Source organism: Gopherus evgoodei, chromosome 1 (genome assembly GCF_007399415.2).
Source record: "Gopherus evgoodei ecotype Sinaloan lineage chromosome 1, rGopEvg1_v1.p, whole genome shotgun sequence".
In the NCBI taxonomy this organism is placed as follows: domain Eukaryota; kingdom Metazoa; phylum Chordata; order Testudines; family Testudinidae; genus Gopherus; species Gopherus evgoodei.
This window is the reverse complement of record NC_044322.1, coordinates 165875273-166001753: the sequence shown is the minus strand read 5'-3', so window position 1 is coordinate 166001753 and position 126481 is coordinate 165875273. Positions and strand designations below refer to the sequence as shown.

Sequence of the window (126481 nt, the reverse complement as noted above, 5' to 3'; positions counted from 1 at the left end):
ACATGTACAGTCCACTGCAGGTATGTGTGTGCCCAGTACACTCATGTTGGAGACTTTTCCAAGCAGGATCACTAGAAGACACATGTGCCCCTGCTCTCCTTGTGCATTGAGCCAAAGCCAGAAAAAGGGTGTGTCTGCTGTCTCCATCTCAGTTTCTTCTTGCCACTTGTGCAGTTATTGCCCCAAGCAGCAGGGAAGGTCAGAGGGTCACAGAAGGTATATGTGCACACCTCTCGAAGACCAACAGTAACTGTAGATAAGTTTTCTCCTTCATTTGATTGTGCACATATATGTTCCATTGCAAGTGACTCTGTTCCCTTGGTGGGGGACTTCAGGTTATTTGAATGAAGACTGCAATACTGGTTTGCTGAAGTTGGCATCGTCCTGAAAGACCTTAGAGAAGGCATAATGTCTGGAAAAGGTATGTATAGACAACCATGTTGCTGCTTTGCAGATGTCTGTTATGGGAACGTTGCTCAAAAAGGCTGAGGGAATTGGACTGAGCTGTTATTTTTGGTGGAGAAGAGACTTTGACAAAATTGTAACAAAGTTTGATGCAGTCAGAAATCCTGTGTTAGATATGCTGAGCTGCTACTGGTTGGCCTTTGACTCTCTCAGCATAGGCTACGAAGAGCCTGGGAGAAACTCTGGATGATTTAGTGTGGTCAAGGGAGAACACGAATGTTCTGCAGACATCCAGGTGCTGGTGGAGCTGCCAGTGTCAGTGGACCCATCCTGCGAGAATGGAATGATGCTGTCAAAGCTTCTGATGATGCTGATCACACTGATTGCATTAACGATGCCAGCAGTGCTGAGCGCACTGAGGGCACCAATTGCACTGATACTGCAGACCAGATTGATAGTGTTGACTGTGCACCAGCAGTGCCAGATGTGCTGATTGCCTGGAAAGTGCCAGCAGAGCCATTGGAGCTGGATGTGTTGATGGTGTCCAAGAAGCTGGAGTCTTCAATACCAGAGCCAGGTGTAATAGTGGGGAGTTTGGTACAGGTAAACAAACCAAACCTCTCAGAGATAGAAAAGTCTGCAGAGTTGAAGGCACTGAGACAGGTAGGTGCTTAAGTGACAGGACCTGCAGCAGCAGCAATGTGGACAGTGCCAAGACTGTCTGGACCAGCTGCAGTGATGATGGCAGTCCTCATATTGATGAAGACACTGGACTCGATGGTCCTGGAGAAGTAGGAGTCAGCAGTGCTGCCTCAGATGGAGCCAATGAGTGCTTATGTTTGTGATGTTTTGAACCAGTTCTGGAGAATTTACTGGCGCGAAGACCTAGCTTTAGAGCACTTGTTAGCATGAAAAGCTCAGAGCACTTGGAAGAGGACAGGGGAAAGGACAAAGAATGAAGTTTGTCATCTGACTTGCATTTAGAGTCCCAAAGAAATGGCAAGGCACTCCTTGAGGACTCAGCATCTGCCGATTCATAGTCTGAATATCTGAAGACTGGGGAGAGGCAGACAAAGTGAACTCAACCAGCTTGTTCTCCTACAAGGTTCAGCAGCAGCACGTGTGAGTCTCTGGTCTCTTGGTTTGGTTCCATCTCTGTCTCCAGATGGTGGGGCCACACAGGGCTGTCCCGGGAGCATTGGAGAGGGCAGCAGGAGAGGTCAGCCTGTCTCTCTTGCTCGTTCTGCTCTGGCACATACATGTCTACATATGCAACTGCATGCATAGGTACTGGTGAACAATGTAGAACTGTATGGGAAGATTTTTCAAAGGCATACCAACAGGTGTCTAATTGCTATTGGCTTAAATAAAGCCAGGCATCTAACTGCTTTTGGTGCCTTTAAAAATATCCCTCTTGATCCTTTCTTAATCCTAGAGCAACAAAAGAATAGCACTAGAATCAGCTCGCCTCAATGCCTCAACAAAAAATAAATCACCCTGTCAGCTTTGCAAAATTTCACAAGCTGTGGGGAAAAACAGATTTCTATGACTTGTACACTCTGTTCAAAGCTGAGTTTTTGCTTTTATTAAAAAAACCAGTTTTCTTAATGACAATAAGTAAATAAATGCATTTGAAAATACATTAAGTTCAGCTGTTTAAAATTTTCACGTGGTGTGGAAAACAACAACATTAAATGACACCACAAAGTGCCTTGAGAGCACCATAAAGTCTTAGGCTCTGATTCTGTAAAGACCTGTGAAGGCCAAGACTATAACAGGATTCTCAGTAGAACTAGATAAGTTCATGGCGGATAGGTCCATCAATGGCTATTAGCCAGGATGGGCAGGGTGGTGTCCCTAGCCTCTATTTGCCAGAAGCTGGGAATGGGCGACAGGGGATAGATCACTTGATGATTGCCTGTTCTGTTCATTCCCTCTGGGGCACCTGGCATTGGCCACTATCGGAAGACAGGATACTGGGCTAGATGGGCCTTTGGTCTGACTTAGTATGGCCATTCTTGTGTTCTTACGACTTACGCACACGCTTAGCTTTGCACACCCATCAACTTCAACAAGACTACTCATATTATGCAAGGTTAAGCATCTGTGTAAAATCTTTGTCAGATTGGGGCCTTGATTTTTCCCTGGTGGTATAAATTGTTTTCCACTGATTCACTCTACCACCAGCTTTGTCTTTCCTTCACACACCTTTGATTAATATCAGCCTTGTTGTTCTTCTTTCTGAGCCATTGATGCCTTCTCACTCACCTTTGTGTGTATGTGTGTGTGTGTGTGTGTGTGTGGTCTCCTCAAGGTAAGTATTTCTGTTGATACTACAACAAATTGTGTCATGGTCTGCACCACTTCCAACAGTAAACAACTGATCCAAATTGATGGACCTTGTGACGAGGACGGGGATAAACAAATACCATAAACAAACACATGCATCTGAGGAAGTGGGTATTCACCCACGAAAGCTCATGCTCCAAAACGTCTGTTAGTCTATAAGGTGCCACAGGATTCTTTGCTGCTTTTACAAATACCATAAATCACTCTTTTTAAAAAAGTGTTTATTTGTCTTGCTGTGGTTTTAAAAAAAAATAATAGTGGTGACTTGGAAATTTAGTCCTTAATTGCTCTGAGCCTAGGGTGTTTTTGTCTGATGAAAAGGCCTGTATCCCATCATCAAACATGCAAACCCTACCGTCTTTGTATGAAAATGCTTTTTTAATGTTAAAGATAGTTCAGAGCACTGTAAAGAATCTCACATTTCAATGTTTTCTCTTTAAAGATGAAGTCAGGTATAGTAGAACCTCAAAGTTACAAACGCCTCGGGAATGGAGGTTGTTTGTAACTCTGAACAAAATGCTATGGTTGCTCTTTCAAAAGTTTACAACTGAACATTGACTTAATACAGCTTTGAAACTTTACTATGAAGAAAAATGCTGCTTTCCTTTTTCTAGTAGTTTATGTTTAACACGGTATGGTACTGTGTTTGCTTTTTAATTTAGTGTCTCTGCTGCTGCCTGATTGTGCACTGCCAGTTCCAAACGAGGGGTGTGTTGACTGGCCAGGTCATAACGCTGGTGTTCATAACTCTGAGGTTCTACTGTAATTAGCGTTGCCAACCCTCCAGGATTCTCCTTGAGTTTCCAGGAATGAAAGATGAATCTTTAATTAAAGACTATGTCATGTGATGAAACCTCCAGGAATATATACAACCCACATTGGCAACCCTAACAGTAGAACACATTAGTTTCAGAAATGAGAAGATTCACACATAACAGTAATTCCATTCCAGCTCTAACATTTCCATATGACTTAGTTTTTAGGGTTAAGGACTTGCTTCCTGACACAGTTTAAACACAAAAACAGATTTTAAAACAAAAAGTCTAAACAATAGTTTTTAAAAGGAGTGTTGATTTTTTTTTTTTTGTTATTTGTTGCATCCAAAACAAGTCTAGTCATGGGAAATTCAAGGCTGTCCCAGGGTCCAAACACATAAGGCCAGTTTTCAATACCTGAAAATTTGTAGTCAGCAACTATGAAGGGTGGCTGTTAGTTATGAGAGTTTCATGTGCACTGTGCTAAAAGTGCTATTAAAATAACCTTGTGCTTCACCCACTTTGAGGAATACAACTTCCTGGACAGGTTTGTGGACCTCTCGACACGGGAAAGTGTTCTGTTTTCTAGTAGGGGTGTTACTTTAGATAAAAATCTGAGATCAAATGTTTGTGCTCTGAGGAGCCATCTGCTGTCATATGTACAGCTTCCCAGATGCACAACATGGGCATCTAATAAGCTAATGAAGGAAATGAACAGAATAGCTTGGATTTCAGTACACCTCCGAACTTGGACATCTACCAAATGAAAATTGGCTGAAGCAGGAGTCTTTTAATTGCATTGCCAGAAGCCAGTCATTGCTCAGATCAGTCCACAGAAGTCCTGCTTTGGTGTTTAATGCAGTCGAATTTGCAACATGTTTATGCAGCTCCTGTAAAACATTCAACATGTTACTATCAGGGCTAGAGTGAGGTGAAGATGACTGGACAGTCTAATCCAAGTCTGAAAATAGGGCTCTCCACAAAGGTGCAGACTTGAGTCTATTTCTGTTATGGAATATATTTTAATAGGTCTTCCCTTTGTAAGTGTCTCCTCCTGAGAAAAATCATGATTTTCCATAGCACAATGGATGATAGCTCAGAAAATCCACAGGGGGTGAGAGAATGCAGATAAGCAAAACATTTGGTCAGTGGTGTTTATGTGTACTTATATTTTAGTATATCGGTGGGAACAGGGTAGCACATAAGCAGATCCCAAGCCTAGCTGTAGTACAGGCTCCTCACAGATCTCCTGTTTGAAAACAATTTCTAGAATCTGTTTTTGTTTTGATTTTAAAGTTGGTACAGCCCATCTGGTGCAATATCATAAGATGTAGTCCAGGGAAATTGAGTTTGGAATCAAAATACTTAACATCTGCAGTTAGGGGGAAGGTTTGAGCATTAGCCTACTAAACCCAGGGTTGTGAGTTCAGTCTTTGAGGGGACCACTTAGGGAACTGGGGTAACAAACTGTGTGAGGATTTGTTCTGCTTTGAGCAGGGGTTGGACTAGATGACCTCCTGAGGTCCCTTCCAACCCTGATATTCTATGATATTGTAGTAAGAGGCATCCAGGTTGTGCAAGCAGCAGTAATCTACCAGTGCTTTAGGATGTATTTACAGGAGTTCCAACACCAGCCACACAGCCTTGCTGATTCTGCAATGTTAACTTGGGAAGTACTGCTTTGGGGGGGCTAGCACTGCCGTTTAGATTGGCCCTGGATAGCAAAATGACAACCCCAGCTCCAGTCATCCTAGCAAATGGATGATTTTTATGATGGTCACTGAAGTGAACCCTTGTGACTGAAGCGAGTCATACAGTAGTGCCCATGAGCTCCTTTCAGGTTCAGGGTTCATTGTGGTAGGTACTGTGCAAACACATACAAAGATAGTATCCCTGCCCCAAATAACTTACAATCTTAGACTCCAAGTCAGGAAAGCACTTGAGCACATCTTAAGTCCATCCCCATTCAGGACAGCACTTAATACATTCCAAAGTCTCTTTGATCTCAATGGGACATGAGCATTTAAATGTATACTTTCCTCAGCAGGGCATGAATCAGGTTCTAAGAATTTTCCCAAAGTTTGAGAGAGTTTGGATCCTGAGTTCTTGATTAAGTAGAGATGGACCCAAAGGCTGATTTATTCATTTAGCCTTCCTTTCTGGTTTCTCCAGTGCAGTTTGCTCACATGGCCGGATCTAATCCCCAATTGCCTGTATTGTAACTTAAGCTGCTTGAGGCTGAGACCTCAGTTTTGTAGAGCACATGTGCTATGACACAGTGATTGTATGTGAATAGCAAATAATAGCTTTTAACCTGATGAGAGTGAGTGTTTCTTCCCTTCATTCCCACAGGCAGTCCACACACTCATCAGATAACATTAGCACCTTTGAGAGTAACATATGCAAAACAAGTGAGGGAGGCACACCTTGCTTCCTCCTTAGCATTCTCTGAGATACAGCCTGGGGCCACATGCTGACATGTGCAATGAAACCCCAAAGGACTGGTGCAATCTGGCTGGAGCTCCAGGATAAGTACAGTAGTACCTTGATGGTGATGTTCATCAGAAAATGAGGTCAAAGGGCAGCTGGATTATGAGGATGGAAGTGACATAAGTTACTAAGCAATTATATTATATTGAATAAAAAGTTCAGTTATTACCATCCAGCCCAGCATGCATGAACCATGCCCCTGAAATTAGTGCTGCCCCCTCTCTGGGCTCCAGGCAGTGTTAAAGGAAGACAAACTTTTTGCTAAACTCCTTTCCTACATAATGCAATTTGGCTAAGGGATCAGTAGCATCAAGCCCTTATGGCCTTTTAAATCTGTTATGCACAAATTTAGACTGACTTAAAAATACTCTCCTTAATTAGCAACTGGACATGTAAGCCACTCTACTGTGAGCACTTATTATATACTGCACCACAAGATTACAGGGCTAGGATCGGGAAGCTCTCTTAGTGACCTACATACCATAGCTATATTATTACAGCACTAGTCTATCATTAAGGCTGTGTCAAAGTTTCCATTGTACAAACCAGCCATAGAATCATAGATTTTTTTGAAGTTAGAAGGGACCCACAGTGCTCTCGTGTTTGGGTTTTGGTTTAGTTCAGCTAAGCCCCCAAAATGTGAATGCTTATCAGAAAGCTTATCCAAATCTTGCTAGGAACCCAGCATCACATAGAGTAACTCTCCAGTCCTGAAAGCCCCATTAAAGTGAGGCACAGCCTACAATAGCCCCTAACTTCCCCACTATCACTTTACCTTGAGTTGTCTTCTGAGAGCAGGGAGGCTTTAACCTATCCATAAGAAATGGTCACCCTTCTGTAACGGTCCTTCTACAATATGTTTTGCACATGTCCATTCCACTGTAGGTGAGTGCACCCCAAGCACACGGTTGTCGGAGATTTCCCCCCAGTGGTACCTGTCAGGACATCTTGAGCGCCCTCTGCTGCTTGCACACCACTGTGTGCAGATATAATGAGTGGAGCCACCCCCCAAAACTCCCCTTGGTTCCTTGGCACTGGATAGTCTCCGACAGAAATAGGAAGGTGGGTGGGTCGAGGAACGGGCATTTGCAACATCTCTTGAAGAACAACAGGTATGGAAAGAGAGGTAAGTGTTTCTTCTCCTTCAGGCGATTGCACGTCCATTCCACTGTAGGTGAGACAAGTAGATCAGTCTGGAGGTGGGATCAGAATCTATTTGAACAGTGATTATAGAACACTATGTCTGAATCTGGCATTGTTCTTAGCTTGATGGGCTATAGACTCATGACAAGCAAGCGCGTGCACCGATGACCAAGTTGCTACATAGCAAATGTCAAGAATAGGTACTTGTGCCAGGAAAGCAGCTGAGGCTGCATGACCTCTAGTTGAGTGGGCCAATACTCTAGCTGGAGGAGTTACATTAGTCAACTAGTAGCAAAAACAAATACAGGATGAAGTCCAGGGAGAAATTCTGAGAGGATACTGTGTGGCCCTTTACTCTGTTGGTCACTGTGACAAACAGCTGTGATGAGACCTAAATGGCTTAGTCAGGTAAAAGGCTAAAGCTCTTCTAACATCTAATGAATGAAGTCTGACTTCTTCTCCATGAGTATGAGACTGTGGGGAAAAAGTTGACAAATGGTTTGCCTACTTAACATGAAATTTGGAGGCCACTTTTGTCAGGAACATATGGTGAAGGAGAAGGTAAACCTTGTCCTTACAGAAAACTGTACAAGGAGGCTCTGATATTAGTACTCTCAATTCACCCACTCTCCTTGCTGAGGTAACTGCAATTAAAAACACCACTTTAATAGAAATGACAAGTTGTGAGTAGTTCAAAGGGTGGCCCCATTAACTTTGCTTGTGCCAAATTCAGAACCCACTGGGAAACAGGCTCTTGCACTTGTCCCTTCAGAAACCTGACAGCTATGGGGTGGGGAAAAGATCTGCTATCCACTGATGGATGGAAAACGGAGATATCAGCCAAATGGACCTTGATAGAGCTAAATGCCAGGCCTTGATGTGTTAGGTACATAAGATAGATGGGAACTTGCTCTGGAGGAGCACTTTCTTGTGGGACCAGAGGGGAAACACACTTCCATTTAGGCAGGTAAGTCCCTCTGGTGGAAGATTTTCTGCTAATGTATGTCTTTAGAACAATCCCTTTCCCGTGGTGGTAACCATAAGCATCCATATTGTCAAGTGGAAGGTTTGCAGGCTGGGATGAAGCAGGCACTTTGGCCATAGGAAATCATTCCTGGATCCAACAGGAGAGACAGTGGAGGCCTGACTGACAAAATTAGGATGGTCTAGTCCCAGTGTGGCCAAGGCCACCCCGGTGCTATAAGTATGATGTAAGTGTGGTCTTGCTTTGCCTTGGACAAGGCTTCGGAAAGTAATGGAATTGGAGGCAATACACAGAGTAGAGAGCTCTTCCAGGGTGCCAGGAACCCATCTATCAATGACTCAGAATTGATGGCACTTTCTGAAGGTCCTTGTTTCAAATAGGTCCACTTGGGGAGTCCCCCACAGCTGGAAAATGGTCTGGCAATGTCCAGACAGAGTGACTGCTTGTGGTGACCAGAAAAGGACCTGCTCATCTGATATTCCCAAGTATTCAGCACCCATGGAAGGTAAGCAGCTCTGAGATTAAATGCATCGGACTCCTCCCTGCCTGTTTACCCAAAACGTAATTGTGCATGGTCTGTCAGCAACAGCAGATTCTCTTCCACAAAATGTGGCCAGAAGACTGAACAAGCTAGACAGACAGCTCGCAATTCCCTGATGTTTAAGTCTTCAGATCTTGAGAAGACCACAGATCCTGAGCCTGCAAGGTCTCCATTTACTCCCCCCAATCCAGGGATGACACATCTGTGATTAACTTGAACATTAGTTGCAGGAGAATGAAAGGAACCCCTATAGAAACTCTCAGAGGGTCTGTCTACCAGTCCAGAGAGGACAAAACTAACATTTACATGTGAACTGTCCTGTCCTGACAGATGACTCCAGGTATACACTAACGCTAGCCATCCTTTAAGTTTTCTGAGGCATAGTCTGGTGTGTTGCACCACATAGGTACATGCTGCCACATGCCCCAGGAATCTATAACAAAAGTGCACTGTGATGACAGGATGTGCTTTTAGTTTCACGATTAAGCCCTGCAGCTTTTGGAGCCTTGACTGCAATAGACACACTCTGGCTTTCACAAAGTCCAGGACCACTCTGATAAATTCTATTCTTTGCACTGCTTTCAGATAGATTGGTCCAGATTGAGCAAGAGTCCCAGGGCATAAAAGGTGGACTGGCTGATGATCATGCTGGAGAGCACATGCAATTCAGACCAGCTTTTTACTAGCCAGTCATCTAGGCAAGGTAACGCATGGACCCCTAACTTCCAAAGATACACAGCTACTGCAGCCATGCATTTTGTGAAAACATGAGGGGCAGCTGACAGGCTGAATGGAAGTTACAGTTTCCACCTTTCTAATGACTGATCACTTGACCCCCACGGCATAGGTGCCTACTCCGTAGCTTAGCAACCACCAGCAGCTTCAGTGCCTCCCATCTGTCGGTGGCCCCTATGATCAACTCCTCCCTCTCCCTCCCAGTGCCTTACGCCCACTGTAATCAGCTGTTTCACAGCGTGTAGGAGGTGCTGGGAGGAGGGGCAGGAGTGGGGATGGAGTGCACTTGGAGAGGGGGAGGAACCAGGTGGGAAGAGATGGGACAGGGGCTTGGGAGGTGTCAGGTGGGGGGCAGGACCTGGGGTGGAGCAGGGGTTGAACTCCCCAGGGGCCCGGTGAAGCTGGCACCTGTGCCCTGAGTCCCCACCCCCTGCTCCACCTGTTTCCCCAAGACTCCCCCATCCAGATAAAAAAAACAAAACAGACATTAGGCTTGTCAAATGGCACCCAGACACACAAGCCAAAATCTGGCCTGTCCAGGTGAAAACTGGACTGGTGGCAACCCTAATAGAAGTACTGTGAATTGGTCCTTTCACCATGAACCTGAGGGACTTTCAGTGATTGTGATGAATTGTCCTGTGAAAGTAAGCATCTTTCAAATAAAGGGCAGCATATCAGTCCCCTTGCTCTTGGGAAGGAATAATAGAAACCAGTGGAACCCTGCCAAATTTTATTTCCTTCTGGTATTTGTTTAACTCTCTTGAATCTAAAACAGGCTTGAGACTGTCTCTTGCTTTGGGCATAAGGAGTATAGGGAATAAAAACCCTCCCCCTGTGGAACAGAGGAACTTCCTCTATGGCCTCCACCTGAAGGACAGCAACAAACTGAAGGGACTATCCCACTTCCACAGTGCTTAAGACCCACTGATCTGATGTGATGAGAGTCCAAGCACATAGGAAGTAGGATAGATGATTGGCAAACATTGGGGTAGCAACAGATGGCACAATGGGGGAGAGTCACTCACTGCCCCTACACCGGATCTGATGATGAGGAAGAGGATGCAGCAGGATGCTGAGTCCGAGCTCTATCTATCTCCTGTGATGGCAGAACTGCTTCTGCTTGTTTGGTACTGGTCCAGTTCCGACTATCAGAGGATGTTTGTGGTGCTGATGCTCATGGTGTGATCTCAAGGAGACCAACTGAGGTGGTGAGGGAATGCCCTAGAGCAGGAAGAGGGAAACCCTACAGGGTCCAAGGCCATTGAAGTCTTGGAATCCATACTTATGTGGACCATTGACCCTTAACAGGCAACCATTGCTGAGTCTGCTGTGAGATCTATGGCCCAGGAAGGATATATGTCCTATCCAGTTTGAGACACATATGACCCAGTCTCTGACACTGAGAAAAATGATGATTCCAACTGCTCTGATAACAGGGCAAAAAATCCTGTCAGTACCAGAGAAATACAGCCACAGCCCAGAGATGGTGGAACCAGTCAGACCATTGGCAGTCTCTCTCTCAACCGTACCATCTTCTGAGGTAGATGTAGATGGCATTGGTACTGCATTGTCCAGAAGAACAGAAGTAGGAGCCTTAGGTATGAGTATTGGCTGGAAACCTTCCTGCACCGTAGGGGACATCAGTACCAAGAGGTTAAGTAGCTCCTTAGAGAATTCAAATATCTCCGGAGTTGTTGGTACCAGTAGTCACTCATGTTTTTGAGACTTTTCCACAGGCACTTCAGGTGTCAACCTTGATGGACCTGGCAGAGGTTCCTTCTTCTTAGATAAGGCGCCCATGCCTCCTCACAGAGCCCCACCCAGAGTATTTGCCTCAGGTGACTTTGGTACTGATTAACTTGCTGAGCAGGACACTGAGTCTTTTGAAGCCCTGTGCCGCCTTTTTGGCACTAGTGACAGGGAATATGTTGCCAACTCAGGCAGTGCACTCTGAACAGAAGCCAGGGTACCTGGAGCCCGCTCCTAATGTGGCCACCTCTATCAGAAAATATTTAAGTCTGGCTGCTCTGTCCTTCTTGGAGTGAGGTTTAAACCCATTGCAAATGTGACACTTGTCACTTACGTGGGATTTTCCCAAGAATTTCAAGCAGGTGTGAGCTGTTTACCAGCATTGGTCTACTACATGACCAACCGGTCTTAAATCCTGGAGAGTGAGCTTTGCTACTGGTCCTAATACTGAAATTCAAATTTGGTGAGAATAAGGACCTAATTTAAACTGAAACTTATCGTTAACTGTCTATAGTATAACTAGCTAACCGACTACTAAATCTAAGAAAAACAGGTTCTTTACAAAGATATGAGGGAAAAGCTTGCAGTAGTATGACTGAAATCACTCCAATTCCAACTGTTACTGATGGTAAGAAGGAATTGTTGGAGGGTCAGAGTTGGCTCCACATCTTATATGTAAACACAGTGGCACGCGGCAGCAGAGAGCTCTCAAGCCACCCCGACAGGTACTGCTGAAGGGAAAAAAATCTCAAACTGTGGATTAGGTGTTCATTCACCTTCAGTGGAATGGACATGTGCAATCACTCGAACATAATTACCTTCTTCTGTAGCATACAGAGGGGCAAGACAGCTGACTTGTTATATAGTAAATGTGTTGCACTTACATTCCACCTTCCAGTCATGTCTTTGAGGTTCTGTCTTTGTTCAATTTGATTGGGTCTTTTGGAGAGTTAATCACTAGAATATAGAATGTGACTGTATATGTATATCAGTCTTAACTGTGTATATTCTTTGTAACTAAATTAATTATTACAGTGGTGGCTCCTCTCCTCCATTCTACTCCCCATTCCTCCAACTAGCTGTGCTGCTGCAGGTTTGGAAGTCCTTGCTGTGGCCTGGATCTAGCCTGGCCCACCCAGACCCTGTACCAACTTTGGTACCTCTTGCTGGTTTCCTGCTGGACACAACTATGGCTGCTATACACTCAACATCTCCCTCTACACTTCCCCACAGTCTCCTGTTTCCCATTTGTCACCTCAATTCCTTTGCCTCCTGCCCAACCCTTGCTTCCCTATTTCCCTTATCTCTTATCTATCACAGTGTCTTTCTGACACACCACACCCTTCTGGCATACTCTACTCAGTTTGCCTACTGCTCCCCAAGCTCTGCCTGCACCATTTTCAAAAACTCAACATTGGTTTGGTAATTTTATGAGAAGTATTGTACACAGTGATGCTGCTCGGTTTGTATAAACTTGCCTGTGGCGTAATAAATCAAGTGCCATGAATGGCAAAGGAAGCAGGGTAAGTTTCAAACAATTCTTCTTTCTGTAATGCATCTGAAAGCAACATAACCGCTTGAGAACTGGACATTAAAATAACCAGGGCAATCACCATGTTTCAAAACCAGCCACTTTATGCTGAATGGATAAAACAATTACAGGCAAGAGATGCACTGTTTTCCCACAGCAAAATTTCTACTTACAAAAATTGCTTCCCCCCCCAATCATTCCTCCAGCACAAAAAAGCCTATATTCTTACAACCAGAATATTTTACGTTGTAACATTTTTAAAACAGCCCTCATCTTTTCAATATCAAAATGACAATTCAATATTACAAATCCATTTTGCAACAAAACATTTTATTCCTTTTATATATGGTCTTGTCCTGAACTATATATACAATAGGTGCAAATTGACTTGGGTTCTCAGCTGTTTTTTTTAAAAAGGTACTTGTCTGAAGAATATTTTCATAAAGCATTTAGTTTAAAGGCAACCATTCATTGGCTGTTTATTTCTGCACTATCATACAGGGATTAGGAATAACTTTTTTCAAATGCATCCTTGCATGAGAAATAAATTACATGTAGGTAATGGAGAAGATCTCATACCTTGAAGGATATGTAAATTCTTAGAGAACGTAAATAGATAGGCACACAGAGCCATTGTCCATAATGGACTTGTTATACACTATTTGTCACCTAACTGCCAAATAATTCCTGATACAATTTATTCATTTTGTTTTTCAGGAATATTATGACATCATATCTTTGTATGGGCTCAATCCTACAAGCCAGTGAACACTCTGGCCTGTACATCTAAACACTTAAACACACTGAAGTCAGTGGGGAAATGATAAAGTTAAGCAAGTGCTTAAGTGCTTTGCTGGATCAGGCCAAAGTGTTCCACACCCTGCGGGATCAAGTCCTACAAAAGAATAATATAGGTTGTTTTATCAAATGTGCCTCCTAACAAATCGAGAAAAAGTTCAGTCTCAGGGCTAGATTGCTGCACTCTTACTCATGTTGAGTAGTACTATTCTCTGTGAATAGCCCCATTGGTGTTATTACCTTAAATAAAATAAATAAATTGTTTAAATACCCCATCAGAGGCCCAAGCCAGCACCCACTGAAAAATTTCCATTGACTTCAACATTGGATACTGATGCAAAATTCACAATGGTATCTAGAGATTAAATGCTGCATTTTTTTGAAGTTGCTTTCATTGTTCACTCTCATTATGAAAAGCTTTTGGCTGAACCAGAGCCTAACTTTTTTAATATATTTACATTCCATATTGCTTCTAATCTTGCAACATCAAGTCATTATTTAAAAAGGCATGAATTAATATCAGACGTATCTAATAAACTAAAAATTGTTCATGTAGGACAGGATATCTTAATTTGCAAAATAAATATAAGTATTTTTTCTCATTATCAATTTTCTGTACATTCATTTACAAGTGAATTAACCATGCTAGAAAGATCATTTTAGACAGCTGAAATGTTCTAAAAGGCAGATTAAAAATCTAATACCCAGACTCATGTTTTTGTAAGCAGTTGTGATAATTCCAGAATTGGAATATCTAACCTATAATATTTTTGCACAAAAAGTCTTTATATGGCATATAGATTTTCATGACTTCTGTGCGTGTGTATACACACACACACACACACACACACACACATACACACACAATACTACTTGTCAGAGGCAACATAACTATTAGAAACCATACTGAATCATGCTAAGGGCTAGATTGCTAACGTTACTGCACCACAAACAACAAAAAACTAGCTTTACGTTTTTCTCTTTTAACATATAATTCCCCCCTTTTTTAATATGCAGCTTAGTGTTTGGGTTATATGTGCTCTGAAATAGCCCTCAAATCTGGGGTTTAGAATAACAGTAGCCTGAAATTTTGCAATACAAAGACTTTTTTAAAAGTAGAAGCATTAGTTACTACTATATATCAGCATAGAATGCATGCAAATCTTTGAATACCTTGCTTTTCACGTGTACCATGTAGCCTTCATGTACTGCTTATGTCACCCATTAACCCCCACAAGAAGAACTTCACACTACAGATGAATTTCACCCAAGTGTTGAGGACATACATAATATGGTCTGTCCTGCACCATTTGAGCACCGTATGTAAGAGACTCTGAAGAAATAGCAGTTGTGCAAAAACTCTAGTCCATGAGTATATGTAGCCAAGGGACTGTGTTGCAGCCCTCTGGCTCGTCCACAGATTGAAGATGTGAGTTCTGTTCACTGACCTAACTCCCACTGAGTTTCCTGCTCCTTGGTTCTACTTATGAGTGGAAGTCCATTACTTTAGGCTCTAATCCTGTTCAATAGGACTACTCAGGGAGAATGGGTTCACATGTGAAGTCACAGACTGCTTAAGTGTTCCCAGAGTTGGGGCCTAAAAAGACAATTACTCACCTTTGTAACTGTTGTTCTTCGAGATGTGTTGCTCATATTCATTCCAGTTAGATGTGCGCGCGCCGCACGCACGTTCGTCGGAAACTTTTTACCCTAGCAACACTCGGCGGTTCGGCTGGGCGCCCCCTGGAGTGGCGCCGCTATGGCACCAGATATATACCCCAGCCAACCCGGCCACCTTTCAGTTCCTTCTTGCCGGTTACTCTGACAGTGGTGAAGGAGGGTGGGTTTGGAATGGATATGAGCAACACATCTCGAAGAACAACAGTTACAAAGGTGAGTAACCGTCTTTTCTTCTTTGAGTGATTGCTCATATCCATTCCAGTTAGGTGATTCCCAAGCCTTACCTAGGCGGAGGGGTCGGAGTGAGATGTGGCAGCATGCAGAACCGCTGCGCCAAAGGCTGCATCATCTCTAGACTGTTGGACCAGCGCATAGTGCGAGGCAAAGGTGTGGACCGATGACCAGGTCGCTGCACGGCATATCTCCTGGATAGGCACATGGGCCAGGAAAGCAGCTGATGAAGCCTGAGCTCCGGTTGAATGTACAGTGAGATGGCCCGAAGGGACATGAGCCAGGTCATAGCATGTGCGTATGCACGCCATTACCCAAGAGGAGATCCTCTGGGAGACCGGTAGACCTTTCATCCTCTCGGCGACTGCCACGAACAGCTGGGGGGATTTCTGGAAGGGCTTTGTCTCCTTGATATAAAAGGCTAGCGCCCTATGGACATCTAAGGAGTGTAACTGCTGCTCCTGTCGCGAAGAGTGAGGCTTCAGAAAGAAGACCGAGAGGAAGATGGCCTGGTTGATACGGAAGGCTGATACTACCTTAGGGAGGAACGCAGGATGAGGTGGCAGCTGTACCTTGTCCTTGTGAAAGACAGTATACGGCGGGTCTACCGTAAGCGCCCGAAGTTCTGAAACCCTTCTGGCCGATGTAATGGCCATTAAGAAGACTGTCTTCCACGACAGGTACAGGAGCGAGCAAGTCGCCAATGGCTCAAATGGCAGAAGCATAAGTCTGTTTAGGACTAAGTTGAGGTCCCAAGTGGGGGCAGGGTGGCATATTGGGGGGTAGAGGTGCTCCAGGCCCTTAAGGAACCTGGTGACTAAGGGGTGGGAAAACACGGAGTGGCCACTTTCTCCAGGGTCGAATGTGGAGATAGCCGCCAAGTGCACCCTCAGAGAAGATATCACCAGGCCTTGTTGCTTAAGTGACCAGAGATAGTCCAGAACTACAGGAATCGAGGCCTGAGAAGGAGTAACGTTCTGCGTTGTACAGCAGGAGAAGAAACATTTCCACTTGGCCAGGTACGTGGACCGAGAGGAAGGCTTTCTGCTACTAAGGAGAATATGCTGTACCGGAGCAGAACAGCGCAACTCCGATGTGTTCAGCCATGTAGGAGCCACGCCATGAGGTGAAGGGCCTGCAGGTCCGGGTGGTGAAGACTGCCGTGATCCTGCATTATGAGGTCTGGAAGGAGAGGCAGGGTAACTGGGCTGGCCATGGACAGGTCGAGCAGGATGGTGTACCAGTGCTGTCTGGGCCACGCTGGCGCAATCAGAATTAGGTGTGCTCTGTCCCTGTGGAGTTTTATTAGGACCTTGTGAACCAGAGGGAATGGTGGGAAGGCATAGAGCAGGTGGTGCCTCCATGACATGAGGAATGCATCAGTGATCGATTCCGGTGAAAGACCCTGGAAGGAGCAGAACGCTTGGCACTTCCTGTTCGTGCGCAAGGCCAACAGGTCTATGCGGGGAAACCCCCACCTCTGGAAGATCGAATGAATAACATCTGGACTTATCGACCATTCGTGGCAGAGGAAGGATCTGCTCAGCTGATCTACCAGAGTGTTTCGAAACCCTGGAAGAAAGGACGCCACCAGGTCTATCAAGTGGGCTATGCAAAAGTCCCAGAGTCGAATGGTCTCTTGACACAGGGGAGAGGAGCGAGTCCCTTCCTGTTTGTTGATATAATACATGGCCGTTGTGTTGTCTGTAAACACTGAGACACAACGGCCGTGAAGATGTTGCTGGAACGCCTGACACGCGAGGCGGACTGCTCTCAGCTCCCGGACGTTTATGCGGAGCGTCAGCTCGTGTGGTGTCCAAAGGCCCTGTGTATGAAGGTGACCGAGGTGAGCACCCCAACCAAGAGAAGATGCATCTGTCATCAGGGACAGCGAGGGCTGTGGTGGATGGAATGGTAGCCCTGCACACACCAGGGAGGGAGTTAGCCACCAGTCGAGGGAGCGTAAGGCGCTCGGGGGAACCGTCACCAGAACGTCTATAGGTCCCTGCCCGGACGGTAGACCGAATTGAGCCACGTCTGGAGGGGCCGCAGGCGGAGCCTGGCATATTTGGTCACAAAAGTACATGCGGCCATGTGGCCTAGTAGACCGAGACACGTGTGAGCTGAGGTGGTTAGGGAGGTCTGCAGGTCTCGAATGATAGTCACGATCACCTGGAAATGTGGCTGGGGGAGGCAGGCCCTGTCTCGAGTGGAGTCCAGGGTTGCCCCTATGAAGTCCAGCCTTTGTGTGGGGACCAGGGTGGACTTATCCGCATTGAGGAGGAGCCCCAATTGGGAGAATAGGTCCGTGATTACGCCCACGTGTTGTCGGACCTGAGTCTGGGAGGTTCCCTTGATGAGCCTGTCGTCCAGATACGGAAATACATGTATCTGCTGCCGGTGGAGGTAGGCGGCGATGACGGCCATCCACTTTGTAAACACTCTTGGGGCCATGGAGAGGCCAAAGGGGAGGACAGTAAATTGGAAGTGCTGGTGATTGGCCACAAAGCGGAGATACCTCCTGTGCGGAGGGAAGATGGCGATGTGGAAGTATGCGTCCTTCATGTCGAGGGCGGCATACCAGTCTCCAGGATCCAAGGACGGGATAATAGTCCCCAGGGAGACCATGCGGAACTTCAACTTGACTAGAAACTTGTTGAGGCCTCGCAGATCTAGGATAGGCCTGAGGCCTCCCTTGGACTTGGGAATCAGAAAGTAGCGGGAGTAAAACCCCTTCCCCTTCTCATCTGATGATACCTCCTCTATCGCTCCTACAACGAGGAGACACTGCACCTCTTGTAAGAGGACCTGCTTGTGAGAGGGGTCCCTGAAGAGGGACTGGGATGGGGGGTGGGAAGGCGGGGATGAAACAAATTGGAGGTGGTATCCTTGTTTCACCGTCCGTAGGACCCAGATATCTGAGGTCAATTGGGACCATGCCAGGAGGAAGTAGGAGAGGCGGTTGTAGAAGGGAGAAGGATCCTGTCCTGAGACTGGTACGCCATCCTCGTGCGTACCTTCAAAAAGTAGACTTAGGCCCCAGAGGTGCCTTTGTGGGGCCGTTGTTTTGACCCCCTTCGGGCCCAGACTGGAGTCTATGGCCACCCCACCCGTGCCTTCTACTGAAGTCTTGCCTGTGCCGGGGCACAAAGTACGGGCGGTGGGGTTGAGGCCGGAATGGTCTACGTTGGGTCACGGGGGTATGCATGCCCAACGAGTGCATGATGACCCTGTTGTCTTTTAAACTTTGCAACCTGGGGTCAGTCTTCTCAGAGAACAAACCCTTGCCATCAAAGGGTAAGTCCTGAATGGTGTATTGGAGCTCGGGTAGCAGGTTGGAGACCTGGAGCCAGGAGATACGCCTCATGGTGATACCTGAGGCTAGAGTTCTGGCTGCCAAATCGGCCGCATCGAGAGAAGCTTGGAGGGAGGTTCTGGCCACCTTCTTCCCTTCTTCCAGGAATGCGGCAAATTCTAGTCGCGAGTCTGGGGTTAGGAGTTCTGTGAACCTACCCACCTCTGCCCAGGTGTTGTAGCTGTAACGGCTCAGGAGAGCCTGCTGATGCGCCACCCGGAGCTGCAGGGCACCTGCCGAATACACCTTGCGGCCCAGTAGGTCCATCCGCCTAGCCTCCTTAGATTTAGGGGCTGGTGCCTGTTGGCCATGGCGTTCCCTTTTGTTGACTGATTGGACAACTAATGAGGAGGGTGGACATATAGGTATTCATACCCTTGAGAGGGTACCATGTATTTCCTCTCGACTCCCTTTGCCGTAGGGGGAATGGAAGCTGGGGACTGCCATAAGGTGTCGGCAGTGGCCTGGATGGTCTTAATGAAGGGCAGAGCCACCCCAGTGGGGGTATCCGCCGACAGGATGCTCACGACGGGATCCTCAACCTCCGGGACTTCCTCTACAGGGAGATTAATGTTAAGCGCCACCCTTCTAAGGAAGTCCTGATGAGCTCTGAGGTCTATAGGCAGGTGCCCTGATGACGAGGTCCCTGCCACCGCCTCATCCGGAGAAGAAGAGGATGACACTCCGGCGATGAGAGGGTCCTGAATGGCCTCTTGCTCGTGGGTCAGTTCCAGCTCTAGCGGTACCGGTGAGCCTTGCGGATGGATCAGCTGCTCCTCTGTCCCAGCAGGAGGGGGACGGGTGATGGTGGCCTCAGGCGCCCGATGCTCTGAGGAAGCGGGGCGGGTCTGGGGCAAAGGAGCACCCTGGGCCTGGTGGTACGCCCAGAGTGTCCAAAAGGACCATTGTTGAGGTCCCGCATCCTGAGACTGGATGTCCTGGAAGACCCCGGTAGGCACCTCCATATCACGGTCCTGGTCGTAGAAACTGTCCGCGTGGGAGGACACTGACGTCTGCCTGGAAGGCCATGGAGGAGCAGAGAAACCTTGGGCTGAGGTTCCGATGGACCTTGCTCCCCTCCTTAGCGGGGACCGGTGCCGGTATTCGTTGCGGTACCATGATCGAGATCGGGACTTGCGACCAGACCGGTGCCTGGAGGTCGACCGGGATCTTGAGTCCCTGCGATGTGAGCAGCTCCAGGAGGTATGGTGCCTGGGTCGGTGCCGGGAGCTAGAGCGGTGCCTCGAATAGCGAGGTGGGGAGCGTGAGTCTGACCAGTGCCGTGTAGAGGAATGGTGCCGGGACTGTGAGCAGCATCGAGAGCGGGAACAAATGCGGGACCGCGATCTTGAGCGGTGTCGGTCCGCTGAGCCGACAGATGGTGGTCTGGTCAGGGTCGGCTTGCCCAGAGATTGGATTACCCGTACCGGCGGAGCCGGGGGTAGGGGCAGCGCCGCATCCGTGAGGGTGATCAGGTTTCTCACCGCCGAAAATGCCTCTGGCGTGGATGGCATGATGAGCTCTACCACGGTACACGCCGGGGAGCTATCAGGCGCCGGACTCAATGGCCCTTGCGGGACCGGAATTGACGGTGCCGATATTGTTGGTGCTGCGGTAGGTATCGGTGCCGGGTGGTCTGATCTAGGCGCACTCTCTGGCTGCGGCGTGGGAGTCGCCAAGGCAGCAGGGGTCTTAGCCTTTTTCGGCCTCGGGGAAAGAGAGTGACGTGGAGTCGACTTCAGTGCTGGTGGCGGCCGGTGCCAGGAGTCTTTAGGTGTACTGGTGCGATCAGGTGCCGTGGGAGTGCCTCTGCTCACTGACTGCCCGGCGCCGAAGGTGGTGGTGTCAAGGCCGCTTCCATAAGGAGCTGTTTTAGTCTGAGGTCCCGCTCCTTTTTAGTTCACGGCTTGAAAGCCTTGCAAATCGAGCACTTAGCAGTTAAGAGTGATTCCCCGAGGCACTTTAAACAGGAGTCGTGCGGGTCTGCTATTGGCATCAGCCTGTGACAGGCCGAGCACTGTTTGAAACCTGGTGAGCTGGGCATGAGCTCCGGTAGTGGGTGTGGGGAAGGGGCTACTCCCCAAACCTCTCTAACTAGTAACAACTAATTATACTATTAACCTAATAACTTACAACTAAAACTATCTATCTATATACAAGACCAACAACTATGTATACGACAACAATAAGAAAGACTACGAGTAGCTAGGGAAGGTGGAGGTCAGCTAAGCCGCACTCCACTGTTCCAACGACCAACACGGGCGATAAGAAGGAACTGAAGGGTGGCCGGGTCGGCTGGGGTATATATCTGGTGCCATAGCGGCGCCACTCCAGGGGGCGCCCAGCCGACCCGCTGAGTGTTGCTAGGGTAAAAAGTTTCCAATGAACGTGCACGTGGCGCGTGCAAACCTAACTGGAATGGATATGAGCAATCACTCAAAGAAGAATTGGCAATTACAATTTGTACATTATAAGTTTAGAATTTTCATCACTAAAAAGGGAATATCATGACATAATATTCGCTAAAAATCCCATTAAAGAGTTTATATTTCAATCAGTCATATTAAAAAGGGACAGAGGCTCTGTGATGGACACATCTCTCTCCTCTACAGTGGTCTTCCTATTGTGAGTTGAAAGGTGCTCAACAGCCTGCAGGATTGGGCCTTTATTTTGGCTAAACTGTAAGCAGTTTGATATTGCTGGATATTTAGCTCCACCTACTGGGCACCTACATATGCTATTACTTTCTAACTGTAGGCAGCAGGACTAAACTATTTTATTTATACTTAGGCCTGATCCTGCAAGTTTTCTACACAGGCAGATGTAGAGGTCTGCTCAGAGCAACATGCAAAATCAGGGTGCACTTTAAAAACATTTTTGGCCCAAAAAGCATGTTTTGAGACATTTTTCATTGTCAGTAAGCTAGGAAAAAGCTAGAAAGCATTCAATAATAAAAGCCATTAGATTCTGTAGATCCTTAAAATGAAGCATGAAAAAGAAAATATTTTCAGTCTCTCTTTAGATTGCTTTGGGTTGGTTGCAGAACCATTTAAATTTTGCTTTCAAAAATGGGTTGGGAGCTTTTGTTTGACATATCAGATAGAGAGCTTGAGCTGAACAGCCAGTAAGACCTGTTGGTAAAACCTCTACTTTTTCCTCATTTTATTTTGGCCCACATGAACTAGATTACTACAGTGATGGTATCTATCTTTTTACAGAAAAGTTGGCTTGAAATCTATGTTCCAAGTTTGGATACCTCTAACTTTTGTGAACTGTCTAAATCTTTGAAATCTAACCCAATATGGATTAAAGTGAAAATCTGAAATAATTCTTTAAATTGCAGTTTATACACGACTGCACAAAACAGAGGATAAAAAGCTCAAACTATATTTATTTTCATGGGAACAGATTTTTTTGTTTTTTTTTTTTAAATCTTTTTCAGTCAAAAAGCACGGATAAAAAGACATCTAGACACGGTGAGGATTTCTATCAAGCTTGGTACCTGATTTTCATTAGATTCTCCAACACCAAATCTTACTTCAGTGAAAGCTCAAGGTTTCATCTAGCTATTCTTGTGAATGTACAGGTCACAATCACCAGAAAAAACTGGAAAGGCAAGATCTCCAAAAATAGATATTCTGCTGTTTTTTAAAATTAAAAATCAATAACATTAAGGAGATCTCAGAGTCTTGTGAGGAAAACAATTAAATGCAACAGATGGATAGTTAAATAGATTTTAATTTTTGCCTGATACTTTTCAACTTCAGTCCGGGCTTGAAAGATGAACCCAAGAGTTTTAAAAGAACTAGCAGAGGAAATCTTGGAATTTCTCAAAATAATCTTAATATCAAAATATCACTGGAGACAGAAGAGGTGATTTGGTGATGGGAACAGCCCCCCCCCCCCAGGCTTTAGTGGTGGCCATTAAAAGGCAACCATTTGTCCATCAAAACAAGGGCATAGAGTGAAGAGGTTCAAAACTGCAGAGTACATAGCATACATAGAACTAAACGGAGGTTCCAGCACAAGTATATACCTGAGTGTAGTAGCTATATTTTCTACAGCCAATAAAAAAAACATTAAATTGAGTGACTCCAAATCAGGTACTCCTTGGGCTCTCCCTGAATCACTCATAGAGTAGAGATCCTTCCTTTGCAGCATTGTCAAGATCTTGAAACAACCATGGAAAAAACTCCAGGCACTAGGCTAAAAGGGTGGAAGTTTGATTTCCATCGGTCAGAGAGAAGTGAAAGAAGGTATCTCAGGTTTGGTCTACACTAGGGGGGGAAATTGATCTAAGATACGCAACTTCAGCTAAGTGAATAGCGTAGCTGAAGTTGAAGTATCTTAGATCGAGTTACCTACAGTCCTCATGGCACGGGATTGACGTCCGCGGCTCCCCCTGTCGACTGCGCTACCGCTGTTCACATTGGTGGAGTTCCGGAGTCAACAGGAGCTCATACGGGGATCGATATATCATGTCTAGATGAGACGCGATATATCGATCCCTGAGAAATCGATTGCTACTTGCTGATACGGCGGGTAGTGAAGACATAGCCTCAGATACTATGGTGAGGCAGATCTATATCTAGACTGGAAAATGTTCCAGAATATATATTCAGAAGTTCCATAATGTTTCTGTAAACCTCATTCACTGACTGCGCCTTAAAATGAAGCTTGTCTAATGTGCTATAAAACAGAGTCCCACAATAGGAGACCTGGAAATAATGAAGGTTCTGAATAGAGCTTTAATTACCAGTGGAGGGGGTCCTGAATACCACAGTAGGGTACCTCGTCTAAAGCACTCATATTTAGAGATTCCCTGCGTACTGTGGTATTTCTAAGAACCCGAACTTAAAAAAGAAAAGGGAACAGAGTAGGGGACTACCAAAGAATTACAAATAAAACTTAACGCCTGTGCTTTGGGCTCCCTGTACATTCATTTACCTTAGGAAAGACTTTTTCTTGGGCTGAAAGTTCAGCTTCCAGGCCTGTAGTCTAAAGGAAATGTATTGTTGTCAATTGTCTGATGGGAAGCAGGGATGACAGGGTGAACGTGTCCAGGGAGGTATCACAGGACCAAAATAAACAAACAAATAAATAAATAAAAATCAGCAACTAGGAAGATGTCCTGGTTTTCCTGAACTATTTAGCATCTTTGGGAACTCTTGGGAGACAAAAGGCTAAAGGGGGAGGGAGGGAGGAATGGAACAATGGGAGATAGCAAGGAAAGGTAGAGCCCTGTCTCAGGAAGAAAGTTCATGTGACATCATCCAGTAACTTTAGACCAAATGCTATGGTAACTCACAGCCCTCCCCCATGTGCTGCAGCAGCTTCTCTCTCCTTCTTAGTAGCAAGGTTCAATAAGAGGGAAGAGGTTGGGTTGCACAACTTAAGACACCTGCTGCTGAACAGGTGAATGAGGCAAACATGAGAGGAAGCACTAGGATGGGTAAGATATTATGGGTTTACTTCCCAAGCTGGCCTTAAAGACCCAACTGAGGAACTGCACATAGACTGTGATAAAATTGGAATGATGGCTTCTGCTGCAGCTACGTGGGTCGATATTGTGGCCCATACTAACCAACATACCTGCTGTCATCAGCCCCTGCTTGCAGAGAGGTGAAAAGCAACTGCCCTGGTGGCAGAAAGGATAAGTGAGACCTGTCACCATGGGAAACATCCCAGCCAGGGTAAGCCTCTATTTCACAACCATCAGGTTTTGAAAGCAGCAGACCCACTTGTAAGTCAGAAACGGGCAAATGTAGAAAACAAATTGATTAGAGTAGGACAGACTCCTCCTGAGAAGTCAGGATTGAAAAATGTTTGGTCTACCCAAGTTTCTTTGGTCTACCCAAGTTACATGAGAAGTTAGAGCAGCTCAGACTTAGGGAGACTTTGGTAGGAAATTTCTGCCAATGAACATAACATCTGTTCCAAGCAGAATATTCATGTGTATTATTACAGGGTAACTGGAAGAGATGTTTAAGACTATATATAAAAAAAGAGGTTTATTAGAAAGAGCATGTGACAAATCTAGTGGCCTTCTACAACCTGACTGCTAATTTGTAAGATACATGTCTTTCCCCATTTCCGTTGTATCTGAGGGCCTCATTCTTTCATGTATTTATCCTCAAAATACCCCTATGGAGGCAAGGAACTACACCAAGAGTCTATGACTTGACCAAGATCATGCAAGAGAGTCTGGCAGAGTAGGATATTGAACCCAGACATGAAGTCCAGTGCTAGTGCCCTAACCTCTGAACCATCCTTCCATCTAAAATATAAAGTTAAAGGAAGTCTGGATGGAGCATGTTAAATTTTCTACAAGACATTCAGTCTAGAACTACTGAATAAATTTTATACCACGATATCAGATGACAAATATAGCACATGTCTGAGAATTAACTGTTATAAAGAGTGCTCATTGACAGTTAAACCTCCAGGCATGTGACCCATACCATTTAATATGTTAATATATGGTATAGGAAGGTGTATGATTCTCAAGGTCCGAAGTTGTAGATTGTCCAAAATTCAAGGGATAGTAAACAAGAAGAGTGTGGATTGTCTTCAGCAAGATCATGTTTATTACGAACAAGTGTAAAGTTATGTAGCTAGTGAGAAGAAATGATCAAAAGGATCAAAAGGTTGTACATCTGGAAAAGTCACCTGTTTGACAGAAATCCAGAGGGGATAGGTAGCAAATGGACAGCTCGGGCATTCCTGGTGCAAAATGAGAAAAAGGTGGTGGCATTTGTGTGTGTTTGCAGAGAGAATTCAGTGTAATACCAAAAGTAGTAATAGCCCTGTTGCAACCAGACCTAGTAGACTGCATGCAAGGGGTGCACCATTTTAGGAGGAAAAAGAAAATACAAGGAACAGCCAACTATATGGCAGAAAGACTGAAGGATAAAACAAAAAAAATTAGGGAGCTATATTTTTATAGGTTACAAAGTAGACAGAAGGTCAACAGAAGAGCAAGCAATAAATAACTTCAAAGTAACAGGAAAAGTTAAAGAATATAATTATTCACAGGGTCAGAATTTGCTAGCACAAAAAAGCAATGGGATGAAGATAAGGCCTGAAGAGTTTTGACTACTGTGACAGGGCAAGGCTAGATGGCTATAGAAAAGTAGTGGGAGACAGAGATATTTAGCCCCAGGTTAAACAAATCCCTGATACCAGGATAAGTAAATGGCAGCTGCTCCAGGTCAATTAAGACATCTGGGGCCAATTAAGAGCTTTCCAGAAGGCAGGGAGGATGCTAGGTTGATTGGGACACCTGAAGCCAATCGGGGCTGGCTGAAACTCCCAGTTAGTCAGGTGGGCACATGTGTCAGGAGCTGTGAGAAGTGCTGTTGGAGAGACTGAGCAGTACACACCATATCAGGCGCAAGGAAGGAGGCCCTGAGGTAAGGGTGAAATGGATCTTGAGGAAGTGGGGGCTGCTGTGGGGAAGTAGCCCAAGGAATTGTACACGTCCTGTTTCTAAACAGTCAGCTACCATAGCTGATACTATTAGGGTCCCTGGGCTGGAGCCTGGAGTAGAGGATGGGCCTGGGCTCTCCCCCTTTGCCCACGATTAATTTCTGAGACTGGGAGACAAGAAGTTGTGCAAGGGAGGATTACTTCTTCTCACCTCCCTCACTGGTTTATGATGAAAATGGCTCAGTAGGCTGGGACCCTTGTCTCTAGAGAGAGAAGGGTTAAGTGGAGGGTCACAGTGAGCCTCTGAGGCTAGCGAAATCTGTCAGGAAATGGAGGACCCACAAAGACAAGGACAGAGCTTTGTCACACTAGATATAAAAAAGTGTTTTATGGCTCCTCCATGCTACCCTTCCTCTATACAAACTCCAAAAAGGAAGTGCTAGGACAGCAAAATATCATGGTTTTGAAGCCATGTCTTTTGTGGGAAAAGAGAGGAGCTTTAAGCCTTAAAAAGTGACCAGGGGAGTCTCCCGTAAGCTTAACGGAGCCTCAATCTGCTGGAAGTCCAAAGAGCTGTAGGGAAAGCATTCATAGAGAATAGCTGCTTCCTGGGTCCCCCCACTCCAAGAGCCTGCTGAGCCTGAAAGAGTAGGTGGGCAAAGTGTCCACTGCTTTGAGACAAGTGAGGGTGTGCTGCTTCAGCTCCACACCCTTCCTGGCCATTCATGGCACTTGATGCCCCTTTCATTGCTTTGCTTCTCTCTCAGCCAGTGGAGATGAGCACTGGGGACCATAACAGCCAGGCAGTTAGACTGACAGAGGTGGTAGGGCTCCAATATTTTAGACACTTAGATACCAATTAGAGGGGACAAGTTAATGAAGTAGGCCCCAGTGCTGTAGCCATTGTTCAAGCAATGGGAGTTCTATAGTAAAGAGATTGCAGGACTTGTTTTTTAAGTAAAATATCCTGCAATATAAAGGTGATTAGACTGGATGATGCGAAACCTCTTTCTGGCTCTGCTACCAATTAGCATGATATATAACATTCTGTAATTTATTTTCAGTGTTAATAGGGGGTCAGTGACTTGTATTTTTTATAAAAATGTATGAATTATACTAAGCAATTTGTTGTGATAATTTAAAAATGATTATCTCCAATTTTGGTGCATTGGAGCTAATCCAAGATTGTAGTAAAAATGGGAGATGGAACATAAACCTTAAGTCAAAAAACCTATTATTTTGAAATTCAGTTCTGCATGGATAAAGTAGTATTCTACCCATTACTTTATTATTCTAATTATCTGGGGCTCCTAGGTGCAACTTGAATACAAACAAATTATAGGTAGAGCGCTTCAACTTTAACAGAACTTGTTTTGCTAAGACATTGCTTCTAGCACAATGCAGAATATAGTTTAACTATGCAGGCAAGTACCATAGCTGGGATTTTTAAAGGACGTGAGCAATTCATTGGTAGTTAGGCACCTTACATCAGGCTTCTTTGACAATGCCTGCCTAAGGAATTAGAACCTGAAATAGTTAAGTACTTCTTGATGGTTAGAAATAACAGCCTGCTTAAAAATAACTTTTGCCCTATGAATTTTTGGACTCGTCTTGACTATGAGTAAGGGCTGTATTTTGTTAACACTTAAGGCACCGTACACAGCCCATCTGTACCAATTTCATTAGAATGAACACACATTGGTAACCATTCTTATATGCATGTGATTTCTTGAATGGCAGAATATAATTTTCATTCTTCTGGAGTTTCCTGACAGTGGGCGAGACTCTTATAAAAACAGACAATAAGCAAAAAACAGAGTGGAATTAGCCAAACACAGCAGCTTCCATGTATTTTTTTCTAAAAAGTGAACCAGTTCAAGGAGGTGTGCTAGATAAGGTGTCCAATTAATCCTGTAGTTTGAGTTGTACTTTCTGATCAAGAGCCAAATTATTCCCTGAGATGTGTATAAGTGGCTTCCATAGAATTCAACTAGAGATGCTTGTCTGTATTAGAGGCAGAACATTGCTACACACAAACAAACAATGCCAATTGTAAGATACTGATACATCAGAGTTTCTATGCTGAAGGCAATCTAAAAGACTGACTTACAGTGACATCAACTCCTTTCTCCACATCTTTATTTTACAATAAAAGAATTCTTGCCCTGGGTTAAGAGGTGGCCCTATAATGCATTTTGCAGGCCTTGTAATGTTTTGCAATGACTAGGCTTGCTGGCTAAGTATATGAAACTATTCAAATGCTGACACTATGAAAAATGTAATAAATCAGTTTTTAAAGAGATTAAACAATGTTGTAAAAGACTATCAAACTGGATTTCCCCACCCCGGTAATTAATAAAATTAAATTTGGCTGGCAAGGATGTGAGAATACCAAGTAAGCCGGGACAAAGTCCTTATCCTGACATAAGTATATTTTTGGATGCTTGAAGTTTAAGCATTTTTTACACCAAAATCTTTAACTATTGTTTCATGCATAAACACCACGACATTTATAAGTAGACAATCCGAATATTTTAATTTAAACGTCCCATACTATACAATCTTATAAGATTCCAGTTTGTCTTAACATAACAGCTGTTATTTTCATACAGAAACAGAGTGATCCATAACACCACATTGGTGGTGAGAGAACAGACATAGGCCAGGATACACAACCTGGGGCCAGACAGCAAGATGGGCAGTTACTGTCCAGAAATCCATGTTAACAAATACAGTTGTGAGTGGCAGACACTGCAGCCAGCCCAAATCATTCACAGTTCTGATTCTGAATGACTACCTTCAACCTCCATCATGCAGAAATGTCTCAGTGCGTACCAACATTCAAAATCATGTCACTGTTTGTTTTACATTCTCTTTTCTATTGAAGATAAGTGATGCTTCTTAGCAGTCCCATAGAGGCAACAGTAACAGCACCCAGTGTCTGGGGTCTATGCTGGTAGCAGAAGAGGAGGTGGAGGAGAATGCTACAGAAATTGGGCCAAAGATTTTGTGCTGAATGAAAGGCAGATATAAAATATCTGCATCAGATCTAGCAGCAGTGTTAGAAAGCTACACTAGTACCTTTGTGTACTTCGATGTTTCTCTAGTTTGGTCATTGTATCCTGCACTTAAAAAGAACAAAATGTCATGCATTGCAGTCTGATGTTTCCACTTCTATAACACAAAAGTAGCTCATGTCACCCTGTATTTATACACTATATGAAATCAGCAGTAAAACACAGCCTGACCTAAAGCTATGCTGGGTGACATTCTACACCTGCAAACTTTGTATCAAATAGCATAACATACATGGGGAGTGCATCTCTCTCTCTCGCACAGATAGGAACCAAAAGTCAGCATCAGTCTGTGTGCATGCATATGTACTGTAAGTCTAATCCATCAGAATAAACCCTACAAGTTCAGACTATTACTGAGGTTTAACAGGTTTCTGTTCTCTTTGGTCACAATAACATTGTGTGTCTTGGTCAGCACAATGGTAGGCTTTTAGTAGTGTGGAGTCTATACTGTATTATCAGTTGGAATGATTGTACAAATTCATCAGTACATACAGTATTGTATTCTTTATAATATTTGTTTTATTTCTACCCAAAAGTGTATTATGTTCGGCCTAAGTCAACATTAACCACAAATGGCACATAATAATGCATATCATTTTAATGCAATAACAGCTACAATGCTCATCCCGAGCCTAGTCCTACTACTAATGAAGCCAATGGCAAAGTTCTCACTGACTTCAAAAAGAGGATCAAGGTCTTTATTTCTAAAAAGATGTCTGAACCCCCAAAATACTTCTCCTTCTGGAAGAGAAACACGTCCTCCCACAACAGTATATTTTGTCAATATATTAGAGTATTTTTAAAAAAAGATCGAAATATTTCAAAGTTAGAATCTCCATTTTAAAAGCAGATTCTTGGAAACACTTGAACTGGTATAGCATGTATTTGTTTGTTATGTAAACATGACAGAAAGCCTGTACATCATTCACCACTGTCCTTAAAACAGTACCCAAACCAAACAGAATGAAAGCTTGTCTGTTCCCACAGCAAGCCATCACCTGAACTGGTAAAGCATGCATTATTACATGGTACTAAGCATTTCTAAATGCCAGCCTGTTTCGGAAACAAAGCCAAAAGAGAATACATACTTATTGGACAGACACGGCTATTAGAAAAAATACAAGAGTTCAGCTAGTATAACAATCCCATCACAAATTAATGGGGAAAAGGCACTCCATCCCTCTCAAATATACCATAGATCTGTCATCTATTTCACATCATGTGTTGAATCACTGTTAAAATGTGTAACTGCACCAGCTAAAATGTACAAGTTAATGTAAAGAGTAATACAGCTCAGGTTTTTGTTCCATTGCCATACTTCTCACTGAAAACTGTGCATTGCTGTGAATATACAGTACAACTTTATTTAATAATTTTGTTTTTCAAAAGGAGAAAAATCAAAACAATTGAACTGGTATTACTTAAAAACATATAACTTAGTTTAAATAATTTAAAATCCACTTACTTGAACAATTTTCCTATTGCACAATTTTTTCCATAACTTTGCTAGATAAAACCCCACATAAGCATTTAATAACAGATTAAAATTTTAAAAACACAAATTATATTGCATCAAAATAAGGTGCTACATGAATTGTATGTTCACTGGAAACTGGGTACCAATAAAACATACATACAGTAAGAGACCCAGGATGCTGAGAGAGAAGCATTGAAGACAACTTCCCAGATTTCAAAAAGTGTGAAGTGAGAAACTATATAGAAAATAATGCAAAGTTATTTTTGAACATCAGTAATACACACGCACAAAACAATCTAACATAAGAAAAATGTTTACAATTCCCAAATCTTTAAACCATCTCAGTATCACATGTACTTCACATATGTTTAGCCTATGAATTAGAGGTGTATCATGTGAGATAGAACAAAGAAAGCTTTCCCCATCTGTTTTATAATGAAGCAGCCTAGGATTCCTTAAAAAGAAGGTATCTTCAGTGATCATTTCTTTCTCAAAATGCCTTTTTCTGATCACCCTATCTCTGATCTGGAAGCCGATTTTAGGTTCCATATATATTAACCAATGTGCAGCATTAAAAACGATGAGGAAACTTCCAGTGTGTTTCTGAGTAACATTACACTGGAATTAATCCTACTACTGCTGCAGCCACTGCCACCAAAATTGTGACCTCACACTTCCATAGTAAGCATTTTTCTTGTATACGTTTACTTGAAACCCTTGAAAGTTAGAACCACTTCAGCTTAAATGAGTAGGAGTATACTCCGGCCTTCTTGTCTGAATAATTTTTGGTTTGGGTTTCTTCATGCCTTCCTCTTCTTCCTCCACTTCATTTTCCTGGTCACTCTCACATACGTGGACAACAACACTGGGAGTAGTGTCAGTTGCAGCATGGAGTTCATATTTTTCTCCTGAAAGTTAGAACATTAGCAAAACTGGTCAAAAAGGCTCCATTCTGCACAGTGAGCACAGAACAAATAGTCTAAATTTAAAGAAAAAAAACAAACAAACAAGAGCTTGCAAATAGTATACTACTGACAAGGCAGTCTGAAGCTACGGTCTAGCAGGTCAACTTTGGCAGCAAAACTTTCACAGACTGTAGCTAAACCAACACCAAACATTTTAGGCTTCATTTTCAAAGACTGATGCTCAGCTACTTTGCACATACAACTGCATGTGTTCATATAAATGTATGGGTATTAACCGTCAGTCATGTGTTGTAGTTAGCCACTTGTGTGCACAAATGATATCCATTTGCGCATGCATTTGTGGTTTCTCAGCATGCAAATTTTATACATCCATCTTTGATAACCAAGCCTTTTTTAGTGCATCATCAAATCAGAAAAGACGGTTACTCACCTTTGTAACTGTTGTTCTTCGAGATGTGTTGCTCACATCCATTCCAGTTAGGTGTGCGCGCCGCGCGTGCACGTTCGTCGGAAACTTTTTTACACTAGCAACTCCAGTGGGCCGGCAGGTCGCCCCCTAGAGTGGCGCCGCCATGGCGCTCTATATATACCCCTGCCGGCCCGCCCGCTCCTCAGTTCCTTCTTGCCGGCTACTCCGACAGTGGGGAAGGAGGGCGGGTGTGGAATGGATGTGAGCAACACATCTCGAAGAACAACAGTTACAAAGGTGAGTAACCGTCTTTTCTTCTTCGAGTGATTGCTCACATCCATTCCAGTTAGGTGACTCCCAAGCCATACCTAAGCGGTGGGGTCGGAGTGAGAAGTCGCGGCACGGAGCACTGCAGTTCCGAAGGCCGCATCCTCCCTCGACTGCTGGACCAGGGCGTAGTGGGAAGCAAAGGTGTGGACCGATGACCAGGTCGCTGCCCGACAGATTTCCTGGATGGGCACACGGGCGAGGAAAGCTAGCGACGACGCCTGCGCCCTGGTAGAATGCGCAGTCACACGGCCCGTAGGGACATGGGCCAAGTCATAACAGGTCCTGATACAGGACGTAACCCAAGAGGATACCCTCTGGGAGGAGATAGGAAGCCCTTTCATACGATCTGCTACCGCCACGAAAAGCTGGGGGGATTTTCGGAAGGGCTTAGTCCTCTCTATGTAGAACGCGAGAGCCCTACGGACATCCAGCGAGTGGAGCTGCTGCTCCCTGCCTGAGGAGTGAGGTTTTGGGAAAAAAACCGGAAGGAAAATCTCTTGGTTGACGTGGAAGGCTGAGACCACCTTGGGCAGAAAAGCAGGGTGTGGTCTCAGCTGCACCTTGTCCTTGTGGAAGACCGTATATGGGGGGTCTACCACAGGAGCTCGGAGCTCCGACACCCGTCTAGCTGAGGTGATAGCCACTAGAAAGGCAGTTTTCCAAGAGAGGTAGAGCAGGGAGCAAGTAGCTAACGGCTCAAAGGGGGGCCCCATGAGCCGGGACAACACCAGGTTAAGATCCCAGGTCGGAGCAGGGGGACGGACGTTAGGGAATAAACGTTCCAGCCCTTTAAGGAATCTCGACACCGTCGGGTGAGAAAAAATGGAGCGACCGTCCGCACCCGGGTGAAAGGTGGAGATAGCTGCTAGGTGGACTCGCAACGACGATAAGGCCAGACCTTGCCCTTTGAGGGACCAAACGTAGTCTAAGATTTCGGTTACCGAAACTTCCATAGGGCGGAGATTTCTCTCTACGCACCAACAGGAGAAGCGCTTCCATTTCGCCGAATATGTGGCTCTTGTGGACGGTTTCCTGCTGCTCAAGAGCACCTCTCTCACAGGCGTGGAGCAGCGCAGCTCGGAACCAGTCAGCCACGCAGGAGCCACGCCGCTAGGTGCAGCGACTGCAGGTCTGGGTGACAGAGGGTCCCGTGGTCCTGGGTAATCAGGTCCGGATGAAGGGGCAGGGGAACTGGGTCGGCTATGGCCAAGTCCAGCAGCATGGTGTACCAGTGCTGCCTGGGCCATGCCGGGGCCACCATGATCACGAGAGCCCTGTCCCTGCGCACCTTCAGGAGGACCTTGTGGACCAGAGGGAACGGGGGAAATGCATAGTACAGGTGGGTTGACCACTGGATGAGGAAGGCATCCGCTATCGACCCCGGCTCCCTGCCCTGAAAGGAGCAGAACGCTTGGCACTTCCTGTTCCCCTTGGACGCGAAGAGGTCCACCCGGGGATAACCCCACCTCCGGAAAATGGAGAGAGCGACGTCCGGGCGAAGGGACCACTCGTGTGACAGGAAGGATCTGCTCAATCGATCTGCCAGAGTGTTCCGTACTCCAGGGAGGAAGGAAGCCCTGAGGTGAATGGAGTGGGCTACGCAAAAGTCCCAGAGTCGTATCGCCTCGTGGCACAGGGAGGAGGACCTGGTGCCTCCCTGCTTGTTGATATAGTACATGGTCGTCGTGTTGTCCGTGAACACGGCGACACAACGACCCTGAAGCTGATGACAAAACGCTTGACAAGCAAGGCGGACCGCTCTCAACTCCCGCATGTTGATGTGGAGCCCCACCTCCTCCTGGGACCACAGGCCCTGTGTCCGCAGGGTCCCTAGGTGGGCCCCCCAGCCTAGATCTGAGGCATCCGTTGTCAGGGATACCGAGGGCTGAGAGGGGTGAAAGGGAAGACCCGCACATAATACGGACTGGTCTAACCACCAGCCGAGAGAATCTAAGACCTTCTGGGGGATTGTGACTAACATGTCTAAAGGTTGCCTTGCCGGCCTGTAATGACTGATAAGCCACAGCTGGAGAGGCCTCATGTGGAGCCGAGCGTAGTCGGTCACAAAAGTGCACGCCGCCATGTGGCCTAACAGGGTTAGACATGTCCTCACTGACGTCAATGGGGCTGACCGCAAACGTTGAACGATCGCCGCCATGGTCTGGAACCGTTGCAGAGGCAGCGAGGCCCTGCCCACAGTGGCATCCAGGACGGCCCCGATAAATTCCACCTTCTGCGTGGGCCTCAGAGTGGACTTGTCTGTGTTTATCAAGAGGCCCAGACTTGCAAACATGGCGGTGATCATGTGGACATGGCTGTTGACCTGCTGTTCCGACGTGCCCCGAATCAACCAGTCGTCCAGATAAGGGAACACGTGGACACGGTTGCGCCGAAGATGCGCCACGACAACTGCCATGCATTTTGTAAACACCCTCGGGGCCGTGGACAGGCCGAATGGGAGGACTGCAAATTGATAATGAAGAGCCCCCACAACGAAGCGGAGAAAGCGTCTGTGGCGCGGCCAAATGGCAATGTGGAAATACGCGTCCTGCATGTCGAGGGCGGCGTACCAGTCTCCCGGATCCAGGGATGGAATAATGGTCCCCAGGGATACCATGCGGAACTTCAACTTCACGAGGTATTTGTTGAGTTCTCGCAGGTCGAGGATAGGCCTGAGGCCCCCCTTGGCCTTGGGGATCAGAAAGTAGCGGGAATAAAACCCCTTGCCTTTCTCGTTTTCCGGAACCGCCTCTATAGCTCCTTTGCTGAGGAGCGTCTGCACCTCCTGCCGAAGGAATTGCTCGTGAGAGGGGTCCCTGAAGAGGGACGAGGAAGGAGGGCGGGAAGGAGGAAATGAAACAAACTGCAGGCGGTATCCCGTCTGCACCATGCTCAAGACCCAGCGGTCCGATGTTATTTGGGACCACGCCGGGAGGAAAAACGAAAGGCGGTTGGAAAATGGGGGGGAAGGATCCATAGGGGAAACTGTTACCGCGCCCTCGGGCGCACCTTCAAAATGAAGGCTTAGGACCAGGCGGGGGTTTTGAGGAGCCTTGGTTCTGCCCCCCTTGGTTCCCAGACTGCCTGCGCCTGCCGTTCCTGCCGCGGCGCCTGTAAAGGTCCTGCCGCTGGCGGAACTGGGAAAACGGCCTACGTTGTTGCTGTTGTTGCGACCTAAAGGGTCTACGCTGCGTCACGGGGGTGTGCATCCCGAGGGACCGCATAATGACCCGGTTGTCTTTTAGACTCTTGAGTCTGGGGTCTGTCTTATCAGAAAACAGGCCCTGGCCTTCGAAAGGAAGGTCCTGTATAGTGTGCTGGAGCTCCGGCGGAAGGCCGGAAACCTGCAGCCAGGAGATGCGACGCATCGTAACTCCTGACGCGAGGGTACGGGCAGCCGAGTCCGCAGCGTCCAAGGAGGCTTGTAAGGCCGTGCGTGCGACCTTCTTGCCTTCGTCCAAGATGGCCGTAAACTCTTGGCGAGCATCCTGTGGCAGCAGCTCCTTAAATTTGTCCACTGCCACCCAGGAGTTAAAGGCGTATCTGCTCAGCAGGGCCTGCTGGTTAGAGACCCTGAGCTGCAGCGCCCCAGCCGAATACACCTTACGGCCAAGGAGGTCCATCCGCCTGGCTTCTCTGGATTTGGGGGCTGGAGCCTCCTGGCCGTGACGCTCCCTATCGTTCACCGATTGCACCACCAGTGAACCGGGAGTCGGGTGAACATGTAGATATTCGTATCCCCTAGAAGGGGCCATGTACTTTCTCTCGACTCCTTTCGCTGTCGGAGGGATGGAGGCCGGGGACTGCCAGATAGTATTGGCGTTGGCCTGGATGGTCCGTATGAAGGGCAGGGCGACCCTGGTGGGAGCATCAGAAGAGAGGATGGTGACAATTGGATCCTCTATCTCCGAGACCTCCTCTGCCTGCAGACTCAGATTTTGAGCCAATCGCCTGAGGAGGTCTTGGTGCGCCCTGAGATCCAGCGGGGGGGGACTGTTGGAGGAGGTACCTGCCACCGCCTCATCCGGGGAGGAGGATGATGAGACCCCAGGCACGAGAGTGTCTAACTGAGGGTCTTCCTCAGCCCTCGCCTCTGCCTCCGGAGCCGCAGCGGAGTCCTGCTGTTTGGACCCTTCCTCCCCTTCCGGGGAGGGAGGGGGGCGAGACAAGGAGGCTTCAGGGGCCCTACGCTCCGCAGTCGCCGGTCTAGCAGGGAGCTGCTGGGGGCCCTGGGCCTGATGGTATGCCCAGGGTGTCCAGAATCCCCACTGTTGTGGGCCTTGGTCTTGCAGCGGCGGATCACCGAACAGCGCCGCCTGCCGGTCGGTGCCCAGCGCATACCCGCTGTCCGTCTGGGAGGATACGGACGGCTGTCTCGAGGGCCATGGTGGGGCCGACCCCGGATGGTAAGGGTCTGCGCGGGCCGGCACGGAGGATCGTCTCGGTGCCGGGGACCGGTGCCGGGAGTCATATCGGTGCCGGGACCGGGATCGGGACCAGGATCTGTCACGGTGCCGGGATCCTGATCGGTACCGGGCGCCGCTTCGGTGCCGGGACCTGCCACCAGCTCGGTGCCGGGAGGTCGACCGGGACCTACCACCAGCTTGGCGCCGGGAAGTCGACCGAGACCGGGACCTGCCACCAGCTCGGTGCCGGGAGGTCGACCGGTGCGGCGAGTAGCGTCGGGACCTGCTCCTGGAGTCGCGGTGCCGGTGTCGCCGACTGGAGCCTGACCGCGACCGCCTCGATGCCGACCGTTGCCGCGAGTGCGACCGGTACCGCTGAGGGGAGCGGTGCCGGGACTGCGAGCGGCGTCGGGATCTGGAGCGCCCAAGACGTCGGGACCTGGATGGCGAACGACTGTCTCTGGGCGGCGCCGACATCATGGGCTTGCCTCTGGACACGACCCGCACCGGAGGTACCGGGGGTGGCAGCCGAGTGGGCTCAGCCAAGGCAATAAGGTCCCGAGCCGAGGCGAAGGTCTCCGGTGTGGATGGGACCACTATCTCAACCCCAGATCTCATGGGGGAGCTCGGCGGCACCGGACTCAACGGACCCGCCGGGCCCGGAGTCAACGGTGTTGACGGTGCCGGCGGCGCCGCGGCCGATGTCGAGGCCGGGCGCTCAAGCCGGGTCTGCCTGGCCGGAGTATCAGACTTCGACGGCCTTGGCTCTGACTCCAGTGCCGGAGAGGGTCGGTGCCGAGGAGTCTTCTCGGTGCCGGAGCGATCCGGTGCCGATACCACGGCCTGCGAAGCCGACGGGTCAAGTGCCGCCTCCATTAGGAGAGTTCGGAGCCTCTGATCCCTCTCCTTCTTTGTCCTCGGCTTAAAAGCCTTACAGATGCGGCACTTGTCGGATCTGTGCGATTCCCCGAGGCACTTCAGGCACGCTTCGTGGGGATCGCTGGTAGGCATGGGCTTCTTGCAGGCCGCACACTGCTTGAAGCCCGGCGAAACAGGCATGAGCCTGACGCCGGGTGCCGGGAAGGGCTAAGCCCCCGGCGAAGAACTACTTAACAACTATTTAACTAAACTATCTACTTAAACTAATTAACAACTATAATGGAACTAGAGATGAACGATAGATAAACGATAGATAACTAGGAGAGCTAGGGACGTGGAGGACAGCTATGCCGCGCTCCACAGTTCCAACGACCGACACGGCGGTAAGAAGGAACTGAGGAGCGGGCGGGCCGGCAGGGGTATATATAGAGCGCCATGGCGGCGCCACTCTAGGGGGCGACCTGCCGGCCCACTGGAGTTGCTAGGGTAAAAAAGTTTCCGACGAACGTGCACGCACGGCGCGCACACCTAACTGGAATGGATGTGAGCAATCACTCGAAGAAGAACCAGAGGTTTAGAAGAGACAGCAAGGATCATCTACTCTAACCTGCTGCCAAGATGCAGGATTTGTTGTGTCTAAACCATCCAAGACAGACAGCTATCCAGCCTCCTTTCAAAACCCTCCAGTGAAGCAGCTTTCATTAAGTAGTTTCTTCTATTGTCCTACTGTTCTTACAGTCAGGAAGTATTTCCTGAGATTTAATCAAAATCTTCTATGCTGCAGTTTGAACCCACTGCCTCTTGTCCTGCCCTCTGTGGCAAGAGAGACATCTTTTCTCCATCTTTTTTATGGCAGCCTTTCAAGTATTTGAAGACTGCAGTCATGTCCTCACATCATCTACGCTGTTCCAAACTAAACATACCCAGTTCCTTCAGCCTTTGCTCATATGGCTTGCATTCTATCCCTTTGATTATCTTTGTTGCTTGCTTCTGGATCCTTTCCAGTTTCTCTATAACCTTTCTATACAGCAGTGACTAACACTGGACACACAACTCCAGATGAAGACTAACCAGCACCAAGCAGAGCAGTACTATCACCTCCTGTGACTTGCATGCTACGCCTCTGTTACTGCAACCTAAAATTGCATTTGCTTTTTTTGCAACATCGCATTGTTCACTCATGTTAAGTTTGTGATCCACAACTACCAGATCTTCTCAGCAGTGCTGCTTCCAAGCCAGTTATCCCCCATTCTGTACTTGTGCATATGGTTTTTCTTCCCAAAGTATAGCACCTTACATTTGTTGTCCATAGCCCAGTTCTCCAATTTATCAAGATCCCTTTGAATTTCAGCTCTAACCTCCAAAGTGTTTGCAAGCCTACCAGGTGTGTCTCATCCGCAAAATTTGAACAGTATGATCAAATCTGACCATTCAGGAGAACTGTCCATCTCCATACCATGAAGATTTAAAAAACCACAGAGGCAGATTTTTTCCAAGGCTTCCACTGGCAGAAGTTAATGAAGTTAGATATGGTTTTGATCAGCAAAACCTAAAGGGCTGAATTCTGCCCTGGGATTCCTATGTAATAACAGAACTGGCTAGAAGGGATTTTACAGCATTTAGATATGTTGTGTTATAATTTTGTTATGTCCATTGATTAGTTATTTGACAGTGTCCATCAGAAACAATTCTACAATTTATTATTTTCAAATACCTTTTCTGTAAGAGAGGGAGGTAGGGGAAAGAAACCAGCACTCATATTTCTAAATTTGTTCCTCTGGTCACTTTCTTCTGCTCCACTCAATTTGGTATGCTTTATCCTCATGCTTTTAAGACCTCAGTATCTTAGCTGTTGCATCACCATGCAAACTATGGTGCTTGAGACATCAACTATTTTAGGGAACCAATGAGCAAGCCAAGCTGGACAGTCAGTAAGGTGTCCCTTGCACAGGTCTTCCCAAATAGTTCTACCGAGAACTGATGAGAGCTCCCACAGAACAAAGAAGCCAGCTCTGCACTTAAATGGGAGCCAGGCTCTTAGAGCTTCCTCTATTCCCCTCTGCCACTGACTCACTGTATGATAAGTCACTTACCCTCTCTGATGTAAAAAAAAACCTCTATCAAATGGATACAGCACGTCACAGTGGTGTGACACTTAATGTGTGCAACATCTGCAAATCCTCTGATGAAAGTATCTAGAGATATGTACATTATTAATTTACTGTCACATGGTTGAACAACAGCAACACTGCTTAAGAAAACGAGGCAGTTATATAGTTAAAATATAAACATTTTACAAGTTTCATTTATTTCTGGGGAAACTTAGGTTACAGTTACAATTTTATTTTAAATCTTGGCATAAAAAAAGTAAGTAGCTTCGCTAAAACTACTGGCTGGTCAGACCTAATTAAAACGTTTAGAAAAATGAGTAGTATGCAGTATGTAAGGTCATGACCTTCATGAGATTAGTAAATTGTAATGCAATTCATGCTGTATGGCTCAGCAAGAACGTTTTGTTCTGGCAAGGATATTTCTATGGAAATTTTTATCTTTTTGATACAAAAAAGTGATTTCAGAAAACAATCCTTGACATGAAAAACTTCAGAGTGTTTTCTGTAGTTAGTAATTTAATTGATAATGAACAGATCTCTTTGGGGGGGAGATTTTTGAATTATTACTAATATTTCAAGGCATTTTTTACTCAAGCACAAGTATTAAAACTTCAAGCTCAGAATTCTTCTTACCTGGCCCTAGCTTGGAGATAGCATAGAGAAGGTCATAGTTAATGACTGGCGTAGCATCTTCTACTTGTTTCCAACCAACAGGAGGAGAGGCTGGAGGTGAAATCAAAAACTGTTTGTCTGGTTTTGGTGGAGCCAAACGTGAGCTTCCAATGTGCAAAGTCTGGAAGAATAAAACAAACTTAACTATAACTTTTAATTTTCTATTAATCAGTCATTTGCATGGAATTTTATATTTGAACAGATATCGCACTACAACAAGCACTTAAGGTGGCAGTATGTAACAATGTGTGATAACATATCGAACATACAAATTTAAAACTACCATGCTGACAAAACATGCAGGGAAATGTGCACATCTGTTTTTTTGTTTTGTTTTGTTTTTGTTTTAATATATAGTTATTTCATCAGAGAAAAATCTTGCTCCTAAAAGACCGAAATAGAGGGAAATTAAACAGAGGCTGTAAGGTCCCCAGGTTCCAAAGCTATAACTATCACTACTCAAGCTGCCAACTATGTTGTCAGTACAAATCCCTGTAGCATCTTTAAAGATATAAACGTATATATTAAACACCTCAAACAAAACTAATTAACACAAGGGACACAATATTAGTACAGTAAAAACTTTTAAAATCTGGCATGTTGGGATAATGGGGGGCGCCAGTAAGTGAAAAATGCTGGTTAAGAAAGAGGGAGTTTGGGTGCAGGTTCCCATTGGTTCCCAGCCAGTGGGAGATGTGGAGCCAGTGGGCAGGGTAGGGGCAGTGCAGAGAGCCGTCTGCTGGACCTCCGCCTAGGAGTAGCTGGGACAGGTCGTTGCTTGGAAGAGCATCCTGAGGTAAGCACCCCCTCCCTCCCCTGGATCCTGCACCCAAACTCCCTCCGAGAGCCCATGCCCACACTCCCTCTCACGTCCCATCCCCTATTCTCGCACCCCAAATGCCTTGTGGCCGATCTCTACCTAGGAATGGCTGGGACATGTCGCCGCTACTGGGGAACCGCGTGGAGCCAGGTAGGGAGCCTGCCGGCCCCGCACCAACCAGACAATAAACCAGACTTTCTATCGAGATCAAAAATGCCCGTTTATAGAGCTTTCCAGCTGGTACAGGGCCAGATAATACAGCTTTTACTGTACGAGTTATTGGGATTTAATTCAATAAAGCCTTCCATTCCATTAAATAAATATATTTGAAGCAGCCACAGAATCTTCTATAGCTGCACTATAGTGATGCAGAATATCTAGGGAGTGTTGCTAACAATTTGGCAATGAGAAGACATGCTTTCAGTGACATCTCCTCCTCCCCCTCCAGTGAAATCTTAGCTATTTTGTTTTTTAAAACCATCTTGGTTTTATGATGATTAATAATCTGAAATTAAAAATTTGCCTTTTTTGTCATTACTGACACCAATATAATCTTGCTTGGAAAAGAAGAAGCTATAAAAATGACCCTGGATATCTTTAAGTGTCTCATTAGGAGTTCTGGCGTTACTAGATTTTCAATTAAAACTGGCTGAAAAGTGTCAATTTCTTCAACAGAAAAAGTATTTCCAGTAAAATGCAAGTTTTTGCAACAGTATTTCATTTTGATTGAGATTGATGAAAAATTTCATAACATTATGAAAAAGAAGAAGCTAGGAAGAGATGAACACTCTCCTTTTTTAGTAGAAAAAAATTAAAGTAGTGAGAGAAAGTTTTTATATTCAATAAAATATTCCAAAAAGTAGTTGAAATTTTACAAAATATACTCCTCCCCTTGTTTATGCAACCAGCTCTTCATATGATACAGTGTTGAGTACTAGATGTTTGCCTGTCTTGGGATAAAGGGGAGACAATACACAAGCAGGCAGAAACCTAACATATCCATTAGCCTCCAAACACTCCCAAGTTTGGAGAGACCTACCTGATGTTTTCTCCCAGAGTTTCTCTGGGGTTTACCCAGGAAGGACAACTCTGCTTTACGGTGTGGGGGGAGGAAGGAGGTCAGAAACTGCTGTAAAAAAAGGGCTCGGTGGTCAGCTTTGCAGCAGACTCCTTCCCCTCCCCCCTAGAAATGAGAGATCTGAAATGCATAAAGGTATGAAACCTGGGTGGGGCATGTCTCTTTGTTCCATGCAGGGAGGAAGCCAGCATCCACCCTCCCTCCCCTATTGGAGGTGAATGGCAGGCTGGGTTAGGACCTGCTGTGGGCATTACGCTAGTTGCTCCTTTTAAAGGGGGGCTGGGAAGGAATTTTCCCCGCACCACCAGAACTGGCTTTGGTGGAATGTTTTTTTCGCCTTCCCCACAGCGGGTGTGAGGGAGGACCTCTTCTAGAGAGAAGAAAAGGTGGCAACCTATTTTGTAAGGTTGGGAGGATGGTCAGTGCAGGTACTCCATAGGGAAGGCAGCCTGTGACCAGATAAATGGCCTGGTAAAAGGACTTAAAAGGAGGTACTGGATAAAGGAACAGAACGGGGGAGGGGGTTGGGGGACTCCTCTGATTGGTATGGCAGGGAGCCCATCTCCCCCCCATTCTCATAGCCCACCTTAATCCTATTACAAGGGTGATGGATGGTAAAGGTCCAAGCCATGGGTTGGTTGGGGGTGCCTGGATGGAAACAAAGCAGGGCTGGTGGAAGCCCCGGAGAACTGATTTGAATAAGCAGGTATTTTCCTGCACGATACACTTTATGTGCTGGGTAGTCCCAGACATCTATATAATAAAGTTGCGGCCTAATTAAAATCCATAACAAGTGTCTCTTGTCCTTCTTGCAGTTTATCCAGACAATCAATTTAGTCACTAATGAATGTTACATAATTTTTTTAAAGACCTGTGAAAAGTTGTACTACAACAGCATAAGATTCAATGGCAAAATGATTACATTTACACAGAAATGCTTGGTGAAACATACCTGAGCAAAATACAGTTTTATTTCCTTTCCAAGAAATTCTGTCTTATGTAGCTGGATTCTAGCATCTGCTGCTGATAAAGGGTTGCTGAAGTTTATTCGTACTCTTTTGAAGCTCTTAAAATACTGAAAGGTGATATCTTTGTCATATGTTCTAAAGAGAGATTCAAATTTGGCCTGTAAATAAATAAATACATATTTATTTATTTATTACTACAAAACAAGCCATATACATGCCACATCCCTTTTTTCTTGTGATTTATTCTCACTCCCTCAAGGACAATTGGTGATTATGATGGTTAATAGCATCTGCTAAAATATTTTAGCGTGCTAATACAGCAAGCCATTCAAAATAAACCAATCGTTTATTTACAACACAGCAGCTGCTTTTTTTCTTGCTGAAATAATACTGCCTTCAAGGTAGAAGAAAAGATTACAAAAAAGTTAAATATGTTGCAGGTCTACTGACTTCTGACTCCATTTTGTGGCATGCAAAAAAAGATCTATTCACAAGTCATGAAGATCATGGAGTTTTAATTGCTTAGTTTAGTTTATATAGAAATATCTATAAAAAGTAAATTGAGGGTCACAAGTCCTTACTCAAATAAAACCCCTGTTCGGTAGACATGAAAACTGAATATTGTGCTGTACTAAAATATGCTTGCTTTTAAGGTAACCAGACACCTCAGTAATGTTATGACATATGAAACTATTTTTTGTACTTGCTTTTAATTTAGGGAAATGAAGTGTGCTTAAGAAAACTTCAGTTATAATGACACACAGTAATTCTATAACACCCTCCATCTATGGATCTCAAAGACCTTTACAAATGAAGACTTAACTCCTTTAAGTAAAGAAAGTATTGTTCTAATTATGCAGATGTGGAAACAGAGGTAAGGGCCTTGCCGAAGGTTAAAACAGTACATTTGTTGCAGAGTGGGAACAGAACCCAGCCCTTCTAACTCCGAAACCTTGTACTTTTATCACTGTGGCCCAATGACTTAGCCATCCTATCTGGATGACAGTACGAGAGTAAGTCCATCAAAAGTTGGCAGTCTTACTATTTGTGTAACTAATGTTTGAGCTTTTAGAGCACATGGGGCAGCTATCCAAACCAAACTCAGCTATTCTTACATTATTTATGAAGAATGTTTCCATTTTTACTTCAGGGTGCTGAGGGGAGGGGAAGCGAAAAATGAGTCTATGGCTGGCATGCTTGCTGTTTCAGACTTATTTTAAGCACAATGACTCGCTATGTACAGCCCTTAGTAGTAAGTTATGTTTTATGTATTGACATTTTATATGTTACTATTTCACAGAATCTTACTGATCAGAATGTTCTGACTTCATGTTCATCTTTCGACTGCATTCAGTTTAATCATTGAGTTTTGGATGAGGCTACATAGAAGGGTATAACAAAATAGCGTAATAAATTGTTTTCTAGAACACTTAATTTCATTATTCTCTTATATAAACCTTTGGTTATAGTTTTTATTTAAGCTAAGTCTGGTACTAACTCACAACAACTTGCTACTGATATCCCAAGACTAAGTAACAAATATTTATTAGAGAAAAGCCAAATATTTCATGAATGCATGTTAACTCAAAACTTTCCTGTCTCTTGTTGGGCTACACTTAGTGTTCTAATAAAAGCAAGTTGTATGTAAACTCCAAGTAGTTTTAATACAGTTCTCAAAAATAGAACCTTTAGCACAGGAATTACTTGTTATTGTTAGCTTTCTACACTGGAAAGAAAGCTGCTTTGTATTTCTGAAATCTAAGCCTGTATTTATCTTTTTTCTATATTTTACACTACTTGGTGCACCAATACCTCATTCATATCTATTCAGAAAAAGTTTGGTCTATAATTCAGAATTCATATGCACCACTAAACCTTTGGAGACCTTCTGCATGATTAATGAAATATATGGTACCTTCAATTTTATGTTAGCCAAAAAGAAAAGTCTGCAGCATTATAAAATACCTCACAGATCCAACTTCCAGATGAAATCAGATGTTAGCATCAGTGTCTACTAATAAAATCCAATTGTTTTGTGCCTGACAGGTATCTTAAGACAGCTAATCAAGAATTCACTGCTGTAAGTCCAACATTTGTGTGTTTGTTACTCCTTCATTCTCATCAGTTAGATAACTGGAGTGATTGTATTATGTAGCATTCCAACACTACAGCAGTATCACCAATCGTAACAATTACAGTGCTACACCATGTAATTTAAACATCTTAATATATTCTAATATAAATGATCCTATTAGCAACATTTTAAATCTGAACATTATTGAAAATGCCTTCAAATGACATTTTTTCAACTCATACTCTCACACATATAAACACAGTATTTTTATGGACGGACTACAAGTATTTGAAAAAGCAGAAGACAAAGATCTTAATGTATCACATGGAATTTAAGACTGAAACATAACTTATGAAATACATATTTGCAGACTACAACCTGTTAACCTCTGAAATAGTTCTTCCCTACTTCTTAAGCATTATCTGTTTAATGTTTTAAACAGCACAGTATTTTTCAATTATTTCAGAACAGCACCTATCCTCCAGTATTTAAGCAGTTAACAGAACTAAAACTCAACTTTAAAAAGCCTTACCCTCATTTCAATTTGATTGAAGACATCACTGTCTGCCACATAGGCAATTAGGGAACCAAAACTGTAGTTAAGGTTCCTAAAATGCATTTTGTGCTTCACTAAAGCAACGTTAGCAGTTCAACACAAATCCAAGGCAATTACTTTTAAAGAAGCTGTTGGTTCTGTAGACTGTGTTTATAAAGGAAAAAGTCCAACCCCCTCAAAAAAGCTTTCAGTCCATCCCGTAAGTGACAGCAAATTCCTGAACAAAGTCCTGCATGCTTTAAGGCAGGAAGGGACAAAATGTAAGCGTCTACTGGAAAGAGGTGAGATCAGCACATTAGTCAGCTTTCCTATGCTAATTAACTTTTCTTTGGAAGATGGAAAAAACAGCTGAGGTTTGCACAGCAGCTGCTTTATCAACTCCTCTTGCAGCATAGTTTCCACTGGTAGTAATTCCATTCAGCACTCAGACAACATGCTCTTCACTTGAATGGGCCAACCCATCTTAAGATGGAAAATGTTACTGCTACAGGACCAATGTCAGTGTTACAGTAATAAGCAGTAATTAGCCAGCAGGGAAATTTCAAGACTTTGCAAACCAGAAAACAAATCCCTCAGTAAATTTAGTCCTTGTACTTTCCAAAACATACAAGAAGTTTTAAATTGGGGATTAGAGGAAATTTATTTTGAAAAAATATTTTTTTCCAATGAAATATTTTATAGTGGAAATTCATTTTGAAATACTTTTTCCAATTAAACTTTATGGATTAATTTCCTGCTTCCACTTTATTTGATTCTCTTATGGTCTCAAGGTCCTGTAATATGAAATCATACAACAATTCAATTAGTAGTTTACTACTAGGATTTTAATACAAAACCCTAATTCTCATTGCTGTAAAACCGTAAAGCCTACACTTATATCTCCTGTTCAATGAATTCAGAGTGTTGTCTGGAGAAAGTTTCCAGGGAATAGAGAAGATGGAGAGATTTAAATCAAGGCTATTTAAGTCACTAACTTAAAATATTTATATCAGATCAGATGGAGCCTTTGTAAAGCTAATTTGAAAATCTGTGCTATTGCAACTATAAATTTTAATCTAACGAACAAAATTACAAATGCTTTTTTTAGTTTATTTTAGAATAAAATATACTACAATTAAGGTACAGTCAAACCTCGCAATAACGCACCACCCTATAACGCGAAATCACATAACGCGATCATAGGTTGGCTCCTCTTTAAGCATAATACAGTACTGTACTAGTGGTCCCCAACACCATCGCAGGGGAGAGAAGCTGCAGCCCTGCACCTGCTGGGGACAGAGAACTCCGAGGCTGCGGGTGCCAGTGCTCTCTGTCCCCAGAAGGCGCAGGGCTGCAGCTTCTCTCCAGCTTCTCTGGGGCTGCGGGCGCCGGTGCTCTCTGTCTCCGGCAGGCAGGGCTGGCTTTAGGAAGTGCGGGGCCCAATTTGAACAGTTTCGACGGGGCTCCGCAGGGATGACAAAGAAAATAAAAAAACCCACATGCAAAAACAAACAAACAAAAACATGTGGGGCTTGTACTCACCAGGCGGTGCTCCAAGTCTTCGGCGGCACTTCGAGGGCAGGTCCTTCACTCACTCCAGGTCTTTGGCGGCATTGAAGGAACCACTGCTGAAGTGCTGCCGAAGACCCGGAGCGCTGCCAGGTGAGTAAAAATTAAAAAGGCGCCTCTAGCCAGGAAAGGGATTCTCACTGGGCGTGGGATCCTCTTAGGCGCAGGGCCCGATTCGGGGGAATTGGTGGAACTGGTCTAAAGCCCTCTCTGCTGGCAGGCATGGGGCCGGGGCGTCTCTCCGGCTTCAAAAGAAGCTGCGGCCCCATGCCTGCCGGGGACAGAGAGCACTGGCGCCCGCAGCCCTGGGAGTTCTCTGTCCCCAGCAGGCGGGGGGCCGCAGCTCCTCTCCCGTGCCGGGCACTAGGTGGCGCATATCAATGCACGCGTTGGGGACCATTGACAAACTGGTTTGAAACCCCACTATACTGTGACCCTGCATTTAGCGCGATGGAAGTTTTTGGACCCCAAACATTGTGTTATAACTGGGTTTCACTGTCATCTATTTGAATTTTACAAAGCAGCTACAGGCAAAAAACAAAACAAGGACGATTAAGAGTTTGTAGGACAAGGACTAAAACCAGCACATAACTTTACTTAAATGAAGAGTCCCTTTGATTTCAGTGGGACTACTCATCAGCTTAGTTAAGTATGTGCACAAGTATTTGCAGCACCAGAGGCTAAAAGTTCTTAATGTGTACAAAATCTTTGTCACTTCAAAACAAAACTGCTTTACCTTTTTTACACTTGTTTACACTTTCAATACATTAAATTACTGTAAAATATTTTGTACACAGGCCAAAGTTTTCAAAACTATGAGCCTAAAATTAGGCTCTCAAGCCCATATATAGGCACTTAATGGTGAAATTTTCAAAAGCACAAATTGCTCTGAGTTCATCTGAAAAAAGCCTTGCTCCATCCCCTTTGAAACCTCTCTTCAGGTAGTTGAGGGCTGCTATCAAATCCTCCCTCACTCTTCTCTTCTGCAGACTAATAAGCCCAGTTCCCTCAGCCTCTCCTCGTAAGTCATGTGCCCCAGTCCCTTAATAGTTTTTGTTGCTGTCCGCTGGACTCTCCAATTCGTCCACATCCTTTCTATAGTGGGATGCCCAAAATTCGACGCAATACTCCAAATGTGGCCTCACCAGTGCCGAACAGAGGGGAATAATCACTTCCCCCAATCTGCTGGCAATGCTCCTACTAATGTAGCCCATTACACCGTTAGCCTTCTTGGCAACAAGGACATACTGCTGACTCATATCCATCTTCTCATCCTCTGTAATCCCCAGGTCCTTTTCTGCAGAACTGCTGCTTAGCGAGTCGGTCCCCCAGCCTGTAGCAGTGCATGGGATTCTTTCATCAGAAGTGCAGGACTCCGCACTTGTCCTTATTGAACCTCATCAGATTTCTTTTAGCCCAATCTCCTCTAGGTCACCCTCGCATGTAGAGCCAGGTAGGGAGCCTGCCACCAACCGGACTATAAACCGGACTTTCAAATGAAGATCAGAAATGCTGGTTTACAGTGCTTTCTGGCTGGTGAAGTGCCGGATAACACAGCTTTTACTGTAAAAACCTTCCAAGACAGGAAAACATTAAATGCTCTGATTTGTTGCCTAATTGCAAGTTATATAAAAATATTAACGCCAGCATTTTCTTTGCCAGTAATGCCTGCCATTTTCATCATATGGAGTGAACAAAAGTATTTTAAGAACTCTAAAGGCAAGAATACCTCTTTGAATATAAATATATATCCCAAACCCCACTTACTTCAAAAGTGGATGACTCATTTAAAAATTTTTCTATACTGATATACCCAGAAATCCAGCTTTCAGCAATGAACTGAACAAGTCAACTTAAAATCACAACTGTGATATCACAGCATTAACTGACCACATACTTAGTCAATTTATTCTAGTTCTTACTGCAGAGTTATATATTCAGTTTATTTCTACTCAGAAACTATTTTTTCCTGAATATCACCTTCATGGCATAGTAAGTGTATTAGTAGTAGTCTGCCCAAAGCATGATGTTGTATTTGAATGTGGTGGGTCAACTAAGAGACAAGACTTTTTGACCATGTAACAACTATTCTAGATACAGTAACTCCTCGCTCAACATTGTTATGTTCCCAAAAGACTATATTTTACATCGCACACACAGTATACGTTTTAAACAATTTAATACTGTGCACAGCAATGATGATTATGAAGCTTGGTTGAGGCGGTGAAGTCAGAGGGTGGGATATTTCCCAGGGAATGCCTTACCGCTAAGTGATGAACTAGCAGTCGGCTCAGTCCTCAAGGGTTAACATACTGTTGCTAATGTAGCCTCACACTCTACAAGGCAGCACGAATGGAGGGAGGGGAGACAACATGGCAGAGAGAGATAGAGACACACACAGCGTGTGAGAGAGACTTCCATTGCCCCTTTAAGGATGCTGACCCCACTTTAAGTACATTGCCTTTTTAAGTAGACTAGCAAATTGAGACAGCAGCTGCTGCCAGCAAGCTCCCTCAGTCCTGAGCCCTGTAGCATCCCCTCCCACCCCCCATGGAGATAAGGTATAGGAGATAGGGGGGCACCCTGACATTAGCACTCCTCATACCCTCCTGCACAGCAAGCAAGAGGCTCCCGGGAGCAGCTCCAAGGCAGAGGGCAGGAGCAGCACACAGCAGTGGGGGGAGGGACAGCTGAACTGCCGACAATTGATAGCCTGCTGGCCAACTGCTGCACAGGGAACTTAGGGGAGTGGGGAGCTAATAAGGGGCTGCTGGTCCACCCTGGTTCCAAGCCCCCATCAGCTAGCTCCAAAGGGCTGCTGTTTTTGCAAGGAGGGGACAAAGCAGGGAGCTTCCAAACAATGTTATAAGGGAGCATGGCACAACTTTAAACGAGCATGCTCCCTAATTGATGGGCAACATAACAATGAAACAACGTTAACTGGGATGACTAAGTGAGGAGTTACTGTACATTGTTTTAGGGCCTAATCCTGCTCCCACTCATGTCAATGGGTAGCATTCCTCTTGGGACTTCATGGAAACAGGACTGGACCTTAATTTGCTATGGAAAACACACACAGCATTTTCTCACAAAAGCAGTTTCCATAAGAGGTAATGGAACTAAGGAGAACTTAGTTCTATGGGAAATGAGGCATAAAAAAACCCTATCAGTCTTCCTGTGCTAATGCTCCTCTTCCTGTCACTATGGCCCAAACAGGATGACTTAATGTTTCTTCCTGATGGCACAGTCACCCACATTCTAGAGATTATTTCTGAGGCTCAACACCTGACTGAGGCTTCTCGGTGACTAATACAAGTCAATAAAATCATCAACTTTCCATAAAAGTGTTTAGCATTTCACAGGATTGATTCCTTGTACTGTACTCCTTGCACTTAAAACAAACAGAGCATCCTGCTTCCTGAATGCATGTATAGTACTTTTTTAAAAACAGCAAAGGCACATAGGTATGGGGATAAACCAGTTCATGCGGTAACCTTAACTAAGGTGCAAGGATAATATAGAGCACATCACCACTTAAGCCCCAAGGAGTTAACTCTGCCCCTCCCCCCTGCCCAAACCCCCCCCCCCCCTCCAAAAAAAAAAAAAACTAAACAGTCCTGCTCCAAAACTTCACAGAGAACAAACTGTTTTTGCTTCAATCTGAAAAGTGAAGTTGGTAAGAGATTAGTTTAAAACAGAGTCTAACCCATTGGTGCTGTATTTTGATTAAAAGAAACAGTCTACATACTACAGTCTACATGCTCTGAGATATTCAGACTTTTGTGGCTGAACAGGAAAATGGCAGCACTCATGTAAAGACAATCCAGTAGGGTTGCCAACCCTCCTAGTTTTGCTAGGAGTCTCCCAGAATTGGGCTCTCTCTCTTGGAGACTACTGAAGCCACACAGAGATTTTAGGTCGCTAAAAGTCTGGTGGCACAGCGGGGCTAAGGCAGGCTCCCTGCCTGCCCTGGCCTCGCACCAGTCCTGGAAGCAGCCCCAAGTGCTGACTCTGCAGCTCCCATTGGCCGGGAACTGTGGCCAATGGGAGATGTGAGGGCGGTGCCTGGAGGCAGGAGCAGCGCTTGGACCCCTCTATCCCCTCACGGGCCACACGGACATGCCAGCTGCTTCCGGGAGCGACACGAGGTAAGCGTTGCCTGGCCGGAGCCTGCACCCCTCACCTGCACCCAAACCCTGAGCCATCTCCTGCACCCAAACTCCTTCCCAGAGCCTACACGCCCCCCTTCATCCCAACCTTCTGCCCCAGCCCTGAGCCCCCTTCTGGAGCCCACACCCCACACCCCCTCCTGCATTCCAACCCCCTCCCCCAGCCCTGAGTCCCCTCTAGCACCCAAACTCTCTCTCCCAGAGCTTGCACCCCGACTACATCATCCTGCACCGCAATACCCTGTCCCAGGCACAGCCTGGAGCCCCCTCCCACACTGTGAACCCCTTGGCCCCAGCCCAGAGCCAGCACCCCCACCCACATCCAAACCCCTTGCCCCAGCCGTGTGAAAGTGAGTGAGGGAGAGTGAGCAATGGAGGAAGTGGGGGTGGGGTGAGCAGGACAGGGACTTGGAAAAGGGTGTGGCTGGGGCAGGGCCTCAGGGAAGTGGCATGGCAGGGGTGTTTGGGTTTCTGTGATTAGACAGCTGGCAACCAGATGGATGCAAGAGGAACCTGCTCAACATGCGACAGGGCTATCAAACATAGAAGTAGCATATGGGATAAGAGAATCATGGCAGCTCTGCTTTCTTAATGTTTTCATTTCCAGCCAAGCCTCAGGGATTGTGACTGATGACGCCCAAGTTTCTAGAAGCTGATTTCTGCCACTGAGTAGAGAAGTGGCTGGCTGGAAACTGCAGTCCCCTGTTCTTGTACCCTCTAGTGGCTTCTCCTCCATGATGCTTAGTTGGTAGCAGTTTCAGGACAGAAAAGCAGACCTGAGTGGAAGCCCAAGCAGCAGGGTTTTTTTGGAGGGTTGGGGAAAAAGAGAGTTGATGGGTCACAGATAGGTAACAAGCGGATAGTGGAAATATGAATAGACAAGTGGAACAGTGGGAACATGAAGGGGAATAAGGAGACACAAAGCCACAGATGGTGTATAAAAGGATATCAGGAATTCCAGGGGACATGTGAAAGACAAATATGGAGAAGGGAGCACCAAAAAAGAGGAAAGCCACAAACATCCCTTTTTTTTAAGTTGACACTTATGCTACCACTGACTGGGAAACCAAGGAGAAAAACCTATGTAATATCAGTAATTACAGAATTGACAATGCTGTTAAAGAAATGTTTGTCCTACAAGGAACAAAACCAGAATTTCATAATCCAGCTGATGCCTTTTTACATTTGGTGAATGTTTACCCCAAACCTCAAAAAGGTTCATAACCCAAACACTCCCACCTTACTATACAGTTGTTGATTTTCTATGTTTATGTACTGTTTCCATTCGTGTTTTTATGTACTACATAAAGTTTAAGATAATAAAGGTTAAACACTATCCTGGAGTATTCTGGAATGAAATTTCCTAATAGCATTGATAGGTTTTGTTTTTCAAAGTGGGGGAAACAAGATTATCTATACATGTCTGGTATCAGGAAAGTATATTTTTTGCGCATGTGTGATAACTGAAGTTAACCTCTTCCCCAGATCCCAATAAAGGAACAGGAATGCATAAGTGTGTGAAAGGCATTCTAAAGAAAAGAATGTGAAAGACAGCCTGCATTCCTGTTTTGCACTCTGGATAAGAGGTTATTTTTAAAGGCACACACTGAAAAAAACTGAAGAAAGTGCTCAAGAAAAAAAAAAAAAAAAAAGAGAGGCAAACTCAAGTTAGACGAACATACAAAGTGTCAGCCAAAACACACTGTAATCTGCACCTGTGTAAATGGATGCCCTGAATACTTGAACCAAATTATCAACATTTTAGTCATACAAGGGACATACAAGAAACCTCTTTGAGCATCTCTAATTTTCCAGTCAGTAGGAGCAAGAGACTTTCCTGTAAGGAGAGAAACTAATTTAACAAGAGGCTACTTTCTTTACATCTTCGTCTGCTGGCTGATCCACAAAAGAGTAGCAGGGACAAGGATCTAGAGAACTTTCTTTCCTCCCATATAGTGAAAGAGTCTATGTTGGAAGTTAGCAGTAAATGGGGCTTAAAAAAAGTAACATGACAGAGAAACAGGAGATATGCATATAAAGAGGATGATTCTGCAATAAATTTTAACAGTCAGATGTTTTGGCGTGGTTTTTTTAGTTTTTTAATCTAGATGTTTTTGGTTTTTTAATGCCCCTTTTGGCAAGTCTAGAGGGACTTCCTGTGACATAAAAACAATTGGCAGATCAACTATGCCTGACATTAGACTGTCTGTGGGCACCTGACAGCCTTGATCTCTCTCATCCAGCAAGGAAAACAGTGCAAATATACAGCACTCCTGCAGCTATTTTAAGTAAACCTGTTAGTCCCCTGCAGTGCCATGCAAAACCATACATGAAAGTAGTTAGGCAGTTGTTCTCAATTAACACCATAATAGAGGATAAAACAAAGTATATCCCAAATAAAAAGTAATAAGACACCAAAAAACACGATCATGGCTAAACAGCAGAGTAAAAGATGGTTAGAGGCAAAAAGGCATCCTTTAAATCCTAGTGAGAAAAATAGAAAGGAGCATAAACTCTGGCAAGTCAAGTATAAATGTACATTAGGTAGGCCAAAAAAAGAATTTGAAGAGCAATTAGCTAAGGACAGAAACATTAACAGCATTTTTTTTTTCCCAAGTGCCTCAGAAGCAGGAAATCTGCCAAACAGTCGGTATAGTCACTGGGCAATCAAGGTGCTAAAATAGCACTCAAGGAAGACAAGTTTCAGAGTGGTAGCCCTGTTAGAGTCTGTATCAGCAATTATAAAGAAGCTAAATGAATTCTTTGCATTGCCCTGAAGAGGATATGAGGGAGATTTCGAGACCTGAGGTGACGGATCTGAGGAACAGTCCCATATTGAGGTGTCACCAGAGGAGGCTTTGAAGCAAATCAATAAATTAAACAGTAATAAGACACTAGGACTACGTGGTATTGTTCAAATATGAAATTGGTATGTAGCCTATAGCTTAAATCAACCTCTGTACCAGATGACTGGAGAATAACTAATATAGTGCCTATTTTTAAAAAAGGCTCCAGTGGCAATACTGGCAATTACAGACTGGTAAGCCTAACCTCATTACCAGGCAAATTTGCTCAAACTATAGTAAACAAAATTATCAGAGACACATAGATAAACATGATATATTGTGGAAGAGTCAACACAGCTTTTGTAAAGGGAAATCATGCTTCACCGATTTACTAGAATTCTTTGAGTCATAAACATGTGGACAACAGTGATCCAGTTGACATAGATTACTTAGAGACTTCCAAAAAGCAGTTGACAAGGTCATTCACCAAATGTTTTTAAGCAAATTATGCAGTTATGGATATGAGGGAAGGTCCTCTCATGGATCAGTAACTGGTTAGAAGAAAGGAAACAAAGGGTAGGCCTAAATGATCAATTTTCCATGACGAAAAGACGTAAAGAGCAGGGTCCCCCAAGGATCTATACTAGGACCCATGCTGTACAAGGTATTCATAAATGATCTGGACACAGGAGTAAACAGTGAAGTGACAAAATTTGCTGAAAATACAAAATTACTCAAGATAGTTAAGTCAAAGATGACTGAAGAGCTACAAACGGTATCTCACACAATTAGGCAACAAAATGGCAGATAAAATTCAGTGTTGGTAAGTGCAAAGTAATGCACATTGGAAAACATAATCCCAACTATACATACAATATGACGAGTTCTAAATTAGCTGTTATCACTCAAGAAAGATCTTGGAGTCATCGTGGAGAATCCTCTGAAAACATCCATTCAATTTGCAGCAGCAGTCAAAAAAGCTAACAATGTAAGGAACTATTAGGAAAGGGATAGATAATAAAACAGAAAATATCACAATGCCACTATATAAACCCATGTTGTGCCCATGCCTTGAATACTGCATGCAGTTCTGGTTGCCCCAGCTCAAAAAAGATGATATTAGCGGAGAATGTGCACAAAAGGGCAACAAAAATGATTGGGCGGACAGAACACCTTCCAGACAAGGAGATATTAAAGAGACTGGGACTGTACAGCTTAGAAAAGAAACGACTAGGGGGGTGAAATGATAGCGATCTATAAAATCATGAACGATGCAGAGAAAAAATTAATAGGAAGGGGTCATTTGCACCTTAACATACCAAAAACCAGAGGTCGTCCAATGACATTAAGGGGCAGAATGTTTAAAAACAAACATAAGGAAATACTTCTTCACACAATGCACGGTCAACATCATTTCCAGGGGATATTGTGAAGGCCAAAAGGATAACTACTGGGTTCAAAAACGAATTAGATAATTCATGGAGGAGTTAGGGACAGAATAGGGATATACAGAAACTATTTTAACACAAGTATCAGAGGGGTAGCCATGTTGGTCTGGATCTGTAAAAGCAACAAAGAGTCCTGTGGCACCTTATAGACTAACAGACGTATTGGAGCATGAGCTCTTCACTATTTTAACACAGGCGAGCCAATCAAACATGCTTTCTCCTTAGAGGATTTATTACATTTTATACGTTTACTTCAGCCTGGAAACGGATCTTTAAAAAAGTATTTAAATAGCAATTAATATTTACCACAGTATTAATGACGGCAAAAGCAGCGTGTGTGTTTAAATGGAGGAAATTGTCAAGTCACAAGTCCTTTGTAGTAAATTATACACTGGGTTTTGTTCTTCTGGGGTTGTAAGTGAGTCATAAGGGAATTATAGAAGCATTTTCCTAGAGATACAACACCTTTTTAAATATAAGAAACAGCCTACAGGGAAGCATGTAGCCAGAACAAAATGGATAGAAATACTTGGGAAGGAAAATCCAGTGACACTAATGGATGATTGTGTTTTTTTCTTTAAAAAATGAGAGTGTAACACTTTTGTCTTGAAACAATGAGTGCCACCACTATGAGGAAATTTAAGAGGCTGGTAATGGGAAAAGTGATTTTTTTTTTTTTTTTTACATTAATTGCTGGATTTGTAGGCCTCTTTAGAATCAACTCTCCTCTGTGGTAGAGGGAAAAATATCCCAAAAGAAATTTTAAAAGGGCAACAAACCCATCTATTTAGTTTTAATAGCACATTTAAAGAGTGTAAGAATTTTTAACATAAAATAGCATTAATAAAGAAATTCTTGTTAAATTAGAAATAAAGATCTGAAAAAGTTTCAGTGGAGATAAAAGTATCTGCAAGACTATATATAAGAAGAACAGAAATAAGTAATAAGTAATGTTTTTTTTCTAGAGATATACACCATACATAAAAATACATTTAAAGTCTCAGGGGTGAATTTATTACTGTGCTGTGGAATACAGGAAGCATCAGATATTCTTCCCACTATTATACCTAGGAAAAAATGAAAGCCGCTTAAAAAGAGTTTTAGAGGGTATTAGTTTGAACATCAGGTCTGGGGAAAACTTATTAACACATTATTATTATTATTATTATTATTATTATGACAAAATTATTAACAAATAATGGGTATTTAAGGCAAATTAAATATTAGAAAGAAAAAAAGGGGGCATGCAGTATAAAACAGGAACTAACCCAAAAAGTAGTCCATCCGAACTTTGAATGAGGTGGTACACATAGCAGATGAAAAATACTTTATTTTGTAAGGGATGAACAGCTATAAAGTTATTTAGAAAGAGATACATTCTGTATAGTTTAATTATTCTGTACTGTATCGCAGTAGCATTTAGAGCCCTATTGTGCACAGTGCTGCATGAACTCAGAATGGAGCAATATTCCTTGCGCCAAGGGCTTACAATTCAAATTAGGACCAGATAGAAATAATTCTCCATCTCACCAGAGCTGTTTGGCTGAGGAATAGGAGTAGGTGTGGAAGGTGAGGAAAGTGGCTTCATGCACCTTTACACTTCTTCATATTGACACTTCCCACAGCTGGAGTGCAGCAACACTCCAGCCCTTCCCCAGTACAACTCCTATGCCAGGGGCTTGTGAGAAGGGTAGGGTCACGTCTACATCACCTGAGGAAACCCCTATGCTAGGTTTGTATCCTGGCAAGGGAAAAATGCTGTCATCATGCTACTGGAGCAGCATAAAGGGGACATTATCACAAAGAACTGGCCCCCAATACTTCACTGTTGGCCAAGTTAATGTTTAAATTAGTGGTGAGGTATCTAAGAGACAGCTTAGACAGGTACAGACATGCACCTGGATGGAGGAGGGAGAGAAGAGGTAAGAAGTGAAAAAGCAGGTTTGAGAGTCCTGGCATAAAGATGATAGAACCACATGAGCTGATGAAAATTCTCAAAGTAAGGTTGCAGAATGACAGAGGGAGGCAAAGCAGCAATGTGGAAACCCCAGGTGGTGAAAGGGGAAGAGTATTGGCTGTGGATCCATATTGCTGTGTATAATAGTCAAACCTAAGCCTCAACACCTAATCTGCCTTACTCCTCAAAACCCTCTTAATGCTATTACAGACCAAGCCCAGGTTGAGCGAAGCTCCGTAGCGCACACAGGAATTTTCAAACTAGACCTTTTATTGTCTGGCATCCCCTTACATAGCAGCCCCAAAAGAGTCATGCAGTATTTTGAGTCTTATGTCTTCCATGGCAATTTGGGCTCAACATTAGGTAAAATGTAGTTTGTTCATTTATTCTGATGTGAAGTTTCTAAATTACACTTTATAAAAATACTTCCCAGAAAGTTATTAAAGAAAACAGGAAGGGCATATAAAATCTAGACTGAAAGGGCAGAGGGGGAAGGGACAGGAGAGAGTAATAGCCCAGGCTCTCACTATATGGATAGTGTTATGTAATTAAAAGATTTTAAAAGAGTACTGTAGTAGATTGAATAAACTAAGTCTCAATGTCAACTTTTAGAGAGCATTCTGTCCTATTCAATATTTGCTGAGAAATGAGGAAAATTGTTGGGGTTTGTGGATTTGTTAAACATGTACCTACCTAGTCTTCATTATACTAGGACTTTAAAATACTAAAATGCTTATGTCAGTCAAATATTCCAATGTCATATGCAGTGTTAGTCCCAGGATATTAGAGAGACAAAGTGGATGGCAATATCTTTTATTGGACAACTTCAGTTGGTGAGAGAAGCTATCAAGCTTATACGAAGACCTGAAGATAAGCTCTGCTTTACCTCACCCACCTTGTCTCCCAAATATTCCAACATCAGTTAATACCTTCTGGAAAGATCATATGCAAAAAAGCCAGAAAATTCTTATCTTAAAAATCATAATAAATGGGAGAGAGAGCATGCAAGTTTAATATAAGGGAGAATGAATGGAAAGAATGAATCAGCTGTATTATTGTGTTTACCTAGACTTGCAACTCAAAATCTAAACGAGGGCTACCATAAAAGTACTGATCACTATAATGTGTATCTGAGGATCTGCAATAACCAAAAGAATGATTTTCCCCCCTCTATTAACATAGTTTGTATATATTTTGAATCTTGGGTTTGACTCAATATTGACAAGATGAATTGCCTTTTATGGTTTCAGTTCAGCATTCACCTTTGCTTTTACTGAAGAAGGACCTTTTTAGTGTGTCCCTCAGTCTCCTTGGGAAGACCTAGCTGTTATCAGACTTCTATAAAGGAAGAATGCTCTGAAGCCATTGTTGGAGAAACCTTGTTCTAAATGCATGCCCCTCAAGGGTAGAGAAAAAAAGCAGAGAGGTATTTGCCACTGCTGAAGGAGAAAAGCAAGATGTTATTTATTTTTTAAACATAAGGGCATAGTGCTGACTTAACTCAAAACAGTACTCTTGAGGCCCTCACGCAAGACTCCATTTCTGGACAATGGCACTCTAAATGTTTCCCTTTGGGATTATGAGACGTCTTTAGTGTTACCTGAAGTCCACCGACATTTCACAAGTGTCATTGTCTGGATGATCGCCAAGTGATGGAATATGGTCAGGTGTCCGTGATTCCTTAAGATTTGTTATCAATCTTTGTGAGTTGTCAAGTATCAGAGGGGCAGCCATGTTCGTCTGGATCTGTAAAAGCAGCAAAGAGTCCTGTGGCACCTTATAGACTAACAGACGTTTTGGAGCATGAGCTTTCGTGGGTGAATACCCACTTCGTCAGATGCATGTAGTGGAAATTTCCAGGGGCAGGTATATATATGCAGGCAAGCTAGCGATAATGAGGTAGTTCAATCAGGGAGGATGAGGCCCTGTTCTAGCAGTTGAGGTATGAAAACCAAGGGAGGAGAAACTGGTTCTGTAATTGGCAAGCCATTCACAGTCTTTGTTTAATCCTGAGCTGATGGTGTCAAATTTGCAGATGAACTGAAGCTCAGCCGTTTCTCTTTGAAGTCTGGTCTGAAGTTTCTCTTTAAAGGTTGTGTTAAGGTGGTCTCTGGTTGGTTTGGATAGGATTGCTTTGGAAGGGTTCTGTTTTCTCTTTTCTGAAAGGAAGTAGAGGGCGGTTTGGGGCAGTCGCTCATTGTGCCCCAAATAATCTCTTTTGCAAGAGTATGTGATACTATTTCATTATCACTCCTTAATGTGTGTGAGATGATGTAGATTGTGAAGCAGTTTTGCCTATGGTGTCATCAATAACCCCTGAAGTCCCATATCTGTCTTTTCTCCCTTTACTGAAAGATTAAATGATTCTATTAAAAGCACATGAACTACAAAACCACTTGGCTCTAGTAAATGCTTACTCAATTGCTAATTTTTTTTTTTTAAACCCAGATTCAAAAGTTTGTCACAAGATTGACAAAAAAATCCCCATAAAATGATGCCTACCTCTACTGGTAAAATTTTCAGAGAGATCAGGAACAACCTCCAAAAGCATAGTATTTAATAAATCACATTTACTTTAATAGTGTATTGGGGAACATGAGATAGAAGGTGTCCAAATTTTGACTGCAGATCAAAGTGTGCCTTAGCTATAGATATCAAAGGGACTCGCATGTATCCAAGGGCAGAATTTGGTCCTTGTTCTGCACAGAGCTACTGTATACCTATTTATCCTGTAGTCAATACAGTGAGGGGTAAAAGAATCATAATAAGTGCTCTGACAATGCTTTAATTTCCTTTTTTGAATGCACTAAAATAAGTTAGTTCCTTCCTAGAAACATTGCTGCAGGGTTTTTTTTTAAACTGTTTATACTGAATAGGCTCTCATTAAAGGAAATGTTACATTAAAACATAATAGATTTTTATACTTGATTATGTAGCTTTCATGTGTCCAAACAGTATAAAAAGTTGTGCTTTTTCACAGAAAGGCTATTTACAGACTGGCTGATCATTACTTGGAAAACTGTAACACATTCAACCAGCAGAAAATAATAATTCCTTCCTTGGAAAATCCATGACTTACTTATATTTCCAAGCAGTAAACATTAAATTCCTGTTCACTGACTGGTAATATTAGAGTGGTAATTTGGAAATTCCACTGCAGAAAATTTTTGAGTAACCAGCTAGACATATTTACTAAATTCTGTTTTTTTAATGTGGCATATAAATTAAAAAGTTTCTTCAATTATGTAGTTCCCCTTTTATGGAAAGTATTTCCTTAAAATACACACATGGAGATACATGGAGCATATATTTTAATGTACGTGTGTAAAAGTATTTTAATAAGTATTTTTCATATGCTATATTTACTGGAAAATCCATGATTACCTACATTTCCAAGCATTCAACATTACATTCCTGTTAATATTGTAAAATAGAAGAAGTGCATTTTCTAGTGGAAAAAATATCCAGAACTTGCATATTAGCAGTGACTTCCTCAACAGACACACACAACTTTTATAATTTTCTATGTTCTAATGCTTACTTACATTTCAGCAGAGAAACAACTACAGCTGGGGAATCAAAACTAATTATAGCCACTGTAGAATTACTGTAAGTGTTTTTTTAAAAGTCTATATTCCAAGTGAACAAAGTCAGTGTAACTACAGATAGGTGTAAGTAAGTATTACTGTCCATACATTAAAGCAAGATTATTCCGGGAACAGAAGCTATACAAATGCTATGTACATCTGTACCAGTACTAGTGACTACCTCCACATCTCCTAGTAAGTGCATTTAGAAAACTATACATTGTGCCTTAGCAGATCTATCCTAAGGAAGCCTTACTTCTCAGCTCAGGAAGTGGCAGTGCTTTCGGTAAAGTAGGTCACCACTACATAAGGATGATTCTAAAACACTTAAGCATCACTGATCCGCTCTGACACGTGAACATACTCATCAGCACCAAAATTCCCTTCTAACTGTGTAAAAATTCCGAACTCTGATATCTGAGTTATGGAGGCACCAATTATTATCAAATGCCTGAATCTTCACTATTGTATTATCATCGTTTTAGTGCGTTACTGGTAAATGATCTACTTCTTGGGATTCCTCCACATACAAGAAACCTCTGTTCCACCAAGTGGATGCCTTCTTCATCTTTGGTTCCAAGGATCTTTTTTGCATAGTTTTTATAATCCCCTTTTCTGAGTGGCAAGACTCAAAGCTGGCACCACTCTCGTGGCTCTTCCTTGGCCAAGGCTTTGTGTCAAGGGCCTAGTTCATTTGTCCCTAGAAAGAAGGATTCTATGTATCTGGTTTTGCATTTTTCTGGCACTAGTCCTTGATTTGGACTGAAGATCTCAAGATCCTAACCCTAACAGCCGACATGTAAAAGTTGTTTCTCTTTCTCCATTGTTTGGAGTTGATGTGGGGTGGTTGGGGGAGAGAATCTGACAAACACTGGACACTCTTTAAATCCAAAATTTGTATGCTTTCTTTTCCTATAGTAGTTGCCAGTGACTAAATTTTCAAAAAAACTTTTGCCTACAAAATGTCATTAGTAATATTTTAAAAAATCCCAATGGAATTGACAAAGCTGTTGCAATTAGATCCTTAGCGGCCTTTGCTTTTGGGGAGATGTTTGAATATGGGGGTACTGTTCAAAAGTACACCAGAAGACACCTTTTTTTCCAGCGCATTTTTAGAGTCCTTTTTACATTTAAGCCCAAATGGAGGGTGAATCTAGTATTACAAGTTCTTAATAGTACTCCCTTCAAACCTATACAGGTATTCCTTTGAAGTTCTTAACTCCTTTTTTTCCTAACGGCAATTGTCTCTACTTGCCTTGACTAGGAATTAGAAGACCTGACTTAAACTTTCTCCTATACTTCCTCAGAAGAACAATGTTGTCATCAATACTCTTTAGTTTGTTCAGTACCCACATTTCCATCAGATCCAGAATATCTGTCTTCCCTCTAATAGCTCTCTCCTGAGATTGGAAAGTTATCTGCTAGAAGGTACTTGGTTTTGTGTCTTTTAGAAGGGGGGAGAAGTGAGTCCTGCCACCAATATTCAACCATAGCAAAGGCTTGATCACTTGTTGGTCTAAAGCATAACAGTGGGATCTCGAAAAGGTGTTTTATGTGAGTTCAAAATGTTTAGCAGGATGGATGGGCAAAATCTGTAAACAGGCCCCACAATGTGAAGGGTTCTAAAAATAACTGTACTTGTTAAAAGAAAGAAAAAAAATAGCCCTTCAGTTAGCCAATATAAAAAAAAGCCATGATATGATCATGCCTACTCAAGCCAATGAGTCAGCATACTACTTCTTTATGAACATGATGCAAGCAATTGAAAAGAATTAAATGGAACAATAATAGACCCACGGCATATGTTGCTGCTACAAGGATGCCATAGGATTAAATAAAAAAATAGGTACAAACTCTTTAAAGGAACAGTAATATTTTCTTTTTCTTTCCAAGGTACATTTCTTGAAAAATTCTTACCAATGGTAATTGGTTTAAATTGAAAAATGGAATCAGCAATTATGGTTTCCTAAGTCAGGATCTGAATGAATCACTAAATTTCAAATAAGAAGCTTCACTGTTTATCATCTTGAGATAGACTACATCAGTCACATACCACTGAAATACATTTTTTTTTCAAAGTGAACTAGTGTTCATGAAAAAATAAATTAGAATATATGCCCAGCAATTTGACAGTATAGCCCCTGAAGATGCATTTCCACTGGCTGAAATGTAATATGCAAATTAACTGAGTAAGAAGCAACCATCCCTATGATATGCACCTCACTATTCAAAATGCGCAATTAAACGGAACAGATATGAAAGATTATCAAGTTACTTGTGGCACCTTAGAGACTAAAATTTATTTCAGCATAAGCTTTTGTGGGCTACAGCTCACTTCTTCAGATGAGAAGGTTGGTTTTTCATGAGAGTATCTAGTTTTGAGCCTTTTGGTATGATGTCCACCTGTTTGCATTTGGAAAGGAAGATACTCTCATGAAAAACCAACCTTCTCATCTGAAGAAGTGAGCGGTAGCCCACGAAAGCTTATGCTGAAATAGAGACTAACCAATTTATTTCAGCATAAGCTTTCGTGGGCTACCACTCACTTCTTCAGATGAGAAGGTTGGTTTTTCATGAGAGTATCTTCCTTTCCAAATGCAAACAGGTGGACATCATACCAAAAGGCTCAAAACTAGATACTCTCATGAAAAACCAACCTTCTCATCTGAAGAAGTGAGCTGTAGCCCACGAAAGCTTATGCTGAAATAAATTTTAGTCTCTAAGGTGCCACAAGTACTCCTGTTCTTTTTGTGGATACTCTGAAACCTATCAAGTTACTGTTTGTTTTCTCCTGTAGTAGTATATATCTTGCCAGCTGAAACTACATTTCTCCTTTTCATTCAGAATGATCTGAAAACAGATTCTGACGTCAAATTAGAAGATCTCCATATTTTAACAAAACAGACTAATGGAGCAGTTATAAAATTGATCAAAACCCTGTCCTTGAGAAATCTCCTTTATATTTATTATTTGCCAAAACAATGTGTGGGTATTTTTGGTAGATATTTAAATTAAAAAGCTTTTTTCCCTGGATCACACTTTCCCAGTAGTCAACTTTATTTCATTTCATACATACTCTCAAATTTCACTATCAAAGTGAAACTGAGTAGAACTGATTTATTTTCAGGTCAATAAACATCTACCATTAAGTCCAGATTTTAATTTCAAAAGTCTCTTTATTAAATATTGGTTTAAAACTAGGGCTGTTGATTAATCACAGTTAATTCATGCTATTAAGCATAATTAAAAATTAAACCGTGATTAATCGCAGTTTTAATCGCTCTGTTAAACAATAGAATTCCAATTGAAATTTATTAAATATTTTGGTGGTTATTCTATTTTCAAATATATTGATTTCAATTACAAACCACAATACAAAGTGTACAGTGCTCACTTTGTTATTTATTACAAATATTTGCACTGTAAAAATTAAACATTTTTCAATTCATCTCATACAAGTACCATAGTGCAAACTCTACTGTCAAAGCACAATTTACAAATGTACATTTTTTGTTACATAACTGTACTCAAAAATAAAACAATGTAAAACTTTAGAGCCTGTAAGTCCACCCAGCTTTACTTCTTGTTCAATCACTAAGCGAAACAAGTTTATTTACATTTACAGAAAATAATGCTGCCCACTTATTTACAATGTCACCTGAAAGTGAGAACAGATGTTCGCATGGCACTTCTGTAGCTGGCATTGCAAGGTATTTACTCGCCAGATAACCTAAACATTCATATGCCCCTTCGTGCTTTGGCCGCTATTCCAGAGGACATGCTTCCATGCTGATTACACCTGTTAAAAAACTGAACTCCTTGGGGAAGAACTGCATGTCTCCTGCTCTGTTTTACACCCATATTCTGCCATATATTTCATGTTATAGCAGTCCGAGATGGTGACCCAGCATGTTGTTCATTTTAACAACACTTCCACTGTAGATTTGATAAAATGCCAAGAAGATACCAATGTAAGATTTCTAAAGATAGCTACAGCCCTCGACCATTTTTGTCCTTAAACAAAAAAAAAACCACACAAACAAAAAACACACCCCAAACAACGACAAGAGCAATAAAAAACAAAACAAAAAAACCTCACATCAGCTGAGATTAAATATGGAAATTTAGTCCAAATGAGTATTTTTTGGAAAGTTAAGAGCAAGTTAAGAATAGTCTGAGTGTAACTGCTTGCAACCTTACTAGCAAGCTTTCCTTATTATGCCATCTGATTTTAATAAAATAATGGAAAGTCACAGTATTTCCTGATAGCACAAGCTGAGGTGGGTCACTCAAATACTACTTCTGACTAATTCATTCCATCGTGTTTTCCATAAATGATTCACAGTTGTATTCTACTTTCCTGACTACCTGGAAAACTTTTTCACAAAGTCTGTACATTACGTAAAGCAGAACACATTCTTTGTTTAGTTTCTGACTGCAACTGCTGAAGACATTGTTCTCTCTCTAAAAGCAAACAGAATTGTTTTTTAAACAATTTATTCTGGTAAATATTCTTATAGTTTCATGAAGTACAGTACCTGCCTGGAATAAATTCTGCTATGGAACCCCCCACAACCACCACATTTTTTGTAAATGAAAATTTCACTATGTTCTTGCAAAATTATAGTTACATTTCTCACACAGTTCTACTCAGTCATATATATAATTTATGTCAAACCTTTTTAATATTTATTCTACTCTTACGTATCATCTCCTGGTGTGAGGTCATTATTTTTTATTTATGGCCTAATCTTACTCCTGTTTAAAATGAGCACCATAAATTTGCCACTTAAGTGGAAGCAAGCTCAACCCCTTAATCATAAACTCCTAAACAATGATAGGTCCTTGTACAGAGAAGTCAGTAAAGCGATGCTGCTGTATAAACAGAAAAACTTGAAACTGATTATATTAACTTCTGGCAGATAAGCATGGATTTACAAGTTGTCTTCTTTTTAAAAAGACACTACCTAGATAAGTGCATGACAGGTTGCGAAGTACGCAATACATTATGTTTAACGATAAAATTATTCTTGAAACTCTAAACAATAATTCAGCTCAAAACATGGAACTCAAACAGTGTAATTTAGAGATTTTGTAGCTTTCTCGCACCTAAATAAAGTTACCAAAGTGAATTTGGTTTCTCCTATTTCATTGTGATTTCCTCACACATAACTATGTTTCTCACAAATTTTTTCCACTTAAATTTTCCATTACACTGCTGTTCAAAAACAAGCTGGGTGATTAGATCTGTGTCACAGTTTGAGGGGGTAGGGTGTCACACTGTGAACTCCATTTTTGTTTTAGGAGTGCCACTTTTGACTGTAAACTTTATTTTGACCTTCATTATGTATTGTAACCACATTGATTAAGACATCAAGTTTGTCCCAGAAGTGCCTGGTCTTGACAAGGCTAGTATGTTCTAGGCATGGTATTGCTCATTATGAGGAGTGGGACTCTTGAAAGAAGGCTAACAGAAAAATGACTCTTCCCTACTGGAACAATGCATTTTCTGTCCTAGGAAAACTGACTTTTAATAACTCTAAGGGAGCTGGAAGGGAGCAGTGACAATGCTGCAGCCTAGTATTCTTCCATCTGAAGCACACGGAACACTTATACTCAAGCTGAGAGCAAATCTTCCTATCTACATGGACCCATGCTAGCAGGGCTAGCACTAGTGCGCTAGAAATAATGTGGACATCCCAAATCAGGATCTCAAACATACCTGATCTCCTTAGCATCAAAGCCTGAGCTGGAACATCCACATTGCTATTTTTAGTATATTCGTTTGAGCCACACTAGTGCAAGTCTGCTACTTGGGCTGGGAGCTTTCCTCCCAGCTGCAGCATAGACATACCCATACACAACAAGGACAGAATTTTAAAAGATGACTGTTTCTCTGGTCTTGGCCCCTGTCCATCAACACACAGTGGAAGATCAGATTAAGGAGAGAGAAAGCAGGAGAGTCAGTCTAGCCTATGACCCAAACTCAGTCTCACAGCAGAAATCCTTTCCTAAGCCTGTATTCCTTGCTTATCTTCCATGTTGATGCAGCAGTTAAAAGAGACATTCAAAGCACTTACAGCAAGGTGGAACTCTGAGGGAGCTTGTGTAAATTCAGAGGGGCTAAGACACCAGGTTGCAAAACTCCACATCCCCAGGAAGAGGTACAAACATGAGACCTGCACCTGGAATGTGCCTTAGAGACCCAATGGAAGGAATGGTGACCTTGACTCCACCAAGACATGGTTGTCTTAGCAGGTTGGGACTACTCAACAGACTGGTGTCCACCCAGACAAGGTTGTGATTCCCTGCTCCTGCTTACATCCAATCTCACAGAAGTAGGGGGCTCTTATGGCTAAGGCAGGATTTCATCCATTGTTGTTTAGGACTATTACAACTTGTCAGGTGGAAGAGCAGTTAAGGGCCTAAAAAACTGCTCAGAAACTTAAATTCTCATCACAACAAAAATATTTAAAAAAAATTTAATATGCCTCTAAATTGGCATATAATCTGTCTAGACAAAGTGTTGCTTGGATACCAATCAGGGATTGACCAGGGAATTTCAACCAAAAAAAATTCTAAGATTATACCCTGTATAGTTAAAGCCACTTAAATGCAGGATTCTCAATATGGACCTAATAATGCTGGGGTCCCCAGCGTGGTGCCCGCAGGCCTTTAAATGCGCCTGTGTCCTGGCTGGCGGCCGAGCACCTGCCGAAATGCCGCTGATGCTCGACCGCCGCCACGGTGCGCCAGACGAAAAGGTTGGGGACCACTGTAATAATGTATACTAGTAGCAAAAAAATGCTTTGACATGCTTTTTTTTTTATTAACAGAGAACTGAACTGTTTCAGAAGTGTGGCTAAAAGTAAGTATGATTTAATCACATTATTGCAAGAAGTCTGAGATAGTTCCAGAATATTAAATGTTAAACATGTCAACATCTATTTATAAGTACATCTGTGCATATATTCCTAGTGCATTTCTAAATTCATTCAGATACTCTTAACAGTAACAGTTAGAGAGACATTTAATTTTACTTGTTTACCTTGGACTAGGACATGAAAGTCACTTACTTCAAATGTCTATTACTTAGCTAAAAGACATGACATTCTTCAGTGTCCAAATAGGTATGATAAAATTAGGTATTGAAAAGAAGTGTTTCGTGTCAGAATTGACACATCTGAGCATGTATGGCTGAATTTTCTTGAACGCTTCTGACAGTGCAGACCCTTACACAGTCCTCAAAGGTAGAATTCCACACAGGGACATGGAGGCATTAGGCTCCTGAAAGCTCCTCTCCATTGGGGCACCCTTAGGTGGGAGTAGGAGTGGTCGCTAGTGAGGTTTTGCCACACAAGAGGAAGCACTGATTCACATCCATGGCAACCTCCAATGGCAGATGTTGCCCTTACTGGTGGAACCCTCAAGGGAGGGCAGCAGAAACAATGCCTTCCTTCTCCTAGCACTGAATGTCCCTTTCCCTCTAAGCAAAGGAGCCTTTGCTGGCATAGAAGATGTACCAGTAGGGCTCAATCTAGCCTACCTACTTAGACCCCAATCCTGCAAAGACTTGTGCATGTAATCCCACTGCACTCCTTGAAGGATCAAGGCTTAATAATTAGCTGTGTGCTCTTTAATGGAGAGTTTCAGTTACAGGCCTTAATCACACACACAAAACTCTTAAAACCTCAAATACTTCATTCAATGTGGAATATCATGTGTGATCGGTTACAGCGGAGAATTTTTTTTGGAACATGATGAACAAGCAGGTTGTGGTTAGATGTTGATGGATGTTTGGCTGCGTGTGTGTGTGCGCGCGTGTGTGTGTGTGTGTGTTTTTCCTTAGTGTGCTGCCCCAGCCCTGCACAGACAGCTGGCATGGCAGACCTCGAGTGAACCGCCCAATGACCACAAGATTTGTTAAGGGATGAAGGCACCCAGCCAGGTTTATTGTTGTTGAAGCACAGTACTAGTTTCCCCACAGACTTTACCGGACCACTAATGCATGTATGCCCATAACAATGGACCAGGTCAGTGAATGGCAGGACTTTCCATTCCTCCCTAGGCCAGACAAAGATACTCCCTCTGAGATACAACTTTATACACCGATATAAATAAGTTAGTATTGCCCCTCTGACAGAGTTAGTTACTGCCCCCTGACATGGCTAGTTATTCTCCATCACCTTTTACATACTGGTTCGATTAAAACATTTGTATTATGTACTGTTATCGTGACCTTATCTTTTAGGAGGGGTCAGTGTGTTCCTGTTATTCTTGGGGAATGTTTTTGTACCATCCTTGAGATTGGGATATTCTGGTACCACTTGGTATCGGGATGGGTTTGCATGAGTACTTTTTGACTAGCACTTTTTAGGAATGTGTATTTTTGCAAGATCAGTCCTGTTCTTGACAGATTTTGTGAGCAGATTCTACCTCACACCAGGCCTCTGATATAATGGCTTATGTTTCAGGCTCTCTTCCTGCTAGTATCCTACTTTTTGTCTTTTTATGGGGAGGGTGTTTATCCATTGTCCGGAAAGGCCTAATGCATGGACTGAAGATGGCCCAGTGGGCTAAACACTTATGTGGCCACCTTACGTAAGAGTCTTGGGAGACAGAAGAAAAGAAAGGAAAGCAGAGATTTTTCACATTTCAAAACACCTAATTATTTGAAGATGGGCCTAAGCTCGGTCTTTCAAAAAAGTGTGTATATGTTGATTTTATTTTTTTAATATTTATTTATATACACATATACAGTATGTTTTACATATTTATTAAATATTCCAACTTTATTTGTCCTGGTCAAATGTTGTTATCTAGGAATACTAATGAAATGTCTACAGAAATTCAGTAAACCGTTTTTTATTCTACTAAGTCTTTTGTTCTCATAATTTTAGAAATTTATTCTTCTCTTGATACACATTGCAACTCTGACCAGAGTTTGTCTACATAATGAAAGGAGACCTAACTAATTACATGTATTTTGGCTATTCCCAAGAATAGTTTCCACATTATGTTGGAAAACCTTGCCTGGCATAAATCTTTAGAGCAATTTGAAGTCAATTAAATGCTAAACAGTATCTCATCTAACCCTATGTCTCTCAAATGACCACTTCCACTGACTGTATTCAGACAAGTCAAGTTACACAAAGGTTCAGTTATCTCTCTACTTGCATACAGAAGTAATGAAACAGAGAACCTGAGTTTGATTTTTAAGTGATATATAAATACAAATGATGCTACAAAAGGAAAACTGGCTATTTTTGTCAATTCTATAAAGTTTTCAAAATGTGCCTTAAAAACTAAAAGAAAATAGTGCAACTATGATGGATCAAACATACATTAACATTGATTTAATTTCCCAAGTTTCAGGCTATTTCAGTTTATACTTATGATTGACATACAATTTTTCCTCAATTTTATAGCCATAAAAATCCTTTCAATGGCAGCTATAATCATGAAACATTTACTCAGGTTAAGAAGGTAGAATATAAAGCTTCCTTCAGAGTACTGCTCAAAGTTATCTGTAGTTTGTCTACTATTAATGCCACTCTCTAGTGTATTTCTAGGAGGAGCTTTATTAAATTACTGCAATGAAAACATCTTGTTCAAAGGAAAGACTACCGCTGTATATACAGTATATGTACAGTGATTAAAATAACCAAAAAGAGTTGAATACAGAGGGCCTTCTCCCCTTACCCATCTTGAGAGCAAATTTAACCAGAAAAAGTGACCAGCTTCTTGTGCCTCTAGACTGAAAATTACATCTGAAAGGCAACAGTATAAAAATCTGAATCAACATTCATATAGAAACATGTTAAAGGAATGATGAGTGTTAATGGACTATGTAGAAGAATAGGGAAGGGAGAAGAAAAAGAAAAGGAAGACTACTAGTAGTATTTTTCCCCTCACAAGAAAAGCTGCTTAGTTAACTATAAGAAAGAGAGCCAACTGTCTATTTTGAGACTCAGTAACTGACAATTATGCTAAAAATAAATCAACTTGGTTACAGTTATACAAGGGATACAGTTATGCCTGTATCAAGAAAGCTGTAAATCTGGGCGTCTATTTTTGATTACTTTTATTTATTTATTTATTTATTTTGAGGGGGGAGAGGGCGGTTCAATAGAACACCTTTGATAGTTTCTTGTATCAGGTGTTAAGCTGCAACTGGTGCAGCATTGTGCTGGACATTAATCTGGCCAGATCCCACTCTAGTTTACATACCATTTTAATATACAATGCAGTCTAGCTCCTTAGGGATTACTTTATTTCTTCACCCCAAGCCAATGTGTGACCAGTTCACTGAGCTCTGTTTAGTTTGCTTTGTGCTAATTATGGGAATTCATATTAGTGTTTTCCATAAATCCATCAACTATATTTCTTTGATATTAAAATTCTCTCTTCATTGTCTCACACAGAAGGAAGAGTATATGTGAATGTGAGTGGGAAAGAAGTGTTTAATTTAGCACCTAAATTTTTTGTCTTTTGTTACTGAAGGTCACCAAAATCAGAATTCACAGACAATAGTGACTTGCTCAAGGTAGCCTACCTCACCTACTTTGTCTTGCTCAAGTTAAGAGTCAGTTGCAGGGATGTGAATAAAGCCTAATTCTTTGCACTATGTTGTATCCACTAGACAACCCTTCCCCTTATTCTTGGTTTTCTGTGCTTTCATAATGGAAACCTAGAGTTGCAGTTAACACATTAGAAAACAGGTCTTATCAAGCTGAAATCTTTGCTTGCTCTGGTCTTTAAGTCTCCTCTACTAAGGAAAACCTTAAAAAAGACAGAGTTAGTAGTCTCCACAACATTTAAAGTTTTATCCAAGTCCTGTTTAGCACATACTACTCCCAGGGGAATTCTGCACCACTGCATGTGCAGACCCTCACCCCAAGCCCCACTCCCCTCTGTTGAACCCCCTTGCTGAGACCCCCACACCCCTATGTTGAACCCCAACTACCTTCACCTGGAAATCCCTGCAGAGTCCCATTGCCCCTGCACCTCCCAACGAGCCTGTGCATCCAGTTCCCCCCACTGAGCTTTCTCCACCCAGACTGTCCCACCCAGAATCTTCTCACCCCACACTTGGATTCTCCCACACTGAGCCCCTCCACACATGGATCCTGCCTGATTGAGCCTGCCTGACCCACACTTTGTGTGCCTGCCATAGAGGAGCAGGGCCCCAGAGTGGTTCTGGGGCAGGCTCAGGCCTTGTACTCTGTCAGGGTCGGGGGCAACCTCACCACTGAGCCTGTGCCCCAGGGGTGGGGGCTGCAGGGTCATCTCCCACCTTTGTGCAGCCAGTGACCTGTGCTCTCCATTGCCATGTGGAGCCTCTGCATTTATTGAAAAATAAAAAACTTGAAGAATTTTAAAATATTGTGCACAGAATTTTTAGGCACAAAATGCCCTCAGGAGTAACATTCAGTTTTCAGAAGCTGGTCCTTTAAAAACAACCAGAATGAAATAGTCTATAGGAACTGACATTTCTGATATGCTGACAAACTAAGCATTTTTGGAACAAAACTGAACTTTTCAGATTTTTTGATTTGATTAGCCAAAATGGAAAAAACAATTATTTGTGCAGCTCTAATTATAAACCTGACGAGAAATTAGACTTTAAGTATTTACATTGTGTCCAAAGCACACATATGAATCACTAAATTGCAGATGTACGTACACCCTGAGGTAATATATCCACTTGATGAACAAAGGTATTTAAATATGAGAAGTCAGCATGACTAGATTCTAATATTAGGGTCATGGGGGCTACAAGCGAGCCACAGCTATTATGATTGCTTCTTCCTGTTTGTCCTGCATACTAGTAGACTTGGAGGAAGTGCAGACACACCTTTTGGCCCTAACGGATAAGCAGCATCAAGGACAAATAGCAGGAGCTTCTGTTTTTTCTTTGAGCTTATTCCTTCAATAGTTTTCTCAAAAAGCTACCAAAGAGCTTTGAGTTACTCCTAGGGACATTCTGCACCAAAAATTAAAAATTCTGCACACAATATATTAAAATTCTGCAAATTTGTCAAAACACTACGTAATCACACCAGTTTCAATTATTTTGGTAATTTATTTCAAAATACCTGTCAGTAAGTATGTCTGTAACAATACACACACACACACACACACAGTCCCCTAGGAGTAGAGAGTTAAAGAAACCCCTATGATAACCCAGTTCCTGTTTCTCTGCCCCCTTCCTCCCCAGAGCCCAGCCATAGGCCTGACCACCCCCTGAGGCCCAGACACCCAACCCCTTCCCCCCAGAGCCCAGCCGCGGGCTCCCCCTTGCCAAGATACCCAACCCTCTTCCACCCCTAAAGCCCAGCCATGGCCCCTTCACTATTCAGAAAGCCCAGGACTCCAGAGGGAGAAACAGCCTGATGCTGGATCTCGAGCTTATGCGGAGTTTCCTGAGCACTGCCATCTCCTTCCCTCATGGCATGCAGAGAACTGTAGCTGCCAGAAACCCTCTATAGCTTCTTCTCCTTCCCCAGTAGTGTCTTCTATGTCTGAGCTGGGCTCTGCCAGGTCCAGCAGCCCTTACTGGCAACCAGCAGTACTGCAGCCTATTTCTGTGGGGGAAAGGAAATTCTGCACACACATTAATTTCTGCAAAATTCTGCATTGCACAGTGATGCAGAATTCCCCCAGGAGTATTTAGTATATCTGGAATCTGCCATAAGCTATTGACCTGAATATCTGCTTTCCACGATTTTAGCTACAAATGTCATATGGCTACCATATGCATCTGAACCTTACCGGTGAACTTCAATGGGTTCTATGAACTCCCAAACGAAAGATTTTCTCATTAAATAGATACTGCACTAGGTCAAGGTTGGGATTTGGGACACCGCAGAATTTTCCATACTGCAGACTTTGACACAACATTTGTCTTTTTCTCTGCAGAGATGAAGGGTGGCAGAAAAAAGGCACAGTTTCTATTATTTTCCTTCATTTGTTTGGCCATCAATCTAGGCGCCTCTATGAGGGACTACTGCTGTCTATATGGAGGGAAATTCCTTCCTAAAGGCAAAAATCCCTTCAAAAAACACAAACTTGGTTTCAACTTCTGAACAAAACAAAACCCCACAAATAAAATAGGCTGAAAATTGAGGGAGAAATCTTCCCAATACACCTGTGCCAACACCATACTTCCTGCGTAGCAGAAGTCTAAAACTGAACTGAACTGAGCTGCCAGAGAGGGCAGAACCAAGTCCTATCCTGACGACCGACTGAAAATGGGACCAGACCAATCTTATTCACAGAGGGGAAAACGAGTTGTCAAAAAAAGCCTAGACGTGAAGAACAGGAACTCACCTTTACCATAAATAAAATCCTGTCATTATGAGATTTTCTAATTAAAGTTTATTAATCTGATTTTTTTTTTAAATCTGAAGAGGGAGGAGGAAACTGACAATGCCTGGTATACTGTATAATGTCATCTATTACAAGGTGCTCCGTTTCCATTATCATTAAGCACTCATACAAGCAGTACCCAGCTTCTTTAGAAGACCAGCTTCCACACTAGGCTTGCTCTCCTCCTTTCCTGGAGTGGTAATTCTGAGGGCTTGGCTACACTGGAGAGTTGCAGCCCTGGTAATGGGTTTACAGCACTGCAACTTAGTAACCGTCCACACCTGCAAGGCACATCCAGCACTGCAACTCCCTGGCTGCAGCGCTGGCTGTACACCTGGTCTGCTTGGGGTGTAACAATTGCAGCGCTGGTGATGCGGCGCTGCTCATCAAGTGTGGCCACCAAAAGCGCTGTTATTGGCCTCCAGGGTATTAGGAGGTATCCCAGAATGCCTGCTCACAACAAACCGGAAGAATGGCTGAACTCCGAGCTCCTTATCTAAAAAACAAACACAGCTCCTGTTTGCTGGAGTGAGCGAGCAGAGGCAGGCAGGGGAATTGCTTTGGAAGGTTCACAGCTGTTTGCTTGAAGAGAGAAGTCACACAGCAGAGGGGGAGGGGGGAGTCCGTGTTGAGCAGCTGCTTATGTGGTCTGAAGGCTATTTAGGAGTGCATAATTTGCATTTAGTGAATAAGAGAGGGGTGGGGGAAGGGCTCGAAACTTTTAAATTGATTGCAGATTGGTGATGCGTATGTTCCAGTCCTTAGAACTTGCAAGGCAGGGAGCTGACAGATCCAAAAATCCACTCTCTCTCTCTCCCCCACGTTCCCCCTCACCTCCTCTTTTGAAAAGCACGTTGCAGCCACTTGAATGCTGGGATAGCTGTCCACAATGCACCACTCCCAACAGCGCTGCAAATGCTGCAAATGTGGCCACATTGCAGCACTGGTAGCTGTCGGTGTGGCCACACTGCAGCGCTTTCCCTACACAGCTGTACAAAGACAGCTGTAACTCCCAGCGCTGTACAACTGTAAGTGTAGCCATACCCTGAGGTTGCTTTAGGACCCTGGATCACAAGTGACAGTGCAGAATGCTGCAAGCCTACAAACAAGTTGCCTAGTTGCTTATATCAGCTTTTTTCAGGGAGAAAACACATCAGGCAGTTCCAAAAAAAATAAAAATTTGCTTGTGGAATACTGGTTTGGAATTTTTTTAAGTGAGAATGAGTTCAAATCTAAAACAACCAGCAACATCATTGTCCCATTTTCTGAAGTATGCTGAAAAGGGAAGTCTCTTGCAATATTTCCTGTTGTTAGGCTTCTTGGCACTTCAGCCATGTCACTGCAGTCTGATACCAAACAGATCTGTCCTAATGGAAATGGTGATTGCCCCGGGGAGATACGTGAAACAGCTGCTGTTAAAAGCAATGGAAAGTATGAATAACTCCTGCCTGGGTTGCATAACAAACAATAATCAGATCAGATTTTATGCTAAGTTATCATTACTTCTGACGATTAAACCCACTATTAGCCAATGTGTTTTCATGCCTCAAAACAACATATGATTTTAAAGTGTCAATAGACACTATGAATAACTGGAGAAAGCCATCAGAGTTCAGGAAACAGAAACTTTCCTCTTGACTGTTCCCAACTGCTCCCACTCACAAAAGATGCAGCTATGTCTCTTCGGTAACTAACTAAGGGAGTAACAAAAGGAACTATTGATCTTATCAATATGATAATGCAATAGTAAAGTTTTGAAGCTCCACTGTAAAAGATTGCCAAACAAAAGACAAGATTAAAAAGCAGCAAAAAGGCGGAGAGAATGAAATGAATAATCGTCTCTAGTCTTACATAATATTGACTAAAGCTTATGTTTAAAATTGAAAACTGTTGCCCTGCCAGTTGAAAAAGCTATGATAGTGGAGGCATTATTTCCTATTAGTGATCACTTTTTCAAATTAAAGACCACCACTTTTCCCTATACACTTAAAAAAATAATCACTTAATAAACATGTCCTAAAAGTTAAATGCATACTTATTTAAATGCTACATTGTCACCAGACAGACTTTTTCTGCAAGGACATTGCAACTGGAATTACCGTACACTCAGGCTTTTCTATTTAGACCATAGGGTCATATGACCCTGTCTCATTCTATTTTTAGATGTCCAGAAATGCCATCAAAAGTTAACCAAGTACTATATTGTCAGATCATTGGTGAAACAGAAGGGTTAAATAGTAATATTAGTAAGTTAGAGATACGTGTCACACATTCCCTAAACAAGAAGAGCTGCTTGCAGTTAGAAATACAAAAAAAAAAAAAAACAAACAAACCCAAGACCACAAAATCTTAGTATCCATTATGAACTTTAATGATGGCACAAGCCCAAAAAAGGTAGTGTTAAAAAATTCTCAATATACAGTAATTGTACCTGGAAAAATACAATTACTTCTTGAAATTATGTTTTGTCTGTTTTGCTAACTATCCAAAAATGTTCCACTTCAAAATATATTTTTAAACGAATTCATTGTTCTTCCTTCACTGACTTCAGTGGAAAATTTCATTTGATGGAGGCTACAGAAATATAATCCTGCCATTTTTAACATTTATTGTGGTTTTCTGAAGATTCCTAGAGCAGACAGTAATTTTTTCCTTGACTATCCTTAATTACAGAGGAAGACTGGCCAACAGAAGATAGATATTAAAAAGCTCATAACTTGTATTTAGCTGTGATCCCATGTCTATCTTTAATCATCCGGTCATACAGGCCAATACAGTACTTGCCTTTGTAAAAAATCTGAATCTGCAAGACAACAATTTAAATCAAACCTCAATCCAAGCAGTACTCTGATTTAAACACCAAAAACCTTGTCTTTATGTAGTACAGAGAATCAGGCACCAATTATACAATACTTTAGAATAAATCAGTTAACTGCAAGAGTATACTTTAGAAAGTTTGTTCAATCATTCAGGTGACTTAGATAAGTCATACAGAAAACTAATTTCTTGGTGTTTTGGGGTGGTTATTTTACCTACGAAGATACGAGTTCCTGGATGTAGATAACACCTACTGCTTGTGGGGAGCTGCCCGAGTGAACATCCCCTGGATCAGGCACATGACACCCATGCCCCAACTCGCTGCCCTGAGCCCCCTCCCGCACTCAAACCCCCTCCCTCTTAGCTAACCGGCATTTTTCACTTACTGAAATACCCCATTCCTCAAACATGCCGGATAAAACAGCTTTTACTGTATATGGCTTATTACAACACACTATAACCCATTAGAAACCGCCTAGTTGCCTTCCTCTTCTTCCTTTTATCCCTCCTCACCCATAAATGGAGGGCTGTTAATGGGCCACTTCACCTTGAATAGTCCCCTGAAATGAGTTAACTACTTATGCTAAACAATCTATTCTACCTTGTATTTAGCGGTGACACACTAAGTATATTTCCCAGACCTTAGGGGCTTGGCTACACTGGCGCTTTACCGCGCTGCAACTTTCTCGCTCAGGGGTGTGAAAAAAAAAACACACACCCTTGAGTGCAGCAAGTTACAGCGCTGCAAAGCGCCAGTGTAAACAGTGCCTCAGTGCGGGGAGCACGACTTCCAGCGCTGTAAGCTAATCCCCACGGGGAGGTGGAGTACCTGCAGCGCTGGGAGAGCTCTCTCCCAACGCTGGCACTGCGACCACACTCACACTTCAAAGCGCTGCCGCAGGAGCGCTCCCGCGGCAGCGCTCTGCAGCTCTAAGTGTAGCTATACCCTAGGAAGAGCTCTGTACCACTACAGCTGCATCGCTGTAAGGTCTCCTGTGTAGCTGTTCTATGCCGGCAGTAGAGAGCTCTCCCACCAGCATAATTAAACCACCCCCAGTGAGAGGCAGTAGCTATGTGGGCAGAAGATGCTCTCCTGCCAACATAGTGCTATCCACACAGCACTTTTTTTGGTGAAACTTATGTCTATCAAGGGAGTGTTTTTTCACACCCATTGACCAACAGAAGTTTTGCACACAAAAGTGCAAGTGTAGACATAGCCTTTGTCCCTCACCAACAGAATTTGCTCCAATAAAAGATTACCACCTCACCCACCTTGTCTCTCTGAAATCCTGAGACTGACACAGCTACCGAAACACTGCATACCTCCACATATGGGCATTCTAACTGCATGCCCATTTAGTCCCTGGTCCCTCTGCTAAGAATGGCAGCAATGCTGCCAAATGTAACAGCAATTTTGAGATGTGAAAGCGTGTCCACTATAGACTAGGCTGAAGTCACCTACTTCTTTTGTAGGGACCACTAAGATAATAGCTTCTGGGCCTTGCTAGTCTGGATTTGAACCTGTGATCTCACAATAAAACACATCTCCTATAATAATCCTGTAAGCCATCCATTCCAAAAAAAAAAAGTTGATTTATCTTATGTGCAAGGTTTGAAAAATTTACTCACTTACTAGCCAGCATGAAAACTACCTGTGCTACCACACAGCCTTAAAGCCATGCGATCTGCAATTCAGTGTCCCAATCAAGACAATGTCCCAAGACCTATGCAATTTCTTAACTGTATGCATTGTCTTTGTAGATCCAGATCCAAAAGATTACAATAGTCACATGCTGTCTGAACACGTTGTCAAGCTACTTCCTATTTAAAAATCTTTAAAAAAAAGTGTAGATTACGACAACTGGTTTTTTTTCCCCCCTCTAAACATCTATTGGCACTATTTGAGAATTTAAGACAAATTGTTACAAAGGGGACAAATGAATGAACTAACCAGGGAACACTGAAGGTACCCCTTGCAAATTAAAACTTTTTGGCATAGATTTCTCTCTCAGTTGACTTGTCTATTCAATGTGTTCCCATATGACACATCTAGGATCTAAGGAACCAGGGCTAACACGCTCAGAATAGTTTCTCTCATCTGTCTTTCAATGAGACACTTTGCTTCACTACATTCTCAAGGAGTGTTTCAAATACTCGGTTTTTACCCAACTAATGGGTCAGAACAGCTAATAAACATATCTTCTAAGAATCCATGTTCCTAAAGAGGATGCCATATTAAATATGATGTGATCAAAGAATTATAATTCCAGAATAAAAACACTATTTTCCAGGCAGAATGCCCACAGCATAGGAATAAATATAGACTACTGAAGAAGTGACTTTAGTAAAGATTAGTAGATTTAATCATGCAATTGGAAGTGAAGTTTACTTATTTCAGAATTCTATGACCTTTCTATTTCAAAGTCTCTGGGACCAAAACAGAACTCCAGGAAGCAAAGGTCAGAAGTAGTGAACAGGAGGAACACAGTCTGCTCCCTCATGTCTACTTAAAAATTGCCCTTGGAACCTTGCAGCAAAAGTTCCAGATTTGAGCCAGCAGCAAAGGCTCCTCTCAGAAATATAGCCAACAACAACACAAAAATGATGGCAAAATTAATAGCTCAAAAGACAAAAAATAAGCATCAAAGTGCAAGATATATTAACGTTTATCTCTGAATGATCATCTGCAGATAGACACTTCGACAGGTCTTCTGAAACAGAGTTCAGATTTAAATTTTTCTGGCTCAGTAGGGGAGTGTAAAGAGTAGGCATTTTTATGGTGGTAGCCAAATTGCTACCACCGCCGGAACTGAACTATCAGTACTGTGTAGCAGTAATTTCTCTAGTTCACCTTCACTGGTAGTAGCAACATGGCTTAACTCAGGTTTTTCAGCAATTGTGTTCTCCTTTCCTACTAGGTATACAGAGAGTAGGAACATACTGTGGGATAGAGGCCACTCCCATATCTGCAAGGACTTCCAGAAACATGAATCATAACCCAGTGCCTTCCTGGTGTCATGGTATAATCCCCACTCTGAACCTTAGCATCCAAAAGATGGGGTACCAGCATGAATTCCTCTAAGCTCAATTACCAGTTTAGTACTTGTAGTGCTGCCACCAACCAGGAATTCCAGTGGCTGGTACACTCTGGTCCCCCCAAAACCTTGCCCGGGGACCCCCAAGACCCAGTCCCTCTGGATCTTAACACAAGGAAAGTAAACCCTTTCCCTCACCGTTGCCTCTCCCAGGCTTCCCATCCCTGGGTTACCCCGGAAGATCACTGTGATTCAAACTCCTTGAATCTTAAAACAGAGAGGAAAATTCACCTTCCCCCCTCCTTCTCTCTCCCCCTTCCAGACTCTCCCTGAGAGAGAAAGTAATCTTAACACAGAGAGAAAATTAACCTCTCTCTCCCCCAATTCCCTGGTGAATCCAGACCCAGTCCCCTGGGGTCTCACCAGAATAAAAAACAAACAAACAAACAAACAATCAGGCTCTTAAACAAGAAAAGCTTTTAATTAAAGAAAGAAAGAAAAAAACAGTAAAAATTATCTTTGTAAATTTAAGATGGAATATGTTACAGGGTCTTTCAGCTATAGACACTGGGAATACCCTCCCAGCCTAAGTATACAAGTACAAATTAAAATCCTTCCAGCCAAATACACATTTGAACTCCTTCCAGCCAAATACACATTTGCAAATAAAGAAAACAAACATAAGCCTAACTTGCCTTATCTACCTAGTACTCACTATTCTGGACATATAAGAGACTGTATCAGAGAGACTGGAGAGAAACCTGGTTGCACGTCTGGTCCCTCTGAACCCCCAGAGTGAAAAACCACCAAAAACTAATAGCATACACAAAGACTTCCCTCCCTCAAGATTTGAAAGTATCCTGTTCCCTGATTGGTCCTCTGGTCAGGTGACAGCCAGGCTCACTGAACTTGTTAACACTTTACAGGCAAAAGAGACATGAAGTACTCCTGTTCTATTAACTCTTAACTATTTGTTTATGACACCTGCTTATTTATGTAAAACATGATGAACAATCAGCCCACTGGAACCTCTTCAAATAGCAGGTTTCAAAATTCTTAGTGCATACTGGACTATCCTTTGCACAGCATTGATGTTCAGCTGTCGTGTCTGAAGAGATTGAGTTTCCTGGTTGTGGGATATATCCATATGCAAATCCCATCGTAAATTGGATGCATCCATGATAGTTAAAATTCGAATGAGTGGCACTTGGAAGTCCATTCCTAACTACATATTGTCCCTGAATTTCCACCAGGCCAGAGATCATCTGTCATGTAGACAGTATTAAGCCCCTGTGATGCTTGCTTTCACTGGGACGTAAAGGTGCACTGTGGTGGTCCTATGTGGATAGCTGGCATGGGTACATCTCCTATATATCTGTATTTACAGCGTCTAGTAAAATGTGACCCCAATCTCAGGCCTCTACATGCTACTGTAATAACAAAAAACTTGCAGCCAAGAGATCAAGGATTCATAGCATGTTTAAAGTTTCCCTTTACTGTCTCTTGCATAACTTTTGTTCTAGACTAGTAGCTAAAAATTCCTCCATGATCCAAGACTAGGTAAGTCTAGTACAGCTCCCATGTATTCCAATTATCTACTAGGAAAAAACAGAGTTTGCATGGGGTTGTCATGAAGCTTAGTAATTCCTATACCCTAGTGGTGCCACTAGCTAACTGATACCATCCAAACTGGATCACGCTCTTGTCCAAGAAGGGTGCACTCATTGCTTGTTTAAGGAGTCCAAGATAATTCAAGTTTTTCATAAAAACATGCAGTATTGACACCAGGAGGCAAGTAGGTAGTGCTATATTTCCTTATAACAAATCCAAGTACCTCTCGGTACACATAACATACTGAGTCCCTACCCAGTCAACGTTCTCTATTAGGGACATTATAGCTTCCACAGTGGCCATCTTTAATATTTCTTTGACCAAATATTGACTAAGGTCCCCAACATCCAAAATGGCCTAGAGTCCACCTGCCCTTTTGACTATCAGGAAGTATCTCAAATAAACCTCTTCCCTCCTCCATCTGGTGGCATGGAATTGGTGGCTCATTTCACAGAGAAATTTATTTCACATTGCATTTTCTTACATAGGAGCCAATAGATCCTCGTAAGAATGCTACCATACATTCCCACTGAACACTGCTGAGGATCTGTGTGTTCAGGGTCCCTGAAAATCATGCCTCCTCTGAGTCTGCCTGGAGCTGAATAGAAAGACTCCTCTGAAGTGCAAAGGAAACCAAAATGTACGGCTTGTCTACATGGCACAGCAATGCACAGTAAAGGGGTGGATTTCTACAGTGCACCAATGTATTGCACACTAACTAGCCCATGTAGATCCTGCTGGTATGAACTAAAATTCCCTAGTTCACATTAACATAGTACTGTTTTCAGACTACAGAAATTCTAGTTCATGCCAGCTGGGTTTGCATGGGCAAGTTAGTGCACAACACATTGATGTGCTTTAGAAATCACACCCTCTACCGCGCATTGTTGTTCCATGTAGTCAAGCCCTAAAATGCTGAAACTCTTACATAAGTTCCTCCATTGTCTTCTCTGCAGTCTCTGGAGGCCAATGCATCATCGGTACTGATTGCAGCTGGACTGAGAGCAAGAGGGGAAAAAATAATTCAACAGTAAAGGAAAGAAAGTGGACGTGACTAGAACGCAGTAACCTGATGCAGTTGAGGCTATATGGGATGAGTAGAGCTGGAACAGAAGTTAGACGAGCTTGACTCCTGCGTGCAGTAAGAGTAGTTTTTAAGCTCAGTGTTAGTGTGGACCCATCACAGAGAGAGAGAGAGAGAGATGGGTGGACTCATCTTTCCAGTTGCTGTTATTCACAGAGGCCAAAAACCTTGTTAGCTTGGAGCATTTGCCTGTCTCACTCCTGAGTTTTTTTTTGTTCTCAAAGGAACTAACATTTATAGTATCAGAGGGGTAACTGTGTTAGTCTGGATCTGTGAAAGCAGCAAAGAGTCCTGTGGCACCTTATAGGCCTGGTCTACACTACGCGTTTAAACCGATTTTAGCAGCGTTAAACCGATTTAACCCTGCACCTGTGCACACAACGAGGCCCTTTATATCGATATAAAGGGCTCTTTAAACTGATTTCTATACTCCTCCCCGACGAGAGGAGTAGTGCAGAAATTGGTATTACCATATCGGATTAGGGTTAGTGTGGCCCCAAATCGACGGTATTGGCCTTCGGGCAGTATCCCACAGTGCATCATTGTGACCGCTCTGGAAAGCAATCTGAACTCAGATGCACTGGCCAAGTAGATAGGAAAAGCCCCGTGAACTTTTGAATTTCATTTCCTGTTTGCCCAGAATGGAGCACTGATCAGCACGGGTGGCGATACAGTCCCAAATCCAAAAAGAGCTCCAGCATGGACTGTACGGGAGATACTGGAGCTGATCGCTGCATGGGGAGACAAATCTGTTCTATCTGAGCTCCATTACAGAAGACGAAATGACAAAGCATTTGAAAAAATCTCCAGGCTATGATAGACAGAGGCCACAGCACAGTGCTGTGTGACAAGCGTAATGGAAAGCCAAAGAATCAAATGGATGCTCATGGAGGGAGGGAGGGAGGGGGTACTGAGGACTCCAGCTATCACACAGTCCCTGCAGTCTCCGAAAAGCATTTGCATTCTTGGCTGAGCTCCCAATGCCTGAAGGATCAAAAACATTTTTCCAGGTGTTTCAGGGTATATGTCTTCAATTTACACTCTCCCCCCACTCCAAAAGAAAAGGGGGAAAAAAATGCTTCTCGTCTACTGCATGCTGCTGGTAGACAGGGTGCTGCAGCGCTGAACACCAGCATCCCCTTACTGGTAGCAGACGGTACAATATGACTGCTATCCACTGTCATCATCAGCCCGTGAGTGCTCCTGGCTGGCCTCAGTGAGGTCGGCCAGGGGCGCCTGGGTAAAAATAGGAATGACTCCTAGTCATTCCCGGCAGATGGTACAGAACGGCTGGTAACCGTCTTCATCAAAGCAACTGGAGGCTGAGCTCCATCAGTCCGTCCCCCTCTTCATGTCTGAAGAAAAGGTTCTGTCCTGCCTGGACTATCATAGCAGCTGGAGGCTGCCTCCCCCTCATTTTAGCTCAGTAAAAAGTCAGTGTTTCTTATTCCTGTATTCTTTATTACTTCATCACATAAATGGGAGGACACTGCCATGGTAGCCCAGGAGGGTTGGGGGAGGAGAGAAGCAACGGGTGGAGTTGTTGCAGGAGCACCAGCTAGAATGGCATGCAGCTCATCATTTCTGTGGGATCTCTGGGGCTCTGACACAGAGCGGCTGCGCTCTCTGGTTCTCTAGTACACTTGCCCCATATTCTAGGCAGGACTGACTATTTTTAGAAAAAACAAAGAAGGGAATGACCTGGGGAGTCATTCCCATTTTTGTCCATGCACCCCCGGCCGGCCGACCTCAGCGAGGCCAGCCAGGAGCACCCATGACAGCAGCAGACGGTACAGAACTACTGATAAGCATCATCTCATCGCCAATTTACACTGGCATGGCAGACGGTGCAATAGGGATGGTAACCGTCTCTGCTACCTTGCAAAGGCAAATGAATGCTGCTGTGTAGCACTGCAGTACCGCCTCTGTCAGCGGCATCCAGTACACATACAGTGATAGTGACAAAAGGCAAAACGGGCTCCATGGTTGCCATGCTATGGCGTCTGCCAGGGCAATCCAGGGAAAAAGGGCGCAAAATGATTGCCTGCTGTTGCTTTCACGGAGGAAGGATTGAGTGACGACATTTACCCAGAATCATCCGCGACACTGTTTTTGCATTGGGATCTCAACCCAGAATTCCAATGGGCGGGGGAGACTGCAGGAACTACGGGATAGCTACAGGATAGCTACCCACAGTGCAACGCTCTGGAAATCGAGGCTACCCTCGGTACATGGACGCACACTGCCGAATTAATGTGCTTAGTGTGGCCACATGCACTCGACTTTATACAATGTTTTACAAAACCGGTTTATGAAAAACCAGAATAATCCCGTAGTATAGACATACCCATAGACTAACAGACGTACTGTAGCATGAGCTTTTGTAGGTGAATACGACGAACTGGGTATTCACCCATGAAAGCGCACGCTCCAATACATCTGTTAGTCTATAAGGTGCAACAGACTCTTTGCTGCTTTAACGTTTATAGAAAATCAGTACAAAAAAATTTAGAGGAACAGTAATTTTATTACAATAGGAAATATGAGCTATTTTGCTTCTCATGCAGAAATGTCTTCCATCAATACATCTAATAATAAATAGCAATGCTACAGGCATTTAATATAATTATATAGCCATCTTCACAGGTGGAGGAAAACATACTGATTGATGTCAGAAAAAGCTACAATGAGATCTTCAAGAGGTGGCCTAAAAGGACACTAAAGTGATTCAGTCATGATTTGATATTCAAGTTATATCTATGTAGCTAGAAGTATTTAAAACTGATTTTCAAAATAGTTAAAAATACCTGTCATTTTTTCACTAGTCCCACATCGGTAAACTGTGCTGGTCCCTCCCTTTCAATCGGAGCAACCATGATGCTAGTATTTCAGTTTGGACTTTCTGCTAAAAGTAGGTTAAGACATAGGAAATGCAGCTTTATCAGTATAGGTTGAAAAATCATAGAATCTTAGGCCTGGTCTACAATACAAGTTTATATCGAATTTAGCAGCATTAAACCAAATTAACCCTGTACCAGTCCACACAAGGAAGCCCTTTATATCGATATAAAGGGCTCTTAATACCGGTATCTGTAATCCTCCCCGATGAGGGGAGTAGCACTGAAATCGGCATTGCCATTTCGGATTAGGATTAGTGTGGCTGCAATTCAACAGTATTGGCCTCCGGGCACTATCCCACAGTGCACCATTGTGATCACTCTAGACAGAAATCTGAACTCGGATGCACTGGCCAGGTAGACAGGAAAAGCCGCGCAAACTTTTGAATTTCATTTTCTGTTTGCCCAGAGTGGAGCGCTGATCAGCACGGGTGACCATGCAGTCCCAGAATCCAAAAAGAGCTCCAGCATGGATCATACGGGAGATATTGGATCTGATTGCTGTATAGGGAGACAAATCTGTTCAATCAGAACTTCGTTCCAAAAGATGAAATGCCAAAGCATTTGAAAAAATCTCCAGGCTATGATAGACAGAGGCCACAGCAGGGACTCAGCATAGTGCTGCATGACAAGCGTAATGGAAAGCCAAAAAATCAAATGGACGCTCATGGAGGGAGGGATGGGGGACTGAGGACTCAAGCTATCCCACAATTCCGGCAGGGTCCAAAAAACATTTGCATTCTTGGCTGAGCTCCCAATGCCTGAAGGGTCAAAAACATTGTCACGAGTGGTTCAGGGTATATGTTGTCAATTTCTCCTCCTCCCCTGCCGTGAAAGAAAGGGAAAAAAATCGTTTCTCACCTTTTTTCAATGTCACTGTATATCTACTGGATGCTGCTGGTAGACGCAGTGCTGCAGCGCTACACAGCAGCATTCCCTTCCCTTCCCGATGGCAAATGGTGCAATAGGACTGATAGCCGTCATCATCCCATGAGTGCTCCTGGCTGGCCTCAGTGAGGTCGGCTGGGAGTGCTTGGGCAAAAACGGGAATGACTCCCAGTCATTCCCTTCGTTAAGCTTTGTCTCCTGGAGACTCAGTCCTGCCTGGAATATCATAGCAGCTGGAGGCTGCCTCCCCTCATTTTATCTCAATAAAGTCAGTGTTTCTTATTCCTGCATTCTTTATTACTGCATCACACAAATGGGAAGATAACTGCCATGGTAGCCCAGGAGGGGTGGGGAAGAGGGAAGCAACGGGTGGGGTTGTTGCAAGGGCACCCCCTAGAATGGCATGCAGCTCATAATTTCTGAAGCATGTCTGAGGCTCTGATCCAGAACGGCTGTCCTCTCTGGTTCTTTAGTAGGCTTGCCCCATATTGTAGGCAGGACTGACTCTACTTTTAGACAAAATGTAAAGAAGGGAATGACCTGAGGAGTCATTCCCATTTTTGTCCATGCGCCACCAGCCGACCTCACCGAGGCCAGCCAGGAGAACCCATGACAGCAGCAGATGGTACAATAGGACTGGTAACCGTCATTGCCAATTTCCAAAGCAGCAGACAGTGCAACAGGGCTGGTAACCGTGTCTGCTATCTTGCAAAGGCAAATGAATGCTGCTGTGTAGCACTGCAGTACCACATCTGATCAGTAGCATCCAGTACACATACGGTGAGAGTGAAAAAAGGCTGAATGGGCTCCATGGTTGCCATGCTATGGCATCTGCCAGGGCAATCCAGGGAAAAGGGCGCGAAGTGATTGTCTGCCGTTGCTTTCACAAAGGGAGGATTGACTGACAACATTTACCCAGAATCACCCGCAACGCTGTTTTTGCCCCATCATGCACTGGCATCTCAACCCAGAATTCCAATGGGCGAGGGAGACTGCGAGAACTATGGCATAGCTACCCACAGTGCAATGCTCCGGAAATCGATGTTAGCCTCGGTACATAGATGCACACTGCCGAATTAATGTGCTTAGTGTGGCCACGTGCACTCGACTTTATATATCTGTTTCCAAATACCAGTTTCTGTAAAATCGGAATAATCCTAGTGTAGTGCAGTGTAGACATACCCTTAGAAATGTAGGGCTGGGGACCAGAAGTCATCTAGTCCATCTGAATCAGGATTAAGTATGCATATGCCATTCCTAACAGGTATTTGTCTAACTAGTTTTTAAAAGCCTCCAAAGAGATATTCCACAGCCTCCTTAGGTAACCTTCCTTATAAAGTTTTTCCTAATCTCTAACCTAAATCTCTCTTGCTGCAAACCAAGCTAATTAATTATTGTCCTACTCCCAGTAATCATGGAGAACAACTGATTGCTGTCCTTGCATTCAAACCTATTTCAAGGCATGCTCTCTTTTTCCCCCCAACACAAAATTTCATTTTATTTTAAAGATATGCATTCAAAGAGGTGCCACAAGCTAATCTTTAGTTAGCATTTATCTGTTGCAAGTTTCTTAATAGTACATCACTACTTGGGAAGATGCATACACCCAGTACTGTATTTCACAGCTCTTCTTTTAGAAGTATATATAATAAGGTATTTGCAATGTATTGGGTGAGGTGTCCACTGCCATTTAGGAAAAGAATCGTTAATTTGCATATTAATATAATCAAGATTTAATTTTTTGTTTTAGAAAAAGGCATGTTTGATTTTGACTGACTTTGCACTTCAAACAGTAGTTTCTTTACTTGCAAAAGTTCTGGATAAGATACAACTCAGAGAAGGGACATAACTTGCATACTATTACTATTAAATACAACTGTTTTGTCTGAAGTATAGAAAGTCCAGTTAAATCAGCAATGGTCAGCATAAGTAAACTGTTCTGTTTCCACATTCAGGCTAGTCTCCCCAAATTACCTACTTCAAAACAATTAGTAATACAATCAAAACACTAGAGTCTAGTCCAGTCTACTACTAAGTGCAAATACTGAAAGACTAACTAACTAACTAACTAAATCTCCCAGGGAAACAAAGCAAACACAAAAGCACAACATTCCTTCTTTGGGAATGAGGGACAATCTTTCTCCCAAGGTCTATCCAAGTCTTCATCTCTAAGCCCTCGTCCAGACTAACCCGCGGCATCGGCGGGTTAAAATCGATAGCTCGGGGATCGATATATCGCGTCTAGTCTGGACGCGATGTATCGATCCCCGAGCGCGCTTACATCGATTCCGGAACTCCATCAATCCGAACGGAGTTCCGGAATCGACACGGAGAGCCGCGGACATCGATGCAGCACCGTCCAGACTGGTGAGTACCTCGATTTTAGAAATTCGACTTCAGCTACGTTATTCTCGTAGCTGAAGTTGCGTATCTAAAATCGATTTTAATACCTAGTCTGGACGTGGCCTAAGACGTTGTCTACACTAAAGAGTTTTGTCAAAAAAAGGGAGCTTTTGTCGACAAAACAGTGAATGCACACACATTCACTGATGCGACTTTTGGTGGCAAAAATGCTTTTTGAGCAAAATTTTTTGATGACAAAGGGCCAGTGTAGACACCATGCTTGACTTTATCACTTTAATTGGCCTCCGGGAGGTGTCCCACAATACCCATCTTGACTGCTCTTGTCAGCAGTTTGAACTCCACTGCCCTGCAGCCAGATAAACTATCATCTGCCCCTCCCACTTAAAATTTTTGAAATTCCAGTTCCTGTTGGCTCAGCATAGGCAAGTCTCATTGCATCTTCCCAGCTGCCCCTGGTGGCTTATCACAGCAAATGCTCTCCTGCTCAGTCTACTCAGTACATGGGGAGGGGCGGCGGTGCAATCCCAGCTGCACTTGAGGTATAGGAATTTTGATACATACAGGCAGATTTCTCGAGGCTTGTGCTAAAAGGGCTATGACCAGCACATGCTGCAGTGCAGAGTGAAAAAAAAAGGAGCTGAGGGCAGGCATGCCATAAGGTGAGGGAGGCAAACCATCAGTCTCATGCTGCACCTAAGACCTGCCAGTTCTATAAGGAGCTGGATGCTATCCCTGGTGGCAACTCCACCTCAACCACCAAGAGCCCCTGGATACTTCGGCAGGCCTGGAGGCAGTGGAAAGACGACCTAACCTGGAGGATGAAGACATTGATGAAAAGGGGGTTAGACAACAATGTGGAGCTCCCAGTGGGGCAGGCAGCCAGGAACTGTTCACTACTCCAGAGGTGTCTGGCTAATCTCAGCAGTCTCTCTCTAGTGAGCAAGAAGCAGGAGAGGCGGCACCTGGTAAGTGGCTGTGGTTTGTGTAGTGCAGAGGTGGGTTCAGGGCTGTGTTCCCTCTAAGCTGCACAGTCTGATGGCTGCCGAGGAGTGATTCAAGTGCTGCGCACATCCAGCAGCATGTGTTCACGTGTCCCTCCCCATGCTGTTTTGCAGCCACATTGCTCCTGCAGCTACTCCCCAGATCCTCCTGCCTGCTGTGCAGAGTGGGAGGTGAGGAGGGGAGTGCTAATGTCAGGGTGTCCCCCTCCCCTGTAGCCCTTCTCCACAGAGCAGGGAGAGCTGTTATGGTCTGAACCAACCTTCTGAGTTAGTGAGTACCATATTTTCTCTCTCTCTCTCTCTCTCTCTCTCTCTCTCTCTCTCTCTCTCACACACACACACACACACACACACACACACACACAGTCTCTCCCCCGCCCCACCTCCGCAGAGCAAGGGAGGGGAGGCAAGGCTCAGGAGCAGGAGCGGTTTCAGTGAGTGCCTTAAAGAGACAGTACACAGCATCTCTCAAACTTCCCCAGCCGCCAGAGCGCGCGCGCACAGACACACAATCTTTCACACTCACCTCCCAACACATACTTGTATTATTGTTGTTACTTCTTGGTACTTCCTGCAATGCACATATATTCCCCGTAATTGTATTCCTTCAAAGTGTGTTATGTTATTTTTTTTGACTGGTCTATACATTTCATAATTTTTCTCTCTCTCTTACTCTTAAATTTAATTCTTCATGAGTAGTGAATTCTAAAATGCGTAAACTGTCCTGGCTGGCACTCTCCCATCCTCAGCCAACACTCACCATCCTTTGGGTGTTCATTAAGATGTGCACTGGCCATGGGTCAGTGAGAAAGTGATTGTTACGTAACAAGAAGTAGATTTTACTGAAATGTTTCAATGATGTTCATGAATTTATAATGCTGTGCATTGTTCCTTGTGCTTCTGCAGATGTGGTCTGGAGGAACACCCCACACACTCCAGCCAACCCTCTCCACTAAATAAGAAAGCGCCCAAGACAGAGCAAAGATGACATGTTCCAGGAGGTATTGCAATTCTCCAATGAAGAGAAAAGGGAGCACAAGGAGAGGAGGGAAGCCGAAAGGCAGGACAGAAAAGGAAATCTGGAGTTTGTTAAGGATGCTACTGTGCAGATGATTAAAGTCATGGAGGAGCATCTTCCCCTGCAGCATATTCAGAACTCTTTTCTGTGTCCTTCCCAAACTCTGCCTGCACAATCCTTTCCATTTCCCAGAACTTCTCAGTTTTCCCTTCACTTCACCTCTGAGACAACTTTCAAAATGATAGCTGGACCTACACACAGCTCTGAAAGTCTGCCCTTCCCTGGTACCTCCTTTCCCACCAAACATCTTTGTATATGTACGTTGTTTCTTGTGCAATAAAAGCTAAGTTTTTGAGCAGGAACTTTTTTGGTTTTTACGAATTGAAATAGCAGGCACTACCAGTACATACACAGGCAGTTTAATAATTTGATTACTGTTGACCAACTGCTTCCTAGGAAAACTACATGTAACTAACAGTGTAGCACCAATCCCTGAGATATACATTACTGGTTCTCATTTTCAAAGTGTTGCCTCAAAGCCTCTCTGATTTGACTTCCCCCTCTCTGGGTCCCCAATAGCCTGGTATCTGGCTGCTCAAAATCAGCAGCCAAGCAGTCTGGCTCAACACTTCACCCCTGAGCAAATCTTTCATGCTTAGCTTCACAAAGATTACGCAACTTATGACCATGGGAATATTATCCTCCTTGAGGTCTAACCTGACATAAAGGCATCACCAGTGTGCCTTTAATCTGCCAAAAGCACATTTCATTGTCATCCAGCACCCACTTAGCCTGTTAAACCATTCCTTACTGCTGTCCAGGTTTCCTGTGTAAGGTTTCATGAGCCATGGCTGTAAGGGGTACACCGGGTCTCCCAGGATCATTATAGGCATTTCAACATCCCTCAATGTAATCTTCTGGTCTGGAAAGAAAGTCCCCGCCTGTAGCTTTCTATACAGGCCGGTGTTCCTGAAAATGCGTGCGTCATGCACCTTCGCGAACCATGCGTTAATGTCAGTGAAACGCCCATGGTGAGCTACAAGCGCCTGCAACACCATGGAGAAGTAACCTGTCAGTCTCCCTCCACTCCTTGCATTCCCTTTTCTCTGCATTGGAGAAGTTCAGTACCTCCTGGAGTACTCCAATTGATGTACTCCATCGCAGGGTAGTCTGGTACCAAAATTGGAATGTGTACACCATCTATTGCCCCTCCACAATTAGGGAAACCCATTTCTCCCAAGCCATCCACTATTTCGTGCACAGCTCCCAGCCATGGTCCTCTGTAGCAAGACGCGATTAATTGCCCTGCACACATGCATTAATGCAGGCCCAACAGTCAACTTATCAACTCCAAATTGATTTGCGACAGACCAGTAGCCAGCTTCCACGGTGATTGCTACACGCTTCTCTACCAACAGGGCAGCTCTCATTCTGGTCTGGTGGCCTTGCGCTGCAGTGTTGGGGCGAGCTCTGCACACGGTTCCAGGAAGGTGGCTTTCTGCATCTGAAACTTCTGTAGCCACTGCTAGTCATCCCAGACCTGCATGATGATACAATCCCATCATTCAGTGCTTGTTTCCCCGAGACAAAAAGCGACAGTCCACCATCTGCAGCTGCTCCGTGAATGCCAAAAGCCATCTAAAGTTGCTCCTATCCATATCACACAGCATGTCAGGCAACTGGCAGTGTTCTTCAGTTAGGAACTTTGTGATTAACTGCACTGCCAGCTGCGATATCTTAATGACAGTTATCAGAGCATAGGAGAGCAGTGTTCTGTAGCATAGACAAGGTCTAAGGTTATCCGTACACTACCATTTATGTCAGTACTACTGACGTCACTCAGGGGTGTGAAAAAGCCACCTCCCTGAGTGACATAAGTTACACAGACCCAAGCACTGGTATAGACAGCACTATATCGGCTGAAGAAGCTCTCATGCCAACACAGCCATTGCAGCTTGCAGGGGCTGGAGTAATTAAGCCAACAGAAGAGCTTTCTCCCATTCGGTTAAAGCATCTACATTAGAGAGCTCACTAGTGTAGCCATAGCCTAAAAGTCACTGTTGTGTCTTTTGAGAGCTCCCCACATTCCAGGACACACATCACTTGTGTATCATTTCAGAAAAACAGATTCAGGTAACAAAACCATACAGACACCCTTTTCAATACTGTAGTTTCTAAGGGGACAACTTTAGAAATGGCAAAGCTGGCTTCAACGTAAAGCATAAAGGTCATTCAAAGATGACAGCTACATTAGCTCTTCTGTGTTCCTGCGCAGCACAGCTAAAATTGAAACCTTCTTATGAAATCTAAATGTTAATTTAACATACAGCACAGGATGTGGATCAGAAAGTACATATTTACATGTGGGATCAGAACTTTGGCCGGTGTAAGTCAGTACAATTCCTTTTACGTCAGTGCTGTAATACTAGCTGATGATTTGGCCCCCCATGTGCAATCACATTTTTCCATAAACATTACCAGAGAAAATAGTATTGAGTTAACAGATTATATATAGCTATAAAATGTGATACCTGTGGAGATTCTTTCCCCTTTATTAGATGCATGATATGTATGCATATTGTTCCGGAATTGCCACATTATATCCAAGACGAGGGAGAGGATGCATGCAATGAAAGCAGCAAACTTAAGTATTAATAAACTTAAACTAATTAATCTGATCCCAATCTATGGGCTGGACAGTGTGCACGCATATGCATGTGTACATAGTTTATTTTTCAGCATTTCTCATGCCACACACTTCGATTACAACTATTCCAACGCTGGATCTTTCAGGACAACAAGCCATTTGATTTAATATCATCCATTTGAACAAAATTGTTGAAAATTCTAAATATTCAAAAGCTAGGAGTACCAAAGCCTCCTCTCTACTACTTCCTCACAAGAACCTAATTCCCTATTTAACATAACATATTATGCATTTTTCCTATGGCTAGGAACTCTGGAAATGTTTTTCCATCCTTGATAGTTGCCTGCCCATTAAAATGCAGTATCTTTTATAAGTTTATGTATGATAACAGATCACCTTTATTAAAGTAATTCTCTTTCCCATTGCTCCTATTTTAAGGCCCTTTTAGTAAATGCCTTTTTGAAGTGTACTCACTATTTATTTTACACAGTCCATTATATTGACATATCAAAGCTATTTGACCAAGACATTAAATCAAGGTATTTTGTTTATCTTTCTATACTGTCTAGATAAACAGGATGATCGGAGCATTTCTGAAATGAGTACGCAAGAGCCCTAAGATTTTGAACAGTGCTAGAAATCACTTGCCAGAAATAGACTAAAAATGGAAGTGGAATCCTCTATCGTGAGACGTTAAGGGCGTAGATATAAAATTAACACTGCTGCTGACAAACATATCTTCTCAAAACAGATTCTTTCCAATCTTTAAAGCTCCAAGCATAAGGTATTCATGATGCCCTGGTCAAACACTTTTATGTTATATAATCTATTTAGACCCTTCTATTCCAGACTTCTTTTACTAGGAAGATAAATAATGTCCAGAAAAAAAAGCTATTAAGAGTTACTGGGAAGCTTCTCCTGAACTGAGGAGCCAGAAAAAGAAACATGAACCAAAGCATTTAAAATGTGAATATTCCCATAGTTTAGGGACACCATCCTCTGATAAATAGAGACCCCCAAAACCCTAACCCAATACTTCGGTAGTGGAGTATGTCTCTTCAAAAATTTAAATTAAGGGGGGAAATAGCATTTTTAAAAACCTAGCTCAATTTCCTGACTGAGATTGACAGAGAAACTCCTTTGCACCCCTATGAGAGAGAAACAGCAGAGCAGTACCCCCTGAACAATTTCTGTATACACACATATATACATGGAATGAGGATCTTGTGTTCATAACTCCTAAAAAACTAAGATTTTCAATGTTTCATCTCTTTCTTTTACTGATTAAAATTTTTCAGCAAGAGTTTATGCACAGTATAGAGGGGCTTTACATTGCATTAGGCTCATAGTACACATGGTTCTGTATTATGGGTTTTTTTTAGAATTATGAATAAATATAGAAAAACATTAAGGGTAACGTTTCCCAAAGCTTGAATGACTTAAGTATCTAAGTCCCAATGACTTTCAATAAGACTTTGAATCCTGAGTGACTAAATAATTTTTTTAAATTTTACTTGAGGCCTCAATCTTCCAATTAGATTAAAAGATTTTTGCAGTAATCTCACTGTTCAAATTATCACAAGAAAGGAAGTCATGGAGTTTTTATTTATGAAAACTCCTAACACGATCTCAATGGCCAGAACACAGCGCCACCTCATGAATGAGTAGCACAGGGAGAATTATGTGCATGGGTGTGGTAACAAAATGCATATATTAGTGTCTTAAACAAAAAAAGACTTTAAATATATTTATCCCTGACAGAGAAATAGAATACATGTGTACATGCATTTATTAAATAAAACACTTGAACTGTAAATTCAAATTGCAACAGAATCTTTCACTTAAAAATTAGTATTTTGGCCAAATTAAAAAAAAACAATGGTTTGTAACACTTAAAAAGTGTCCTCTTTAAATACTTCTTTTTAAACACTAAAGATTTAAATGCAATTTATAACAAAAGAATTATTGTACATGTGAGGGATTAAATGAACATGTGAGAGATGCATGAAAACCCAAGTACAAAACTTTCTTTGGAAAACTGTAAACACGAATAAAAAAAAATAAAAAAAGGTATCCTGTAAATGTAAGGCTAGCTTTATGGAGAAATTCTGTGACTATTTAATGAGACACAAAATAATGAAAGCTTCTGTTAAATATGTCTTATGATATTTAGTAAGCTGTGTAGATCACAAGTTTTAAAAAGCTTGAATCACTTCAATAATGACTTAGCATTTAAAGATCAATTCATAAATGTCTTTTTCAACATTAATCTTTTACACTGCAGACATTTACGATTTTAACATTTATGATAGTCATTAACAATATACTGCATATTTGCTATTAAGAACCCTTGCCTATATTACTGCAAACTTGCAACAGGTCAGATCTAACTTCTGAACACAAATTGTGATCCTTCATGATTTTAGCAGGGACGATAGAAAGATAGATTAGATAGACAGAGTTCTATTTGTGTCTGCCCTGGGAGGTCATTTGAGGGGTTAGGCTTTGAGAGACACTGTTTCCACTCTCCACCCCTTGCCACTCCAGCAATTGAGGCAAGGGTTCTATGCACCTTAAAAAAAAAAAAAAAAAAAAAAAAAAAAAAAGCTGCTTTTTTTTTCTTTTTGAAGATGATTTTGGTAAAAACTGAGTTATTCTCCAGAGTTTGCTGAGAAAATTGTCTTACCTTCTAGTTAAAATCCTGTTTTAACGAAGAGGGACAGCTCTGATTGTAATGGTAATGGTTTTGATTATTTAAGACAGATCTAGCACTACATTCATTAATTTGTTTTAATATGCAACGAGATTTACAAGTCTACAGCAAACAAATCTGTTAAGCTAATTTAAGGTACCTGTACTCAAATGACAGAAGCCAGCTGGATCATACAATCTTTTACTGTACCTGACCTGCTAGCTTTAGAACTACATTTACTGCTCTAACACAGAATTTCTTCCGAGAGCACAACACATGTATTAGACCCGTACTCATTTTAAAACCCAAACCATGAGGAAAACATTTTATAAATGACAAACCTGTCCATAACTAGCTTGAAACAGAAACTTCACACTCAGAAATTCTTTGAGATCTTAAATCTGAACCATGTAGCCTACTTTGCAGAAGCCTAACAAAGTATAAATGAAGTTACTTAGCCCCCTTGTGGCTTTACCCAGTATTCATTCTTAAAGTCATTAAAGTTTGTTGGTGCAATCCTCTAGGATATATAAGGAGCATATAGAGCATCAATCTACTGTTCTTATCCGACAGTAAATTCTATCAAATCAAAGACCTCTCCTACATTAAAAATACCATTAAAAACGCCAAATGGAGAACAAGTTGGGGAGATAAGGAGATGGAGCCATTGTGACAACGAGGAGTCCAGTGGCGCCTAAAGACTAACAGATTTATGTGGGCATAAGCTTTCATTAGTAAAAAATCCACTTTAAGAAGTATCAGAGGGATAGTCATGTTAGTCTGGATCTGTAAAAGCAGCAAAGAATCCTGTGGCACCTTATAGACTAACAGACGTTTTGGAGCATGAGCTTTCGTGGGTGAATACCCACTTCATCGGATGAAGTGGGTATTCACCCACGAAAGCTCATGCTCCAAAACGTCTGTTAGTCTATAAGGTGCCACAGGACTCTTTGCTGCTTTAAGAAGTGGTTTTTTTTTACCCACAAAAGTTTATGCCCAAATAAATGTTAGTCTCCAAGGTGCCGGACTCCTTATTGTTTTTGTGGATACAGACTAACATAGCTATCCCTCTGATACTTGGAGCCATTGTGCTAAAGCAAAACATTTAATTTTTTTTGTTAATTGAGTACTGCCACATATATTGCATCGGTACACAGGACTTATATGATTACAACCTTATGAGTTGTGATGCTTTCCTAAGAAATTCTACTTCTCTATAAACACACCATTACTCACCCATCTATACATCTGACATTATAACTGCTAGAGAAGTTACTTTAGAGGAGGCAATTTCAGAGGGTTAGAATAGAAAAGTGTTTCAAAGAAGACAAAATCTTTGAAGCCCAGGGAAAGGCCCTTGGGAGGAATACATGAACCTGAAATGCAGAAACAGAACCATTTTTTAGTAATCTGGAAATTAAGGAGAGGGGAGGCAGAATCTACAGATATTCTACTGATCAGGCATATGAAAACCCTTGGAGATGAACATTCAGGTCTTCTTAGGCCTGGTCTACACTGGAGAGGGCGGGGGGAAAATCGATCTAAGATATGCAACTTCAGCTACAAGCACAGCGTAGCTGAAGTCGACGTATCTTAGATCGACTTAGAATCACATACTTGGCGTCCTCGCAGCGCGGGATCGACAGCCGCCGCTCTCACCTCTCACTCTGGTGGAGTTCCAGAGTTGATGGGGAGCATGTTCGGGGATCGATTTATCACGTCTAGATGAGACGCAATACATTGATCCCTGATAGATCGATCACTACCCGCTGATCCAGTGGGTAGTGTACACATACCCTTAGGAAGATTAGCTGTAGACCATTCTAGAATCCAAGTTGAAGAAATTTTAATAAATCAGAGATAGTTTTTGTTCCTTGATCAGTTATTATGCCTGGTAAGGAAAAAACAACAGACTAATGAGGATACTTCTACTCAAATTGAGAGTCCAGTCTTTTAAGAGCCTTGTATCACAAAACAGGCTAAGAGAATTACTGCTCCTGGGTTTAAATGCAGTACTGATCCCAGATGTAGCTCTTCTCTCTGTCTTGTAGAAATGCATGTGTGCCAACTCCATGTCTCAGCTGGTTTCTAAATAATATATTCATTATTTTAGTGCTATCCATATGAAAGCAATCTGATGTCTTATTTATTTCGGCACTTTCCAGAATAGGGGAATTGGGGGGAAATCGGGGGATGGGAAGAGAGGCATGATTTAACTAGAAATTTCACTTTATGAAAAAGCCATTTTGGAGACAGAGCACTTATTTCAGCGTATCTGCTGGGAAAAAAAAAAAGATTTCCTTTCTATTTTTCTCTGCTGACAAATATGTTGTTCATTGGTCTTCCCTACTCAAAGGCTGTCTGGTCGAAAGCTGATCAATTTAGGCAAAATTCTTAGTCACTGTAAATCAGTGTAGTTCTACTGACCTTAGTTGAAGTATGCCATTTTACACTAGCTGAAGATCCAGCCTTTTACTTTCTAGACTCCACTTTCCTGGTTGGATTTCCTCATTGCTTAGTCTGCCTGTCAACCTGGATGTCCTGGAACATGAAGGAGTGGTGGACTGCAAGTAACTCTTGACTTAAAAAGAATTATTACTCTGACAGGTTTTACTCTTGGACTGCTGACTATGATAGGATACTGGAGTTATATTATCTGTCCTGATTGATATATGTTGCTGAGCACAGGATTTTTTCCCCATGAGGAGCAGTGATTGCTTCACTTCTGAAAGTTGCAGTATACTGGCATATAGTGACAACTCTCTATAAGGCCATTCTCCCTGTGTAGAAGCTTCAGCAATTTGACTCCTTTGGGCTATCTGTGCTAATACATTCTCTGTACATCTGAAAGCAGAGGCCTTTTAAGGATGTTTCTATGCATCTACTAAAGCAGGGGTGGGCAAACTACAGCCCGTGGGATTGCCACCCCCGTGGAAGTGGCCAGCACCACGTCCCTGTGGCCCTTGGGGTGGGGGTGGTGCAGAGGGCTCCATGCGCTGCCCTCACCTGCAGGCACTGTCCCCTACAGCTCCCATTTGCCGAGAATGGGGAAATTGCAGCCAATGGGAGCTTCGGGGAAGGTACCCACCTGTGAGGGCAGTGTACAGAACCCTCTGCCCCCCCCCTTCCTGCAGGGACCCTAACCTAACCCGTTGCTCTGAGCCCCCTGCCGCACCCCGCACCCTCCTGCGCTCCAACCCTGCCCTAGCCCCCTTCTGCACTCTGCACCTCCTCCTGCACCTCAACCCTTCCCTGAGCCCCTTCCTGCACAATGCACCCCAACCCTCTGCTTCAGCCCTACATTCATGGACCTGCATGCAATTTCCCCATCCATATGTGGCCCTTGGGCCAAAAAGTTTACCCACCTCTGTACTAGACAAGGACAACATTAGTTTTGCTAGGACAGATGGCCTGACATCTAGATGCCCTCCTGCAATTCTGAGGGTTGATCACGAAAGTCACTAGAGTTCTGTATGAGTTTGGCATAACCTAAGACGGGGCATGCAAACTTTTTGACCTGAGGGCCACATCGGGTTTCGGAAATTGTATGGAGGGCCAGTTTGGGGAGGCACAGCCTCCCCTAACAATCAGGCATGGCCCAGACCCCGCCCCCTATCCCCACACCGCTTCTCACACCCTGATGCCTTCCCCCCCTCCTCGCCGGGACCCCTGCCCCATCCAACCCCCTCTGCTCTCTGTCCCCTGATCACCCCTGGAACCTCCCTCCTTCCTGACTGTCCCCTGGGATCCCTGCACCCATTCAACTCCCCCATTTCCCAACCTCTGACCACCCCACTCTCTAACCACCAAACTGAACTCCCCTGCCCTCTATTCTACCCCAACTGCTCCCTGCCCCCCTTACCACTCTGCTTGGAGCAGTGGTGGCTGGAAGCGCTACAGCCATGCCACCCACCTGGAGCCAGTCACGCCATCGCACAGCACAGAGCACCGGGTCAGGCTGCAACTCTGCAGCTGTGCTGCCCAGCCGCTCAAAGCAATGCGCCGGTGTCGCAGCGCACTGAGGCTGTGGGGGAGGCGGAACAGCAAGGGAGGGGCCAAGGGCTAGCCTCCAGGGCCAGGAGCTGGGCAGGAGGGTCCCGTTGGCCGCAGTTTGCCCATCTCTGACCTAAGACACTAAATTGCATATGACATCATGGTCTCCATCAGATATACGCAGTTTATGGCCATTACTTTCGTAAAGGCTTGCATAGGGGTCTGTCTGATTACCTATTCTACTAGTAAGAAAACTTCCACTGGGCAAAAGTATTTTTCTCCCCCTCCTGGGTTCATCAGTGACTTGGAAGAATTGTGTTTCTCACTTAGGACTTGATTCAAAGCCTAGTGAAGCCATTCAAGTCTTCCCATTGATTCCAGTGACACACAGGAATTCACTTGGGGCCTAAAGAGACAGAATAAGGTTAAGGCCACAAATAGCATTTGCCAAGTTGGCCTCTGTACATTTACTGGGATCACAGCAAGTTATCAGGGATAACAGGCAGTGTACGTCAACCTAATGATGTCAGTGTACACACTACAGCCTTGCTCCCGCCGATGTAAGTACCCTGCTATACCAACATAACTCCACCTCCGCAAGAGCTTAGGGCTTATGTTGGTGTAGTAGGGCAATGCAGTGGCCATGTAGACGCTCCATGCTGGAGCTGTGAAATTGAAAAGAAAGCCAGGCAATCACCCTGGGATAGGACGGGTGCCTGAGTACAGCCGTCTGGACTCCAGGTAGGGAGTGGGAGGAGGGGGAGCCAGGCTTCACTGAGAACTACGCCGAGGTAAGCGCCCAGGCACAATTGCCCCACACTGCCCCCAAAATGTTCCTGCTTCAGGCCTCCAATGGGATTGCGCTAGCACTGATGGAGACTGGAAATCCACTGAAGCCCTGCAAATTTTTTTAATTCTTTTTCCTGATTGCCTGGCTTAGTGAGGACACCTAGCATCTCTCCATTGTTGAATGCAACTCCCCAGGTGACCAAGCTGGTTATGCACTTCAGATGTGTGCCTGCCCAAAGTAGACAGGCGATATTGGATCTCATGGGCCTTAGGGAAAAGAGGCTGTGCAGGCACAGGTCCAAATCACCCAAAGAAATGTTGACATCTAGAAGAATATTGCTTAGGTGATGCAGGAGAAGGAATACAACATAGACCTGCATGAAAGCCAAGGAGCTGAGGCAGGTATGCCAGAAGGCCAACAATCGACCCAGTGCTAAGACACAGATATGTCACTTTTATGAAGAGCTGCATGCCATATGTGGCAGAGACACCACCTGCACAGCACAGTGGATACCTCAGAGAAGACTGAGTCATAGGCCCCTGCTCTCAACAGTGACGAGGTGGTAGATGAAGGAGGAGGAGATTGTGGGACAGGTGACTGGGGGGAATCCAGCTACACAGTGAACCAGGACCTGTTTTTTACTCCAGCGCAGTCCAGCATGGGTGAGCCTGATGCAGGGGAAGAAACCGTGGGTAAGCGTGCAGATAAACTTTCAGTTACAGGAATGACATCCCCAACGTCACAGAACACATCCTTTGACTTTTCCTTAATTTACCCATGCTAGCAAAGGTAGTGGTACAACCAAGAGATGTAGAGTTATCTGCTTTTCATTCCCCTCTAGAGTTAGGCAGCAGGAAGGGTGCGGGGTGGGGAGAACAGCGTGAGTGGTAGTTTATGTATACAAGGATGTCCCTTGAATGCTCCTGAGAGATCTTGATAAAACTGTCATGGAAGTACTCTGCCATCCTCTGCCAAAGATTTCTATGGAGGGCTGCCTTATTTCTTCCTCCATGGTAGGAAACTTTCCCACATCACTCAACGATAACTTCAGCAAGCACAATTGCAATACACAGTCTCTGCAGCACATGGGCCCAGGTAACATCAGGACGCCAGCAGCAGATGTGCTCTCTCTGCCATTGTTACCCTGAGGAGTGAGATATCAGCTAAAATCACCACTGCCTGTGGAAAATAATGCTAGGATTCAATGCCAGTGCCCTCTCCTACTAGAATCAATTGCAACCAAGAAATTCCCTCTTCCTTTCCCTAAGCCCCAGAGGGCCATATGCACCATGGGATTGCTTGTGCACAGCACCAGGCAAGCAGGTATGAGAAGAGTGAGAGGGTAGTGTTCAAAGTTTTGGAGTAGCAAGGGGAGTGAGCTCAGCACTACGCTTTCTGCAACGATTATGCTGACAATGGTACCTCTACGTTTTCTCTGGAGGCACTGCCATTGCAGCCTTCAGGGTCTCCCTCTTCACACCCACAGAATGCCTGAGCCAGATAAGGAGGAGAAAGAAGGGAACGTGGGAGGATATGTTCAATGAGATCCTGCAAGCTACTACTACATGGGGCCTGGAGGATGGACATTGCGGACAGCCTGGGGAAGGAGAGAGTGTATAAAGGTTGAAGACTCCCAGCAGGAAAAGAGGGAAATGCACTAGGACATAATGGGGTTACTTAGGCAGCAAACACACATACACTGCAGACTCTGGTAGACCTGTAAATTCAATAATCCCAGCTTCACCTCCCTCTGTAGCCCCCTGAGGATTCCGTATCGGGACCTCCCTACACACACCCCCACCACCATTCCATATGGTATCAGGGGTCACTGCACTAGTCCTACCACTCCACCCTGGAGGATATTAAAAACAATCAAAACTTCAAACATTGACTTGTGAAAGGCACAGCTGGTGTAAATGTAGCTGAAATGGACCTGAATGTTCTTTCTCCCTTCATAAACTCTTTTTAATTAATATTTGTTAAGTTTTACATGTATTTGTTTTAAAATTGCACTTTTTTTTGCAGAATAAATTTCCATTATTTGGAACATAATTCATTTTTATTAGTTCACAACATATGCAGCTGAGTGCTCAGCAGTTCTGAAAGCAACCAATTACCTGTTACTGCACAGTGTCACACCCATGGGATCATTCACAAACTTAATAGCTGCACTGAAAATGTTATATTCCTGCATATACAGTAATCATCACACAATTCCCACCAGGCCACAAAAGAGCACAGCCAGGTAGAGCACTCTATTCACGCTCACAGTTAAAATGATCTTTCAAAGCCTCTAAGCCATACAGTTCCACAATGAGCTCCTTTAATAGCCCTTGCACGTGACTACTGAAGCCTGGTCTACACTATGCGTTTAAACCGAATTTGACAGCGTTAAACCGATTTAACCCTGCACCCGTCCACACAACGAGGCCCTTAATATCAATATAAAGGGCTCTTTAAACTGGTTTCTGTACTCCTCCCCAACGAGAGGAGTAGCGCTGAAATCGGTATTGCCACGTCGGATTAGGGTTAGTGTGGCAGCAAATCAACGGTATAGGCCTCCGGGCAATATCCCACAGTGCACCATTGTGACCACTCTGGAAAGCGATCTGAACTCGGATGCACTGGCCAGGTAGACAGGAAAAGCCCTGCGAACTTTTGAATTGCATTTCCTGTTTGCCCAGCGTGGAGCTCTGATCAGCACGGGTGGCTATGCAGTCCCAAATCCAAAAAGAGCTCCAGCATGGACCGTACAGGAGATACTGGAGCTGATCGCTGTATAGGGAGACAAATCTGTTCTATCTGAGCTCCGCTACAGAAGACGAAATGCCAAAGCATTTGAAAAAAATCTCCAGGCTATGATACAGAGTCCACAGCACAGTGCTGTGTGACAAGCGTAACGGAAAGCCAAAGAATCAAATGGACGCCCATGGAGGGAGGGGGTACTGAGGACTCCAGCTATCCCACAGTCCCCGCAGTCTCCAAAAAGTATTCCCATTCTTGGCTGAGCTCCCAATGCCTGCAGGGTCAAACACATTGTCCGGGGTGGTTCAGGGTATATCTCGTCAATTTACTCCCCCTCCTTCCCGGTGAAAGAAAAGGGGAAAAAATCGTTTCTTGACTTTTTTCAGTGGTCACCCTATGTCTACTGCATGCTGCTGGGGCACTGAACAGCAGCATCCTCTCCCCTCCCCTCCCCGGTGGCAGACGGTACAGTACAAAAGGACTGATAGCCATCCTCATCATCAACCCGTGAGTGCTCCTGGCTGTGCTCAGGTGAGGTCGGCTGGGGGCGCCTGGGTAAAAATAGGAATGACTCCCAGTCATTCCCAGCAGATGGTACAGAACGGCTGGTAATCGTCCTCATCATAGCAACTGGGGGCTGAGCTCCATCAGACCCTCCCCCCCCTTTCATGTCTAAAGAAAAGATTCTGTACTGCCTGGACTATCATAGCAGCTGGAGGCTGTCTCCCCCTCATATTATCTCACTAAAAACTCAGTGTTGCTTATTCCTGCATTCTTTATTACTTCATCACACAAATGGTGGGACACTGCCACGGTAGCCCAGGAAGGTTGGGGGAGGAGGGAAGCAATGGGTGGGGTTGTTGCAGCAGCACTCCCCGTGAATGGCATGCAGCTCATCATTTCTGCGGGATCTCACACAGAGCGGCTGTGCTCTCCCGTTCTCTGATACAAGTGTACTAGAGAACCAGTGTCTCATATTCTAGGCAGGACTGACTCTTTTTTGATAAAACATTAAGGAGAGAATGACCCGGGGAGTCATTCCCATTTTTGGGCTTGTCTACATCAGAAAGTTGCAGCGCTGGTGAGGGAGTTACAGCGCTGCAACTTTGAAGGTGTACACATCTGCAGGGCATCACCAGCGCTGCAGCTCCCTGTTTGCAGCGCTGGCCGTACTCCCGTTTTGTCTCGGGTGTAGAGGATCCAGCGCTGGTGATTCAGCGCTGGTAATCCAATGTAGACACTTACCAGCGCTTTTCTTGACCTCCGTGGAAGGAGGAAGCCTCTGGTAATCAAGCTGGTCTCCTTCCCCGGCTTGCTCTCGCGTTCCCGGAACCCTGAGCAAGCAGGTCTCCTTCCCTGCGGTTTGCTGGGTGGCTCCGGGAACGCGAGAGCAAACCGCGGCGAAGCTGGTCTCCTTTCCCGGTTTGATCTCGCGTTCCCCGAACCCCAAGCAAGCAGGTCTCCTTCCCTGCGGTTTGCTGGGTGGCTCCGGGAACGCGAGAGCAAACCGCGGTGAAGCTGGTCTCCTTTCCCGGTTTGCTCTCTCGTTCCCGGAACCCCGAGCAAGCAGGTCTCCTTCCCTGCGGTTTGCTGGGTGGCTCCGGGAACGCGAGAGCAAACCGCGGCGAAGCTGGTCTCCTTTCCCGGTTTGCTCTCGCGTTCCCGGAACTCCCCTTGAAGCCGCCCAACAGCGCTGCAGTGTGGCCACATCTAACACCACTTGCAGCGCTGGTTGCTGTAAGTGTGGCCACTCTGCAGCGCTGGCCCTATACAGCTGTACTAATACAGCTGTAACAACCAGCGCTGCAAAATTTTAGATGTAGACATGGCCTTTGTCTTTGCGCCCCCGGCCAACCTCAGCGAAGACCAGCCAGGAGCACTCATGACAGCAGCAGACGGTACAGAACGACTCATAACCATCTCTGCTACCTTGCAAAGGCAAATGAATGCTGCTGTGTAGCACTGCAGTACCGCCTCTGTCAGCAGCATCCAGTACACATACGGTGACAAAAGGCAAAACGGGCTCCATGGTTGCCATGCTATGGTGACTGCCAGGGCAATCCAGGGAAAAAGGGCGCAAAATCATTGTCTGCCGTTGCTTTCACGGGAGGAAGGAATGAGTGACAACATTTACTCAGAATCACCCGTGACACTGTTTTTGCACCATCATGCACTGAGATCTCAACCCAGAATTCCAATGGGCAGGGGAGACTGCGGGAACTATGGGATAGCTACCCACAGTGCAACGCTCCAGAAATCGACGCTAGCCTCGATACATGGACACACACCACCGAATTATTGTGCTTTGTGTGGCTGCGTGCACTCGACTTTATACAATCTGTTTTACAAAACCAGTTTATGTAAAATCAGAATAATCCTGTAGCGTAGACATAGCCTCAAATTCAGACAGACAGACAGACACTCCACCTCTGCCCTCTATCCCGACAGAGACTTTTCCCCCTTTGCTTCACAGGTATTATGCAGGATACAGCAGGGAGCTGTAACCACTGAATTATTTTTCTCAATGAGGTCCAATTTTGTGAGTAAACTATGCCAATGTCCCTTCAAATGACCAAAAGCTGTCTGCACCTGCTGAGACAGTAGTTAATGTCATGGGTACACAGACTCAGTGCTGCAGAACAGCTCTGAATTAGTTTTAGGCAGGATCCTCTTCAGTGTGGCACTTCCTTAAGGTGCACACTCACTAGGGAAAACCTCCTCAGCTTCAACACCACCAGGGACTGAACTCAGAGCTTTCAGCACCCCCATTCCATGCCATGACCTCTCCACAGTAGGTTCACCTGAAAGAAACACCTGGGGAAGCCTTATTCACCCAAAGAGGCCATGCACCCCCAACTTAGGCAATCTGCAGTGACTCTCAGACAGAATTGTTAAAGAGAAGGGTTTATTAGTTGTCTGGAACACAGCGTAAGAAAGTTCTTTTTCAGCACAGAAAGCAGGGAGTCCCAGGAAAGTCCGTCTTGGTTGGGCCCCAAGCCTGGGTTGCCCCCCCAAAAGCCACAAACGGGAGACTGTCCTGTTTCCAGCAGCCCACACTCAGTCACGCCCATTTGCCCCTCTTCTGTCCTTTGTTCTGTTTCCCAGGAAAAACTGGTCACCTGGCCTCTACCTCTTTGTTCTTCAACTTATTGCAGTCATCTGGCTTCTTGCAGAGGATGGGCCACACCCCCAGCCATCAGTTTCTAAGTTAAAAAATGTCTAGCCATTGTCTGGGCACAGGCAGGTAGACCATCACACCTGTTCCTCTAGGAGTCTCTGCAAAGATCAAACACCGTGTCACCATGTAGTCAATCGTGCAACACATGGGGAAACTGAGGCACATAGTATTCATTCAGAACTTTAAGAAAATGCCACATTTCATCACAACTGAATCATTCTTTGGTGCTGTCGAGGTAGCTGGTGTACGGCTTCATGAGCAAGGGGTAGGCTGGGTCACCCAAAATTACTATTAATCCACCAACTGAGAAAGCTGGAAACAGAGACTCTCTTTCTTAAAGATGCGAGCATCATGCACTCCCATCCTGACCAAACCACACTAAGATCAGTGAAGCATTCCTGATGATCTACCAATGATTGCAGAACCATAGAAAAATAGCCCTTTCTGTTGATGTACTCAATGGCAAGGTGGTCCAGTGCCAAAACAGGGATATGAGTGCCATCTAGCACTCCATCGCAGCTCAGGAACCCCACTCCTGCAAATTCATCCACTATGTCTAGTATATTGCTGAGAGGCACGGTCCTGCGTAACAGAAGGCGATTAATGATTCTGCACACTTGCATCACGAGGGCCCCTCCGCTGAATTTCTGGACTACAAATTGCTACCAGTAAGCTGGGACTCAATCTGGCATTGTAAGTTTCCACAATGCAATTACCATTCACTTCTCCACTGTCAGCACAGCTCTCTTTTTGGCATCATACACTGGAGGACATTTGAACGTCCCTGCACTGCAGGTAAGCTTACTGCACAGATCCAGGAATGTGGCTTTGCATATCTGCAAGTTCTGCAGCCACTACTTCTCACCCCAAACCTGCATTACAATGCGATCCCGCCAGTCAGTGCTTGTTTTTCAGGCTCAGAAGTGGAACGCCACCACATGCAGCTGTTCCATGAACATCACCAGCAACCTTGAATTGATTCTTGCTATGTCCCACAGCAATTCATCCTCCAAGGAACAACCAAGTTCCCCGCTCAACTGGTTCTTTTTGAAGCTCTCCAAATATTCCAAGATTTTGCACTCTGTGATTGTAATGCTCATAATAGTGCAGAGCTTTAAAGGCTCTATGATGTCAGACAGCGAGGAGGTGACGCAGTTTGTGGGATTTTGTAAAAAAAAATCATGAAAATTATGGGATACAGAGAACACCATGGGATGGAGACAGTTGCAAATAAGAAGTCGACCCCATGTTCCCAGACACCCCTGCCTGACTTGTTTTGGCCCCCTCACACAGTGCCAGAACTTCTCAAAAGACAGTGCGCTGGATGGTGGCGAGTTGCACAGTGGGATACCTACCTCTGGTGCATCACACACTGCACCGATACAAGCATTACTGTGAGTACACACACCGCTGCCACAAGGAGTCAGGTATGCACACACAAACCATGTCTTAGCGGTAGAATCTATATGCTGATGTAACTTGAGTCAACGTAAGTTTGTTGTGTAGTCTAAAAGTGGTCTAAAAGTGAGTGAAGTTCTTCATTCCTTTCTTCAGGGGTATTGTGTAACATTCATACCATTTTATAAGGCATCGTTTGGTTGACATGCTACATTAAAATGTGTTTCTTAAATTCAATGCTCCCTCACAACCTGACATTTTGCACTATACAAATTGTACTACTTCAATAGAAAAAAAAGTTTTATCTTCATCAGCTCAATTATTGCATTAACTAAGACAATACATTCCAGATGTTTTTAATGGCTATTGGTCCCTGCAAAGGCAAAAGTGAAACCTAGTCTTCATTCTCATATTTAAATCTCATGTTCATCTACTTAACACTTATGCAGGCGAGTCTCATTTTATGCTCGGGTTACATTCCGCTGTCAGTGGGTAAAGCAAAAATCACGTACAGTCAAAATTACATTGAGCGTAATGGCGGGCGAAATCACCTGCACTACAGGTACAGTATTTAAATTATTTTTCTCTTGTCTTTTTTTTTTTGCCAACCGTGCAAAGCTGAATTCGTGCATGTTAAATGTGCATGAGACTTGCTTGTAATACAGGCTGGCAACATGCCTAAGTCTTGAAAACAGTATGTACACTAAGGCTATGGCTACACTGGCACTTTACAGCGCTGCAACTTTCGCGCTCAGGGGTGTGAAAAAACACCCCCCGAGCGCTGCAAGATACAGCGCTGTAAAGCCTCAGTGTAATCAGCGCGGCTCCCAGCGCTGCAAGCTACACTCGTAAGGGATGTGGTTTACGTGCAGCGCTGGCGCTCTGACTACACTCACATTTCAAAGTGCAGTCATGGCAGCGCTTTGAAATTTCAAGTGTAGCCATACCCTAAGAAGTCTATTTTTCCTGATACATGCATAACTTATCAGTGGCAATGACACACAATAACAGGATACTAGGCCCTAAGAGATACATGAAAAGTTAAAACTTTATTTAACTACATAGTCTTTTAAAGTGAACACAACCTTAAACATAAACATTGAAATCAGCAGTTAATACTGTTACTAGTTTTTAAAAAGTCTCATCTTTAATGAACTGTGATTATCTGGGAGCTCAGAGACTTACTACCGGTCTACCTGCCATGACAACCAGTAGCTGTAATTAAAAAGACACTGTCATATTAAGCCCCTAAATCTGAATATTATAAAAATATGCTTTTGCAAAAGCTAAAAACCAGTACAAATATTTACTCGTTTTAAATCCAGCAAAAACAGCTGATTTAAAAACTAAACTATCCCTTGCAGTGTTTGGAAGGCAGACATTGCAAGTAATAAGACTGTAAAAGCAAAATAAAACAACTGATTTCCATCTTTTTCTACACTTTCAATAATCCAAGCATTATTAGTAACATAGGCAAAGAGATTTGCTTACAACAGAAGCTCTTGATCCTGCAAACATGTACTCACTCTGTTAAATTTACTTGCGTGAGTAGTCCCATCAACTTCAAAGAGACTATTCAAACAAGTGAAGTAAAGCCTGTAAGACTCAGTCTATGCTGGGAACTTATGGTGACATAACTGTGTCACTCAGGGGGATAGAAAATCCACATCCGCAAGCAACAGACTTATACCAACCTAACTCCCAGTGTAGACAGTGCTATGCTGACTGGCGTGCTTCTCCCATGGACAGAGCTACCACTTCTTGGAGAGGTGGAGTACCTAGACCAGGGGTCGGCAACCTCTGGCACACGGCTTGCAAGGATGCTTACCTTTGCGGGCCAGACCAGTTTGTTTACCTGCCACATCGGCAGGTTCAGCCGATCGTGGCTCCCACTGGCCATGGCTCGCCATCCCAAGCCAATGGGGGGGTGGTGGGAAGCTGCGGCCAGCACAACCCTCGCCACTTCCCGTCGCCCCCGTTGGCCTGGGACAGTGAACTGTGGCCTGTGGGAGCCGCAATCGGCTGAACCTGACAGTGTGGCAGGTAAACAAACTCGCCCGGCCCACCAGAGTGCTTACCCTGACATGCCACAGGTTGCGAGTTCAATCCTTGAGAGGGCCATTTAGGGATTTAGTTGGGGATTGGTCCTGCTTTGAGCAGGGGGTTGGACTAGATGACCTTCTGAGGTCCCTTCCAATCCTGATATTCTATGATCCCTGACCTAGACCAACAGGAGGAGCCCTCCCATCTGTGCAGGTGGTGCCTTCACTGAAGTGCTACACCAGCTGGCGCTGCAGCATTTTACATGTAAACAAGCCCTGAATATTTGCAGGGTCTGAGCTTAGCATATTAAGATATCAATGTCTACTTGTAATTATTTCTTTTAAAAAAAATGATTATTTCTTTAGAACTAAATCCGCAGATTAGGGACTCTCATCTCAAACCTGAAGACATCTAAGCACATGCTCTCTTCACTCACAGGAGTAGCTATCAAAAAAATCAAAATCCTTATTTTCATAAATTTCAGAATTATTCCTCTTAAGGTTGCATAGGTTAAAATATAACTTATCATTGGTCACAACCAGCAGCTGCCATTTGTTTAATATAAGTGAGTTGCAACAAAAGAACATCCCATCTCTTTCGGGAAGCCGGTGGAAGGGTCACACCCCCCGGGGGCCAACAGCGCCTGGCGGGGGACTTGGGGGCCAGGAGTAGGCAAGTGCTGTAAATGCTTCATCTACTGGGCGCCAAGGGCTCCCGACCGACCAGCGGCCGTCACGCTCCAGTCAGAGGCCCCCCACCAACTGTCTTCCCAACGGCCGCCCAACCGTCCCGTGCCCGACCGAGCCAGGGCCCGTCAGCGCGGCAGGCTCAGGCCGCCCCACGCTGCGCTGCAGCCGTCCCGGTGCCCAAGCACAAGCGGTCTGGCAGGCAGGGGGCGAGGGGCACCGCCGGGGCTCCCCGGGACGGGGCGCGGCAGCCGCTCCCTCTGACAGCCCGGCTAGCGGGGACCCCTGGCGGCGCCGAGCCCCGACGGCAGGGAAGGGAAAGGCCACAAAGTGACCGGGCGGCGGGGGGCGCCATGGCACTAGCGGCGGCCGGACTCGCTGCAGCTCCCCGGGGCCCGCCCGGCCCCGCGGCCCGCCCCGCGGCCCCAGCCCGCGCTCACCCGGCACAGGCTGTCCTGGAAGAGGCGCGGGTCCAGGTTGCAGGCGATGGTGGCTGTGGGCAGGTCCCGCAGCGCCACCGCCTCCATCTCGCAGTCGATAAAGCTCCAGTCGGACTCGGCCTGCGGCGGCGGCGCCTCCTCCCCGGGCTGCGGCTCCCGCTCGCTGCCTGACAGGCCGCTCCCCCCCGCCGCGCCGGGCAAGCGGCTGCAGCCAGCGCCGCCGCCGCTCTCCATGGGGCGGTCCCCGAGCCCCTGTCCCGGCCCAGCCGGGCTGCGCGGCAGCGCTGCTGGCTCCTCCCCGCGGCCCCGGCGTTAACCCCTTCCCCGCCGTGCGGCACCGCGGCCCGGGGCAGCCGGAGCCAGTGAGGCGCCGCGCTGCTTCCACCTCAACAGGTGACCGACCCGCCGGCGTCAGCCCCGGCCGCCATCTTGGGTGAGGGCAGCGGCCCCGCTTCTCGCCCAGCCCAGCAACGGGCACCCGGCGTCTCCTGCGCACGGAAGGCCCCGGGGCAGCAGGATCCCAGCATGGGCCAGCAGCCCCCGGCTCAGGCATGGGCAGACTTTGTAGCCTGAGGGCCACATCTGGGTGGGGAAAATGCCCGCGGGGCCATGACTGTAGGGCCGGGGCAGGATGCAGTGTGCAGGAAGGGGCTCAGGGCAAAGGGTTGCAGCAGAAGAGGGATGCGGGGTGCAACGGGGGGCTCAGGCCAGGGGGTTGGGGTGCAGGTTCTGGCCCGACTTACCTGGCGCTGTTCCAGGGTGGCAGCGGCACCTGCCCTGGCCCCAAGTGCTCCCAGAAGCAGCCAGCACAATGTTCCTGCGGGAGGGAGCAGAGGGCTCCGCGTGCTGCCCTCACCTGTGGGTACCTCCCCCGAAGCTCCCACTGGCCGTGGTTCCCCATTCCCGGCCAATGGGAGTTGTAGGGGGAGCAGTGCACAGAAACCCCTTCCCCCAGGATCCGGAGCCAGCCACAGTTTGTCCACCCCTGTCTCGGGGGTGATCATGGATTCCTCAGGCCAGGGAGTGAGATCTCACCTCCTGTCTACCCCAGTCAGGGTAGAGGGGGAGAAAATAGCCCTCTGAACTGGTCTGCTAGCTCGGTTTATTAGTGGGAAACAGGGCAAAGACATTACCCCGGCTGTGGGGGCATGCTCACCTCCAGAAGGCAACCCCCCCCCCCGAGGCCTAACAGCTGTGAAATGGGCTGATTTGTAAAGCACACCATTGTGGTGGTGCAGTCATACATTTACCTTCTCCCACACTACTGCAAGCCAGAGCTCCGCCTCTGTAATTAATTAGGCAGCAGGTTTAGTACAAAGAGGAAGTACACTTTCCACACACTGCACAAGGAACCTGTGGAATTCATTACCATGCATGTGCTGGTTGATGCCAAAAGTAGAGCCAGTTTAAAAAAAGAACTCGATAAATTCATGGAAAATAGGTCCAGCCGTGGCTGTTAGCCAAGATTGCCCCGAACATGGGCTGGACTACCTGAAACCTCTCCCTATAAGAAGCTGGCGCTGGAAGACAGGGGTGGCTTACTCCATAATGGCTCTTCTGTACACTCCCACAGCAGCTCTGCTGTGCACAACTGTTAAAGACAGGAGAGTGGGTTAGCTAGACCATAGTCTGAAGTAGTATGGCAGCTCTGTTGTTCTTATGCGTATTGCAGCATCTCAACCTTTTCCTATCATTGAAGTAGATTTCTCCTACTTATAGACAGACTGAATGGGGGATCGGGGGAGAATATTAGACACCAAATAAAGGACAAGTATTGTACAAACAAAGGGACCAGGTGATTTATGATCAGCTACACAAGACGTCTAACCCACATTAAGTTTAGCTTTTTTTTTTCTGTGCAGAACACAGTCAAAAATGAGTCTGAAAATCAAGGCATGTAACAACATTACGTGGGCAGTTGCAACTTCTTGTGCTGGAGGAATTATACAGCTAATCTTATTCATGAACTTATATTTGTGATACCTTATTTCTAAGATGAACTCTTTGCTTGATATTTGTTTCATGATATTTTTGATTTAAATAGCTCTTATAGGGAGGAGTGTAAATATGATTTAAAGTCAGCCTTAGGTTCTTTCCTTCCAACCTCAGCTATACCAAGTGAAGCAATGTAATAGCAGAGGATCTGCATCAGTATCTTTACATCTCCTTCACTTCTTTCCTTTCTCTTCCTTACAAAGTCCCAAGCATGTAAATATCACTGTCCCTAAAATGGAGCCAAACTAGAGCACTATTTATTTTCTCCTCTCCCCTTCATCATCTGGACTCTGCTTGGAATTCAAATCTTTTTATCAAAATAACTTAAAAAAAATCTTAGCTATGTGTTACATATCTCTCTCCAAATACACACAGTTTTTCCGTGTGTAAACATACAGCTGCTAGTTTAAGACATTCCTGTTGAAGAGATAAACAGCTCCTTATAGGTAGGAGAATTCAGGTGTTTTACTGCTCCTCTGGCCTGTAGGAATGGACCTGAGTGATTAGCATCTCCCATAGATTAGCTGGCTAGTTGAGAAATGTGTTTAACCTAAGTAAACAAATAGATTTTACAGATATTTAAGTGGGATCAATTTCCAGGGGAGCTGCTAAAGACAAGGAGTTTTAGAAGCACACCTCTTCACAAAATTTGCATGGGTGTCCAACTACATAGTCTGAGCAATTTACCCAAGCACAAGTTTAATGTTGAGTACAAGACAGAAGAAGTATGTTAATAAATCCATCTAATTTTCTACACCTGCATATGACAGGTAAGAGGAGAGAAGGTTTTTTTAAAAAAAAAAAAGTAGAACAACAGTTTAATAGTCCAAGGACATTAGACTGGTCTCTCACTTCAGGGACCCCTCTAATACTGAATACCTGGTCATTAACTGAACGTACCTACTTTCTTATAATGAATTAGATGAGATGGGGTTCTTATTTTGACAAAGTATCTCAACTTCCTTCATAACTAGTTCCAATAGGGAATAGTGGCTCTTTGTAGGCTTAAAGTAGGCAGCCCCTTTAAATTGCCACCGGAGCACCACTGCTGGAGCCCTGGAGTAGGGTTGTGGGGCTCTGGGGGCTATTGAAAAAGTCCAGGGGTCCCCTTGCTTCTACCGCCCTGGCCCTTTAAATAGCCACTGGAGCCCCACCGCTTCCCCAGGGTTCCTGTGGCTATTTAAAGGGCTGGGGTGGCAGAAGAAGGGGAGCCCGGGGCCCTTTATATACCCCCAGAGCCCTGGGGTAGCGGAGGGCTCTGGGGGCTATTTAAAGGGCCGGGATTCCAGCTGCCTCTGCCACCCCAGTCCTTTAAATAGCTGCCGAAGCCACACCACTTCCCCAGGGCTCCCTCAGCTATTTAAAGGGCTGGGGCGGTAGAAGCAGGGGAGCACTGGGCTCTTTAAATAGCCCCCAAAGCCTTCGGGTAGCGGGGGTGGGGGGGCTCCAGCTGCCTCTGCTGCCCTGGTCCTTTAAATAGCCCCCGGAGCCCCACCACTTCCCCAGGGCTCCCGCAGCTATTTACAGGGCTGGGACAGTGGAAGCAGGGGAGCCCCGGGCCCTTTAAATAGCCCCCGAGCCCCGGGCTGCTGCTGCTACCCTGGTGGGGGAGGGAGGAGGAGGGAGCACTCACCATACAGGATGGGCTGTACCCCCTGTACCTGCACCAGCTGCCAACCCCTGCTGCACCCGCTGCCTGCACCAGCCCCGCACCTCCTGTCCTGCCTGCACCAGTTCCTGTCTGCAGCCAGCCCTGCACCTACTGCCTTGCCTCCAGCCCTGCACCAGCCCCTGTCTCCAATCAGCCCTGCACCCCCTGCCCTGTCTTCAGCCAGCCCCTGCTGCACCGCTTGCCCTGCCCGCACCGGCCCTGCACCCCCTGCCCTGTCTCCAGCCAACCCCTGCCGCACCCCCCTGCCTGAAGCCAGCCAGTCCCGCACTCCTTTGTCTCCCGCCCTGCCAACTAATGCCGCACCCCCCTGTGGCCCTGCCTGAAGCCAGCCAGCCCACCCTACAACCCGTCTCCAGCCTGCCCCACACCCCTTGCCCAGCCTGCAGCCAGACCCTACCTCCAGCCCCCTCCGCCCCCCACCTCCAGCCAGCCCCATGTCCCCTGGTGCCCTGCAGTTCGCAGGGAAGTAACCCTGCACACCTGCTTCAATGAGATGGGCAGGGAGCAGCTGGGACCCACACGTGCACCCTAGCACACCCTCAGGGAGTGGCAGAGCTCATTTCTAGTTCAGACCTATCTTTTTAAAAAAGAACTTTAGGTAGGGTTAACATACATCTGTATTTTCCCAGACATGTCAGGCTTTTTGGTTCTTAAATCGCCAGGAGGAAAATACGGATGTATGGTAACCCTATTGGTACAAAAAATACATACTGTGGCAGAACTTTTCATAGGGAATGGGTTGCTAAGAAATGAAAGGCTTTTTTTTACATTTTTTTTTCAGTCATCCCTGCCGGGGCCCTGCCGAAAATGTTTGAATTGGGCCCCACACTTCCTAAAGCCAGCCCTGCCAGCCACAGACGGGATTCAAAGGCTCTGGGCTGCGCACAGCCATGGGGAGCCCAGAGCCTTTTAAATCTCAGCCGCAGCCGGGTTTCAAAGGGCTGTGGGCTGCCCGCAGCGGTGGGGAGCCCAGAGCCCTTTTAATCCCAGCCACGGCCAGGATTCAAAAGACTCTGGGCTGCCCGCAGAGATTCCCGGCCGCGGCTGAGATTTAAAGGGCTCAAGGCTCCCCTCAGCAGCAGGAGCTCTGGGCCCTTTAAATCCCTGCCCCAACCCTGCAAAGCTCGGGGTTCCCCCAGTCGCCAGAGCCCCGGGCCCTTTAATTTGACTATGAGGGCTCCCAGCCACCTCTTCAGCTGGGAGCCCCTGGTTGATTTAAAATCAAGTATCACCTCCCCACCCCCAACCTTCCTTTTTGGCTTACAGCTGTTTTGGTGGGGTGGCACTGGGGAGGGAGGGTTTGTTTCTGCAGGGCTGGGCAGTGCTGGGGCGGGGAGTTTCCGCTGGGCCGGGAGATCCTGGGGGTGGGGGGTGTTTCCGCGGGGCCGGGAGGTTTCAACCCTCAGCTGTTTTCTTTGGAGTAGTGTGGCCCTCGCTGCTTTACGAGTTGTGCAGGCCTGGTGTAGAGGGTATTGATACATACGCACAAGTAAATACATCACTTGTTCCCAAACTAAGATCATATTTTATTTCAAATCAGACTTCTGGAGTCCAGTTCTTTAATCATTCTCCTTATCTCCTGACTACCGAAACATACTTTTTTGTTAATGTACATTAAAGTCTCTAACTACATATGTAAAATACACCACCAGGTGTCATAACCAGGCTAAAAGCCTAAGTTAATGTAGACTATTATGGTGCAGTTCTTTAAAAAAAAAATCAATTTATTAGTCATGGTATGGCGAACAGCGAAACCATCATTTAAAATATGTTGTTACTATGGTAGGCAAATTTAGTCTTCTAAAATGCAGCATGGAGCCAATGTTTATGCCAAAGTTATGAATTTCTGAAGAACTACTATAGCATTCACATGCCACTAACGATCAGCATTTTGTAAGGTTTATAGCAAAGGCAACAGCCCCACTGCTTGACTTATCTCAGCTACTGCATCCTGAGGCAGTAGTGTTGGTCTTTTTTCAAAATGATCTACATGTCAATAGACTTTATAGTGGAACGCAGTACTGTGTGTGAAACTGATAAATTACTGGTTTTAAATTAATTCCATCTTCATCCTATTGCAATATATTCAGCAAGAAGGTAATGAAGATTGTAGTGAGAATACAGTAATTTCTTGTCATTTAAAAAAGTAAATTTAGTCATACTCAGTCTTCTATCCAGGAAAAAAGCCAGTTTTTAAATCATCTTCCTCTTGGAGATAACTCAGTCCTAGATACATCATATTTTCACTAGTATCCATGTCGTCATGTACTGTACTTTCATCCATCTGGACATATGCTTCCACCAGTTTTCACAGACTCTAGCTGGCAGTATCTATTATCAGAATTTTTAAAAAGCCAAAGTTGGTATGATTTGCTTTCAAATGCAAAATTGCTCCAACCTCTAAACAGCTAACTCCATTTTCCTCTGTCTCTCAATTTTCCTCTTGGTTCTCCAGTAAACCTGCATAGCTGCTCAAGCAGTCAAGTCAGAGTTAGTTCTTGACACAAATTGTGAAATTCATCTCTGTGCAGACAACTTGTACAAAAATCTGTGCACCACTTAGGTCCTAGGCTTTTGCACAGGGGCAATTTCACCTGCAAAGAACAATGGAATCTGATTCGAGATTTAGCAATGCAAGCATATTTCTTAAATCTAAAAATGCCTCTTCTGTAACTATAATGTTAGAATTTAATTCAAATAATAATTTCCTTTTATACAAGTGAACAGGGCATTTTCCTCAATAAGAATGTTTTTTCCTTTCACTAGTAAAGAGTGATTGAGCAGTTCAGTTTCATAATGCTTAGACTGAAATCATGTATTATCTTAACATTTGTACATTTATCATACTGGAGCATGAATCCTGTGATCTTGCTTATTATGTATTATATTACAAGATACTTAGTCTTCTACTGCACTACTCGTTATTCTGAGTGCCCACTGTTTGCTAATTGTAACAAATTCCAGATTCCTACAAAGCAGCCAGATTATTTATTGTTTTTGTATTACAGTAGTACCTACAGGTCTAGCTGAGATCAGGGCCTCATGGTGCTAGGCACTATACAAATACATGGTAAGAGATAGGTCTGTGGGGCAGAAACTTACAGTCTAAATAATAATTAAAAAAAGAGACAAAAAGGAAGCATTATCCCTGTTTTACAAATAGGGCTCTGAGGCAGAGGTTAAATGACTTGCCCCTACATCATATTGAACGTCTGCAGCAAAATTGAAAATTGAACCCAAATCACCTGAATCCCAGTCCCATGCCTTTAACCACAAGACCATTCTTCCTCTTTACTGTTAACTATGCAACGAACACCAACATATGGGTGGGCTGAGAGAATCTGGTAAAACCCAGAGGGGAAAATAGAGATAGACCCTGAGCAACAAAGTTCAGATCTGGGGTTTTGTGCATCTCTAGAAGAAGATATATCTAAGAGAAAATAAGATGATCAATGGTACAGGTTCCTTTAGGGTGAGAAGCAAACTTTCTATCATAAAATATATCACATTCAGTAACAAGTGACTTAATTTTTTTGTTTTAAGTACAGTATGGATAGCAAACACTGCCACCTAGTGGCTGATGAAAAAAAGCAATGGAAATCTTTTGTAAGATTTGTTTTTGTTCCAAATGACATCACAAAAAGTTCTTGCTTGTCAAATGCAGACTGACTGGCTATGTTAACATGTGCAAAAAACAAACAAAGCCAATATACCTATGCTTCTTACTTCTCATTAAGTGTATTCAGTGAACTTCTTTGTGAAATCAGATCATGGGACCTCGTGAATGTACGCAGGTAAATGGTACTGTGTAACATGTTATCTATGTGTATTGAATCTGTCATTATCCCTCTTTTAATTTCATCTAGATTTTAAAGTTAGAGTAAACCAGCACACTACCCCTTTTCTCCAACTAATCAGTTTACTTTGGGATTCAAATGTCATCCAATCACCAAATTCATACCTCAGTCATCAGATTATTGTTCAGCTAAAGATATGCCACATGTAGAATGCAGAAGAGTTGAGGGTTTGCAGTGTTTTGTTATATCAAAAGGTCTAATGCCAAATCCCATTTGTCTCCCTGGTGTCAGCTTTCTGTGACAGTGATTTAGACCCCCATCTGGCTTCTCATGGTTGGTTCTGCCTCATTGGGGTTCAGAGCCAGATTAAGACACAGACAGCTCAAATGGACATCACTGTGCCCCCACAGAACAAGAATTTTCTACAACTCTCTCCCCTCCTAGCAGTGCCTATATAGGTGTAGGTGCTTTAGTGATGTGAGCATTTCCAGGCTTTTGTAAGATCTCTGTGGGGTTGGAAGACTTACCACTGAGTGGACAAAGCATGGAAAAAGAGGGGTACCAGGTATGAGGACATTAGGGAATGGGTAGGGCCCAGCACCTTCATAACTGGACAGCCATGATGTCATAACTATAAAGAGAAGGGTAACAACCCTCCTATATACAATTCTATAAAATCCCTCCTGGTCAGAGGCATCAAAATCCTTTTACTTGGAAAGGGTTAAGAAGCTCAGATAACCTGGCTGACACCTGACCCAAAGGACCAATAAGGGGACAAGATACTTTCAAATCTTGCGGGGTGTGGTGGGGGGAGCTTTTGTTTGTGCTCTTTGTTTTGGTGGTGTTTGCTCTTGGGACTAAGGGAGACCAGACATCAATCCATGTTCTTCAAATCTTTCTGCACAAGTCTCTCATATTTCAAACTTGTAAGTAACAGCCAGACAAGGCCTGTTAGTTTTATCTTTGTTTTCTCAACTTGTAAATGTTCCTTTTGCTAGAGGGTTTACCTCTGTTTGCTGTAATTTTAAACCTAAGGCTAGAGGGGGTTCCTCTGGGCTCTTTAAATCTGATTACCCTGTAAAGTTATTTCCATCCTAATTTTACAGAGATGAACTTTACCTTTTCTTTTAATAAAATTCTTCTTTTAAGAACATGATTGATTTTTCATTGTTTTAAAATCCAAGGGTTTTGGATCTGTGTTCACCAGGACTAATTGGTGAGGGTGTACTCTCGAGCCTACCCAGGAAAAGGGGTGTAAAGACTTGGGGGAGGAATTAGTGTCAAATCTGCCCAGGAAAGGGGGGGGGGTTAGGGACTTGGGAAATAGTTGGGGGAAGGCAGAGTTCCAAGTGGCTCTCCCCTAAGATTTAAAACACGCTTGGTGGTGGCAGCTTACTATTAACCTAAGATGGTAAATAAGCTTAGGGGGTCTTTCATGCGGGTCCCCACATCTGTACCCTAAAGTTAAGAGTGGGGAAGGAACTCTGACACATGACAATACAGCAGACAATCCATAATCAATAGACTTTATTCCCTCCTACACTTAGCACTTACAAGGACCTATTCCTGCCCCCAAGTCAGGAACAACTTTGGGTACCTGGTAGGCTCCCAGCTCCACACGGAGTGGGTAGCTTTTCTTTTGGAAGGGGCTGTATCATCTGAGGGAAATGTGGGAATTGCTGAATTTTTTTTTCAAAGGGACTAGTAATATTAGGTATAGTGGAAGTCATCTGTAATGGGGGACAAGGCAGAAATATACAAATTCAATGAAGTAATAGGAAGCAAGCCCCCAGTTCCTTTATCAAGGCTGGGAAGAAGGAGAACACATTAAGGAAGCACAAATGGTTAAGGAGTCTTCAAAAAGAGAAATTAAAATACAAAGTTTAAGTAACTGATTCAGAACCATCAAGTTGTTTTGCTAGCATATGTAACTGATCATGTTACTGTTACCCTCATCCTCAATTCCCTCCTATTGTTTGTTATGCACACTTGTTGCAACTTGTTTTTAATTAGATTGGAAGCTGATCTGGGCATGGAATGTGCCTTCCTGTATTAGTCTATATTGTGAATAGCACCATGAAGCCATCAATGTCACTGGTCGCTTTGTATCCCATACCAAATTTAGTAGTGACATGATAATACCTCTTCATTACAGAAACATACCAGATTAGCATGTATGTCTTACTGACTTTCAAAATATGCTATTGGCAAGTTACTTTCTAAATTAGGAAAAGAACGGCAAAGCTGATGTGGAAGTAAACAAGCCACTGATTTCAGGGGTGATCAATAAGATGATCTCTGGTTATTGATTTATTTTATAGCACACCTTTACAAAATGTTATTGACCAAATAAATTGAATTAGTAAACATCTTTGAAAAGGCATAATAAAATAAGACAATAATAGCAAAGACGAGGTTAAAAGCTGTTAAAAGAAAGGCTAAAGTTGGGTTCTCATCTGCCTGATCCCCTCGGGAAAAATAGGTGGCATCATGCTACATAGTAACCTGCCACTGGGTTGGCCATTAATGATAAATAGAGGATTGAATCTCAAACACAATGTGTGTTACCCTAGTCTAGGAGTGTTATACCTGTCTCTGACAGACAACTAAAGGTCTGCCTTTTTCTTACACGTCAGCTTCATTTGTGTAACTTGTTATGCCAATAAAGTCTCATTTAAATGAATTTAAAAAAAAAGAAACCTACCAAGAGTCAGAGCTATGGATTTCATGGGAATTCTACATCGATGTCAGATGAGCAGAATCATGGAAGTTTTAAAATTAAGATTTTAAAAGTTTTCTATGATTTTAGCAATAAGCATATCAAATAGCACTCACCTAAGTAGAACTTTCACAATCCATGCTAACTTTCAACAACTTTAACACATTTATATTGAGAATTACAAGTGCTCTGTTCAACTTTTTAATTATTTTTATGTATGATATTCAGTAATTCATTTCTTAGTTACCATAAATTCATAAGACCAATATTTAATATACATCTCATTGCATGTGCACCTTATTTCTATATAATCCATGTAATTCAAGTATTTAGAAACATACTCTCTCTCCAATCTGATCATGTAATTTTTTTTGTAATATTTTATACTTGATGTTATAGCACAACTTTAAATTAAAAAGCATGATTTTTTGATACTGATGGTGAGAGTGAGGTGTGAGCATTCCATCAGAAGACAAATTAAATTGAAAGGAACATAGAGGAACCTAATTCTGCAAGGGATTAAAAGCTTGTAAGAGCTAAGTTAAAATTTAGAACATAAATCTTAGCTTTGGAGGTAACCATAACAAACAACAGTATAAATGAACAGTGATGGGGATGCTGAGCAGTAGAAGTTTAAGCAATTGTTGCAAGAAACTGAGGCAGCAATAAGATGAGAAACTGGAACTAGAGTAAGCTAGAATTTTATTAACATAAGTCAATAGGGCTAATGTGACAAGAGAGAGTGAGAAAAAGCACCAGCATTATTGGGTGGGGAAGTATCTTGTCTTTTTAAAAATCAACCTCCAGTTGTTTCCAAGTTTAGTATTAGAGTATTAGAATATTCTAATACATCTAGTTAGGGCAAACGTATGGTTGTAAGTGTCAGCTAATTTACAAAGGGAAACCTTTACATAGTTAAAAATAGGTACAAAATCCTACTGAACATTGATTAAATTTTTTGAGAACCCAGAACTATGCTAGACACTTTGCAAAAGGCGTAAAGGCATGTTCCCTGCCCCCAAATAGCTTACATTCTACAGATTTGATTTTCAGAGATGCCAGGCACCCACAGACAAAATTGACTTCAAGTGGAGTTGTGATTGCTCAGTGCTTCTGAAAAAAAATAATCAAGCTCTAAATTTAACATGAGTCACACAAGAGACGAGACTCAAACAGAAAAAGAGGACAGAAGGAGAGAGGAAAGAGAAAGGTGGCAATATTAAGATCATACAGTTAGTTAGTAAGACCCTAATCCTGCAAAGATGTATAGAATCATAGAAATATAGGGTTGGAAGGGACTTTGAGAGGTCATCTAGTTAAGCCACTTGCACTGAGGTAGGTCCAAGTAAACCTAGACCATCCCTGACAGGTGTGTGTCCAACATGTTCTTGCAAACCTCCAGTGATGGGGATTCAACAGCCTCCCTTTGAAACCTATTCCCAAGCGTAACTGCCTTATAGTTAGAAAAAAAAATCTTATATCTAACCTAATATCTCCCTTGCTGAAAATTAAACCCTTTACTTCTTGCCCTGCCCTCAGTGGACTTGGAGAACATACCATCCTTTTTATTTAGCCCTTGACATATTTGAAGTCTGTTATAAAATGTTCCCTCTCCCAACCCCACTCTTCTTTTCTTAAAATCAAAATGTCCTTTAAAAAAAACCCAAAAGATAGATCAGGTTTTCTAAACTTTATCATTTTTGTTGCTCTCCTCTGGAGTCTCTCTAATTTTTCCACATCTTTCCTAAAGTGTGACACCCAGACACAGCACTCCAGCTGAGACCTCACCAGTGACAATGTTAAGTAGAGTGGGACAATTACGTCCCATGTCTGAGATGTGGCACTCCTGTTAATATACCCCAGAATTATATTAGTCTGTTTTGCAACTGCATGACATTGTTGAGTCTCATTCAAATTGTAATCCACTACAACCCCCAGATTCTTTCTGTAAAGTAATACTTTCATTTGTTTGCATTAATTTCAGACCAATTATCTAATTTGTCATCATTTTGAATTCTTATCCTATAAGTGTTTGCAATCCCTCCCATCTTGGTGTCATGTGCAGATTTTATAAGCATACTCTCCACTCCATTATCCAAGTCATTAATGAAAATATTGACTAGGAACAGACTCATGTGGAACCCCACTAGATACAATCCTACAGTCTGACAAACTATTGATAACTACTCATTGAGTATAGCCTTTCAACCAGTTTTGCACCCACCTTATATTCATTTAATCTAGACGATCTTTCCTTAGTTTGCTTATGAAAAGCTTGGTGGTAGTGTTTTAAAAGCCTTACTTAAAAAAAAAATCAAAAAAATCAAGTGATATATTTTTATCTACTGCTTCCCCTATCCAATAGGCCAGTAACCCTGTCAAAGAAGGAAATCAGGCTGGTTTGGCATAATTTGTTCTTGCCACATCCATGCTGGATATTCCTTATCACCCCCTTATTCTTTAGGTGCTTACACATTTACCATTTAATAATTTGTTCTCTTTCCAGGTATCAAAAGATGGTATATTGGTCTAAAAATCCCTGGATCTTTTTTTAAAATGGCCTTTAAAATACAAGTACAGGGAAACCCCGCAATAATGTGAATTCGGATATAACATGATCATAAGGTGGCTCCAGCCACCCTAAGCAAAAAAAAAAAGTGGCCAGAGCACCGTGGAAGAGCAAAAAAGAAAAATAAAAAATGTCCAGAGCAAAGCCGAAGTGCAAAAATAAATAAATAAATAAATGGAACACTGCAGAACTTAAAAAAGAAAAAAGAAGAGAGAGGCTGGAGCGCCACTGAAGGAAAAAAAAATGGAGTATGCCTTCCCCACTGTCTCTTTCCACCTATGCCCGCTTCTTCTTTTGGCGAGAAGAGCCATTCTCCTCCCCAACTGCTCCTCGCTCTTCCTCTGCCCCTTGCACGTCTCCCCTGCTCTCCCCAAGTGTTTCCCTCTCTCGCTGCATGGCTGAGCACCCCCGCTGCTGGAGCTGCACCCTTTCAGTTACTGTTATGGGCAGTTTGCAAACGCAAGTCATTTTCTGCCCAAGAGAAAATGACCAGCTTGAAACTGACTGGCTTGAAATGGTAAACCTCACTATACCGTGACCCCATATTTATTGCAATCAAATTTTTTGGACCCCAATCGTCATGTTATAGCGGGGTTTCACTGTACTATGTTTGCCCTTCTCCAGTCCTCATGGACCTCATTTGTCCTCCATGAGATAATCACTAACAGTTCTGAGATTGCATCATCTAATTCCTTATATACCCTATCATGCATTTCATCAGGCTCTGCTGACTTGCATACATCTAACATATCTAAATATTCAGTAACATCTTCTTTCCCTGTTTCGGGCTGTGTTCCTTCACCTTTGTTGTTAACACAATCAGTAAAAGTATCTGATTGCAATTTACCTTTTTCATGAATTCTGAAGAAAGCAGGGCATGAAACATATCAGCCTTCTTGATGTTTTCTGTTACTACCTGTCCTCCTCTGCCAAGGAGAGGACCTACACTTTTATTCAACTTTCTCTTTTTATTGCTTTTTTATGCCCATTGTTAGGTATAACTCATTTTGAGCCTTAGGCTTGCTGATTGTTCCCACATGCTTGTGCTATTCTTTTGTACTCATCTTTTGCAATTTGTCCCCATTTCCATTTTTCATAGGATTCCTTTTTGATTTTCAGATCATTCAACAGCTCCTAATGGAGCCATATTGGCCTCTTGCTATTTTTCCTTTTTTTTGCATTGGGATAGTGTGCTTTTGTACCTTTCATATTACCTCTGAGAACCTGCCAGCTCTCCTGAACTCTTTTCCCTTAGACCTTACCTAACAGTTCTCTGAGTTTTTTAAAATTTGTTTTTTGAAATCCATTGTCCTTATTCTACTGCTCCAACTCCTTTCTTCCATTAGAATCATCATGAACTCTAATCATTTCATGATCACTTTCACCCAAATTGCCTTCAACCTTCAGATTCACAACCAATTCCTATTAGTCAGAACGAAGTCTAAAATGGCTGTCCCCCTTCTTCCACCTTCTGAAACAAGAAGTTGTTCCCCCCATACATTGCAACAACTTAGTGGACAGTGTGTTTTGCCATACTACTTTTCCAACAGACATCTGGATATGTAAACTCCCATGATC

The 126481-nt window shown here is 43.8% G+C and overlaps 1 protein-coding gene across 4 annotated transcripts; it reads right to left on the bottom strand.

Moving 5' to 3' along the window:
* Window positions 1–28684: 28684 nt before the first annotated feature.
* On the bottom strand, window positions 28685–112385 carry RCAN1 (regulator of calcineurin 1). 4 transcript variants are annotated; one of them, XM_030578340.1, is made up of 6 exons: window positions 112152–112224; window positions 92911–93079; window positions 43313–43486; window positions 42322–42411; window positions 40424–40583; window positions 28685–31637 (listed from the first exon to the last, which is right to left on the bottom strand). In XM_030578340.1, exons 2-6 carry the CDS (start codon window positions 93070–93072, stop codon window positions 31465–31467), a joined length of 759 nt encoding a protein of 252 aa, XP_030434200.1. In that variant the 5' UTR covers window positions 93073–93079; window positions 112152–112224; the 3' UTR covers window positions 28685–31464. The 4 variants fall into 4 exon arrangements, with proteins under 4 accessions (XP_030434200.1, XP_030434217.1, XP_030434208.1 ...); XM_030578357.1 differs by lacking the exons at window positions 92911–93079; window positions 112152–112224 and adding an exon at window positions 45935–46209; XM_030578348.1 differs by lacking the exons at window positions 42322–42411; window positions 92911–93079 and having other exon boundaries at window positions 112152–112385.
* Between the last annotated feature and the right edge of the window lie 14096 nt (window positions 112386–126481).

Excerpts from the sequence above, each read along its gene's own strand:
- RCAN1 (XM_030578340.1), bottom strand. The coding sequence starts at position 93,072 with ATGACTAGCAGTGGCTACAGAAGTTTCAGATGCAGAAAGCCACCTTCC. Across the intron at positions 42,412-43,312 it reads TAAAACTGTATTTTGCTCAG|CAGTTTCTGACCTCCTTCCT; the intron begins GTATGTTTCACC and ends CTTTTTTTACAG. Across the intron at positions 40,584-42,321 it reads ACTCTGGGAGAAAACATCAG|ACTTTGCACATTGGAAGCTC; the intron begins GTAGGTCTCTCC and ends TTATTCTTCCAG.